This window comes from Falco peregrinus, chromosome 12 (genome assembly GCF_023634155.1).
Source record: "Falco peregrinus isolate bFalPer1 chromosome 12, bFalPer1.pri, whole genome shotgun sequence".
NCBI lineage: Eukaryota > Metazoa > Chordata > Aves > Falconiformes > Falconidae > Falco > Falco peregrinus.
The window spans coordinates 18220059-18362421 of record NC_073732.1 but is presented as its reverse complement, the minus strand read 5'-3'; the positions used below and the strand labels follow the sequence as shown (position 1 = coordinate 18362421).

The 142363-nt window shown below is 46.9% G+C and overlaps 4 protein-coding genes and 3 non-coding genes across 14 annotated transcripts; 5 read left to right on the top strand and 2 right to left on the bottom strand.

The window, feature by feature from the left end:
* Positions 1–10844: 10844 nt before the first annotated feature.
* On the top strand, positions 10845–15040 carry NMUR1 (neuromedin U receptor 1). Of its 2 annotated transcripts, none has more exons than XM_005237756.3 (3): positions 10845–11147; positions 11775–12671; positions 13962–15040. In XM_005237756.3, exons 2-3 carry the CDS (start codon positions 11777–11779, stop codon positions 14363–14365), a joined length of 1299 nt encoding a protein of 432 aa, XP_005237813.2. In that variant the 5' UTR covers positions 10845–11147; positions 11775–11776; the 3' UTR covers positions 14366–15040. The 2 variants fall into 2 exon arrangements, with proteins under 2 accessions (XP_005237813.2, XP_055673237.1); XM_055817262.1 differs by lacking the exon at positions 10845–11147 and adding an exon at positions 11297–11408.
* Positions 15041–31808: 16768 nt separating this feature from the next.
* Positions 31809–39447, top strand: NCL (nucleolin). The gene is made up of 15 exons (XM_055817375.1): positions 31809–32024; positions 32615–32722; positions 33262–33547; positions 33897–34049; positions 34370–34555; positions 34771–34854; positions 35127–35262; positions 35644–35780; positions 36236–36362; positions 36581–36714; positions 37062–37197; positions 37285–37436; positions 37977–38103; positions 38527–38756; positions 38964–39447. Exons 1-15 carry the CDS (start codon positions 32007–32009, stop codon positions 39041–39043), a joined length of 2094 nt encoding a protein of 697 aa, XP_055673350.1. The 5' UTR covers positions 31809–32006; the 3' UTR covers positions 39044–39447.
* Positions 34968–35037, top strand: LOC114012271 (small nucleolar RNA SNORD82). Its single transcript, XR_003554632.1, has one exon. It is a non-coding gene; the product is annotated as a small nucleolar RNA SNORD82 (small nucleolar RNA).
* LOC114012272 (small nucleolar RNA SNORD20) lies at positions 37588–37664 on the top strand. Its single transcript, XR_003554633.1, has one exon. It is a non-coding gene; the product is annotated as a small nucleolar RNA SNORD20 (small nucleolar RNA).
* LOC114012270 (small nucleolar RNA SNORA75) lies at positions 38262–38400 on the top strand. The gene has a single exon (XR_003554631.1). It is a non-coding gene; the product is annotated as a small nucleolar RNA SNORA75 (small nucleolar RNA).
* A 4389-nt stretch (positions 39448–43836) lies between the features above and the next one.
* On the bottom strand, positions 43837–55978 carry B3GNT7 (UDP-GlcNAc:betaGal beta-1,3-N-acetylglucosaminyltransferase 7). Of its 2 annotated transcripts, XM_027787249.2 has the most exons (3): positions 55764–55978; positions 53028–53190; positions 43837–45251 (listed from the first exon to the last, which is right to left on the bottom strand). In XM_027787249.2, exon 3 carries the CDS (start codon positions 45176–45178, stop codon positions 44051–44053), a length of 1128 nt encoding a protein of 375 aa, XP_027643050.1. In that variant the 5' UTR covers positions 45179–45251; positions 53028–53190; positions 55764–55978; the 3' UTR covers positions 43837–44050. The 2 variants fall into 2 exon arrangements, with proteins under 2 accessions (XP_027643050.1, XP_055673520.1); XM_055817545.1 differs by lacking the exons at positions 53028–53190; positions 55764–55978 and adding an exon at positions 49821–49927.
* Positions 55979–71306: 15328 nt separating this feature from the next.
* ARMC9 (armadillo repeat containing 9) lies at positions 71307–138924 on the bottom strand. Of its 6 annotated transcripts, none has more exons than XM_027787246.2 (26): positions 138840–138924; positions 138337–138424; positions 135794–135919; positions 135055–135225; positions 133925–134080; positions 131589–131681; positions 130437–130461; positions 123855–124012; positions 121806–121904; positions 114069–114104; positions 108115–108149; positions 106811–106922; positions 105829–105921; positions 104475–104565; positions 103463–103586; positions 101425–101564; positions 100546–100622; positions 98477–98551; positions 97405–97495; positions 96086–96144; positions 89275–89376; positions 88397–88512; positions 84158–84282; positions 80564–80696; positions 75782–75954; positions 71307–72353 (listed from the first exon to the last, which is right to left on the bottom strand). In XM_027787246.2, exons 2-26 carry the CDS (start codon positions 138385–138387, stop codon positions 72331–72333), a joined length of 2484 nt encoding a protein of 827 aa, XP_027643047.1. In that variant the 5' UTR covers positions 138388–138424; positions 138840–138924; the 3' UTR covers positions 71307–72330. The 6 variants fall into 6 exon arrangements, with proteins under 6 accessions (XP_027643047.1, XP_055673234.1, XP_055673233.1 ...); XM_055817259.1 differs by having other exon boundaries at positions 80564–80693; XM_055817258.1 differs by lacking the exon at positions 138840–138924 and adding an exon at positions 138600–138830.
* Between the last annotated feature and the right edge of the window lie 3439 nt (positions 138925–142363).

Below are 142363 nucleotides of genomic sequence, written 5' to 3'. Positions count from 1 at the left end.
CACACCTGAAGCTCTTTCCTGTTCACACCTCGCTGCTCCCCAGGTTTGGACAGTGTCAGACACATTGTTGGTGGGAAAAGGGAGCAGGATGGAAATAACCTGCCAGATGGGGACAGGAGGTGAGTGGAGGGAGAGTCAGAGCAGAAATATCGCAGGCAATGTGATGCCAGAGGAAAATCTCTCCCATTTGCCCAGCATTTGCTTGTTTATTTAAAGCCTATCATTAGCGGCAGCCATGTGGGACGGGATTCACACCAGTCCTGAGTTAATCGGGTGCCACGTTTTGGCCATGTGTCTAATCCACCAAAGTCCCCTCCAAATTCCTGCTTTCCACTGAAAACTGCTGCTTTCTGCGGTGGCCAGGAGGTCTGGGGGTCCCAGCCCCCCACCAGCATGAGGGAGACTTTGGGCACATCAGAGGCTGGGGCTGAGAGCAGGGGGCTGCCACGGTGTCAGCAAGAAGAAGAGAGGCCATGGGTCAGGGAAAATCATGGAATCAATGGGATCTGGGCCAAATCCAGGCAGGCAGTGCCAGGTTACCACTCAGCACTGCTGCCAGAGCAGACTGGCACAGCCAGGGAGAGGAAATCCCAGCCAGCTCCAGCATTTAATCCTGTCTCCCTGGTGGAGTGGCTGGGAATGCCCAGCTTCTGGGGACTTTGGGGCATGAGAAGCCACCAGAGGCCAGGACACTTCTGCGAGGCCACGAAGCCTGGCTGGGAAGCCCCATTTGAGAGCTGCAGGGCTGGTGGGAGGGAAACAATTTCATGGGCTGAGTTCATGTCCTATACCCTTCCCACCAGTCCCAAAGATGCTGGAAGCAGGGTGTGCATGCCCCAAGCCTTGTGGTGGGCTGGCTGGCGTGGGTAAGGATGCCTGCCTGTCTGGGAAGCACCTAAAAGAGGGAAAAGAGGAGAAACCAGGAATTCCCTTAGAACCTCAGCAGCAGGTGGGGACAACAGAGAGACACTGAGGCACGGGAGAGAGGACTGGTGGGATGGGGTGGGACAGGGCAGCTGAAACACGTGGATGCGCAACTGTCATCAACCCTCTCCTCTACAGCTGCTGGTGGGGGCAGCATTAGGCTAGAGGCTGATGAGTAAAGGGTTAACCCAACCCTTCTCTTCACACAGGTGCTGCCCAGCCTGGCCCAGCTGGGGGCACTTCCCAGACCTATAAAAGAGGCTGAGGGTGAGCTGGTGGGAGGCTGTAGGAAGGGCTAATAGGGTAGGAGAGGGTTGCTGTCACCCCTCTGGGTTTGGAAAGAGGGTGGCAGCAGGGCTGTGCTGGGGTCTGGCCAGCAGTGAGGGTGTATACGGTCACCCCGGAGCTTATTCCCTGTTTTGGGGGCATGTTGTAGTGGACAGCACTGGGAGTTTTCCTGTGGTGGGGCTGTGATGGCTTTCACTTACTGACTACTGTCCTGCTGGAGAGGGGAGCTGAACTGGCTGCATCTGCTGTGCTTGTGAGGTGTGAGTATCTCAGTGCTTGCAGGTGGGATGTTTAATTATTCATTCCTGTTTCTTTCTGAGTGTGGAAATCAGGCTGAGAGCCTCTCATCTCTATCCCTCCACTTAGAATTATCATCCTTAATCTTCTTCTGTCCCTTGAGTGTCCCCAGGGTCTCAAATAATGACAGTGACTTTTGTGTCTTATGGTAGTCCCCTGGGGTAGGTGTTATCTGGATCTGCCACCCTGCATGTGTCACCCCCTCTGGCTTCACTCCATCACTGTATGTGTCATGCCATAATTCAGCTCATGTGACTTGGCTTCTCATTCAGCCCATCCTGTGCTATACTGAGTGGGTGGGCTTGCCAGCATCCCTGGGTATGGGTACTATGTGTTTTATGGTGATGGTAGACACAGGTTGGATCTTTGCCCTGTGTCCCATCCTGTATTAATGCAGTGAGAGATGGGCTGGTGAGGTTTGCAGAGGTAGGGAGGAAGATGTGCTTGGTGGGGTCGTGGCTTTGGGCTGAGGGAGGTGTGTTGCAATGCTGATGGGTTTGGTGGGGTGGGCAAGCCATGGAAAGCAGTGCTGGCCGAAGGCACTTTCATCAGAGAGAAATGATCAGCTGGCCTGAGATGTTGTGAACTGTCACCCTTGAGTCCATCAACAGAGGCAACTCTTGCCTGCCTTGGTGACCTCTGCTCGCTGCTGAGGTGATGCCAACAACCCTGGGAAGCACAGGTGAGCTCTCTGCAAAGCCCAGACCTTAGCATTTCTCCCACTTCTGCTTTTTGCCCATCCTGGCGTGATATATCTGATCCATCCCAGCAGAAACTGGATTTCCTGGATGCTTCAGTCTCCCTTGCTCTGTGGTGACCCCTTCCTGGACCAACAGAACAGGTAGGTTATACAAGGAGCTGGGAACTCGCCCTGGAGCTCTCCTTGTATTCAGCTCCAATTTGCTGGCATCAAAACACTGCAAGTTTCTGAAGGGGCTGGATTTGCTGTCCTCTTCTGTTGGAGTCCAAGCACCCCCTGCTCTCTAGCACGGTAGCACCGCCGGTAGCTGTCTTGCAAATTGAGGTGGTGTTTGCTGCCTGTGCTCAGAGATGAACCCTGCCAGCTCCACCAATTTGCTAGATCTTTTTCCTCAGCAGGCAGGAGTATCTTAGGCTGTTTGCTTACATTTGTGGCTTTTTTTCCTTCCTGGGGCTCAGGCCACTTTCATTCATACAGGCCACTTTCATTCATACAAAAGCTGCCATGTTGGCATCCCTGGGAGCTGGTGGTGTGCTTTGAGCTTTGATTCTCTTTAGCTGAAGCACAAACTTTCTACTAGAAAAAAATGAAAGTGCATGTGTGTGTCCTACTTTATTTTTTGTAGTTGAATTTATCTTTTGAATGCAGAGCAAGCCTGGAAAAGTCCAGCCCTGAAGTTTATCAGTGCCTGGAAAGTGAGGCTTAGAGTAAAAACCTGTCCCAGGACCTGGTGCAGAGCATGGTGGTACTTGCATAAAGATGCAGAGAGAGTATATTGTCCTATGCCTGGCAGTCTTGCTCTTGGGCTGTGTTGAAAGGGCTTTGAATGTGGCATGTGGGACAGGTAGGTCTGTATGAAGGGTTGACAGCACGCTTGGCTGCCAGCTGGGTAGGGAGGTGCTGGGGCTTCACTGGGGACGCTGAGCACAGCTCTGCCAGGAGATCCCTCCAATTTACCATCAGCACCAGGGTCCATACTTGGTTGAAATGCTGTGTCAGAGACTGCTGTGATGTTTCAGGTGACAGCGTGGCAATTGGCTTGCGGTGACCCTCTCCAAAGCCTTCTCGCCTCTCCCACCTGACCCATGCAACTTTCCCTGAGAGGATGCTGCAGATGTGAGGAGGGGTCCCTGTTCTTCTCCCTGAAGCAGCCAACCTCTTACTGCCAGCCCTTTTTATTCCCAGTGAACCAGTAAAAGTGCCAGCAACTAGTGCAAGATATTACCACCATCCCCAGTCACCAGCTGTCATGCTGCAAAGACAAGAAGCAATAAGGAAAATTGCAGTGCCATTAATGTGGTGATTAAAATCAGTGTCTGGCGTGACAGTATGAAGAACAAGACACTTGCAGTAGACCCTGTCCCTGCTACCGTCATGGCCCTGTTCCTCTGCCCTGCCCTATGCTGGACCGGGGAGATGCTCATTAACAAATGACTTCAGGGGCAAGTGCGCAGACCCTGTCATGCGTTTCTCTCCTTCTAGCCTACATCTCTATTTGCTGCCATGTTTGTGTTTCAGTGGGATGATGTTGTAGTTTGTTGGGTTTTTTTATGGCTGGAGGATTTGATCTTGATGCAGTTTGTTACTACGTGGTAAATGGGGTCCCATAATAGATGTTATTTCCTCATCTGGTGTTTTTTTTTTTTTTTTGCAGAACTGGAGCAGCCATTTTTCCTTCCAGCTGAAAGCCTCTTCCAGTCCCATTTAAAGGCTTATGAATCAGGTGCTGAGAGCCATGCATAGGCAGGGAATGAGTATCTGCCATGAGCCGAGTGGGAGAGGTAGTAAAAGTCCCAGCAATCAGTCCTCAGAGACCCAGGGGGAACCTTAAATCAACTTGCAAATGTGAAGCGGCTGTGAATGGAGGGGAGGGAGGCTGTCCCTGTGCTGTGCCATGTAGTTATCTATTTTTGGTAACTCATAAAGGAGGAGGTTTGGAAAGGTATAAATAGAGCCCATAAAATGACTTTTTGATGCTTGGGAAGATGCCCTGGATCCATGCTCCATTTAAAAGTGCTTCAGAGAAGGTAGCTGAGGGGATTCCAAGCTCGTTACGGGTTGGCTGGGATGTGTTCAGCTGGCGAAATGCTCCTTTGGTGTACCCTGGCTTGGCCAGGCACCGCGTCCTTCCTGCCCATCGGGTGTCGCAGCCACAGAGCAGGTTTCAGTCAGAAGAAGGGATTTCCATCATGGCTTGTTTGCTGCCCCTTGGGCCCACAGAGCATTCTGCTGCAGCCCTGGGACTTGCTGTGGGCTGCAACTCATCCTCTCCAAGCTGGGGTTTTCCAGGTTAAGGAAAACATGGTGGTAGCAGTGCCCTGAGTGTGGGGTAAGGGGATGACCCTTCCTGCAACTGCATCTCTACTCTCCAGGTACAAAATGCCATCTCCATCACTGGTTGCAATGCCAGCATCTGCTCTGCTGACCCTGCATGAAGCCACCGAGCAGTGTCAGACAGGAGCAGAGGGAGGTGGTGAGGGGGAGGCAGGAAAATGGTGTGTTATTAGCAAAGCCCTGGCTGACAGACACATCTGTACCTTGAGAAGTAACCTGATGCTTTTTTCATCTTGGGTGATTCATCCTGGCCTCAGAAAAACATGGTCTCCAGCTTTGTGCTGGATGGGGGCACAGCACTGAGGCTTTTGTCAGGATGCCCTGGCTGCAGCCAGCCCTCATCCCGCTCCATCACTATGCGATGGGCATGGCCAAGACAGCACCCCTGGGTAGCTCAGCCTGATGAGGATCTGGAAAAGGCCAGTGCTCCTGCCAGGTGAAAAAGCATTTCAAGTCTGTGCTGGACCTGATTAGTAAAATTATGGTTGCCATGGAGCCCAAATACCTGCTCAGAGAGTGCCTGCCTTCCCATGTCCCCCCAGCAGACCTGAGGACCACTCGCCATTTTTGCTGTTCCTTAGAAAGCATATTGCTTTTTTCCCAGTGAACATTGAAATGGTCCTTCCCACCTGCCCCTTTGCTTCTGTCTCAGCACAGTTTGGAGTGGAGGAGAAATGCCCCTTCCCATCAATGTCTCAAATGAGCTGCGGGGCTTCAGGTGCAAGGGAAAAACCCCAGGGTGTGAGCAGGGTACCAGCCCTGCATCCCACAGGGATGCAGTTAGCTGTCCCAGAGGCTCCTTGCTAGTTCCTTTGCTGGGAGCCCACACCTTGGAAAGTGTGTGGGCAGGTTATGACCAGCTCAGAAAAGGGGACTTGGAGATCTAGAAGGAGCTGCCACTCTTGGGAGAGATTAACAAGTCACCTGTTCAGGCTGTGTGAGAGGGGGTGAGGAGGGTAACAATGTTGAGATGAGATTTTTACACAGTGGAAAAAAGGCCTTTAGAGAGTTAGTGACTGGAAACACAAAGGGTAGCAATGGGCAAGAAATTTCTAGAGGAGGGTGTCCCACACCAGGCAAGGTTGTGTGGGTGGGCTCTGCTGGGTAAATGACAGCAGCACTGCTTTGGAAAGATCACACCACTGACTTGCATTCACCTCCAGCTATGTCGCTGCAAAATCACCCAGATGCAGGTCTGGTGCCCTATGGGTCTGAGTGGCCCTTCCTGGCCCTGGGGACTGAAAGGAGCATCCTCCTCCTCTGTGAGATGCATCCTCTGGATGCATCACCTCCAGGTGACCAAAGAGGGGTAGAAGGCAGCTCCTAGCAGGGAGACAAGACCCTCTTACATCCTTGTGGTGAAGAGATTTGTTTGTTTTCCAAGGGAAGAGGGTTTATTCTTGTCCCTAAAGCTTCACAACCCTGTTCTGTCCATGCTGTCCATCTCTACCTGGGAAGGTTTGCTGCAGCAATAACCTGTGAAGGGGCTGCTTATCCACTTGCTTCAGTGGCAGCGAGGGATGCACCCCGAAGGCTCTTGCCTGCTGCAGGGTGGTGGCACAGGGAGGGGACAAGTGACTGTATGTGCCCCAGTTCCCCTCAGATGCAGTGTCACTCTGTGCCGGGGTGGGTTTTTATGCTCAGGACCAGAGGCTATTAATTAAAACTGCAAAATGGGAAGAAATGGGGGGACAGAGCAAAAACAGCTCTGTAAAAGGCTGTGCTGGCCTGCCCTGCGATTGCCAGGAGTGGATGCAGTTGGTTATTAGGGCTGCAGCTTTCAGGCTTCAAAGCTGCTGTTTGTCTTCTCTTTTGGCCTCTTAATTCTCCTGGCAATGCTGCAGAGCTGGCCTTGCTCAACCTCCGTGTGCCAGCCTTAACCCACATGTGGAGGGACAGCCTCCGTACTGGCTGGCTTGCTGGGAGGGATGGGTGCATGCACGGAGCGGGAGAAAGGCTGAGGGGAGGAAGACTGGAGAGATCCTTTGAGCTGGGGTTATGTAGGGAGCCTTGTGGGTGCTCCTAGCTTGCTTACTTGCCGCTGAAATTTCCAGTCCAGCTCAGAGATGCTCTGGCCACAGAGATGGCTGGACTGTGGCCAACAAATCATGGCAAGGAGTGGGTTTGATGTGCTTCTGGCTATGCCCACTGCTGCCTCCCTGGGCAGGGTTACTATAAAATACGTGATAAGGGGAATAGGCTTAAGGGCCATGCTCCCATGTACAGGTCACCCTCTTTTAAGCAGCAGGGGCGCACTGATGGAAGAGGGGTTACCACCTCCTGGTTATTTGGTTTATAAGAAAATCGAAAAACAGAAAGGATCACTGAAGTACTGTCAGGCTTGACTTGGTGGGGAGGGGTAGCAAGAAACAGATGCCAAGGGGAAGAAGTGATGTGCAGTCCCAGAGAGCTACCAACTCTTCTCAAAGAGATAAAACAGCAGGTAGGGTGGGAGCAGCTGTTGAGGCCCCAGTTATGGGGAAAGCTCCAGCAGGCTGGTATGAATGGTGGCGGAAAAGGGGAGGCAGAGGAAGAAGGATCCTCAGTACAGTGGTTCTGGTGTCCCAGCAAAGCCAGGTCTAGGAGAGCTGGACCATAAGTGAGTAGGACAGGGAGGTCTGTTGCTACCTGGAAGCCAGGATCTGGCAACTTAGAGGGGGACAGATGGACCCATGGTTCAGCTCTGAGTGAACTAAGCTCTGTCTGGTCCTTGCTTGTTGCAAACCATCCAAACCATCCTTACCATGTGCCCATTGCCTTCAGCTAGGAATGAAGACTGCAGAGAAACAGATGTTGAAGTTTGGTAAGAGCTCAGCAGCATCTCCATTGCTTTGCTCCAACCCAAGCAACCTCTGAGCCCCCCAGTCCCAGCAGACATCCCCTCATCCCCATAGGGGTGGAGGACAGATGAGCTGTGGGAGTCCCCGCAGGGACAAGGACACAGGTGCAGAGCTCAGGGGGCTGGGCAGGGGTGATGAACAGGACAGGGGTGGGAGACATCATGGCTGCATGCAGGGAGGAGCCTTTGCCCCAGGGATGGGAGAGATGGCTGTGCCACAGTGCACAGAGCCCAGGGAGCAGCTGGGATTGTGCTGGGAGCCGGCCGCCTGTGTGCGTGCTCAGCAGGGTGGCCAGGAAACAGGGGGAGGCAGATGAGGATGGAAGGGAGAGAGAAAGGATGGAAAATGAGATAGATTTTCAGCAATGCTTCGTTCCCTGATGCATTCCCTCAAGTGGGCTTTTGCCTAGGTTTCTGGTGCCTCAGTGGTACAGCACAACCTGCCTCAGCACCAGCATGGATCCGTCCCCTGCCTTGGACATCCCCCAGGGAAAAAGGCAGCCTGTGCATAGTCTGGAGGCAGGGAGAGAAATCTGTGCCCATCAGCTACTGTTTCTGGCTCTGCCACCCAGGGGCTGTGGTCTGCAGCGTGCCAGCTCCCTAACATTGTCGCCCACCCTGGCATCTGCATAGCCAGCCCTGCTGAACCCCTGCCAGCATCGCCCAGCTGCTGTTCCTGAGTCCTGTTCCTGCTGTCACCAGCACTGTGCCATAAACCCCAGTGTTTTAGTGTGTTTCCAAGCCCAGAGGGGACAAGGTTTCGTTGCCTTAATCTCTCCCATAGAGGGGCAGCACCTCTTCTCCCTCCTAGTTCCAGGCGCTATTTCCAGCTTGTTGCGATCTTCCCTTGCATAATGTCTTGTTTACGCTCCTTTACCCTCCAGCCCTTTGGCTTCAGTAGTTCCTCTCCTCTGCTGTGAGATGATTTCCCGAGGAAAGTCATGTCTCAGGGTAGCCTTGGACCCCTGTGGCATTCCTCCTGCCCATTATTATCACTTTTTGGGGACAGAGCTGGCAGAGATCACTCACACCAGCACAGTGGCCTGCAGGACAGGGAGGTGATAGGCTGATTTTCCCTCTGCTGCCAGCCTGGGCAGAGGCCGGGCTGGGCACTCTCAAGGCTTTCTCAAGGATCTTTGTGCCTTATTAAAACTGGGAGGAAAAATGTCTCCAGGGTTTTGTGGGATCAGTTCCCACCGTGTACATCACTCCCTTGGGTTGGTCCAAGCACACTGTCCCCACCTGCCACATCCTTCCCCCTGGGTGCTGTCCTCTGCTGCTCTCCTTTGGCTTTATTTCACCAGCCAGCAGGGAAATGGGGTGCTGTGTCCCCCCCCCCTCAGCTGGCACCCTGTACCCCCAGGGTGCTCTGGAGTAGTGTGCCAAGGTGTGTGGTCCATGTGGGTGGCTCCTGAGCAGGGGTGGTGCCGAGTGCTCTGCTCCAGTGCCAGGCTGTGCCTGGTGGCCCTGGGGACATTTGTGCCCAGTCGTGTCCTGCCAACCATCTCTGGTTGCACCCAGGCTCTATTTGCTTCCCTGTGCAACAGCAGCAAGCTGGAGCACTCCTGTGGGCACCGAGCCTCCTGGGAAGAAGGCACCAGTGGGAGCTTGGTGCCTCAGTTTCCCCTTGGGCCATGGGAGGGAAGGGGGTGAGCGGTGCTGCTGCTGTGTGCTCTGGCATCAGGAGGGTGATTTTGGGGGTGCAGGACTCCAGGAGCACTGTCCCGATGCTGGAGGCTGCTGGATCCTGGCAGCAGGCACGGGGCTCAGTGGCACAGCGAGCTGTGCTGGGGCTCAGCTCGGGTGGGAGCTGGGGAGGAGGCGGCAGGTCTCTCCCGGCAGGTCTCTCCCAGCTCCTTCTCCAAGATCCCCGTCCTGCCTGCTCGAATCCAGCCCCGCCAAAGCCTCTTCCAGCTCCATCCTGCCCGCTCAGCCAGGCACTCCGCGCACAGATGGCGCTGGGACGGGCTGGATGGAGGAGGGTCCCCGGGGTGCCCGAGCCCTTCAAGGTGTCATCCCGGGGTCGGGGGGCCGGGTCCCCCTGGGCTCTGCCACCCTCGGAGGGGCCGCAGGGACCGGTGCGCGCACCTGTGCCCAGGGTGCCCGCCCGTCCCGCGGGCTGGCAGTGCCCTCTGCCGTCGCACGGGGCGGCGGAGCGATGCGCAGCAGCTTCCCCCCTCGCTCGGACCCCTTCCCCACCAGGCACAGCCTCCCCGGTGTCACCCCCTTGCCCCGACCTCCCATCCACCGCCCCTTCCCCACCTCCGGGGGGCCGGGGCGGGCTGGAAAGCCCCCGCCCCGCTCCGCAGCCGTCAGCGCTTCTCCGCGGGCGGAGCGGGGCCGGGGCGGTGAGGAGGGGCGGGGGGCTCCGGTGGGCTGCCGCCCGGGGAGGGACGTGGTGGGGGAAGAGAGGAGTGGGGACCCGCAGCCCTGCCGCACGGCCGGGGGCACGGGAACGCGTGAGTCAGTGTCGGGGTGTGCGCGTCTGCATGCTTGTGTGTGTGGGCATGTATGTGTGCAAACATACGTGTGTACTGTGTGTGCATGTGTGTGTGCAAGCATTTATGTGTGTAGTGTGTGTGCAGGCATGTATGTGTGTGCAAACATACGTGTGTGCATGTGTGTGTGCAAGCATTTATGTGTGTAGTGTGTGTGCAGGCATGTATGTGTGCGCAAACATACATGTGTACTGTGTGTGCATGCGTGTGTGCAAGCATTTATGTGTGTAGTGTGTGTGCAGGCATGTATGTGTGCGCAAACATACGTGTGTACTGTGTGTGCATGTGTGTGTGCAAGCATTTATGTGTGTAGTGTGTGTGCAGGCATGTATGTGTGTGCAAACGTGTGTAGTGTGTGTGTAGGCATGTATGTGTGTGCATGCATCTGGGTGTGTGCATGCATCTGTGTGTGCAGGCATGTATGTATGCACACATGTATGTGTGCACACACGTGCATGGGCATGTATGTGTGTAGGCATGTATGTGTGTGCATGTATACGTGTGTGTAGGCATGTTTGTGTGTGTATGTATGTATTTGTTTGCATGTCTGCACACGTTTATGTACAAGTGTGTGTGTGCAATGGGTCTGCATGCAGCTACACAGCTGCCGAGCAGGAACGCTGCCCTGCGGCTGGGGGTGTCCCCAGGACTGGGTGCCAGCACAGAGGGCAGGTGGGAGCACAGACAGACAGACACTGGGTACAGGGAGGGAGCAGACCCCGGTGAGGAGCAAGGGGTGACACTGCGAGTGCAGCAACTTCCTCCCTCTGAAGTGTGAGGGGAGCCAGCTGGAGCCAGCTGGTCCAAGGGGGAGTGACTCGGGTAACCCAGGGGTTGGACATCTGGAAGCGGGGAGACCCCAGGAAGCGGCTGGGGCCCTCTGCATCTCCCCAGACGAGCCCGGACGAGCGGTGGGTGCTGTGCAGGCCCCCATGCCTGGCAGTGTCAGGATGGCAGCGGGGCTGATGGATGCCGCACCACGCAGGCCACGCAAATGGCAAATCCCTGCGTTGCGAAGGCTGCTGGTGGGGCTGGAGGCGGCTGCACCTCCCTCCCCCGGGACTGTCTTAGAGTCAGTGGAGTTTATTACTTTAACGTTATTTCCTCTCTCTGAAGAGCATCTTTTCAGCAGCGCTGCTTTGTGAACCAGGAGCCAGCCCCCAGCAGGGGTAGGGTCTCGGTGCCGGGTTTTGCTGCCCCAGCGGTGGGAGAGGAAGCCCCCGACTCACTCGCCAGCCTCTCTCTGATGGAGGACGAGAGGGAGAAGGTGGGTAAGGACAGGCAGCTTCTCGGAGCTGAGCTCGGGGGAGAGAGCGGCGGCAGGATTTCATTAGCCTGCCTCTTAAGGCAGTGAGTATCCATCCCCTCCCATGCTCCCTCCCCAGCCCGACCCTGTGTGGCGCAGGAGTGGTGGGACCTCAGCCTTCATCTGGAGCTTCTCAGCAAGCCATACGTCCTTCTTGGGCTGGAAAATCAATTTTCCTTCTGGCTGTTTTACGGTCACCCTGTCAGCTCCTCTGCACAGCCGGTAGAGTTGGAGCTGGGATCGATTTTTGGGGTTGGCTTTGGGGCTGTACCCTGCTCTGCTTTGGGGAGCAGGGAAAAGGGAGAGCTTTGCTAACATCCCCCGTCAAGGGGGCAAAGGGCTGAGGAGTTGTTTGTGAGTGGGAAATAGGACAAGGAGTGCTTGGGAACCCTGGAGGGAGGGTGGGGGGTAGATTTTGGATGGTTTCCCAAGAAAGGCTGTGGCTGGGGTAGGATGGCTGCAAGGGTGCAGAGCTGTGGCGATCAGCGTCATACTGGGAACCTAACACCAGTGGGGAGAGGGGCAGAGGGAGCAGGGGCAGCAGAGGGGTTGGGAAAGCATGCCACAAACCTCCCCGTCTCTCCGCAGCCATGAATCCGTACGTCAGCTGCTCCAGCCCTGAGTTCCCCCTGCCTCAGCAAGACTTTCCTGTGGAGCCCATCAGCCCTGATCTCTGCAACAGGACTCACCGAGCGACCTTGTTCGACCCCAAGGATGCCAACCTGACAGAGGAACAGCTGCGGGATAAGTACCTGGGACCCCGACGGTCTAGCTTCTTTGTCCCAGTCTGTGTCATCTACCTGATGATCTTTGTGGTGGGGGCTGTGGGCAACACACTCACCTGCATTGTCATCCTCCGGCACCGGTTCATGAGGACCCCCACCAACTACTACCTGTTCAGCCTGGCCGTGTCCGACCTGCTGGTGCTGCTGCTGGGGATGCCGCTGGAGCTGTATGACATGTGGAGCAACTACCCCTTCCTGCTGGGCGCCAGCGGCTGCTATTTCAAGACGTTGCTCTTCGAGGCCGTCTGCTTCGCTTCCATCCTCAATGTCACAGCCCTGAGCGTGGAGCGCTACATCGCTGTGGTGCACCCACTCAAGGCCAAGTATGTGGTGACCAGGAACCATGCCAAGAGGGTCATCATCACTATTTGGGTCTTGTCGGTCATCTGCTCCATCCCCAACACCAGCCTCCATGGGCTGCAGCCTCTCTACGTGCCTGGCCGGGGGCGGGTGCCTGATTCGGAGATCTGCACCCTGGTGAAGCCACGCTTGACCTACAACCTCATCATCCAGATTACCACCATCGTCTTCTTCTTCCTGCCCATGGGAACCATCAGTGTCCTCTACCTGCTCATTGGCCTGCAGCTCAAGAAGGAAAAGATGTTGGAGACCTTGGGAGCGAAGTCCAGCGGCAGCGGCAAGTGCCACAACACCCGGGGGCAGAAGAAAGTCAAGAGGAGGCAGGTCACAAAGATGCTGTGTGAGTCTGATGCTGGGGAGTGTGATGCTGGGGATGGGCAGAGCCAGGGAGTATCTCCCAAGGCTCTGTTGGAAGGGTGCTGTGGGGGAAACTGAGGCACAGGTGGTCCAGAGCACTGAAGCAGGGCTGTCCCAGAGGAAGGCTGCGGGGCTTGCTTGTGGGATATCAGGGCAAAGACAGATCTGGTGGCTCCAGTCCACCAGCGAGGGTTGCTTATGCCAGCTCCTTCCTAGCCATGAGACCTCTCCTCCTCAATGAAAGTGCTGGGTGAGAAAGGGAAATGAGGTGGGTTGGGATGGGGGAACCTGCTCCCTGTCTCCCAGCCAGACCTCGCATGCTGGTCTGGTGGTGGTGGTGGTGGTATTTCCCAGAGGGGGATCATTCCTACCCAGTCCCACAGCCTCTGCAACTGTCCTGGGGCAATGATGCACTGACCCAAGGCCGGACTGGAGCATCCCTCCATCCCACCGCTCTGTGTTCCTGCTTCCCTCCCCAGTTCTGTCCCTGCAGCCCCTGGCCCCCTTCTTGGCAGTGGCAGCCGGCTGCCCTTGGCTAGCTTTCTCTCCCCGGCACGCTGACCTCCGCGTGCTCCCAGCCCCGTGATGGTACAGTGATGGCAGGTTGCCCAGCACAGTCCATCCGCAGGGCCAGGGCTGCTTCTCCGCCATGTCCCAGACAAGTGGTAACCCCGCTTCCCCCAGCACCAGGGCTGGGACGGGGACAAAGGGGGACCTGTCCCTTGCGTGCAATGCAGATGCAGCGTGGCATGGGCAGGGCAGGGGACCCCAGGACCACCTATACATCACCCCCTTTCCTTTCCATCAGCAGAGCGGGGTTATAAAAAACCCTCCAAAACCAGAGCAGAAGGAAAGGGCACAAATAGCTCTTGCTCCTTGGACTTTGCTGGTGAGGGTGGCAGGGTTCCTGGAGGCTGGATGCCCACAGGGGCATCCCCCAGCCATGCTGCATGGCCCTGGGGCTGTGGCAGGGCCAGCTGCCTGCTGATGGGGAGCAGAGACACATGGTGCAGCAGTGCCTGGAGCAGCCTGGCAGGAGTTGGAGGGAGGAGATCCTGTCCAGACCTCCAGCCTCTCCACAGCAAGTCAAAAAGGCACTGGGGGGGTCCTTCCCCTCTCCCCCTTCCCCTCATCCTTTCCCTCTCCCGTGCTTTTTTGGGTGTCCTTTGCTATGGCCAAAGCCAAAACTGGGCAGCGCTTGGCCAGGGACTGGAGGACCCTTGGGGGGGTGAGTCCCATCCCCTCAGTAACAGCAGCTCCTCGGCTCCCACAGTTGTGCTGGTGGTGGTGTTCGGGATCTGCTGGGCCCCCTTCCACACAGACCGCCTTGTCTGGAGCTTCGTCTCCACCTGGACCAGCCACATGCTCCACATGTTCCAGTATGTCCACATCATCTCGGGCGTCTTCTTCTACCTGAGCTCAGCCGCCAACCCCATCCTCTACAACCTGATGTCCACCCGCTTCCGGGAGATGTTCAAGGAGGTGATGTGCCATGTTGGCCACGGTCCACTGCGGTCACGGAAATACTCACCCAGTGTCACCCGCACCACCACCCGCAGCACTGAGTGCGAGCCCATGCCCGGCACCAACGGGCTGCCCCTCTCTGATGCTGACGAGTTCGAGCTCGAGGAGGTGGAGGGTGGCCAGGCCACCACCCATGCAACATCCCTCTGCTGAAGAGTGGGAGGACACAGGGGGACTGGGGTCAGCTTTCCCCACCACCAGCATCCCCCTGACTATGGCACCCATCCCATGGTGGGGATCGGGGCAGGAGAGATGGAGGCATCCCTGCCTCTCTGTGCCATCCCACTGGGATGCAAAGACTGGTTCTCTTGACAGTGCTGCTCCAGGGACATGGTGGCAGTGGCGATGCTGTTGTGCCCTGGATGAAAAAGTTTGTGGGTGCCTTATCTCAGGAGACCTCCCCAGGGCCCTCTGGCATCGACGTGCCCCTTATTTTCTTGCACATCTCTTCAGTGGTGCCAGCCAGTGTCTGGCTGCAGGGTGCTGGTGTGGCTCTCTGCTCCCAGCCTTCCGCCTGCCCTGCATCCCGAGCCCATGAGGGCAAGGGAAGAAGTACAGCTGCTCCCTCAAGAGCTGGAGTCTGTGGGGGAAAATATGGGACAATGGGAGTCCCAGGCTGCCTGCAGCACCAAGGCACAGCGCTGTACCTGTCCATGTACCCCATGAATATGCCCTGCTCTCCCCTCTCTGACTCACATCTGGTGGGTGCCACCCTCCTCTTCCTCAGCTCACCATGGGCCCCTGCAACCCTGGGGAGTGTGTGGAGCCCTCCCTCCCCGCCCTGCATGGGCTAATCCTCATTGAGAATTAAAAATGCCGTTGACCTGCTTTGTGCCCTGGTTGCATCCCCCTGGACCCAGCTCTGCTCCCAGCACAGGACTGAACCTGGGCCATCCTCCTGGGCAGTGACAGGCAGGCCATGTGCCAGGGTGATGGGCACCAGGGGTGTCCCACCAGCTCTGCCTGTGAGCTCTGCTGCCTGTGGGCCTGGCCAGGCTCAGGGAACAGCACGGCAGGGAAGGCATGAGCAGCACCCTTCTTGGTGTCAGGGATGCTCGGGTTGAGCTGAGGTTGGGGCCATTGCAGAGGGGAAGCTGCCTCCAGAGCGGTGGCGATCAATTTGTCCCCAGACATGCAGCTCGCAAAATGTCATGAAAATGCCACGGGATGCGGGCTGGCTGGTCACGCTCCCACGGGCTGGAAGGACCCATCGATTTACTGTCTGTGATCAATGCTGCTGACTTCCTGGTGTATGCCAGGTCTTCCCACAGGATGAAATATTGAGGGTCCAGAATGCCACCTGAGGGGCTGGCCAAGCAGCTTGAGCTCTTGGCTTACACATCTTCCCCAGCCCTGGTTGCTCCCCTGGCTTGGCATCCCATGGCTGTGCCTCTGGGCAGCATGGATGTACCTGTGGGGCTCACCTGGGGACCTGAGCGCAAATACCAGAGGACTGAGCTCCAGACAGAGTGCTGGCAGCTGCTGCTCTCCTTCCAGCCCCTCCTAAGCACATCATATGGAGCCACAGCCAGGCCAGTAACAAAGAATGGGTGGGATTTGGGGCTTGCAAACTCCCTCCTGCCCCTATTGACCTGGTCTCTGGTTCAGGGGCAGTGGGGCCAGCTCCCCATACCCACAGCAGGATCTGCCATGGGCAAAGTGTTTGTGGGGTCCTGCTGTGTGCTGCGGGGTGAGGGTGGGCATGGGGCTGTGGTAACTTTGAGCTTCAGGGTCCTGCTGGCTGCTCACAGCCTCTCTCCACATGATGTCAGCATGGCCAAGAGCATCAAGATCCATCTATTTCCTTCCCTTTCCGGCTCTCATCACTGATGGTCCTGGCAGGGGACAGCACCCTGGTAGCCATGCAGGGCCCCTCGTAACTGCTGTGCAGGTGGACATGACTGTTGTCTCCTTGATGGCAGTTATTGCCCCATGTCACTTCACCCAGCCACAGATCTCCAGGGAATGGCTTTTCAGTGGGTGGTCAACAGCGTTTAATCATGCAGCAACAGCTGCCCGTGTGGAGATTCAGGGTCCCTCTGCTGTGAGCTGGGAGGGCGCATCCCCGTGCTTGTGAGCAACCAGGCAGCTCAAGGATACGGCTGTGGCCACTGCAGCTCAAGCTGCTTGGTCAGTGCCAGAGGACAGTGTGTCTCCCCCCGGGGTTTTTTGGGGGTGTCCTGGGACTCAGCACAGCTGGAGTGGAGTTCAGAGCAGCCGGAAAGGTGAGGCACTGGCTTTGCCTTCATCCAGCCTTGTGTCCCCAGCTGCCCTGCTGTCTCCTCATCTGGGACTGCCTGTCCCCCTTGGCTACTCCAAATTCCCCTCTCTGAGATGCAGGAGGGGAATGTGCTGCTGAGGCCCTGGTGTGTCAGGTGGCCATGCTGCGGGCTGCCCCACTGCCTGCCCCCTGACCCCCCCAGCTCGGCCAGGGATCGCCCTGGAAAGCATCCCAAAGGCTTGCCAAAGCTGCAGCTGCAGTGTGGCTGGTGGCACCTCCTGGGTGGAGATGCATGGGCAAACTTTGCTCCCCTGACCACGGTTTTGTGACAGCGTGTGGAGAAAACCCCAAGTCCCCAGGTACCGTGTGCCAGCTGGGCTCATGAGAGATGTTGCAACTGAAGGCTCCCAGGCTAGTCCTTTAATCCCATAATTAATTTTAGTAAAAGCTGCAGTCAGGGCCTGAAACCTAATAGAAAAGGAACGCGTCTCTGAGAGTGGTTTCACAGGGAGGGTTTTACACATCTCCATCAGCAGGAGGGCAGCGGCTGCTGGCTCCTGCCTGGCTTGGCCTTGTTGCAGCCCCCAGGAAGGGAATTACGGTGCCTGTTTGCTCCAAGGAGGATGCTCCCTGCTCACCTGCGCCCTTGGGGTCAGCCTGGTTCCCTGCCACCTTCCCGGTATAAACTGGAGGGATTATTTCTGCTGGGGAGGTGGTACAGAAGCCAGAGCCTTGCCGGGGGGGCGGGGGGGGGGGGGGGGGGAGGGGCAGCAGAAGCCAGGGATGGGGTGAATTGCTCCCACTCCTCATACATGTGTAACTGGCCGGGGGGATCAACTGCCACAGGATGGGTGTAGGGGAAGGGGGGTCCCAAAATGCTGCCCGGGAGTTCTCAGCAGCTAAATGATCCTTCCAGACCCCAAGGGAGCCCAGAGGGCACAGAGCAGAGTGGTGTTGGGGGGCCGGGAGCTGGGGGGAGCGTGTGGAAGCTGTTGCTCCGGGTCATCTCTCAGAGCTGGGGGAAGCAACTCTGTCCCTGCAACACGGAGCACGTGGCCAGGTCGGGCTCCATGCCACCATCTCCTCTCCAGACACTTTGTTTCCTTTGTTGTTTGGGCTGTTCCCCAAAAGTTGTCCATCTGTCCTACCAGATTTACAGCATGTCTGTCCAACAGCCGGTTCCTGCTTAACCACCCACTCCCAGCCCCGAGGGAACCCTCCTGTCCCCCCCAACCCGTGCCCACTCAGCACCCCTACAGCAAGCACCCATCCCTCCATCACGTCTGGCCCTGCTCCCAAGAGACTCCCTCTCTCCCAGCAGCTTGTGGAGCTCTTTCCCCCTCCCCCGCACTGCTGCATGCCCTGAGTGACACAGTATCTCCGGAGCTTCCAATAAAAAGATTTATCACCATAGCTTTGAGGATTAAAAAGCAATCTATCTATGAGGCTGCCCCAGCCTTGTAAGGCTTTTTTTTTTGTACTGTGGTTGTTTGCAGCAGGCATGGGGTGTTTTGGTTTGGTTGGGTTTTTGTTTTTTTTTGTTTTTGTTTTTGTTTTACAGAGCCAAATTCAAGTTTTACAGCAATTGCCTCATATATTTGGAGGCCTGATGGATGGCTCCGGAGAGCACCAGTGGATTTCTTGCCGCCCCTCTTCAGTAAGCAAGGGAAGAGTTGGGTTTTTCTTCCTTTGCACAGCAGTGGTATGGGGAAAACTCATACAGCATGAATTTGGCAAAGCCATTGCGTGCCTGGGGGCGAGCGGTCCCTGGCTGGGGTCAGGCGGTGGGGCAGATTCAGGCTGCCTGGCCATGGATGTGGCACGGCAGCCTTTCCCACCAAGAATCCAGGCTTTGTAAAGAGAGCGGGAAAGCAGAAAAACGTAAATGTCAGGAAACCACTGTATGTGCTGGGTTTGAGCGTGGTACAGATTTAGGTGTTAAAAAAAAATATTTTTTTTGAACAATATTTCAATTATCCCTCTTACTCCAGGCCAGTGGTGGCAGTGGAAAGCTAACACCTAGTGTCTACAGGCTGGTGATGGGCAGCATAGAGGTAGGCGGGAGGACAAATAGGGTGAGAGAAATATATGTAGGATTTGATTCTGCTCCTTGGGGACACCTGTAGGCACAGCTATTAGCCCCACACCGAAGGCAGCCCACCTTCCTCCCCAGCTCCTTGGTGGCTTCCCAAAGAGCCAGGACCCACCCAGGAACCAGCTTCCCAGGAGCTGCGCATTGCAGGGAGGCTGGGAAGAGGTGGCGGGGGGGAGCAGAGCCCACCGCAAGGGCCTGGGTGGAGGAGCACAGCCACGGCTCTGGATGCTCAGGCTGACTCAGCCAAGGTGCAATGTGACTGTCACCTGCACTGGGGACCTTCTTCTCCATGTCACAGCAGCCCAACAGCCCTGGAGGGGCTGGGCCAGATGCAGGGAAGGGATGGGCTCCCCGCATCCCACCTCTGCCTGCCTTAGGGCATGCAGGGACTGGACACACTGGGGCTAGAAGGGCAAAGGGCATCTCCAAGAAGTGAAGGTCTGTGTGTTATCTAAGGACCTCCCTGCCTGAAATACCACCGTCCTCATGTCCTCACAGCAGGATGATGGGAAGGACAGAGGTGCAACACACAGTGCCCTTGCCCACAGCCTAGCAGCAATGTGCAGGGACATTTTCAGGGGCAAAGTGGCCCGTTGAAGCCACTGGACACCTTCACAAGCTTCACCTGGGGCAGGATCCAAACCACACCGCAACAGGTTAGAAGAGACAGTCTGTCTCCCACCTTCTCCCATCACGATGTGTTGTTGCTAAAGATGACAGAATTGTTGTCAGCAGAGCCTGTGTGATGCTTAAACTGGCTCATGGGGACACTTCGGTTAAGAAATGAAAGTGATGCGTAATTAGCGTGGCAGTAAGTGGATTAAAGCTGGCTGGATGGCAGACCTCTGGGGCAAGGAGGGATTGCTAACAACTGGTTGGGGATGGGGGTATCAGGCAGCCCAAGGCCCACCCACTGACCCTGAGCAGGTCCACAGGGCTTGGGGAGAGCCAGTGCAGGACTTGGAGACTGAGCTGGAGGACAACAGTCTGCAAAGGGCTTCCCCACAGCCCACACAAGCTGTGTTTCAGGTCCTCAGCGCACACATCCCAGGGATCTGCCCTGGTCCCCTGTGTGGGATGTGGAGGATGAGGGGGCACCACCTCTCCGGTCCTCATTGGGGTGGAACAAATTCCAGCATGAAGAGGAAGGCTGGGATGCTCAGGCTGGGAAAACCTAACTTATCTGGCTTTTATATATTTAGGACCAGTGAAATATGAGCACAAGTTCCCAGGGGCAGTGGTGGAATCCCTTGAGGGGAAATGCCTCCTCACAGGTCAGTGCTTTTTCTATAAGGTCAGCTCTTCTTCAAATGTGGTTTTGAAGGTATTTGCTTTTGCTAAGGATGTGGTCTGCATTACAAAGTCAGGAAAGGAACAACAGCCCTTGCTCCCCCACCATGCCCAGACACCTCCCCTCCCTCCTGGCACGCAGAGCACCTGGCAGTACCCGGGCTGACCCACTCTGAAATGAGTTTGCAATGAAAACAAGTAAAAACCCGATGCAGACCCGTACTCAGGGCTAGACCCCAGCTGCCACATTACTATAGCAGCAGACTTTAATTATAGGGTTTTATCATTCTTTGTGCTTATCACAGCAGCCAGGGTGAGTTTGTCTTCTTGGTTTGGGACTATTTAATGTGGCACATTGGAGAAAACTGTCTGAGAGGCATCTGGAAGACAAACACATCTTTCTTGTTATCTTTCCTCAGCAGGTAGAGTGACTGTCTCACATTAACGACCATCTCACATTAATGATGCTGAGACCAAGTGTGAGACATCCCTTCCCACACCCAGAGTTTGCATCTGACCAAAAGCTGTATTTCACACAGAAATCAGCCTGGGGCTGCCAGGAGGGGAGGACACAGGTCCCCAGTGGGTATTTGGCAGGGACAGGACAGAGCGGCTTCCCCACGCAAGCCCCTCTCCATGCCTCGGCCAGCAGGCACCTGCAGGCACAGGAGCTGCCAACAGGCAGCAGAAAATAAAGACACATAAATAAATAGATCTGGATTTCCTCAGCTCCTGTGCCTGACCTCTGCAGGGACAGCTGATAAAACCCCTTTGCTGCCTCACACTTGCCTGTGCAGGCTCATCAAGAAGCTCAGCAGCACTGCCCTCCTTCATCCCGCAGCCAGGGGACCTTCCCAGGGGGCTGCAGGCTTATGGCAAGTGGTGGACAAGGTCCTGCTTTCCTCAGGGCAGGCTTTTGGCTTGTTGGTCCAAGTTGCTTTCAGGTAACTTTCACCCCCAAAAGCATCCCTATAGGTTGTCTGTCTGTCTGTCTGTCTTGACTGGGCCAGATCCCACAACCCACAACTCCCATGGCAGTGGCCTCAGCACACATATGGGTAACCCCTCCCTGGTCAGACCCTGCTGTGGCAGGCACCTGCTTTTCAGCATCCTGCTTGTAGGGAGAAACATAAGCCCTGATGCCACTTCCTCCCTTCCTGACATCTCCCACTACTCCCATTACTGCAGCCCTCAGGTTATCACTGGCCCAGAGCATCCTCTCCCCTTCACACCAACCCCTCCAGCACTTGCTTGGATTAATTCCTTTTAATTTCTCGTCTCATGCTCAGAACAGCTGGGGCCAATTTGCGGCTGCTGTCACCAGAAAGAAATCAAGTTAATGACAAGAAAGCCATTATAATTGAGGAGACCCATCAAGCCTTACTGCTGTATTAATGAGGAACAGGGGAAGGTATTGCTGTTGCCTGCCCTGCTCATCTCTTCCCCCACCTAGAGCTCCTAGCTATCCCAGGAGCCTGTTGGCGACCCCAGGCTCAAGCTCCCTTTTTCCAGGTACTGCCTTTTATTCACATCCTGGTCTGTGCCTCTCTGTTTAAGAGCTTTTTGCTCCTCCTGGTGTTTTCGAGTGATTTCTGCTCTGGTTAAAGGAAGATCTGCATCTCTCTCCTGCTCTTCAGTTGTCCGAACTCATCCTGGCTCCAGCTCCAAGCCTCTCTGCTGGGGCTGATTTAAAAAACCGCCGTGCACAGATGGAAAAGCAAATGGTTTGAGCTGGGTTTCATGTCTATTTTTCTGTGGCAATCCCCAGCTCGCAGGCGGTGAGTCCATCTGGCAGGAGCCTGAAACACAACAGCAGCGAGTGCCATGTGAGAGCATCATCTGTGTGAGCTGGGAGCCCTGCAAGAGGAGGGCTGGGTAAGGACTTCTTGATCCCCTGCCATGGAAGAAGGGAGACAGGTGGAAGTGATTTCTATTGACTGTGGTGGATGGCTGAATTAAATATACAGCAACAAAAAGCTAAAGGAAAGAAAACACAGTAAATGGTGAAAATGGGACTGAAAAGAACATGTTTGCATCCAGTGAGTGTGGCAACTGAAGAATTTAAAGGTTTTTCCTCCTGGAAAGAGAATTTGCCTCTCTGCTGATTGTCCCTGTGCAGATATAACTGGGAGATGTAATGGAGTTTAACCCTATTCCAAAAGCCAGGGGCTGCAGTAGGAGACCACCCATCCCTGGAGCTGAGGTGGTCTGACGAGTCATATTTGAGAGCACCTCCCTCCTTGCTGGGAACACCAGCCTTTGAGAGGTCCCTGCACCTGCTCGCTGTTCCTCCCAACTCTTGACCTGCTTCCTCACCCCTAAAGTTTACCATCCCCCTGGCACAACAGCTCCAGAGCTGAGCAGAGCCTTTGGCTGACACTTGTGCAATTTCATTCTGCGCATGGGGGGGGGCTGGGGTCAGCAGTGAGAAAACCTGTGCATCGTTGATGACTTTCTCCCAAAACCTACTTGAAACAGGTTTGGGGGTCTCCAGCCCCCTTCATCTGGCTTTTCCATGCCAGTGATAATTTTGGTCACAAAGCCTGACTGTGCTTGAGCCAAAAATTGGGAGAACAATTTAAAACAATAGAAAAGACCGGGCCAAGCAACCTGGTATCCTTTCCATTCGGCACCCAGAGGGAGCCAGAGCATCCCCAAGCGTGAGCGGCAGGGCAATATGGTCCCACCACAGCCCTGCCCTGCCAAGAGACTTGCTTCAGCCACATCCCCTCCTTGCCGGTGAGGATGGGTCCTCTCCTGTGCCACGGCACCAGGGAGGGAGAATTCACAGGGTAACTGTTTTTGGCAGCTGGGATGCTTGCAGGTGTGATGTGGCCGATGGGCACTTGTCAGCATCTTCAGGACCTTCTGGTCTGATTTTCCCCTCATCCAAGAGGCTGCTTTGTGCGTGGTGCCAGCCCCACAAAAACAGGCTCATCCCCCAAGAGATAGATTTAATGTTTTTTTTGCAGAAAACATCCAGGCATTTTCCCATGAGCCACCACATTGATGCTGACGTCCCCTCTGAACGCTGTCCCCCCTCAGTTCACTGCCTCCAGTCCAGCCTCAGTGGTGACAGAAGGATGATCTCCTTTCTGCAGGTGAGAGCAAGGGCAGAAGCAGAGCTAGCAGAACAATCCTGATTTTGTGCAAATACCCACTTGGGTCCAAGGCACTGGGGGAAAGAAAGAGGACTGAATATGAGTGAGCAAAGCAGGACTCTCCATGCTTGGTGTATTTTTGCACCCTCCAGTCCTTTCAGTGCTAAGTGCACCTTTTAATACCTAGAAGTTGAAGGTTTAGGCTATGCAGCACTGCACAAATCCTGCACTAATGGCAGTGCAAGTACACCTCGGTGCTCTTCTAGATCCATTATGGTTTGCCTTTAGCTGGTTTTCCAGCAAAGCTGGTGTTGGGGTCAGGGACTTGGGATGCGCTTGTCTCCCCTGCCTTTGCCAGGGGTGGAAGCAGCTCTTGGCTGAGCTGCAGGATCACTTCATTAGCCCCAACAAGGTTTTTGGTCAAGGCTTTGGCAGAAGGTGGATGGTGAGACCAGGCTCAGTGTTAACCCCTGTGCTGCCGCTGTCCTGGTGTGCGGGAGCACTCGGGCCAGGCTCGTACAGAAACTGCCTGTCTCCTCTCTGTACACTGGCAGCCTTCACCTGCAATGTGACGGAGCCGCTTGAAAACAGAAGGCTAAGGAAACCCCATTTAAATAAAGAAACCTGGCATGACTGTGGCTAGAGACATTTGGGCTTTCCTTGAAATTTCCCCTTTCTCTTCTGGACCTTTCTCCCAGTGCGATCTCCTTACATAGACAGATTTGCTCCCTCCCAGGCTGTGGCTCATCCGCCTGGGGTGTTTTATCACCTTCAAGGTCTGGGCAATGCTGGTGCTGTGGTGGGAGACACCTTGTGCGGAGGAGCTCAGTTTCCCTGGGAGGGATGCCCTGAGCCAGGGTGAGGATACGGGCACAGGGTGAGCCCCAGTGAAGCAGCAGGACCGGTTCAGGTGCTCCTCAACCAAAAAGCGCAGGTCAACACCACTTGCCTTACAAGAGCCTCAACCAATTTCAGCAAGTTTAGGCACAAGACTACGAGGCTCACAGCCTGGAGGGTGCTGGGTTTGGCACCCATAGCGGTGATGATTCATTCTGCTCCCAAAAGATGGGTGCAGAGCGAGCACTGCTCCGTGGCACAGACCACAGTCTCTGCCCATCACTGCATGGGCATGTCCTGAAGACTCAGAGCAAAGGGGCACCAAGACCCAGCAACAGCAATGTGCTTCCCTTACCCTCACAGCATCCTCAGGAAATGTGTTTCACTCCTAACACCTCAACATACCCTTAGCGAGGCTGTTACACATACATACGTACCAACATAGGTATGTATTTAGGCTAAACTTGGTCTCAGAAAGGCTTTTCTAGAGGAAATGCAGCAGCTTGCCCAGTCAGGGCTGCCTCACCTGGTGAGGCGGGAGACTGGGAGCACCAGGCATTCCTCCTCCCCTGACTCACTGTCCCCCTATGACTGCTTCCAAAGAGCTGGAGGCACCTTCTTCCTTGTCCCTGGGGGCTGTAGGAAAGGACCTTTCCTTCTTTCCAGCCTTTTTTTTTGTTTTAAAGACTGTGTAAAGAAATATACTTAAAGGGTTCAATTTCAAGCCATGAATCAAATCTTTGGGAGAGTTGCAACTTCACGAGGCTAAATCATGCTATAAACAGTGCTTGGAGGTTACTTATCCTACTCAGAATTACTGTAAAAGCCCCTTTTTTCCCAAGCAACAGGCTACCCAGGGAGCCCATTCTTGCAGGCGAGGCAGAAAGTGCCAACTACTTGTAAATTATATGAATGGACCTTTTATTGGTCAAATGCTACCTTACTGGACTATGGCATGGGGCAGAGAAAGTAATGAAGGCAAATGGTGCAGAGCCACCAGAGAAACAAATCAAATGAGGGTTTGACAGCATGATCTGCATTTGTTTGCTCAGAGAAAATTGCAAGTACTTTTGGTTTTCATGCTGGAGGCCAGAAAGGGCTGCAGAGTTTCTCCTTATCCTTAGGCAGGGGCTTGCCAATGTGGATTTGAGACCTGAGATGGAAATTATGCCTCTGGTGGCTTTTTAGGCTGTGTCTGCTCTGTCCCTCGAAGTGGCTACAGGTGAGCTGCTGGGTTAACCCAGTGTGCCATGGCTGGAGGGGCAATGCCTTGCTCATGGGGAGGTGGGAAAAAACTCAGCAGAGGATGGTCTTGTGAAGGGTCCCCTCTCTGCGTGCTGTTGCAGGTCCTTCCTCCCTCCCTCCACCTCCTGTGAACCGGCCTTCTCCAGCCTGCCTGACCATGGGACTCCTGCCACATGCCAGGCTCTGAAGTCCCTGCAGGCGGGACGCTGTGCAGCCACCATAGCAAGGTACATCCTTCAGCAGGTGAGACTCCTCAGGGAGTGCGTGGTACCCGCTGGCACGCCACGCTTTGAGGGTCAATGCCGCCTTCCCCAGTGAGCAAATCACCCTCTCTGGCTGTGCTCACTCAGCCACGTTTTGATGCTGTTAACCTCAGGCAATGTGCAGCCTCTGCCCTGTGCTCCACAACATCTGCATAATAAATACGCTAAAGCAGCCAGCTCATTATTGGAAATATAGTCCCTGGGAGGAGGTGGGCAGACCCTGCTCATGCCTGCACCATGGCTTGTTATGAAAGGGTTGCTCTGCTCAGATTTATCTTCGTGATCCCACGGCTTACATCTCAGATCTGTGCTGGGGACAGCACTGATGCTCAGAGCCCAGACCCAGACCCCCACCCCCACTGCCCATCCACTGCATGGCCGGGGGGCTTCCCTGGGATAGGGGCTGCCTGTCCTTCTAGCCCTTCCCTGTTCCCCTGCTCCTCGGCAGAAGCTCTCACTTCTGCAGGGCATCACTAATTGTGAACTGCAGGGCACTAATTCAGGCCCTAAGGATTTCCAGTGCAGGCTCCCATCCCACATAACTATCACTTTCCTTGGGAGCAGCTCGTGCCCCTTCCTTGCCATGATATAAGCGATTATTATTGCATTAGTGTTGGGCTGCTGAGCCATAATGTCGTTACAGTCAATGGCATTAAGCATTTAATTACCCAGCGGGATGAATCGATGGGCTTCTTTCTTTGCTCTACAATTAAAACTGAGCAGGAGAGATGCAGGGTAATTGTCTGCTTTAAGCTTCTCTGATGTTTCATGTGCACGGGGATGTGCTGATGGCTTGTAAGGGATGGGAAGGAGAAGACTTTTCCCAAGAAACCATGTTCTCATCTCCCTCCCAGGACGCAGGCGTCACGATCACACACTTGCCCAGCTTAATGAGACACCATTGGTCATTCAGGACCAGGTTTTGCCTTCGACAGTGCTGACGGTGGGAAAATTATTCCTCCAAGTCTTATTTTTAACGGCAGTCACAGAAAGTTTGAAAGCAGTGACTAACTTGCGCTCTGCCAGTGGGGATTTCTGCAGTGAGAGCTGGTAAGTGAAAGAGCCCAGTGTGCTGCGGGGACAAGGCACAAACAGCCCGAGAGGGGTCCGGGCTGGGGACGTACTTTCAGCCCCCGCTTTTAACCTCCTTTCGATGGAGCTTGCTGCGGAGGGGAGGCTGGGGCAGACAGAGGGTGAAAGCTGGGTGGGCTTAGTATCCCTGGCACCGTGCTGGTGACTCCCGAGCTCTGACCTTCCCCAGGCACTTGGGTGGTCTGTACAGCTCAACACTAGCCTGGGTCACTTGAGCTCTGCAGGTACAGTCAAGTGTAAAGTGACCCTCTCCAAAAAGCTCGGCTTGTGGCTGGACCTGCAGATGCAAGCACGAAAACCCTTGGGGTGGCTGTTCCCTCACGTGGGTAAGTTGGGGCAGAAGCTTTGCAAACCTTGTGGATGGGGCTCAGGGGGCAGGTTCAGCTGGGACAACACAGCACAGCAGCCCCCTGGGGAAATGACAGCCCATTTCCCACTAAGCTAAAGCCACCCAGTGTGCCTTCCACCGGCACCGATGCCTGTGCCAAGCACGGTTTTGACTTGGCTCTGCTGGCTGAGACCTGCCAGCTCCCCTGGCAGAGGCTGGGACACGTTATACTGGGCACACATCTGTCTGTGTGTGCCTGTGGGCTGCACGGGGTCCCTGGTGCACTGTGGCTCTGCTCTCTCTGGTGGCATTTGGCTCTGTTCTGCTTTTAAAGGTAAGGACATGGGGAAGCCCCAGGTTCACTGTGCCACGCTGCTCACTGCCTTCACCGAGGGGTGGGTGCCTGTAGCTCCCAAGGCAGGGCTGAGCTCACCCCCCTCACGTGGATACACAAGAACAGAGGAACCGGAGGGGGATTCCTGGTTTCCCAGTTTGGACTCAACAAAGATTTTTTTTTTTTCGATTGAGAACGAAAAAGGAAAGAAAAAACCAATCCCCTGGTTTGGGTTTGCTCCCCCCTCACCACCCAAATTGCTCCACATTTCCCTAGCCTGGTTTCTCTTCTTTATCTCACACCTAATACAAGTCCTCTTTGTTTCAGTCCCACTTTTTTCCCTCACACCATTTTTTCCAGGGCTGCACTTGTTCTTCCAACTGAGCAGAGCCAGAGGGGAGTCTCGCCTGTCCCGGGGGCTCTGTGCAGCTGCTGGGCTTGCTGGGGGCTCACAGGCAGGCGGCAAGGTCCTGCTGCCGGCTCCAGGCAAGGCGTGTTAGGGAGAGGAACTGGTTGCCAGAAGGGACATCTCAGGGGAATTGGCTTCTCCTGGAAATAGAAAAGCCCTTTTTTCTCTCCAGCATACCAGGAACAATCAATGCAAGGAATACTTGGAGGTCATGAGAAGACTAAACACTGCACATACGAAACTCCCTGTATGAGACACCAAGACTTTTCCTCGTCATGAACCCCAGGAAAAGGCACAGCCTCATGCAGGAGGGATGTGCTGGGTTATCACCCATCACCAGTGGGAGCGGCAAAGGGTGTGTCTGGCTTCAGGGACCCATGCCAATCCCTGCAGCATCCCACCTTCAAAAAGGATGTTCCCGAGAGAAGAGAACCCGTACTCTGCCAGGCACTGCTGACTTTCATCCCTGCAGCCCACTGTGTCCCGAGTTGCCCGTTTCAAGGTGCAGGACGTGGCCTGGAGTGCAGCTGCTCAAATCAAATGCCATGTGTCACAGCAAGCCCTGTGCCCACTTTGTGCCATCATCCTTGGGGGCTGACCTCTCTGTATGGCCAAGGCCAGGTGGGTAACGAAGAAAAGACTTAAATTAGGGTACCACACAGGCCTGTCTCATTTGGTGCCCTGCATTAATCAGGGCCTGGGGAGAGTTTTCTCCACCTGCTATTTGAAGTGAGCTGTGCAGCCGGGAAGAGAAACAACCAGCACTGTGTGCTGACACCACTGCGTTACCATCCATCAGCTGCTCCACGGTACCCACAGGGATGGCTCTGGCTGGCAGCAGGCAAATGGCCGGGGAGCAGCATAACAGGGTGAGGTGGGCACTGTTGGCAGGGGAAGGGGCTTTGCTGGTGGGACATGGGGATGCTCAAGAGGTTTTAACATAGATCTGAGATGGATAAATGTAATTTATTTTTTTTTTCTGTTACCTTTGCCAGGCCAGGCCACTGCTTGGACCATGTAGCAGGTGAGCCATGATGCCAGGGGAGCAAGGCTGGGGAGCTTGGGGACACATTTGATGGCATTTCTAGCTTGCTTCGTCCCTCTGAGCCCCCGCGGATGTGTGGCTGGAGGTCCCTGGCGGTTTTGGGCAGCAGCCGCGCCTGTTGCCACGGGTAAAACTTTTCCTCTGCGAAATGCGCTTGGCTGCAGCTTGTGTCTGGCAGGTACCGAAGGTGGGGCTCCCCTGAGACCCCCTCCGTGGGAATGGCGCAGCCAGCAGGCGGGATGTCCCCGGGATGTCCCCGGCATGTCCCGCCCGGCGCCGGGGGCAGCCAGGGCCACCCCCACCCCCCGCGGCCCTTTGTCGCCACCTAGTGGAAACACGCAGCAGCGACCGGGCCCAGGCTGCACGGCACGCCTGGGACACTCTCTCCACACCTAGGGTCTCTGGGGGGGGTCTCCCCGGGGCGGGTCACCCATCCTGCCTGGCTTTTGGGGAGCCGCATCTGCCTGGCAGCCCAGCTCCCTCCCAGCCCGAGGCAGCGGCAGCCGGGCGAGGTGTCCCCAGCGCTGCCAGGCTGGGGAGAAGCACAGGGGACGAGTTTCTGCTGTGCCAGAAACTCTGAATCCTTGGCAAATCCCTCCTGGGGTCTCTACTAAACCATCTAAATTCATTTTAACTGTGGAATTAGATCAATGTTCCCAAGCTGCAGACATGCTGCAACAAGCGACAGCCATAAAAGCACCAAAAATACATTTACTCCACCAACAGAGCTGTTGAACCTGCTCTTTTGGCCGAATTACTCATTGATGCTGCTCTGCAGACCTCCCTTGGCCCTGAAATTTCTGATGGTACCTGCAGAAGATCAGGGCTGTGCTGTGCTGCTGGGACAGCCTTACAACGTGGTGTATCCCCAGGAAAAGGCTGGCCTCGCTGTCACTCTGGCATCCTCCTGCCCACTGCTAGGGCTGCCCAGAGGTCCTGACCACAGGTGGGATATAAGGGAACAGCCCAGCCTAAATGCTGGCATCTACAGTCCCCTGGCTACCCTCCTCCCTGCAACATCCCTGGCCCTTTATGGCCACAACAGCAGCTGGCAGGGTCGGGCCATATCCAGACCTGCTCAATGGTGCATGGATTAATGCAGTGCAGCAGGCAGTGTTGGTTCTCACTTGTCTGCACACAGGTGCTGTGCTCCTTCCCCCAAACACCGGGTCCTGCTGCATCCTCAGAGGTGCCAGCACCAGGAACATCCTGCCAGAGCTGAGCACACTGCTGGGAGAGAAGATGGAGTACAGGCCATACCAAGATGTCCCCTGTCAGGACTAGGAACCGAGACTGGCCAGTTGCCAGCCCTGCCCTTTGCTGATCCCACCGCTGACATTATGTTATTAGACACATGCAGTGTCCTGACTGCCAAAACTGCCCCTGGCTGAAGCAACAGTTGTCCCTTTCCCATGGCAAACCAGCCCCCTGCTGGGCACGAAGCAAGGCCAACCCCAGCACTAGCAGCAGATCTGTACGAGCAATGATAATATGGGATTTTGTTGCATCGTCACACGCAGGCAGAATAAGGAGGGAACAATTAGCTCTCGGTTCAGATAAAGATTTCTGCCAGGTCTCTACTTCCTCCATCTCCATCACCCTGCATCCCCATGGGCCACCCCGAGTCTGTGCTGCTGCTTCCCCCGGGCACTCGGTAACAGCTCCTGCAGGATGCAGTCAGTGGTTCATGAGCCTGATGTTACTATTTCACATGCAGAGTCCAGCTGCCCTATACAAGGGGTTTCCCCAGGCAGGATCCCCACCTGCCTGGGCATGTGACCAGGGATGGAACGTGGGCAGTGTCCCCCTCTGTTCCAGCTCCATCCCTCCCCATACTGACTGATGGTGGCAGGCTCTCCACAGGCTGGCTTTCTCCTGGCGAGGTTGACTGATCCCATCATCACCCCTCAGTGAGTGCCCTCAGCTACGACTGCCCACCTGAAACTGCCTCTCCTCACCCAGCAAAGGAAAAAGAGGTACTACGACAGCCCAGGAGCCAGGTATGTTGCCTCACCCACAATGTCTCCATTGCTTTCAGGTATCACTGAGCAACCCAGGGGTGTCTCCTCAACGGCAGCTGCATTTATTGAGAGTTTGGTGGGGCTTTTTTCCTTTAGGGCTCCCTAGCATCTTGCATTCTCCAAGTTAGGGTTTCTCTCAAGCATGCCTGAGAAGGGCAAACGGCTGTAGCCACAGACACGTGAGTCAGGAGCCCCCAGGAGCTGGCTGGATGCCCACTTTGAAAGTGGGAGAGGGTGTAAGGCAGCGGGGAAGCCCCAGCAATAGAGGCCACTCATGTCCTTGGGGGACCACCACTCAGGCCTGCCAGCAGACTGGCAAGTTAAACAGGGGTGCTGCATTCCTGGGGTCATCCTACCCCAAATTTATAGCCACTGGGGTAAACTCCACAGGGAGAAAGCTGGTGTCTTCTTTCAGTGACTGAACTTGGAAGCACTCATCAGGCGAGCACAGGTTTATTTTTTCTGCAGCGTTGGGTCCTTTGTCCCTGCCGGGAGCCACTGGAAGGTGGCAGCTGCAGGGTGCTCCTGTGCCAGCCGCAGCTGCAGCAGCTGCACACCGACCAGCTCCTGGGGGTGCTCCTTCAGGCTGGCCGAGGGGGCTTAGTGCCCCCCAGGGCTGGGAAGGAGGTGCCGGGGGGGAGTGCGGGGGGCGGGGGGGGGGCAGAGGCAGCGCTGGGGAGGCCCCAGCCCCCTCCCTTTGCCAAGGCCAAAAGGAGAAAGCGTGCTCGGGCTGAGCTGCATCCCCGGAGCCCAACTGCCGCAGAGCCGGCCTGCGAAGCCTGTCCCGACGGCGTGCAAAGGGGCTGGCAGGCCCGATCCCAGCCCCAGGACCCCCGGTCCCCAGTCCCCCCTGCTCCGCTGCCGGGCCCCCCGCCCCCCCCGCTGCCGGGCCCCCCGCCCCCCCCCCTGCCGCGCTCCCGGGATCCCCAAGCCCAGGACCCCCGGCCCACTGGACCCCCGACCCCGTCCCAGTTCCCCCACGTGTCCCGCCGCTCGCCACGTGCTCTCCCGCGGCCCCGGCCACGCCCACCCTCAGCTAAGCTCCGCCGCCCAATCAGGGCGCAAGCGCCGAGCTACCGCCCTCTCATTGGCTAACGCCGATTACTCTCGGGCGGGCAGCGCGTCTCCGCGCTCTCGCCCCCCACCTCACTGCCTCGCTCTCGCCGGCGGCTGTAAGGCGCTTTCCCGTTGGCTGATCGCAAACCGCCAGAGATTGGCAGAGAGGCTCGAAGGGCGGAGGCGGCGATTGGCCGGGCGGCGCGCCACGCGCGGCGATTGGCTGAAGCGGGGGCGGAGGGGGCGTGGCGTGACGGAGGGCTAGGCAAGCGAGCGGAAGGGGCCTGCGCTCCCTCTTTCGTTTCAGTCCCCGGTCCGGGTCGCCAGCGCCTCGCCGCCGCTCCCGCCGCCCGCCCGGGGCCCGCTCCGTTCCTTGCTGCCGCCCCGCCGGCCGTGCTCAGCGCCCTCCTGAACTAGCTCGGCCGCCGCCCCTGCGCCGCCAGGCACCGCCGCCATCATGGTGAAGATCGCCAAGGTGAGGGCGCCGGGCGGGGCGGCGCGCAGCCGCCGGGCGGGAAGCGGAGCGGCCGCCGCCGTGGCGGGCGGCGGGCGGATGGTGATGGGTTGGGAGCGGGGGGCGCCGGGCCGCCCGCCCGCCGCCAGTTCCACGGGCCGCGCGGCCGTTTGCAGGCCTCCCCTCCCGCACCGTGAAGATGGCGGCGGGGGGCGGGGCCGCGGCCGCGCGTTCGGGGGGGCGGCTTTGGGCATCGGCCCGGCCCGTTCCCCGCCGCGGTGGCGCGCGCGGAGGCCCGGCCGCGGGCGGGGGGAGGGGGCCGCGATCGGGGCCGGAGGAGGGGGAGGGGGGCACCTCGGCGCGCGCAGCCCGTGGGGGGGGGGGGGCGGGGCTACACCGTACTGCGCGGCCACGTGGTGCGCCGGGGAGAGCGAGCACGTGGGAGCGCGCGGCGCCCCCCGCCCGCCCCGGGAGGGCCCCATTGCCCCGGGCCGGGGGCGGCGGTACCGGGCCGGGGCGGCGGGATCGTGGCTGTGCCGCTCGCTCCTCGGCGGGGGAGGTGGGGGTGGCGAGGGGGCGAATGCCGCCTAACAGCCCGCGCTCTTTTTCAGACTCCCAAGAATCAGATCAAACAGAAAAAAATGGCTCCTCCCCCCAAAAAGGTGGAGGAGAGCGAGGAAGAGGAGTCCTCGGAGCTGGAGGAAAGCAGCGGGGAGGAGGTAAGGGGCCGGGCACGTGCCGCAGGTGTCACAAGGGCTGGGGGTGCACTGGGTTTGACAGGGGGTCGATGTTAACAGCCAGCCGGTGCCTGTCGGTTACCTGCGGCTGCAGCATAAACCTGATGTCGCAAGAGAAAAGGGACGTGGGGAAAACTCGCGCGGGAGGTAGGTCTGGGCTTCCAGGCTTTGGGAGGGCTGCGGGGCTCTTAGAGCTGCCCTGGGGTGACGACGATCGGCAGTAAGTGACTTGCCACACACAAGTAATAAGCCAGACTGAAAATTTCAAGCTACCAAATGCCCCTAGGGAGATCACTGGTCTTGCTTCGGGACCAGGGAGTTTGGAGATGCTTTAATATTCCATAAGTTGTGAAAAACTTGAAAAAGCTGGTTTTGAGCCTTATGAAGTTTAACAGAATAGGCAACTAAGGTCATTGAGCGGAAACAAAGTCTGTCAGAAGGATAGGCTTTAGGTTGCAGTTCCCATATATTAGCCTCGTCGTTTAGAGGGCCAGCATGTCTTACACTAGGGTGTATTTCAGGTGATCCCTCAGAAGAAACAACAAAAAGCAGCAGTTACACCAGCCAAGAAGGCTGCTACCCCTGCAAAGAAGGTCGCTACTCCTGCGAAAAAGGCAGTTACACCTGCCAAGAAGGCTGTGGCTACTCCGGCTAAAAAGGCTGTGGCTACTCCAGCTAAAAAGGCTGCCATCCTAACCAAAGGAGCGAAAAATGGAAAGAATGCCAAGAAGGAAGAGAGTGAGGAGGAAGATGAAGATGATGAGGAAGATGATGATGATGAGGAGGAAGAAGATGAAGAAGATTCTGGTAAGTTAATTTTGAAATACGTATCCATTCTTGCATAAGTGGACTGAAGCTGGTCCAGTCAGGTTGCTGAATTTGAATACCTTTGGGATTGAAAGTTTAGTATGATTTAATAGTTGTGAGAAGGGGCTTCATTGATTAAAAGGTGGTGAGGAAGGAAAGGGGGGTAATCGGTGACGTTTGGAGAAGAACTTGGGCTGCAGCTGTGTTATGTTGCAGCATGTGAAGCATCTTCTAGTTTTCTGACTGTCCTTTCCTGAACTTAGCCAAAATCTCCTGAAAGAAAAGTAATTTTACTAGTAGTTTGAAGGCTGAGTGGTGTGGGTAAATGCTTGCTGTATTGTTGGTGCAGATGAGGAAGAGGAACCACCAATGCCTGTGAAGCCTGCAGCCAAAAAACCTGCAGCAGTACCAGCCAAAAAGCCTGCAGTTGTGCCAGTAAAACAAGAATCTGAAGAAGAGGACGAGGATGAAGATGAGGATGACGATGATGAGGAAGATGATGGTAAGTGAGATTGAGGAAAACTTTGCAGTGCTCAGCTGATTTTAGATGAATGCTGTTGTCCATTAAATGTGGCTGAGTGGGTGTTTATTTAGCTTGGTTGCTGGTTAAACTCTTGGGGAACAGGTACTGTTTTTTAATGCAACAAAGAGGGAGAGCCAGCTTTTATAAACACTATAAATATATTAAACCTGTTTCATGAGAACATACAAACTTAAGGAAGCATGAAAACCACTATTGTATTTCACAAGATTTTCTTTTCTTGGTCTCAAAAGGGGCTTGATCTTGAACGTGTCTGAAATCTTGTGCTCAATTTGTTTCAGAGTCTGAAGATGATGAGGCCATGGACACAACCCCCGTTCAAGTGAAAAAACTTACTCCAGCAAAGGCTGCACCAGTGAAAGCCAAGGCAGACTCTGAAGATGAGGAAGATGAAGAAGATGAGGATGAAGATGAGGAGGATGAGGACGAGGATGAAGAGGACGCCGAGGAGGAAAGTGAGGATGAAAGTGAGTTTAAATGTTTTTGAGATCATAACTGTCTTAAGAGGAAAGATTCATGAGAAAAATCTTTGTCTGTCATGGTCTTTTGGGCTGAGAAATAGTTGTTGTAGTGATGAGAGAAGGTCCCGTGTATGACTGGTGTGAAAATTATTGCTCCTGTATTGATCCAGTATAGGAGAAGTTGTTCTGTATTTTTCATGGTGTGTGTTCTTTTACCACAGAACCTGTCAAGGAAGCACCTGGAAAGAGGAAGAAAGAAATGGCCAATAAAAGTGCACCAGAGGCCAAGAAAAAGAAAACAGACGGTAGGTGTTGTGGGATCATCAAGCAGTGCTTGTTTCATGGACTGTTACTGGGACAGTGCATAGCTGTGAAGGAACAGGATGCTGGTACATAACTGAAGGGACAGGTTTTTTCCAGCACAAATGATGATTATAAGGGACTTAATACTGAAGTGTGATGTCACTTTAGAGCAGAAACTGATGTGCTAAAGCTTTCCGGAGTCCGGCTTCTTAAAAAAAAAAATAACCACAACCTGCCTTAAAACCCCAGATTCTGATTATCTTTTCATTTAAAGGGCCGACTTCAGCTTTCTCCCTCTTTGTGGGAAATTTGGTCCCCACCAAGGAATATGAAGAACTGAAGACTGGCATCAAAGACTTCTTTGGGAAGAAGAATATTGAAGTTTTAGATGTCAGAATCGGTGCCTCCAAGTGAGTTCATCAGTAGAACTTAGCTGCCTATTTCTTTTGATTGGCAGGAATTTGTTTGGAGGGGTGTAACTGCTGATGCTAGTTCCCTTAGGATGCTGGGATGGTTGCTAGGTAATGAATGGAAGCTGGAAGAGAGGCATGGTACTGATAAGTGTATAATACTTGCTTGGTTTGCAGCTTTTTCAGACAGTATTTCCATAAAGGAAGAGCTGCCACTTCAGTTACATAGCTGTTCTCTGCCGTTGTTTTGGTTATGTGGGCTGGTTAGCATTTATTAACAGTCTAACTTGACCAGCGGGGACCTCTCTGGTTTTGGGTTTGTTTGTGTCCCCTGCTACTACAGATGGATCACCTTAAATAGTAAGGTTACCCTTCTTTCAGGCGATTCGGCTATGTAGACTTTTCATCTGCTGAAGATCTGGATAAAGCTCTCCAAATGAATGGAAAGAAGTTAATGGGTTCCGAAGTCAAACTGGAAAAAGCAAAGAGCAAGGAAACAATAAAAGAAAATAAGAAAGGTATGGCCCATAACTCGTAACTGCCTGTGCACATCAATGAAAAGCTGTCATCATCAGGCTGGAGCAGTGTTACTGGTGGCTGCTCTTCTATGCCTTTAAGGCAGATCATCCTGGTTGGAGCTCTGTATCATAAACAGTTTCTCAAATGCTTACATACCGATGGACAAGTTCAGACTGAAATGTCTGGAAGTGTGATTCTGAAAAACAGTGTGCATTGGGGGCACTGAGGAGGAGATCTGGTTCTTCCTGAAGTTTTAGGACCTGTTTTCTGAACTTGATGCACTTAAGAGGAGTAGAATGGTAGCCTAATAAACTTCTGTAATAGTTGCTTTTTCAGCTTCTGAAACTGCTTTATTTTCTGCTGGATCAACTCACTGATTCTCGCTGATCTGGCAGCATAGATGAGACAGGGGTTTTCGCTGGTAACGTGATAGTAACTTTTTCTCTCTTTGCAGAGAGAGATGCTAGGACACTGTTTGTGAAGAATCTGCCCTACCGCTTAACTGAAGATGAAATAAGAGAGGTGTTTGAAAACGCACAAGAAATCAGAATAGTAATGAACAAGGAGGGGAACAGCAAAGGGTACGTAGCTGAGAGGACTGTTGGATGTTTGCTGTTCCTTAAACTCTTGGCATATTCCAGTAAGCTTGTGTGTTCTTTAGCTTCCTTAAGGAACCTCCTGCAGTAGGTGTACTGAAAATACTTTGAAGCCTTTTTCTCGACATCCTTCCCCCTCCTTGTTCATGAACTTAGTCATTCCTGGAAGGAAGCATTTGCTTATGTTCTTCTCTGTGCTGTAGGATGGCCTATGTTGAATTTAAATCAGAAGCTGAGGCAAACAAAGCTCTGGAGGAGAAGCAGGGCACCGAGATTGATGGTCGTGCCATGGTCATTGACTTCACTGGTGAGAAGAGTCATCAAGAACATCAGAAAGGTACTTTTCTAGACCAATAGCATGCATACAAATGACATACACAAGATTTAATTCTACTTGGTTCAGAAGTAGATTAGCTTGAAGTACTGCAGGAAAATGGTATCGGGAAGGGACCTTTTGCCTGACTTGTACTCTGCATCCTGTGCATTTCATGTCTACTGCATGATTCGAGACAAGGGGGGGCAGCTAGTGTAGGTGACCAAAACAGCGTTGCGGTTGGCCTTGTGCCTCACCTTGAGGTGAGGAGGGGGGCAACAACTACTCTTACCCTAGAAGAGTGTCTTGTGACTAGAGGAAGAGAGCTCTTCTTCCAAACTGGCACTTACAGCACTGAGTTTTCTCCATAGGAGGTGGAGAGAGGGAGTCAAAGACCCTAATTGTCAACAACCTCTCCTACGCTGCTTCAGAAGAGACTCTCCAGGAACTGTTTAAGAAAGCTTCTTCCATCAAGATGCCACAGAACAACCAGGGCAGGCCTAAAGGGTACGTTGTGCCTGACTCCTGAGTTGGCACTGTGAATGACTTGCCTCTTGTCCTCTCAGGCTGACTGAAATCTTCTCCTCCAAATAGGTATGCATTTGTAGAATTTCCCACAACTGAGGATGCTAAAGAGGCATTGAATTCCTATAACAACACAGAGATTGAAGGCAGAGCAATCAGACTGGAATTTAGTTCACCAGCATGGCAGAAAGGGAACATGAATGCAAGAGGAGGGTTTAATCGTAAGTGTTCCATGTTTGATCATTTGATCTTGAGATACCTGTGGGCAGGAGTGTACCGTTCATGGAAACATAGGGCTGCTTTAAAAAAAAAAAAAACCAAACCACAAGGCATGCCTGTGGAGTGAAAGACTGGCATCTTGAGTGAATGGGCTGGATATGATGACTGATTATCTGAAATGCTGATGAAAAAATTGCCTAAGTCCTCTAGATAGTCAAGTGCTGATCCAGCAGTGTCTGTCCTGTTAGTATCCCTATTGATAAGATGCAAGCATCTATTTAAAAAAAGAAAGGGGGAGCAGGGGAGAATTATTTTGACAGTACCAGGCTGGTTGGTGGGAGATACTTTGATGTCAGGTTCTAACTGCAGTCCTGAAAAAGTTTTCAAGGACTTCTTTAAGTACCTGAGCTGTTCCTTCAAAACAAACCCCTTAGACCTGTGAGCTGTTCCAGGGGCCAGTAATGCAAGCTGGATGTGATGTTAAGAAACTGATGGTTGCCTTCCTCAAGCTTACTGATCTCTGAATTTTTCTCTTACCTCAGAACAAAGCAAAACGTTGTTTGTCAGAGGCCTTTCTGAGGACACCACAGAGGAGACACTAAAAGAATCATTTGAAGGCTCTATAAGTGCTAGAATAGTCACAGATAGAGACACTGGATCATCTAAAGGGTATGTTTAATGCCACCTGGCATTATTTTAGTTGCTACAAAGAGCATCACTTCAGCAGGTTTGTACATCTTGGGGTGATTCTTTGAAGCTAGTAAATCGCATGGAACCAGGGGACAGGCTTACAGCTTCGGCTCTGGTCGTGGCGGGCAGCGCGTGCTCACTTCTCAATGAGCTCCTTCCTGCCAACAAATCCGTGGCAGCCTATGGATTCGCACGAGAAGAATATTAACTGTGCAGTACTGGCAAACTCGCAATGGGCTTCCATCGATTGTGATTAGCCACTGCTGTTTGACAAGTTAACGTGGCCCTGGTCCCTGTGTGGCTGCAGAAGCGTGGGTGTTTGTTTCTGACAGGATAAAGCACCCGTAGGTGGTGCTACGGCTGGTGGAGTTTTGACTGTCTCTCTCTGAACCCTTTTCCTAGGTTTGGATTTGTGGACTTCAGCTCCCCAGAAGATGCCAAAGCAGCTAAAGAAGCCATGGAGGATGGAGAGATAGATGGAAATAAAGTGATCCTTGACTTTGCCAAGCCAAAGGGTGAATTTCAACGTGGCGGTGGTTTTGGTGGTGGATTTGGTGGTCGTGGTGGCAGAGGAGGAGGCCGAGGAGGAAGAGGTGGATTTGGTGGCAGAGGTGGTGGCAGAGGATTTGGAGGTAAGAAGAAGCAAGTGCTGCTGTTCTAAGGGGAGGGGGTGTGCTCAAAAACAACCCAAAGCCATTCTTGGGTTTATGGTGTGGTGCCACCACAGAGTGCTTGATGTGAATTTGTTTTCATGTGTGTGCCGGGATGGGTTTGGAAGGGCGGTGGTGTCTGTGCAGGGGTGCCTGTAACTCTGCTTCTTGTAATAATTTTCTTTCTAGGTAGAGGAGGTGGCTTCCGAGGAGGCAGAGGAGGAGGTGGAGATCACAAGCCACAAGGGAAGAAGATAAAGTTTGAATAAACTTCCCCTTTCCTTTCCCTTCTCCTGCTCTCTGAGACTATCTGAAAGGACTCCGGGGGTTTTTATTCTCCTTTGATCTTGGCGGAGCCTTCGGAGGACATTCCAAGATGCGAAGCAGTACTGTGAGCCACTTGGAAGATACAATTTTCATTTCAAGGAAGAGAGAGCAAGCCATTTTGACTGCTTGCCCATTCAAACGGAACTTTTTAAAAAAATGAGCGATAGATGTGGGAATTTTCCCTCTTGTCTGTGAGTTGTCTTGAATTTATAATGTTTTACCCATGTACAAAAATATTTTTTTTTTCCTATAAACTTCTGTAGCATTTTTGCTGTAAAAATGCAGAATGTTTTATCATTTGTGCTTCAGCACCCTGTCTTGGACAGATTAAAAGGACCTAAACTGGTTCGTGTTACTTCTGTGCCACTAAATGAAGCAGGGCTGTGAGAAATGTCTGTCTTGAACCTTTTCTCCCTTAATGTCCCAGGCAGCAGCTAGTGTCCTGCTTTGCTGTAACCTGTGTCAGCCAAATAACATACGTGTGCTATGTTTAACGTGCTTGCAAGAATAGGGGAGGAGAATATGATTGGTAAGGTAAGCCCTGTGACCACAACCATGGTGGTTTGTTTTTGGTTTTTTTTTACTGAAGATGTATGTGATGTTGCATGCTAGCCACTTGGGTTTTTTTACTCTCTTTTTTACAAATGAGTAAATTGGATCTTGTACCAAGGCCCTGCAGCTCAGTCACCCTTTCCTACAGACACTGTGTTTTGTGCTTCGTTCCAAATTGTCTTCTCTTGTCTTGTCCTCCCTAAGTGTGATTGCAGATGCATTGAAACAGGGGCTTGGGGAAAGGAGCCGCTTGTTGCCTTGACCCACACGTATGCCTTTGGGTGTTCATCAGGCTTGGTGAGGGTGACTGCTCCCACTGGAGTGGGGATGAAGGTGGTAGGTCCTGTCTGCAGTAGTCACTGGCCTCTTCCAGCTAGTCACTTGGCTGGTGTCCTGCAGTGGCGGTTGGGGGACAGCAGTGCTCTTGAGTGCCTGCAAGCTGTGGGTGCAGAAACCCTCGGCCGGGCTGTGGGATTCTGCTTCCCAGGGAGCAGGCACTGACCTTGACCCTCAGTTCTGGCTGTGGGTGCAGCCAGCTCACCCCTCCTGGTGTATTTTGGCACCACGGGGACCTGTCGCAGCCCCTCGAACACTGCTGGGTATGGATTCCTAATGCGCAGCCCCTGCAGGGGGAAAAAGGGTTCTGTGCAGGTAAAAAGGCTTATAATACTGCGGGGGTAGGGTTGCCTTTGGCTTCGCTTCTCGCCGGACCCCTGAGGAGGGGTTTGTGCGTCGGTCCCCCCCCGTCGCGGAGGGCGCGGGGGCTCCTCCAGCCCTGGGCATCAGCCATCTTAGAGCGGCGCCCGAGCCCCGGCGGCAAATGGTCGGAGGGCGGCGGCGGCGGGACCGGCCGCCAGGGGGCAGCACTCGCTCGCGCAGCCGGGCGCCGCCAGGGGGCAGCACCAGCCCGCGCAGCCGGGCCGGGGCCAGGGCCGGGCCCCAGGGGCTCCGCACCCGCCTGGGGGTGTGTGTGGATGGCAGTGGATGTCGTGCGCAGTGCCCCGGATCCTGCATGGCTCGGAGGCCTCCCCCGTGTGAGGGAAGCCGAGTTGGGGGCTGCAGCATCCTTCCTATCCGTGCTGTCACTTGCGTCCTTGTCCCCAGCTGTGCCCCATGGAGCCCAGCTGCACTGTAACACTGGGGCCCTGTTCCCACTCTGGGGCTCTGGATCCCTGGCTGGAGCATTTGCTTGCACCTTGGTACCCTGCCACAGCTGGAGGAGGCAGCCCTGGGGCAGGTCACACTGCAGAGGAGAAGGGCAAAAGCATCCACAAGTGTATCTGCTCAGCGTTTGCCTTGTGTCCCACCTGTGAAGTGTTTGGTGCCATGGGCAAGCTGGCCCTGGTGGCAGGTGGTCCAGCCTGCCATATCCAGCGTGTCCTGGTCCCCCTTGCTGGCCTCTCCGCTCCCCATCACCCTGTTGAGGAGCCAGCCCTGAAACCGAGCCCCCAGTGCCCAAACACTGAGGTGAGACCCGTGGGCTCATCCATGGCTTTCCTCTTCACCCCCCAGGTCCATACCTGATGCGGGTTTGTCCCTGTGGATGTGGCTTGCTCTGCTCTGGGGTCACTGCTGCCCCATGGCCTGTGTATCCTACTGCGCTATGGAGAGGGGATGTCAGGCGGTGGTGGTGGTGGTGGTGGTGGTGGTGGGAAAAGGCAATGAGCCAGGTCCTGCCATGGAGAGCGTGACAGAGGCAGCAAGGTGGCGATCTCCTTCAGCATAAGGAGAGAGGGTGTTCAAACAAAACAGGTGAGTTTCCAAACCTGCTGTATGTAGCAGCTCTTCCCAGGGAGGGTGAGGTGAGGTGCTCCTCACTCCAGGGCACCAGCACAATCTGAAGTTCAGCTGGAGATTTCAAATGCAGCTGGAGGAATGCACGGAAGAGAGAAAACATCCACCGGCTCTTGTTAAACGCCATGCCAGGCTCTGCAAGGAAGCTGTGCCAAGCTGGAGCAGGGCAGCCACAGCCCTGAAATGCCACACCAGGCAGCGGTTTTGCCACTGGATCCCATTGCCAGGTTTCATTCCCAACCAGCCAGGCTGACTGGGCCAGCAGAAACCTGCTAGCAGTGACATGAGGTGAGGGCTTGTGGGTTTTTTTCCTTCTTCTTTCAACCTTTATTTAGAAACTAGAATGTTCACCAAATCTACAAGGTTTCTCTGTACAGGTCCCACCAGGTGAAGAACAGCAGCGAGAGATTTCTGCGCGCAGCCCTGGCTCACCGTATGCACCGCTACGGAGGGCGAGAGCTGTCCCTGCGTATAGGATAAATACACAGCTAACGTACTGTACCTGACATAAATTATGGAGGTGTCAATTTGGATTTCTGAACTCACTCCCGTTGGAAGGAGGGAGGGGACGGGAAAGCAGAGTGTTGTGTGCTGCCAGAACCCAGCAGGCACCGAAAATGCCCCTGGGGCAAGTCTCTGCCCTGCACTGCTGGCACTTGCCCCAGGGATGCGGTGCTGCTGGGTGCATCCTAAATCAAATTTCACAGTATTGCCACTAGCCCCAGTACCAAGGGCCGAGCCCTGGGCAGCAGTGGGCTCTTTCTCTTCCTCCTTTCCAAATCTGCAACTGGGCAGATGAGGGACACTGGCCAAGAGGTTGTGGGGCTTGGCAGGAGGGTGCCTTTTCTGGCTGGTTTATGGGCCTTTTTTTTTTTTTTTTTTTTTTTTTTTTTTCTTCCTTGTTTTCTAACCTGGGGAACATACAGACTTGGAGTAAATGAAACAGGCCCATTTCCAAAACACATTCAAAAAAGGAAAGAAAAAAAAAAAAGGCACTGCACAGGGGGACCTTTGAGGTAGTCAATATTTTTTCCCTTCAATGTCTGGCACCAGAGAGGGAGAGAGAGGGAATGCACGCTTGCCACGTTTCACTGTGCGTGGTCAGGGCCACGGATGGGGTTGTACATGTCCGTACATGACATGGACATCTGTGTGCGCAGAGCATGTGCCTGGGAGCTGGCATGCCAGGGCCTGTGCATGCGTGTGGCTTTGCACATGCCTGTGGCTTTGCTGACACCTGCGGTTGGTGGCTGGAGAGCATCTGTGGCCACATGTCTCTCTGTGTTGGGGCGGGTGTCCATCACAACAGCTGGCTTGGGGCTCCCCCTGACAGCTCCAGTGGTCCTTTCAGCCCAAAGAAAGAGGGCCATGTCTTGTGGTACCACTCCTTGTCATGCTTCTGAGCCTCATCCTGTAGAACACTGCAACAGCCCTGAGAGGGGCAGATACGGTGTGAAACACCAGCTCTCCTTCACCTTGTCCCGTTGGACCCTGCTCTGTGTACCAGGCCAGGACCGATACTCTCCAACCTGCCCTGGAACATCGTGCTTGCTGCAAAACCAGGGCTGAGCCTGAAGCAGCCATGCATGGGGTCTTTGGGGTCTGTTGTCCCCTTCTGAGGCAACCCCATCAGGGCAGCCCAGCTGCAAGGAGAGGGTCTCCCTGCAGCGAGCCCCCAGGGTGCCTGCACCCAAGCTGGGGTCCCAGGTGCTTTGGGGCCACTCCAGCTGGGGCTGATCAAGTTTCTCTGCCTCTTTCTTGGCTGTGGGCAAGGGCAGCCTGCCTCGTCCCTTCCCTTTCCTGCCAGGAGGAACAAATCCCTGAGGAATTCCAGCTGGGTACATTCCTCTGAGTGCACGCACAGCAAGGCTGGCAGAGGGGCTGTGTGGCTGAGCGCAGCCCATGCTGGTGCTGGGAGCCACCACTGTCTGGGACCCTCTACCAGGGACAAAGACCCCAGTTCCCCAACTGCCTGGCTGAAACCCCAAGGGGGGCTCAGGATCCAGCCTCGGAGGAGAGCCCCTTCCCCAGCTGCACAGTGAGGACTTTGGCAGGGGCAAACCCAATGCACACAGAGTCGATGTCACTAAAACCTCACATGGAGGAGAAACTTGAAATAACAAACAAAATCCCCTTGACTTTTGAGCTGTCGGGGGCTCACACACTTGTAAACTGCTCAGCTCCCTTGAAGCACTTTCCCTGGATAGCCAGACCCTGAACATCTCCAAAAAATGCCTGTGTCACATTCCCTCTCTGCCTCCCCCCCCACCCCGTATTTCATCATACTCTGGTGGAGGTGGTACCTAAAGCAGAGCTCTGCCCTCCCTCCCTCCCTCTCTCTCTTCATTTTGTGCTAGATTTGTTGTGTTGTGTTTTTTTTCCCCTCTCCTTTTTCATCAACCCCCAACCCAGCTGGAGATAAGTGAACCACATTACAGTACAGGAACAAACACCATCACAAACCCTGCCCACGAGCGCAGTCTCTGCCCCAGAGGAACATGCCCCGCAGAGGACTCGTGTGCCACCAGCAGAGACTCACCCCATCCTGGAGCAGGGATGGGTTGTCCCAGCCCCTCCAGTCCCAGCTCTCCAGAGAGACTGAGCTAAAGGACATTGAGTTTTCTCGAGCATGTCAAGTTACTATGGACCAAGTCCCACATTTGGAGCAACTCTGGAGGCAGCAGTTTATGAACCACCAACATACTCCGGAAGAAACATGGCTCCTTGTTCATCTTGCTGTTCTTGTTCTTCACAATGCCAAAAGTTTTGAAGCCCTCGTGCCCAATGGGTGACACTTTTAGGATCTCCAAGCACATCCCTAGGAAGACGTCGTCAATGGGGTACAGCTCCAGTGTCTCCGAGGTCTTGTGCAGCCTCTTGGCTAGGGGTCCATCCATGATGAAGCCCCCACCCCCTGCATAGGGTGGGTAGTTACTTTTGTTGTAGAGGGCGCTGGGGATGTAGTACTTGTTCTCCTTCTTCCGGATCGGCCTGGCCTTGTAGAGGACATCCCCAACAAAGAGGTCCTCTCCCTCCTTCTTGTCCTCCAGGAACTCCAGGATGTTGCTGGGACTCACAAACACATCGTCATCACCTTTGAAGATGAAGCGGACATTGTCACAGTAGATGTTCAGCCACTTCAGGAAATGGACTTCTTTGAGGGTGAGGTTGAAGAAGCTGTCCAGGAAATCCCACTGCAAGATGTCCCCATAGATATGGTTCTCGTAATCCAGCAGTTTCTGGTAGTTGGCTCTCTCCTCCTCCTTGGAAGCCGTGCCCAGCAAGAACAACGTCCTGATCCTCTTGCCGTCCACATCCTTCTCCTGGCCCCAGGTCCTCCGGATGGCCTCACGGCGGTCGTGCTGCGTAATGATAGACTTGACCACGATGAGCAGGTAGATGTCTCCGCTGCATTTCTCAGGGTGGTTGATCAGCATGGGAAAGTAGCGGCAGTGCCGATAGAGGAGGAACTGCTGGAAGTTGGGCTCCAGCCCTTTGAACCAGTCCACCTTGCTGAAGTTCTGGTTGGCTGAGCAGTTGGTAGTGGTGACATCCCAGGATTTCACTTGCTTTGCCATCACACTCTCCTCTTTCACAGGAGCTTTTTCCTTCTTGCTCTTCCAGAAAGTGCTGGTGAAGGAGAAGGAGTTGTCCCTCTTCTGCGTTTTCAGGGCCTCTGGGGTGGGCAGGTCTTTCTGCTGCTGGCCCTGCATGAACTGACTGGGGGCCATTCCCCGTTGCAGCACCGTCACTGTGATCACCAGCAAGAAGGAGAGGCAAACAGTTTTGTAGATGGTCTTCTTCCTAAAGGGATAAGACAGGGGAGTTAAGGAGAGGAAACTGCAGGCTGCAAGAAGCTTGCCTGCAAAAGCACCTCCTGGAGAGGTCATGGAATGCTCATAATCTGTGTCCCATCACCTGATGGGCAGCAGCCTTGTGGGAAGAGCTGTGGGACACCACACACGCTCTTCCCACCTGCATCCTGCTTGCTTGCAGGGCAGCTCGGGGGCCACGCTTAACCACAGGGACAGGCACAAGGCATATAGCAAGTGGCTGCGGTATCATCTGGCAACCCCATATCTGTGCAAAGAGCTGGGAAGGGTTCACCGGGAAGAAGATAAGGCAGGGGGGAGGGAGGCAAGGGGAGAGAGAGATATGAAGTCAGGATGAGAGCTCCCGTGAAGAGCTGTTTTGGAGAGAAGTCCTGAAGAAAGCTCTGTTTCAGACATCTGAAAATTGCAGTTTAGGACAAAAGCAGAAGGGAATTATCTTTTCCATGGAAATGTTAATTCCAAAATACAGGCATACTGCCTATGGCTGTAGACTGGCATCCTATGGCCCTAGACTGGCATCACAGGTCACGCAACACTGAGAAACCAGAGCTGGGAAGACCACAGGAGTCAAAATGAAACAGTCATTGCTGTTTCATTTCAAAATGGCAGATCAGGACCAAAAAAAATCACCACTTAAGGCGAACTTCAGGGTTCAGTGGGGAAGAGATGTCCTTAGCCCTGCAACCACCTTGGGAATCAGCATTTCTGGGGGCACTGCTGGGTGTTTGGCCAGTTCTCAGGACCTGTTGCTTCACTTTGTGGTGATAAGGAGCAGTAGATGCACTGCAGATTTGGGGGCAGATGTTCCCAGCCTGCAGCAAACCAGATACCTGCACATCCAGGGTGTGTGGAGGGCTGGGGGTGGTAGATCAAACGCTGCCCTCCCCTGCTGCAGACCCATCACCAGGGGAAGTTGCTGGCTCATGGGACAAACCCTGGTGCTCACCAGGGGCTTGAGCAGGATCCTCGTGCCGTCCTTGGGACAGCAGGAGGGCTGCACTCAGAGACAACTGATGCACCGAATGCCACCCCGAATACCACCCCAACCTGCTTTTCCACACAGTTAAAGGGGGCTTTCTTGCCCTGCTGCCACAGAGGAGAGGAACTGCTGGCCCTGCCCATCTACACTATGTTGTCCCCAAGTACCTGGCTCTGCTCCACAGCTGGCACATCTGCTCCACTTTCCTGATGTTGCAGTCCTGCTTGCTCCAGCTGCCTTGGCCCATCTCCCTGTGCAAAAGCACACCGGGCATTGGGGGGTGGCAGCTGGGATCCACGTGCCCACCGGGGGTCCTGACAGCTTCCCAAGGGCAGCACCATCTCCACATGGAGGGGACACGCGAGGTGCTCAGCAGTCCCTGGAGCCCCTTTTCCCTGCCGGGGAGTGAAAGGGACCTCGGCTGGGGAGCCAAAGGAGACAGACGTGGCACCAGTCTCATAGATCCCCTGCACCTGCCCTCTTGGTGACAGAAGCACGTTCCAGCCTGGGTGCCACCCACCAGGGACAGCCCTCAGCCTCCCACTCCCCGTCAGAGCCAGAACCAAGATAGTCTCTACCCAGGCAGATGGCACCTTCACTTTGGAGTAGTCCAGAGAAGGAGCTTGGGGCTGAAATCTGAAACATACAACCCAAGTGTTTTCCAGATAGCTCCCCCCCCCCCCCCCCCCCCAAAAAAAAAAAAAAGGAACCTTGAAACTCTCCTGGCCCTGAAGGCTGGATTATGATCAGCACTGCCAGGAAGCTGCTGGGGTTTTGGGGCACAGGCTGCACCAAAGCACCTGCTTGGTGGGACACCCCATATTCCCTTGGGCTCCCCAGGGCAGGGGACTGCATTGCTCTTGGGGACTCCAGCCACACTGAAATGCAGCAGCCCCGAAGGGAAGCAGGGGAACCAGAAGCTTTCAGGAACTCCTGTCTCCAGCTTTGCCCTCAAGCACAAAGAACTTTTCAGCCCCACATTTACGTGGGAAAACTGTGATCGCTAGCGTGGACTGTGAGAGCCAGCGTGGAAATAAGTAATTACTGGTAAATTGATAGATATTCCTCATCTGGTTTTATATGTGGCCACTCATCTGAGACTGATGAGGGAGCAGTTCTGATTAGATCTCACCATTCCCTTAACCCTCTCCAGCCCTGGCCACACAGCTCTAAGCTTATCCTTAGAACCCCTGTGGTCCGATAAAACTTTAACCCCTGCACAGCCAAGCAATTTTTAAAACCTCTCATCAATACCTGGCACTGCAGCAGAAATAACCCTAGTCACCCTTGTATAGTAACCCCAATTGCACCGATCCCATCCGGACACTCAGCCTTGCTCCCACCCCATCCCATCCCATCCTTGCACTCCCCACACCCCAAGGACAACACATGATAAAATACCCAGCCTGAAAGATGGCCAAGGGTTCCCCAGAAGCCATGGGCAAGGAATTACTGATTTAATATTAAAAAAAAAAAAAATTTGCATTGGTGGGGCTGTCACTAACTGGCACGAGTGGGTTCCACCTTTGGCAGGCTCTGCCTGACAAGAGACAGGAGCTCCGTGGAGTCGCTCACCCCCATTACCCTCCTTGGATCACTGCTTTTTATTTCAGCCCAGGCAGAAGACTGCCCTGGGGCTGAGGGGAGATGGAGCTCCTGCTTTTAGTAAGAGGTGGAGGAGGTTGGATAGCCTGGGTACATGTAGGTGTATCAGTGAGGTATTGCACAACAGCACAGAAACTTATTCCTCCCTCCTTCCTCCACCAGACACTGCTCCCCCAGCTCCCACCAGTGCAACGAGCAATTTTTGATTTGTTACAAAAAATTATTTGGGATTTTTCCTATAAGTCGGACTCGGCAACCCGCAGGGGCACCACCGGGTTCAGCAGGAGCCAGCAGCCCCACGGCCACCTCCTGCCCCACAGAAATCCTGTCCCTGCACTGGCAGAAAAGCAACAGGGACTGGGGGAACCTGAGCCATAGCCACAGGCAATTCCCACATCAAACCAAAGATTCTGGGGGTCAGAAGAGTGGCAATCGCGTGCATCTTCTCTGATCTTGAGTCTTTCTGCTCTGTGGTCTCCTCAGCTGGGAAGTACTTCAGGGGGGAGGAACCGGGTCCTGCTCCCTGGAGACTCCAAGAACCACTGCTTTGCAGGAGGCGAGGGAGCTGTGTTGGCTTTGCTACCATCACAGAGAAATCACCCTGCTGAGCCCCAGTGCCCTGTTCTGGGGCACAACCCCCAGCCAGACCCTGGCAGTGTCCCCAAGAGCCGGCACCGAAGGGCCCAAGGACAGCAGCAACCCGTGTCCATGCCGGCTGGGCTCTCACCGGCGCCAGCTGGGGCTGGCTGGCCCAACCACCAGTGTCAGTGCCACTGAGACAGCTTTGAAAGGGTCCCAACCCACTCCCCTCCTCTTCCCTTTTCTCCACCAGGAAAAGCTCAAAAGCCTCCCTGTGAGATGGCCACGCCACCACCGGCTGTGCCCGGATGGTTAAATATAAATCCCCAAATTAGAGGCGGCCGTTCCCCTTTCAGGTGGTGATGCTGTAGGGCAGGCAAGGCCCTGGGGGACTGGGGCTCTCCGTCCCTGGTCCCCGGAGGCACACAGCCACTTTTGATCCACATGAAAACCTCTTTGATCAGTCAGGGCTATCTATTTATTTGGATTTTTCTGGCCCCTCAATTAGATCCAGTCACGGAGCCGGTGGAGGCACTGCCAGCATAGAGCCCTTTCTGTTGGCGGTGCCAAGGGCTCGGGAGAGGGGATCTTATCTAGGAGCAGATGCTGGGCACCCAAATGTCTCCAAAAGCAGCCTGTGTGCAAGCGCCCAGCAGGGCCCCAGCTCACGGTGGGTGTCCTCCCAGGGTGTCTGGGGACACACGTCCACTTCTTATAAAAGACCTCTGGCTTAAATACAAGGTGGTAAAAACACAGGGCTGGGGGAGAGGCAAGAGCAGGAGCCCTGGATGTCCCCCCCCCTTCTCCATGGGCACCGTCCCCCAGGCTGGCGCTGCCGTGGGACAGGGACCCCAGGAGCAGGTCTGGCTGCCCCCAGGCGCCGCTCTCCCGGCCACGCCGCCCCCCTCCCCTTCCCAAACCGGCCCTTTGCAGGGAAGGGCTGGGGAAGGCATCCCCAGGGAAAAGGGGGGGGGGGAAACCGACCGCCAGCCCTGCCCGGTGGCCCCGTCCCGAGATGGGGCGAGGTTTGCGCTGGGAGCCGACACCCCGGAGAGCCTGGCCCGGGGTACCCCGGCCCGGGGGTTGCGGGGGGAGGGGGACCCGCGGCCGAAAGGAACGTCACTCCTGGGATGGGGACAGACAGACAGGGGACAGACGCCGTCTTTTGTCCCTTCCCCATGCGCACTCTCCTCACCAAAGTTGCCCGTGCCCAGCTATCCGCTCCCGGGGAGCCCCTCGGGAGGGACCGGCGGGATGGGGACCGGGGAGCCCCCCAGGCTGCGGGCAGGACGCGGCGGCGGGAGCGGAGGTAACGGGGGGCAGCGGGGGGTAACGGGGCAGGAGCAGGCGCGGCCCCCGCTCCCTGCGCTCACTCACCACTGGAACATGCTGGGAGTGGGACGGGGCGGCCGCTCCGCTGCTGGCCGGGGCTGCCCGCGGTCCGGGCGCTGCTTTCTGCCCTCTTCCTCTTCCTCCTCCTCCTCTTCTTTTTCCCAACCCCAAACCTCCCCCCCCCCCCCCCTTACTTTTTCCCTTTTCCCTCCCCTCGCTCTCCGAGGTGGAGCCAAGAGGGATGGCAAAGCAGGTAGGTTAACTCTTGCCCTGCCCCTCAGCCCCCCCCCCCCCCACACACACACACACCCCGCCCCCCCGCCGGCACGGAGCTCCCCAGCGATGCCGGGGACGGGGTTACGGGTGACACACCGCGCTTCCCCCGGGGACCCTCCGCGCTGCTGATGGGAAACTCACCGGGAGCTGGGAGCTCGCGGAGGGGTGGGGGCGGGTGTGTCCTGTCCTGCCCCACCCCCCCCGGCCCCACCCACCCAAACATCCCCCACCCTGGCACCCCGTAGGGTCTTCTGCAGCCCTCACAGTGCCCTCTGGGTGCATCAGCCCTGCCCCATCGCTGGTAATTGCAAAGGGTCCCAGCTGTGGGAAGGGGATCCCAGAGCTCACCGGGAGAGGTGCTTTTGGCAGCTGGGATTTGATCTTTGGAAAAGGAATGTGGGTCTTTTCTGCCCTCGCCCCTCAACACAGTCAGGTCAGGTTGGGATGAATCCCAAAAGGAAGCTGGGGCCCAGCTCCGGTTTCTCACGGCAACACTGAGATCCCAGCTTTGCCTCTGTGCACAGCATAGTTTGGGATCCCTGAAGCAACGGAGCCACAGCTTTCCTGGGACCCACACTTTACCCAGGACCACATCTCACTCAGGATCCACACCTTGTTGGAGACCAACACTGCCCAGGGCTCCCACCTCACCAGACACACACACTGTCCAGGACCCACACATCTCCTGGGACCCACACCTCACGTGGGGTGCAGGGAGTCCAGAGGAAGGGTTGCTGCAGCAGAAGGGTGCCTACAGCATGCCAGGACCTGCCTCATGGATCAGATTTCCACCAGCACCGGGGGCAGGTGAGGTGTCCTTCCAAACTCTTCCTTCAGCCCTGGTTCAGAGTAATGTTCCACCAGAGTCCCTGCTGCAGCCATACCAGCAGGGGACATCCCATTGCCCATTGAGATGCAGATTTAAAGACCTTCTTTTCCTCTTAAATGTAGCATTTCAGTTGAGGGTCTTTTTCAGCCATGAAAATCAGTCCCCATCATTTCTGATGTCTCCCTTTTTGTCATGCTTCCATCCCCACCAGCTGCTCATGTCAACCATGAAGCCTGCAGGAAATCCTTTGGGATATTTCCTTTCCTGCCCAGCAGATATCCCAGTCCCTTTCCCCACAGCCTCTCTGCATTTTGCATGAGTGCTGAGGGTCGGGGTCTCCCACAGCTGTCATACCCTCCCCCCCCCCCCAGACACACTGTGCTTGTCATGGGAAAGGCTCTTCTGTGCCAAGGCTGGACATGTGGTGGGACCCACACAACCTCTGTTACTCAAGCAACACTTGGCCCTGCTCCAAGAAAACCCCAAGTCCAGCTCAGTTCGGGAAAGAAAGTTGCATTGCTTTCTCCCAGCCTCATTCTCTTTCCTCATCTCAGTTTATTGCTTTCCCAGATGCCCTGCAGCTCCATGTCCTGGGGACTGTGAAAGCTCCCCAGGAAGCGTTGCCCAAACTGGCTGCACCAGCTCTGCAGCACCCCACAACCTTATCACCACCGAAAGTACCTACACACCTTCCCCGATTCCTTTTTGGTCTGTTCCCACTGCCGATAGGAAAGTCTGTATCTGCTGAATTCATAGCCCCAAGAAAATCATGGCTGGGAAGTGCACAGAGAAAGAGTACTGGGTATGATGAAGAGCTACACTGAGTATCACCCCGGAGTGGGATGTGAGGAGGACTCATCTCATCCCTGTAGCACCTGTAGATGGTAGGGCCCATGGCTGGGAGCTCACTCCACTCTGCAAAGAGGGGCTCACAGTGGAGGGTGACCCCGTTGGAGAACTCCCCCTTCACAAACAGGCACAAAGGAGTGTGAACAGCAAAGCCCCACCAGCACAGCCACCATCTCCTCCTTGCAACATGCCCTGGGACCACAAGGGGACAGGGGTGGCAGCATCCTGGCCGTGGGGAGCTGGAATAAACCCCAAAACACCCCCCTGGGGCAGCTGCTGTAGCCTGCAGGAGATGCCCAGGTGCTGTGGGTGTGCGACAGGCTCCCAGGGCTCTCCGGATCCCCCAGCACAGCATGGCCAGCCGGCAAGCCCAGGGCCAGCTGGATGCAGCGTGCCCGAGGGCTGAGCTGCTCGGGCATGGAAGCGGCACTGCTGCGGGGCGAGGAGGGCTCCTGGCAGCCTCGGCAGGGAGCTCTGCCAGCTATGCTCCCTGCCTGCCGCCTCTCTGCTGCCTGCTTCCGTGCAGGAAAGCAGCAGGGCCACGAGCACAGGGACTTCCCGGATGCTTCTGTGCTGCTACGCAGTTTCAGCTCCAATAATCCCCCCCTGTGCAGGCAGACCCTGCTCCTGCCTCCTCCTGTGCAGGACAGATGCATGTCCTGCTGCGTGAGAGCGCTGCAGACCAGGGGCGTGATGGCTGTGCAAAGCTTTACTTCTCTATTCGTTAAAGACTTAAACAGTGTCAGGTCTGGGGCTACTAACGACAGAGATAAGCGCTGTCCAAGGCAACTCTGGCATCACCAGCTCCTGTTTCAAGGCTGAGTCTTAAGATGAAGCAGCATTTTTTACATATGTTTCATCATTACATAGGAAAGTTTAGGACAAACCCAAGTTTTCAGGCTCTCCATATTCACCCTGGGAAAGCAGAAAGGCAGCAGGAAGGTTAAAACCAAATGAAACCATTTTCTTAAAAAAAATATAATCCTCCTCCACACACCTTCTCCTTGCCTCTTTCTAGTGTCTGGCAAGAACAAGTTTTACCGGAGCAGCCACAACCCCTCTGCTGAGAGCAAAGTCTAGAAAGAGACACCTGAATTTTTTTGTTCACCCAAAACTGAAGCCAGGGGCAGCATCACTTTATTATGAGCAGACACAGGCACCAGCAGATCCCTGCCATTCCTGCCTGTCCCTGTCTTCAGCAAAGTGGATGAATCCATTGTCCCTCCTTTGCTGCAGCACCCAGCACCCTTATTTCTTAGGTCTAAGTCACGAGGCTGAAATTCAGAGGCACCAGGTACCTTTTTGGCACTGTTGGCGGAGCTGCAGGTGTCTGGAGAAAGGCTCTTGCATGGCAGGCTCTTGCTCAGGCATGGAGAAGCTCAGCTCGTTTGCCTAACGCAATGCTGGAGACATTCTGAGGTGCGGTGAGCCACTGTGGTCCTGTGAGAGCTGGCACGGGACCTGCAAGAAATAACACTCATTGCACTGGATGGGGATGCAGAAGGGAAGGTAATGCACAGACCCTCCTAAGTGACACCCAAGTCACAGCTGGGGTGACATCAGCTCCTGCCAACAGCAGCCACCTCTGCAGCTGCCGGCTCCTGGGACCCATTTGGAGACAGCCAGTACCAGTGCCACACACTTACCTCCCACCTAAGCATCCCACCCGGTGTCACCACTGGAGATGGGGGCAAACGACCTGTGGGGACATGAGGCTTTGGAGCTGGCACCTAACAGGGCTACAGGGCATCATTTGGGTAAAGGATGGTGAACAAAAATCATTTGGGTGAGGACTGGGGCGATGCCAAAGTGGCTCATTTGGATGTTCTCAAAGCAAACCGCAATGCTTTTTTTGTTTCAAGAAGCCTCTTTTCATTTCAAAGCGGGCCTGAACTAAAATGTGTTATAAAAAAAGTAAGTACAAAGGAAGAGGCAAGCTTTTTTTAATGAAGTTTATGTGATCCCAGGGGGCTGGCTAGTGGCAGGTTGACCCAGCTGATGTTTTTCCCACTGATGGTTTGGGTTTGTTTCACTGGGAAAAGCTGCCCTGTTTTTTTTGCTATGTTTTTTTTTTTGGTGGTGTTTTCTGATTTCTTTCCATTCCAGCAAATTATATGTACACAGAAAAAAGTCTCATCTCTTCTCCCAGTGACTCTCACACCTCCTGGCCACTTGTGCCAGTGCTGTGGTCACCAGGCTGGATTTCCCACACCAGCCAAGGTCCTGTCGCCCTGTGACCTGCAGGGACACCCAAATCAGCCTTCTCCTCCCCAAACCTCTGAGTGCCTGGAGCTGGACCAAGGGCTCAGCCTGACCTGACACCAGCAGCATGGGGTGGTCACACATTTTAGGTGTTCCTTAAACCATTCACCTGCGCCATACCCCAGGGTGGGGAAGGAGGCCGAGGCTACTATTTGTTTAGCTGAGCCAGACTCACACCACGTAAGGACTTTGCACGCACTCCTGGACAAACATCCTGGCTGCAATAGGGCAGGGAATGTCCCTTTGTGCTTGCACATTTGTTTTCTAAGCACCTTTCGTGATGCTGTTTGTGCTGCGTGGGCAGGTAGAGAGTAATCCTGGGAGGCTCCACCATCACCTCTGCTCCCACGTGGGATCCCAGGGGCTATGACCAGGGACTGGCACTGCCTCTGTCCCAGCCCTCGCTCAGAGAAAACCCCACAGGCAGTTAGGATTAATTATTACCCTGGTTTATTGCTGAATGAACACCTCCAGCTTGGAAGCTGGGGCAGACGTCATGTACCGTCCAGGTGTGACGTGGGATGGCAGGGAAGCCGGCCACCCCCACAGAAAGCTCCCTCCGCTTGCCCATCATTAACAGGACCATAATCCAGATCCCGAGCACGGCACTGGTTATTTACACATTAACCCCAGGGCCCCGCGGCCGTTTCCATCCCAGTGCCTCTGCCAGAGCTGGACCACATGGGCTCCCAGGCGGAGGTGGGAGAAGCGTTTCTACCTTCCCAAAGCCAGGGTCTCCCTCCTGATCCACTGGCCTTGGCAGCTCACCCTGAAACACCTTGAGCCACAGCCAAAAGCAATGCCCGCTGCCCTGCTTGGAATCAAACCCCGGGGGAAACTGCACAATTTCTTCCAAAAATGGGGGAGGAGGAGAAGTTGCTTTGCAGGGTGATGGCTGGGCCAGCCCTGCCCTGCTGGGGGGTCCTCAAGCCACTGTTGCCCTCTGCAGCCCCAACCTGCCTCTGGGCCACCCCATGAGAGCACGGTGCTCAGGGGGGACACGAACCCCACAGCCGCAGTGTGGGGGAATAGGAGGATGGGGTGACACTCCAGTGCCACAGGTTCAGGGAAAGGCAGGGGACAGGATGGTGGCACAGTGCTGGAGGAGACAAGGCTGTTGCAGCCCCATCCCCAGGCGGGACACGAGCCGGGGCTGCCAGGGAAGCAGTGCCCTGGCCTCTGTGCCAGGAGCTGCAGGAGCAGCACAGGGGGAAGCAGTCAGCAAACCTGGGTGAGCAAACCCCCGGGGCTGGATCCATCCAAGGATTTGCCTCCTTGGGATGCCCCTTCCTCAGTTTCCCCAGGGAAAAAGCTCCCCTCTAGGTTTGGGGCTGCTGCCCAGCAGGGCTGCTACCTCCTCTCCCTGGGGGATTTGTGCCCCTGGGATGCCTGGGTCTCCTGGGGAGACTGTGTGACTGTGCTGTTGCTTTAAATCAGCAGCTGGATCCAGCTGTAACTGCGAGTAACCCTCACCGCAGCCTTGCCCAGGCCTTTTATGCATTTTCCAGTGGTTCCAGAGGCAGTTGGCGGCAGCGCACAGGGGAAACCGGACTCACGCTGGCGAGCAGGGAAGGGAGGGGAAAGGGAAAACATTTCCCTTCCCAAAGGAGAAGGGGGAGCCTGATGCTGTGGCTCCGGCAGCAGGCACGGGGCGAGCAGACAGCTTGTGGTGCCTCTGCAGCATGATGTGAACAGCCCTGTGGTTGGACACAGTGAGCCAGAAGCCCTGATTGTCTCTCGCAGCCCAGCGTCCCCCTGCGAGAAGTACTTACCCCAGTGTGCCTCAGTTTCCCCCTCTCTGCTTTCTCAATTCAACCTCACGCAGAAAGCCCCAAGGTCTGGGTTCTTCGTCCTGCGAGCCTGTGGCAAGATGGCATCCCGGCACTGAAGAAAACAAGCCCATGAGCATATAGGATGGAGAAAGCCTAGATGGATGGGAACATGAGGTTGAGAAGGGAGACATGTTTGTGCTGCCCAGGCCCACAAAGGAGGGAGGAGGAGGATGTTGGTGTGCTCGGCCTTGGGAGGGAAAGGGAAAGAGGGAAAGAGGGAAAGAGGGAAAGAGGAAGGGAAAGGGAAAGGGAAAGGGAAAGGGAAAGGGAAAGGGAAAGGGAAAGGGAAAGGGAAAGGGAAAGGGAAAGGGAGGACCTGTCCTGCTGCTGAAGGGCATCACTCACATCCCAGACCCTCCCAAAGAGCAAAGGTAGAGGACAGGGAACCAGGAGAGAGAAGTTCTAAGGTTGGAGGACTGGGAAAGCAACGTCATGCCAGTGCTGAACCTGGCAGCCCTGCCTGCAGAGATGCTCCTGCCTGTCGCAGGGACCACAGGCCTGTCCTGCTCAGCCTTGCTGCCCTGACCGTCCCGCAGAGCTGGCTGCGGGTGCAGGCTGAAGGTGAAGCCCTGGCTGGGCATCACAGAAACGGCTGTCCCAGCTGCAGCCCGGGCAGGGCTGGGCTGAGCTCAGGGTGCTGGCACGCTGCGCACACAGCCCCGGGAAGCCCTGCTGCCGGGGGGGCTGGCACAGATTCGGGAGCCACGAGCTGCAAGGCGACGTGTTTTCCGCTGGGCAGGAGAGCGCTCGCGACGTCGCTCATGAGTCAGATGGAAAGGGTGGCTTAGGAATCACCTGAGCCCGGCGGCTGCCTGCCCGCGGCCCCTCTCCAGCCCAAGTGGAAAAACATACAGCCCCGGTGCAGCGCATGCCTGCCGAGACCCCGAGCGCTGGCCGGGCCCCCTCCTGGGCCAGCAGACGCAGAAATGCTCACATTAGCCTTTTTTGGCCAAATCGGTTGAGGAGTGAGGTAGAGGCGACTCAGACATCCCTGGCCCTGCAGCTCTGCTCATCATTAATCATTGCTCTGCTGCTGCTCATTGCCTCTGCCAAAACCTGGGCTCTGCTGCAGCCACTGGTGGGTCTGTCTCCAGTAAGAGATGGAGAGAGGGAGAAAGAGGGCACGCGGAGTACAGATTTTCCCCTCTTTGGCTGGGGCTACACAACTACAGCCATGGCAAAGCCCCCCCACTTCTGCACGTACAAGGAGGGCAGCACCCAGCACCCATGGGGCCACCCAGGCAGGCACCCACCCGGCGCAGGGGATGACCCTTGCATGGGCATCGCTGCCCAGCCCAGCCCGGGGAGCTGGTGGGAGAAGCGGCAACAGCAATTTGCTAGCCTGGGAGGATTTTAGCCATTTGAGAGCCCTCAGGAGAGAAGAGAGCCGGCACACCCAGCTACATTCCTGAGGTTTGGTTTCCATGGTGGGATGTTCACCCGACAGTGAAGTCATGCTGTGGGCTGAGATGGCCAGTGAGTTAATGCATGGATCCAGCTCCTTCCCTGATTCACAGCAAGCACAGCTACAGCCCTGTGCCATCTGTCAGGCTGACGGTTCTGCCGTGCTGCTGCAGCTCCAGCATTTCTAGAATCTTGGTCTGGGGAGGCTCCAGACACGGCTGCTGGGTTGATCCCTGCCTCATTGTGGGAAATCAGCTCCTGCCACAGGGTGGAGGGACAAACTGACGGCTCTCATGGGTCCTTCCAGCCCATTTGTGTCATCACAGTGCTCCCCATAATGTTCTACTTTCCCTTCACCCTACTGCTGCCACTGGTGACAACAGGGCAAAGCCCCACCCTAAGAGCTCACTCCTGTAGGGCCAAAGCCTTGAAGATCTGCCCAACGTCAGGGAGAGGTGGGGAAGGATGGAAAGCTGGACAGCATGGAAAGAGCAGGATGGAAAGTCCATTGGTCCTTGGAGTGAGGTGACAGGGTCACTCTCTGGCACCAGCAGCTCGTGGTGCCAACACCAGGCACATGGCTGCGGAGTTTCTCTATGGGGCACCACAGACCAACAGACCAGAGTGTGGTGAAGGCACTGGCCCTGGGCTGGCAGCCAGTAAGCCAAGATTATTCACAGCCTCTGGAGTGGTTTTCTGCTGTCCCTAGTAGCTGTGGGCTCAAGGATGAGGGCAAGCTGAACCCCAAGGGGCCTCTACTCTTCTCTTGCACGCATGCTGGTGTCTTGCATGAGCACACGATGCCTCTGGAAGACAGGAGGACACGGCTAACCCTCAGACACATCATGGGGGACCTCTAGGTGCTGGCACCCCCACACACAAGGCTGTTTGATTTCGAGATGGACCCAGACCCTCCTGCGCATGCTCGTGTTTAATCTAAACCAGAAAAACCCCTCCCTGCTTCTCATCTCACATGCAGCCAGACACAGAGGTCCTAGCTGGGAAGTCACCAAGAACCCATGCTCTCTTCAGGGGCTGGCACTGAGCCACCAGCAATGTCCCCTGCTCCAAGAGGGAACAAGCCCTTCCAGGTCTGTCACGGCAGGTGATGCCTCTGGGGACAAGAGATGATGCTCAGGATGCGTAAGGGGCTGGCACAGCCTGGCAGCCACCTGGACGTGTACCAGCCAGAGCGGGAAGCGTGCAGCCAAACTGAGCCAGGGCTACAGCCAAAGAAAACCAGCGGCCTCAGGGCTGTTTTGCACCAGCCGGGATGGAGCAGCAGCTCCGTGAGCCAGCGCTCAGGGCACCGAAGGGTGACACAAGGCAGCTCCCTGTCTTGAGGGCCCCACAAAGCTTGCCAGGACTCTCCCAGCCCTTCCCCAGGCTTCGTTTGTTTGACACCAAGCCATGTAAAGGTTAAGTGATGTACCCGGGGTGCAGACAGACCCAGCCTCCCCTGGCGCCCCCCCCGCTTCCCATCCCAGACCCCATGCACACACTCAAGTGTGCCACAACTGTCCCTCAAATCCCTCTGCACCTGGAAACGCTACCTCCCAGCCTCCTACCTCCCAGCCTCCGTCTATTCCTCAGGCTCTTCTGCCTCCACTCCACACTAATGATATTCATTTCACCACCTTCTCCTGGGGCGCTGGCCCCCCTGTAGCAGCTCTCGGCTGCTCTCCTCGGCTCCCAGCTGCCCTCCAGCCCCGGTGACTCACGCTCGCACACACTGAGCCCTTTCAGCAGCCCTCAGCCCGAACACTGCCCCAGTCTTCCCAGTGCCAGCGTGCCGAGCCCCCCCGCAGCACTGCTGCCGGCACAGGCTCCTGGCAAAGGGGAGACATCCACACCCTCGCTAAGAGAGCGGCTTTCACCGGCGAGAAGCTGAAGACCATCATCTGGGCCAGGATGAGGTGCAAGCAAGCGGTCGACCGGCTGGGATGGACTTGCAGCCCGGGTCCCTTTGAGCAATGGCCAACAGTTCAAAAAGAAATAAATAGATGTATTTGAAAAGAGAAAAAAAAAAAAAAAAAAAAAAAAAGGATCACAAGCTCCTAACAGGACTGTTCTTGGCTCTGACAGATGAAACCTGCCAGGAGCCTTTTCCTCCCTTCTGCCTTTACCAAACTTCCTCAGCCCAACAGCAGGGCTCTGTCTGCTGCCTGGGGACGGGGGGGCAGAGAAGAGGCTCTTCTGTTCCCCAGCCCCTGGCTGGCAGGGGGTGGGCGCTGCCATACAAACCACCCCTTCACCTGGGAACGTTGCAAAATCCCCCGTCACAGGAGCCACTAGAAAAATCTGTTTCCGAGAGTTTCTGGGGGCCAGGGCTGCCTAGAGAGCCGGCTGGAAGTACTCTGCCTGTGGGACAGCACCATCCCCCACGCTGCATCAGATCCAGCCTGTACAAGGGGGGTTGCCACCCTCCGCAAGGGTTTGTGTCTTATGGCCTGGGGTGAAGTGCTGGAGCCTGGGAAAGTCTGTGCGTGGTGTTGCAGGGGAGGGGAGGGTTTGGGTGTACCCCAAAACAAGCCTTACCCACCTGCCACAGCCTAACACCAGGGCTTTTTGGCTGTCACAGCATCTCCAGCGAGGTGTGCACACCCCAAGGGACACAAAGAGAAAAGTGAACTCTTGTGACTGCGGGCGACACAGCAGAAATACACACAAACCCAGGGGAAACCTCTGCGCCGAAGGCTACGCAAGCACCTCCTGCCTCCGTTTCCTTCCTGTCTCTTGCTGCCTTTTTTGCCTGTGATTTTCTGTTCAGTTTGCCAAAATACCCAAACTACCTGAAAAAACAGTCACAAAATCCCCTACAGCAGAAGCAGAAATGTGTGTGCGTGTGTCTCCATCCATCCGTCCGGGGAAGGGGGGGGTGTCATCATTACCACAGCTCAGCATAGACCAGAGGAAGGGGGTGACCCCTACACCCTGGGCAGTGTCACCCATGTTGCCGAAGCTGCACCGATTTACACCTGCGGAGCAGCGTGTGGGCCTGCAGCAAGCCCAGCTCTGGGCTAGGGAACAGGATTAAGAAAAAGGGGAAAAAACCTACAACCCTGACTGTGAAAAACCGCAAGAGGCAGGCGGCCAGACTGGAGGGGAATCCCCGGCTGGGGTTTGCTACTGAATCTCTGACAAGCCTCTGCTCTCACCCAGGCATTTCTCCTTAGAGGGGACAGCAGAAGGATGCTGCCCTGGGGTCAGGCTTGTTTGTTCTCTTCCAGAAGTAGGGCCAGAGAGGTGAAATCTCAAAATCTTGGTGGGAGGAATGTGGTATCTGAAAGGCTGAGATGTGCATTGCAGCACCCTGCCCTCAGGGTTTTTCCCAGGTTTCAGTAGGGGTGAAGTCCACCTTCAGCTCCCTTTCTCCAGTGAAAGGCCACAACCAAAGAAGTTGAGTTTTATAAGCCCAGAGAGAGAGGTGTGAGGGTTTTGCAAGCTGTGCTTAACCTAGAAAAGGCCACCCAGAAGCTGCATTTGCCACGCTCCTGGCCGTGAGATCAAGCCACCGGTGTGGGGACACCACTGCCAACAGCAGCAGCCAGAGCACCCTGTGACTGGTGGCAATGGTCCCACAGCCCTAGTGCAGGGGAAGGACACGGCTCGCCACCAGCTCCCTGCATGTTGCCAAGCTGCTTCAGAGCAGAGGGCAAGCACTGCTGCACTGGACTGCTGTGGAAACGATGCCTGGCAAAACTTTTTTCCACTCTCTCCCTCCCCGTTGTCCTTCCACAAATGCCTGGCTTCGTTAAGGAGCAGGTGGATGGATCCTATCAGCCCCTTAACACAGCCCAGGGAGGGCAGAGGGAGGATGAGACCCACCACTGGGGGCAATGGCAGCTGTGCCAGATGTTACAGCGTCAAACAGGGGTGCTGACAGCCACAGGGAAACAGCTGATGGTTAAGGCTTAACTATACAGACCCCTGGGAGTCCTAGAGCCCAGGGTGACCCCAGTTCCCAGGCTCAGTGCTGCAGAAGTGGGGAAGGGGCTGGTGTACATTTCCCATGCCCCAGTCCTGCAGGGCACTGGATGCTGGGGTGTGCAGGGAACAGGGGAGCCCTGTCCCCACAGACAGCTCCATCCTGGGCTGGTCCTGCATCCCAGGTGGCTCCTAGTCGGCTGGAGCAATCCAGAGGCACCCACCATCCCTCACAGGGTTGAGGCCAGTATCTCTGCTGTTCCTGTTGGCTTTGGGATCAGCCATCCAGCAGCAGAGCCTCAAGTCAAACTGCAGTGCTGCTGGCAAAATTATCTTAACAGCTTGCAAAGGGAGAGCCAATTAATTTCACACCCAGGAAATACAGAGATACTTTTCTCAATAATCTGGAAAAGTAACTGATATACGTGTGGAGGAAGGGGAGAGGCAGAAGAATGTACACTGTATTTATGGAGCTTTTATTTGTCACTGGTTCCTGCACAGCCAGGCCAGACAGCTCTAACCTGCTCTAACCCACTCCCTCCTTTGTGCTGGAATAATTTGTCTGCGTAATACCCAGCAAACACACTGAAGCAACAGAAACCTGACCAGATGCTACCCGCATAAAACAACGTGGCAGGAAAAGGTAAAATTCAGGCTGCGAGTAAAAGGGAGGTACATTAGTCCAAGCAAGAAGCAGGTGTGTTACACTCACTATTACTTCACACCCTGTTATCTGTGGGGGGTATAATAAAGGAAAACTTGGGCTGGGTTTATGCAGCCTCTATCTTTGGCACGCGTTGCATGTTCAGTAGACGTGGAGAATAAGTCAGATCCCCTGTAACAGCTCTTAGCTGATACAGGTACAGCATGGGCCAAGCTCATGAAGATGCAGGATCAAGAGTTTTGCAGTTTCACTGTGAAACTAATAGGGTGTAGGAGCTAACCCCCCTGCTTCCCCCTGAACCACGTGAGTGGGGGAGACACGCAGCTGTCCTGACAAACAAAATCCATTTCTAGCCCTCAGGGTCACAAATACTACAGTCACAAACTATGCCTGATAAAGAAAATAAGCATAAGCTAGTACCGGTCATGTTAACATTCAAGTTTCCAGCTGCAGCCCCTTAAGCACAACACTGCAGGTCTCCCAGCACAGCAGCTCTGGCTGCCCCAGCTGCACCATCCCTATGTGCAAAGCAACATTTGCGTTTTCACCCTGCACAAACCATTTTGCCCTGCTGCAAGAACACATGACAACACTAAGGGATCACAAGAGTCACTCCTACCAACAACAAACGGGAACCTCAGATCAAATAATGAGGAGTAAAGCAGGACTATTCCTAAAACTCTATACATTTTTGCAGCGAGGTTCAGAGGCTGCCCCACATCTCCCCTGTTCTGTCTCTTGAAATCACCCTATCTACCCTGAGGCAGGTGCAAAGCTCTCTCAGGCTGGGAAGAGTTAAAATAAGGAGACACTTTTAAGCTACTATATTTGCATTTGAGACAACCACCAGCACTGGAGCCACAAAGGTATTTCTCAACTTCTGATGTTCAAGGAGGTCTGAAAGTGGGTGTGGTGGCAAAGTTTCTATTCCTGATTCTTACGTTGTCCGGAACAACCTCAATTCCATATCGATTATGGCACCTAGACTATCATACGACCTTTCTGCACGGTTAAGAGCCTAAGAGAAACTAATTGGTGCATATAGCGTAAAGGTGTGCAAACTCCAGATTTGAGCTGCTGTAAAACAATTTGTGGATACAAATGGCACTGGGTAATAAACCAGGCTGAAACGCGCCTTTCTTGTACATCTGGTGTTAAATTAACAAACCAGAACTTTTAGCTTCTTGGCTTTCTCCTTCATTTTGTTTCAGAGCACAAGTCTGCACAGAAAGCCAGGCATAGCAGCAGCACATTTGGGGCAGTTGCAGCTCTATACCACATCAGTGTGTGACAAGATGCAGAAGAAAAGCTCTTAGTGATTAAAAAACTGATCTCCTGCTCCTTAGGGCTGAAAAGCAGCCTGCAACAGCTCAGGCACAGTCAGGCAGTGACAGTCTGACCTGGAAGAGCTGCTGCAGTAGCAGGGACCTTTGCCGAATGGATGAAAAAGGGAGCATCACCTCCCAGAGCAGTTTTGCTCTCTTTGATCCAGCCCCAGTGCACAAGGGAACCACCGACAGGGCAGAGATGTGGAGGGAAAAGCCTTCCCCAGAGTTCCTCACAGCTGGAAGCACAAAGACACCACCCATGCACCCCCCATTTTCAGTACCCAGTTCTACAGGGCTTTTGGGTTGCCTTGCCTCCTCTCCAAACTGGGGGTTTGAAGGTGCCTGCTGGGAACTCCCTGGAGATAGAGACAACCACCAGCCCTCACTCCTTTCAGGGCTGTATGCCACATTCTCTCAGATTCCCCCACAAGTGTTCAGGAAATCCCCATTTCTACTCTCTCTATAACTGGTCTGTGTCCAGTAACTGGGTGTCAGCCCTACAAGAGCCCCTGCTGCCATTCACCCAGTTCCTCTGGTGCAGAGCTGGGCTCAGACAAACTGCTGCCTCTCCTGAGTCTTACTGTGCTTCTACTCGTAGCATGTTATGGCCAATTCCATGCAAAGCACAACACAGACACACACCCTGCCCTGGCTGCGGCTGGGACAGAGTTAGTTTCCTCCACAGTAGCTGGTATGGTGCTATGTTTTGGATTTGGGACCAAAATAGTGCTGATAAGGCAGGGATGTTTCAGCTATTGCTCACACGGCTTTGAAGGACATCTCTGTTTCTCACACCATCCCACCAGCGAGCAGGCTGGGGGTGCACAAGAAATTGGGAGGGGACAGAGCGGGGACAGCTGACCCCAAGTGACCAAAGGGATATCCCAGACCACGTGCCATCGTGCTCAGCAATAAAAACTGGGAGAACGAAGGACTTATTATGGTGTCTGTCTTCCCACGTAAATTACGTATGATGAAGTAACTGTTCCTGCTTCCTGGAAATGGCTAAACACCTGCCTGCCGTGGGAAGCAGTGATTGAATTCCTTATTTTGCTTTGCTGGTGTACACAGTTTTTGCTTTACCTATCAAACCGTCTTTATCTCAGTCCACAAGTTTTCTCACTTTCATCCTTCTGCTTCTCTCCCCATCCCACTGGGGGGTGAGCGAGCCAGCAGCTGTGCGGGGCTGAGCTGCCCACCTGGGTTAACCCACAATATATCCCTAAGGTCGTGGCAGTAACACCTCCCCCATAATCTCCAACGTGCCTAACCAAGGACATATTTCCCCAGGAGCTGATTTTCTAGCAAGGACAGGGTATTCCCAGTACAAACCATACTCACAGCCCAGAGGAAGGTCATTCAAAGAAACACGTGGGCAACGCCAGTAACCATGCCAAGCAGCAGGACCAGTCAGCTTCACAGAAGGTAAGGCTGCCTGCAACTTTGCCCAGGCGAGTGCAGGTGCTTTGCCCAGCACAACAGCTGGTGCTGGTAGAAAGAAGCAAGATATTTCGCCAGCAATGCACTGTCCTGTCCCATTCCCCAGGAATGGTTTAAGAGGCATCTAACGAAGCTCAGAGGTCTCACTGTTGGCAAGGTGAGAACACTTCAGTGGCTGACTTGCCCAAAACTGTTATCATTTACGAGATGGTTTTGCATGACGTACTGGCGTCAGAAGTCAGTAGACAAACCTAATGAGAGATTTTAATCAGCCCCAGCACAAAAGGAAGGAGATTCCTGCATAATACCAGAGACTGAAAAGCTCTCTTTTGGGATCAGCTCTGCTCTGCAGGAAGAGGCTGTGGTACAGGTGAAAAGGCTACAGCCAGCACTCACAAGACAGACATCCAGCCAGTTTTTTGAGAGCTCCAGCCTGAGCCAAGCACCTTTCAAAACCTCCTTTGCCACTGCAATGCACAAACACCATTCAGCCCTATGGAATAACTCCTATTGCAGGAAAAAATAAGGCACCCCCCACCCCCTAAACAAAACAAAGAGGGGGGGAAGGAAGCAGAGCCAGGAAACTACAAGGACACTCTTAGAGAGGCCACTGCTGCAGGATAAAGGATCAGACTTTTACGCACATACTGAGGTTCCTTCTGAAACTCATTTCAGGCACCTGAACAAAACTATCAGCTTTCCACGAAGGCTCAAACCATCCCCTGCTGCCAGCGAGGAAAAAGTGCTTGCAGAAAACTACCTTCGTCCTCACAGCTGCCTGGGGGAAGCTGGACTAGGTTGAAACACAGGACATATTTCTGTCTCACCAGTGACAAGTAATGAAAATACTGTCAAGTAATGAAAATAATGAGATGTAAAGCAAGGATACCTCTTTTTCAGATTGGACTCTACAGACACAAATGCATTATTGTCATCAGAAAGGTGTAAGATCACTTAGTTTGGTTTTGGTTAAAAATTCTTGGTCTCTGCCCTGCAGATAAACATGACCCAGAAGCCAAGACACCCTGCTAGGACTCAAGATGAAACTGGTTCTCATTGCTGCCATTTCTGGGCGACTTGGGAGGTCACATACAATTGCTGACACTGGCTTCTGCTTCAGTTGCTGCAAACATGTGGTCAGAGAAACTGGGAAGCCCCAGCAAGACTTGTGGAAGTTCACAGTTGCTTAGACTCACCTTCCTGCAACGCCCAGCACGACTTTGTGAAACCTGCATCCTCATCACCTGCATCCTCAGAGGCATAAAGATAACAAGGGTTAGAGAGAAACAGAGACTTATGATGCTCTCTCCTTGCCCCTCCCCAAAGCATATTGAGGTTTTAAGCTACAGTACAGGACACAGCCATTTAGCTACTCAAGATTTTCATCTATGTGGAAACTGAATCAAAAGTAAATTATTTCTCTCCCATTCTGCACGAATGGGGAACCATTCTCTGCGATGGTCAGGTCCTGAATTTGAATGAGATGACACTAAGTTCAAACTAGCTCCACATACATAAGACTGAAAAACTCAACCAAGCCAATTTTTAAGTTTTGGGAGAAGCACACCAAATTTTTCTTGCTGTTACTGTGTATTGTGGCAGGGCCTAAAAGCCTTAGTTACTGGCTAAGCTGCTTGTGTCCTCATATCGTGTAAGCACTAAGGTTGTCAATGAACCATGGGACCAGTTGTGCTGGTTCATAAGCCATGACTTGCCCCAGTTGCAGTGTGGCTACACTGGCTCAGCCGCTCCAGACAGTCCCAATCCCTGGGTCTGGGCTGAAACAGAATAGCAATGGCAGCTGTTACCAGTATTGCTGGGGCATGGAGTGATGGGATCCTCAAGAACTGCTACTGTACTTTGCCAGTGGATCACTCCCTGAGGTGGTGGTTCATGACTAGGAGCTCCATGGCATTGAGCTTTTGGTGCAGTTAGGATGGAAATGCTGGCTGTTTCAAACAGCCCCGTTTCCACAGGGCCTGAGGATGGAGGGGGCTTAAGTGAAACAGAACTGTTTTCCTCAAGTCCCAGAGCTGCCACGCTGCTCACTTGGAAAAGAAGGAAAAAGACAGGAGCCAGTTTTGTGGAAAATCATGGTAGGCCATGATCTGCTGAGTTAACATAAAAACAAAAAAAAGAAAAAAAAAGAGGGAAAAAAAAGGCAAGTCATCTGCTTAATAGGAGCCAGTCCATTAGGATACTGCAAATTCGATCCAGGGGAAAAGCAATTAGAGAAAAGGGTAAAAATTTCAGTGAGACATGCTGCTTGACAAAGAATTCATTTGGTGCTAATGGCCCTGCTTCTTGCTACCAACATGAACCACACTCCCAAAAGGCAGTGCATGAGCAGACATGAACAATAAAGTGATTTGTTCTCAGGAAGCATTCAACCTCTGCCAACAGTCAACCGGATCCAGACAACGGCTAGGGCAGTCAGACCGGCACATGGCAGACCAAATGAGGAACTGTATCACTTGGCACGGAGCTGCTATTTCCAGCACTTACATCCCATCCTCATGTTAGCTCAACTTTTTCACTCTTCAGAGGAAGAGGACTGTGCATCTAATGAAGTCTGGACCCACAAAGGCCAGAATTTTTCCTTGAGATCAGTAGGTGGAGGTGTCCTCGCCTCATAAAATCCCTTAGTAGGTGGTCTGGTTTTCAGATAGCCTCAGCATTCATAGCTGTCAGCTACAGCTTAATATATAAAACACTTTAAACACCTGCAGGATAAACCTTACTGTTTCAGGTATCCACTCATTTTTACTTGTCCTTTTTATTCTTTTAATTAGCAGAATTAGCTCTCAGCATCATTAAAAGAAAAACAAATAAAATGAATACTTTAAATTAGACTTTTAAGATGAAAACCAGCAAGGCATACTGGAAACCATTTTTTAAATTAAATACAGTGCTAGGTCACTCACACTCAGAGCGAACAAAGTAACTGACGCTCCCCAAATCTGTGGACTTAAAATCACGTCAGAACAGCATTCCCCATATTTGAAGAAGAAGAAACCAAACATTTAAAGCTGGCACCTGGATTTCTTACTGTTTGTGTGAAGCATTTTCACTTTCACTGCAATAAATTACTGCCCTAGTTTCTTGGAAACTTGGACCATACGCCAAGGACTGCTGAGAGAACTTGTAATAAAAGGAGGACACGTTCCAGAAACTTATTAGATGTCCTAGGGTGTGCGACTCAGCCTGTTGTTTGGAGAGCATCAGATCCTTAAAGAGCAGAAAGTTGGATCACAATCCTTTAACGGAATACAATGCCCTTCCACTGCAGGGTAGAAAGCCATCTGGAGCTGGGAAGAAACTTGCTTTGAAATATCAGATCCCAACCACTGACAAGACGCCAGGCTAGAAGACTTACTGGTCTGATAACGCAGTAGGACAATGTTGTATGTTCTGTAACCAGAAGTTGGCTTCTTTTTAAAATCTGTTAGCAGCAGATTCCCATACAGCTTGGCCAGAACAGTCTGGTTTTAAAGTCTGTTTTGTTTGTCTTGAAACATCTTGCTGCTTCTCACCCATCAATAAATTCTCAAGAGTCCCACTCCTTTTACAGTTTATACAAATAGCAGTGGTTAGGAAAGCGCAGCATTGCCTGGAGAAGCCCACACGGCTTAGTCACAGAGGTATTCTGACACGTAGCTCCCACCAGGGTCAGTGGAGGTTTGCATGGCTACATCGATACCCTCCTTGCTAGCCATGCCCACACATCTCAAGCTCCCTGGGCCACACGGCGCAGCCAGGTGTGTCCGAGGGGCCTCACAGACTCCGTTAGCTCACAACACCGAGCAAGGTGCGCCTCCAGCCTTGCCTCTCCTGGGCAAGGGCTTCCTCCCACACTGAGCCAGACTGCGGGCAAGTGTGAGGATGGTCCAAACTGGCAGGAAGGTCTGGCTCAAGGATGAATTCAAGCCCCAAGCTACAAGGTAAGTCTGGATGTGGTTCAATAGCTGGGGGGAAGGTAGCTTGCTTGCTTTTCTGCTGCCACCACTCAAAGACATGCATGAATGCAACACACTGCTCTTTATCTCTCACTGTAACCTCCACCACCGCCATTTATAAAGACTAGTGGAATTTTGTTTAAAGGAAACAAAGTCAAACCAAGCAACCACTGTCACTCCCCATCACAGCAGTATTTCTCCTCCAGGTAACTTCCTTGGTTGCCTTCTCCTACACACTTAAACTCTCCAACGAACAACCCTTCTGACACCAAACCAATGTCACTGGTGGCATCCCACATGCCAAGGCTCTCTCCATGAGAGACCATGAACAATGAATGGCTTGTGCCTGCTTTGCAACACTTCTGAGCAAACAACGCTATCTCTGCAGAGGCAGGCCAGGCTGAATAGAACCTGTGCTTTCAACTCATGTGGAGACAAAACCGTTGGGGACAGACTTTGTTGATAATAAAAGAGAGTGAAACGTAAACAAATGCACACCCTAAAAGTTCATCAAACCCCAAACAAACCTATCAAAAAGACAAAGAAAAAGAAACCCTTTAGAAGCATTTTTACCCAGTCACTGCCAGATAATTTTAAAGCACTTGTACAGAACAAGCCCTCCATGCAAATTTAAATAGACTTACCAGTTTACATCTCACATACAACACTGTCCATAAACAAAATCATGCTGAATATAGAGAAATTACATCTAAAAGACATGCTAGCACCACACAGCACTTTGGTCCCAGAAGAAGTTCCCTTGCAGATCTGTGTGTCTTATGCAATAGCTGTATTTGCTTATTGTAAACAAAATTGCAGCCACTTCAAGTACAAACACACCCCTCTTATTCAGGCAGGCCATTTCCACTGCTCCCATTATGAACTTACCAGGGTGGCGGTATATCTAGCAAAAGCCTCTACATGGCATATAGAAAAAATACCTAACAACTTTTAAGAGGGAGGTGCAGAATTTGCTATGTATGTGTTATTGACCTCTACCCAGGGACCTTTCAACCCTGAATGGTGGAGCACTACAACGAAGGCAGAATCAACATTTTTCTTTCATTAGCTTCAAAACCTTCCGAATGGCATCACAGGGGCTTTTTGGGGCTTTTTGTGAACAACACAGGAAAGGAGGACACTTTACTGCATTGGCCCCTCAACTTACTGCTCAGCAGATAATTAATTTCTAAGCATATCCATAGTTTCTCTGAAGTATTTGGAAAATGAAGTTTCTCAGGCACTAACATAAAAACTGGTCTCACTTTTCAAACTCTACACTCACTCACACTTCAAAACATCTAAGAATTGAACATGGAAAAACATGCCTATAGAGTTCTGCATTGCAACAGGCCAGAATAAGAAATGAACGCTCAAGTACATACGCTTCAGCTTGTTGACTGCAGTACCGTTCCGCAAGATGCATTTCATTTTTCACAAATCTTGGTATCGTGGAGCAGTTGTAGCTGTACCTACCAACCACCTTCAGCTGACCTGTAAGGAGTGATACAGTTTTGACCTCCTAATGGTAAAGCCAGTGAGGTTTTTGGGGTGGTTGCTCCCCCTGCCCCAAAATAGTCTACACTCAACACTGTTCAAAAGCTGCTCTGCATCTGAGAATCAGATCTGTTCCAATACGAAACTCAGCACTGCTATAAAATAAATAAAACTCAACTGCTGGAGCATTGTGTTACCCTTCTGTGTTATCCACGTATGCAAATGCATGCGCTTAGCACTTCAGTGTTAACAACTTGGCCATTGGTTTTACATGCTGGAAAAAACAGCATTTCAAAGGAAGAAGAAAAGCCGCCTACCCTGGAAAACCACTAGGTGAGTTTTTACGGCTGTTTTCCATTAGCCCTTTGTGAACCAGAGGACATTTTTCCATTAATTGTGTTTATTAACTCTGAGAGGAGTTGGATGAATCTAAGCACAAGTCAGAGATCTGTTGTGATTTCTTTGTCTAGCACGGAGATCTATGCCACACAGGCTATCAAGTGTTTATAATCACTTTATGTTCTATTTAGTTTGGGAATTAAAGCAACACCCATACTTTGCCCGCTTTATGTTAGACCTTTAGATACCCTGAAGTTACCGAGCAGTAAACTATAACTTCCGCACAAATATGCTAGATAATAAACCAGGGGTGCCTCCTCCTATAAAACAACCCGATTCCAATTTAAAATCTATTATCCAAAGGGGTTACCTGAAGTTGTGTGTGGGAGCTCTTCCTGCAAACACCTGACACAGCATCACTGATATTGGCAGGTTCCATGGGAACTGCATCACACCAGGAAATGGCCTTGACTCCTCAGTTGCTGGCACAACTCAAGGCCTCCGCAGAGGTGTAAAGCTTTCTTCTGGTTCTAAGGAAATGACTGGTGGCTTTACAACTCTCTGCTCTAGGGGAAGGCAGTGTCACTATCAGAGCTTTTTACCTTTCACACTGTGTTCCACTTGTTTGTTTCTCAAACTCCAAATGGAAATGCCAGAACAAAAGCCTTACCTTTTCCCTTTTTGTACCTGTTAAAGCATTTGCTTTTGAAGTCCACCTGTGGCAAATATGCTGCCTGCTTTTTGTGCACTGCTGCTGAGGCAGCAGCCAAATTCAAAGATAAACTGCATTAGTTGCTGTTGCTCTAACAGCTCTGTCACATGAGGGGGTGTTACTGTAAAGCCAGCCCTCAGTGAAGACTTTAGTGTTTCCCGGTCCCTGTTACTTTTGAGAGAAACAACAACAAAGAGCACTACCTTTGTAACTCACTGGCAGAACTAACTGCTGGGGTTTTTATTTAGTTGGAGGGCTTCCTGACCTCTCTTGCCCAGCCAGCACTTCAGATTCACTGATGACCAGCACAAAATCCGTAAGACATAACCAGACCATTGCTCAGAACCGATACATATAAAAAAGCAACAAAGACCAAAGATTGTCCACAGCCACATGTAAAGAGAAAGTTACTTCTGATCTGTTCATGTTCTTATGGTTTCTTCTATGAATGAAGTCCGTCCTTCCAGCAGAAAAAATGGATTATTCATTCCACAAATGTTAAACTAGAATTAAGAAAAAAACGTAGGAAGAAGGAATAGGAGTAATTGCTGCAGATAAAGCTGCTGATCAGATCAAGAGGTGAGCATGGATGCTGCCTTGGGCACTGGCACGGTGTTTTTCAACTGCCACAGGTCCATCACAAGTTAATGAAATACTTTCTCTCCAGTCTCTGGTGGCCAAACACAGATCTCGCTCCACACAAGACAGCTCCAGGCAGTGAGGCTCTGCACATATGGTGCACATTTTCCCTCCTAGTGCAGAACCTTTGAACAGATACCTTCCAACTCATTACAAAGGTGTAATTTAAAAAAAGCAAGTGGCAGGCTAGTTCAGCAAGCAATATGTAAAAAAGACAGTTAATTGGTCAGACTCATGTGCTGAGCCCTACATACTGTCTCCAAAGGCCCTTTACCCTGGGACACAGAAGGCATAGAGCAAAAGTTTCTTCTCAAGGTGGCAACGTCAATATAGAGTAAACTATTGGAGACACTGGGACTATATTCATCTCCCGTATCAGTCCTGGGCTGCTGCTGCGACCTTGAATTGTAGTAACAAGGCTCTTGTCTTGGCTAGTTTTAGAGACAACAGGTGCATTCCATCAGATAATGCCTGAATCACTGTGCAATGCCAGTGAGCAACCTCACCCTCTTCTCTGCAGGTTGCCAGTAAAGCTCATTACAGGAAGCTGGCTCTGTCCTTCAACAATGTGACAGGCGAGTCTCGAGGAAAGGAGCTGTTCTCACTTCCTGTAGGACTGGCTGCCTGCAGAAAAATGGCAAGAAAGGGTCTGTCAGCTGAAAGCAGTATTTATTACAAGACAGGAGCTGCCTGAGGGCAACACTTGTTCAACCTGTACAGTGACACAAACACCACAAAGAACACGCACAAAGGCACCTTAACCACTGATGTTTCAGCTTAAAAATGCAGAATGTACTGATGGCAGCCACTTGTCAGGGGACACTGAAAGAACTTGTGGAGGAGCAGGGAGTCACCAGGGCCCAGTTGCATTCCCGACAGTAATAATTTCTTTTCTTCTGGTAAAGATTTCTGTACTACCCTAGCTCCGCTGTGCCCTAGACAGGACTCTGTACACTGCAAACAGCTTGAGCATGCCCAAGCAGAGTTGCTTGGAGCAGATGCAGCGTAACAGAGTAGCTTAAACATTCAGCCATGTCCACATGAGTGCAAAAGCACAGCTGAAAGTCTAAACTTGGAGGTCTACCCCCTGTTCTAGCCATGCTGCCAGTGTTACTTACCCCTGTACCAGCTAGGAAGTGGAATCCACAGAAAATCCCAGAATAGCTGGTTTTATCTGGAGGAGCTTGGTTTTGCTTAAAGGTACAGCTTTAGAGCTCAGCTAACAGCAGTGGGCTACATCTCAGGCAGGAATCTGGTCCCAGGCCTGCAGCTGCACTAAGTACCTGTGCTTCCTCTGCATTCCTCAGGCATTCCACACACTCCATGCTCCAAGAGGAGCAGTTCAGCTAGTCCAGCTAGGCTCATGTAAAAGCAACTTATTTCCAGAAAATAGACCTCTAATAAATATTTAAAAGCAAGCTAAAAACGTGTCTCTAAAATAAGTGAGCACATAGAGTAAGTACAATCAGAAACTCATGTTTTTCTCATCATGCCTGTCAGCTACAAACCCGTGTATTTCTCCAGAAATACCAAGAAACCCACAAACTAAAGACAGTCTGCCACTGAGACAGAGCCTCTTACAAGCTGACATGCCTACATAGTCAGCCAAAGGGAGACAACAACTGCTGAAATCTACTGATTGCTGATATCTGTGCATCTGATATAATTTTTGACTTACAGATGATTCAGCTAGAAAATTAAACAAACAGTAGCACAGAGCTTTACTAGGGAAACATTAGGGGCTTACTGGCTTCAGATGCCTTCCCTGCACCTTTAAGTAACGGTTGGGAATTACCTTTGAGAGCCTTAACTTTGGACATAGGTGCTTAAAGCCCTTTTTAGTCCTTTAAAAATCTGGTCCTTATCACCTTCCTCTCACTTTTCCCAATTATAAACACCTGTGTGAAAGCCCCTGCAAGATGAACAATAACTAATAGGTGCCCTGTGACAGCAGACAACAATGCAGGATACATATAAGCAGAGTGAATGGAAAACTACTTGTTTGCAAAATAATTTCTTTGCTATTTTAGCGGAAAGATAAGAGTTTAATATTCAGTTGCTGACACCAACTCTGTCTCATGACACAGGTGGACAGATAGAAAACAAAAACTTGGGAGAAAAGGAAAATGGACACATAGCTAAGATGTGATGCCTGCTACAAATTCAGCTTTAGGATGCACAGACACAGCAAAGATAAGAGCTATATTGTAAGACAAATCCTATCCAATAAAAATTAGAAGAATCCAAGAGTCTGGTCTTTAAAATTACTTATACTGAATCAACAAGGAAACCCGAGTGATGTAGAACTCTGATTACGCTCTGCTTTAATGCAATTTCAAAATAAAATAATTATACACTGTGACACTGGAAAAGGAACTTACTCCAGAGCCCTACAAGAGCAACCTAAGTATGTTGCATTTTTCATAGGACATGCACCCGGAGTGTAAAGACACCCTGGAGAAACTAGAACGTGCAGAGGAGTTTTGTGTGCACACATACACACTATGCTTTTCCCTTCTTCAGCAGAGCTCCTTTTCAATGAGCCAGCGCTTTTGTAAGTGAACTGAGACAGGAACCAGGGACAGACTCCCAGGTGTTAACAGCACATTCAGTCAGGGCAGAACAGTGCTCCTGTCACAGGAAACAGAAAGCACTGATGTCAGAGGTAAAACACAGGACATATGCAGCAAAAGTAAAGCTGAAAGAGCTGGCAGTATTACCTAAGCACAGGACCGTTCAAACAAGTCCTCTTTAGGTCAAAACCTCCCTTAACCACCAAGGACATTCCCTTCCACTGCGTCATCTGTACTCCCTGAATGAAACCATGCCATCTCCCTGCACATGCAACTGTGTGGAATGACAGTGAGTGAGCAACACAGAAGACTTAGGAAGCTCTTTCCAGTTATGTTGCTGATTTACTAGGTTATTTCAATTCTCTGTGCTCCGTTTTCCCTACCTGTAATGAGGAACTAACAAAATACACACACTTCAGATTTCTTGGGAAGGTTTGCAGGGTACTACGAGTTACCATGTTTTCGTGAAATATTTAAAGATAACAGTTACAGCTGAAGAATAGAGCTGATGTTACACTGTGATCAAATAGTCATCACTAAACTTACACCACATTTGAAATTTAAATACACAGCACATGGCTCCTACCATTTTCATTGATGATGGGCCCAGAGGTGTATTAGGTGTATTTGAATTTAGCTAGTTCTATCCACGCTGCAGGGAAAAAGCATTACTGAAGAATGAATCTTTCTTCCCTGCCCCCCTGCCCCTCCCCCCACAAAAACACCCCCAAAAACCTAACTCCCCACAACTTACACACTATACACCTGTTTTACTGTTGGGTGAGCATCTGAGATCAACGTTTCCACTTAATGGGCTTGCGTTGGCTGCTTAAAGCAAGCGTCCTCCATACTTTCCCTCCAACCTTAAGTCACAGCCACCTCTCTTCCAAGCCCACCACAAACTAGTACTGCTTAAACTTCTTCAGGCAACGACACATCCATATGGCTCTTAAATACAAGTCTCCAGCAGAATGGTGACTGCCACAAGCAGCCCAACATGTGTGGCTGCCTGCTTACGAGGCTGCCCTGAGCCTATCTTCTGAACTGCCTGACATCTGGTCTACATTCAGTAGACACGCTGTAGACAGTGTAGACACACCCAGGGATCCAAATTCAAGAACATTAAACAGTTTACACAGTGGAGTGAACAAGTGTCTAAAGAAAAGGAAAAAGTCTAATGACATTAGACAAAGTCTGAGCCTAGAAGCTTCCCCCCCAGACTTCTGAGAATTTGGGCCACTTTTCTCCACCCAGAGACAGGAAAAAGCATGTCTCCTAACCATTCACATGACAGCCTGGAAATAGGAGCAGTGTTTGGCAGGATATAATTACGTGGTTGTACAACCTGCAGACGACAAGTACAATGTCATATACTCCTGGCACATTTGTAGCATACGACTTCATTCCTGGAGAGCTACTACAGTGCTCCCTCCTTTCCCACCCCAAGGACTGACAAACAGATGACTCTTCCCCACTTACTCTGTTGGCTCCTTGTGGATGATCCTGAGGAGCTGGGACGGCTGGTTTGTTGGGGTCCAGACTGTGAGAACTGTGGGGCAATGCCTGGGACCTTTCCCTTTCTAGGGCTGGCACTCTGCACTTCAGGAGTGCGAGGAATCTTAGGTTTGCTGGTGAAGGCTGAGGGAAACTCACTGTAGGAGGAGATGGAAAGGGTTAGCAATGCATGGAGAAGTATGTATGCATAGTACGTCTGCAACCAAGTGAAACCTGCAGTACGTGCTGTGACAGCATGACTGACTGCTCAAAATTCAGGGAAACTGCACATGGAAAGGAACATGACACCACAGGTACTGTTCTGGGGCATGTACTCACCACACAGCCTCTAAATCTGGCTCTATGGACCTGTCTATCCCACTCAAACCTGGTTTTTTGGACAACAGGATTGAACAGGTTTAGTTAGGTCCCCTCCAAACAAGTAATAGATCTTTAGCTTGTTTTCTGTTGTATTTATCACACAGACTTAATCTGAGGTGCAAAAAACATATATATATATGCGCTACAGCACAGGAATACATGGTTTTAGGGCACAGACACTATTATTTCTCCCAGGTATAGGTCACAGTCTTGGCAGACAGAGGCAGCCTCCCTGGCTCCTGGCTGTGACCACATTTGTAGCACTCCCTGAAGGCTTGGTCAAAAGAGCAAAGAGCTGTGATGGCATCTATGAAATAAATTCCCTAAGCACACAGGTTTCTTGTTCACACTAAGAACATAAACCAGCTGCTGCTATCTTGCAGTCTGCTTGTGTTGCAAGAATACTGTTCTTTAAAATTTAGTCCATGACTGCGTGAGGATACACTGTCCTTCCCTCCCCCGAGCACCAACATATTCTTTCCCAGGTACAAAAATGGAGGCTACCAGGAAACACCAAGTCTCTAAAATAGTTCTAATCTATAGTCATGTTTGCTTTAGTAAGTCAATTTTATCTTAAAAGGAGAAAAAGTTAAACTGAAGGAGCAGCTACATGAAAAAGCTCATCATATTAAAAAAGGACATAAAAGCAGAACGAAAGGCAGGAGAGCGAAAAAGTCACTATCCAAAGACAGGTGATTAAAATGGAAAGTCCCGGTGTTATTAGCTCCATGAAAAGAACCCTTTGTGACCATCAGAAAGGGTGATTAGGAGGATTTTCGAGACATGTAATCTCCCCTCCTCCCCTGGGAATGCTGCTGAGTCAGTGCTGATTAGCCCATCCATACCCGTGCTTCACCTTACAGGGAGATGTGAGCTAGTGTTTCTTTTGTATTTTAAATAGCATTAATTGTCTATATTTTGCATATGTATATGCTAACCATTAAGGACAGAGGCATTGCTAACTGGCCTGCTAAGAGCCATCTCTGCAGCCCTCTACCTATCTCTATTAGAAGTGTTACACTTGTCTCATTTCAAAGGAGGAGGTGGCAGATGGCAGCAGAAACACACCAGCAAAACAGATCCAAGAAAGTAAGATTGGCTATATAAAACCCCAAGGCACGGACCACTGACATGTTTAAATATCTCTCTCCATAGTACAGTCTCATTGTTACTGCTTTTTTGTCATTTCATTCATTTTGGTCTTGAACCAAAGCTGGGTGAGCCGGGTTTTCAATTCTCTAGTGCTCCCCACGGTAACCTCATGTGTACTACGGTATGTTAATGTGGATAAAAAAGGGAGATCCAACAGCCTCACAGCAGTTTATAAGCTATAAATGAGCTTTTTTCCCCCTTACTCAGCAATCGATAACAAAAACCTGGACCTGTATTCCCATATACTGAGAAGCGTTTTTACAGCCATCAACAATTTTTACAAGAGTTCCACCGCAGTAACCTGGGCAGCTAGGTAAGGCTGTAAGCACTTTGGAGACAAAGCAAAGTACTGCAACCAGAGTAACTATATTTTACCAAAAAAAAAAAAGATACACACAATGTTCACACAGGATGGCTCACACCTTTGCAAACTCTTCAGGGAAGGATTATATGACATAAACTGGTAGCAAACACTGAAAAAAACCCCTGCTGTTTTTCTTACAGGATGCAGAGCAGATCTTGGTCTCTTCGTGCCTGGGTGTCACAGAACCACCTCATCTTTTACTACATCAATAAACAGGCCAAGATCAACAGAAAACAATTAAGCCTCAGAATAACACAGAAAACTGCTATTTGGCATCCTTTAGAACTTGGTGAGATGAAGAAAGAAGCAGAAAAATCTGCTGTGGGAAAATGTTCTGTAGTATTTGGTAAAGGAGTCATTTATGACAAGGTGTGGTAATTTGAGAGCAAGTGCTGGAACAAAAAAACCCACCACAACCCACAAGCAAACAAGCAAACAAACCCATAACAAACTTACACAGAAGCCTACATTTGCACTGAAAAAGAAGAAAACTGTTTATTTGGAAACAATGGAAAGAATTGGTTATAAAAAAAGTGCACAACAGACTGACACTGGGATCAGAATAATCAACCAAGAGACACGACAGGAGTTAAACACACAAAGATGAGTTAGATCATTTTCTGCAAGAGAAATACACTCGGGACTTTTGGCCATTTTTAACAGCTTACCAGAAAAAAAAAAGACCATTAGAAACCTAAGACAACCCTGCAAAGTTTAAGATCTTTATTATGATGATTCTGGACATAGTCACAATAAAAGGGCTTTTTTCAGCCAGCCACAATTGTAAGCTTAAGTCTATTACAAATTTATCCTTCATTAGCTAAAAAGCACAACAGATCTATATCCTTACATGATCAAAATGCAGTAAGGAATAGCAAGCAGGAGCAGCAGTCTGACATACATCAGCTAGAACAATCACTTACTCCTGCAGAAATAAACAACTGCAATAGACATGTCACTACTAGGGTCTCATTCTTCTCTCAAACTGTTTAAGCTTTCTTATCCCTGTGTGGTTCAATTCCCAATTTATACTGCTAAGGAAGAGGGGAAATAGCAGTGACTGCTTCATCACCACAGCTCAGCCCTCCTTTTCTCATACGTACCTCTTCTATGAAGGTCTTGATATTTGCCTAGTAGGAAGGCTACATCTCTTGCAGTGGTCAAAACTATCACTGAAGCATCGATTTATTCACTCTGTTTGTTTTGCAAACTAATTAAAGTATGCTTCCAAGAATGAAAGAATGAAAAGGCAGGTCTAGCTATTGCAACACCAACATATTAACAAATATTAACAGGATACCCTGTGTTCATTTGGATTGTGAACAGCTATATTCCCACATCCGTAACTCGAGGCTGCATTTGAAAATAAAAATTACTGTATGTATGCTAAGGAAGCACGCAATGAAAAGACAGTATCTTCTTCTGCAGGATACTGCACCTGTGCCTTCAGTTAGAGATCCATCTACTACTGAGATTTAGACATACATTTATGAAGAAAAAGTAAAGATTACTTGGGACACGTCTTTTTAATAATAGCTTATGACTGCAGAGAAGCAAAGCCTCTCACCAAGGTGGGGGGCAAGATGCTTCCAATATGGCTTGCTTTTTGCAAGCCAGAGCCTGAAAAATAATCTGTCTCTGTCACAAAACAAGCAGTATTTGGCCACAAAATTCTCATAGTCTACTTGTATTTGTAGGATGGGTTTAGCTACTGTTAGGACAGGCAACAGAAATAAAAGCAGTAATGCTGGGATAGGGGTATGACTACTAAGCACTTCAGCTGCTAACCAGTGATAACTTGTTGACACTATAAAATTTCTGAGATGTCACCATGGAAACAGCACAACTGGGGAAAAAAACCTCCAACTCAAGGACTCAAAACCACACCAAACCTCCGAAACACACAGAGGCATCTGTAGGCCACCCTTAAGCAGACAGCCCAGTTTTCAGAAGCACTAGAGCTTTAACTGACAAATAACTAAGCACTTCTGAAAAATCAGATCCATAAGAAGTTGGTAAAACCCCTCCTTTAACACACCTCCACCCATTCTGTGTTTTACTTCTGGAATGTACTCGCTTTTAGAATTTCTCTACCCTCACTGTTTAAAACTTGGCCCAATCAAATTAGCTATAGGAAAAAGCTGTTAATGTCTGAAGGACACATGCGGGCCCTGAAAAACTTTGGTAAACCATGGTCCAATTGCTAATGAATTCCTAGTTCTCATCCAAGATATAACATCACAGTCCTACACATGACAAAGGCTTCACAGAAAGCTCAAGGTATGAACAGGAGAAGGAGCGCAAAATTCTTTCTTTTGACAGAAACTGTTTCAAGGAAGAGTTGAAAAACATTGCTGGGAGAACTCATCATATTGCCTCCCTTGTTATACCTGTCTAGCCAATAAGTCAGGGACTCTGGTCAGCAGTGCTAGCAACTCAGCATGTTTAAACACTCTGAATCCACTTAAATGCTTAATTTTTTTTTTCCTTCTGCAAGTTAATTCCTGCCCTGTTCCCACAGTCCTACCTATTTCTTTACTAGTAAACGATTTTTCATGGGCTAGAGTGATCTAAGGAAGCAATCAGGAAGTTTTATTTGCAGAAGACTGTTGTGTATACATGTGAAGTTCATTAATAATGTCTTGCTTGAGATTTCTCCCATTCTGGACCAGATGCTTAGAAAACTGAACAGCTGCCTCTGGCACAGCTAAGGGTATTTTGTTTGGCAAGTACCACCACAGCTGTCTCAGACCAGACTACATCATACATCAAATGACTTCACAGATTGTCTTTACAGCAGCATGGAATTAGCTGGTAAGTCCTCTCAGACTCCTCTTGCACTTTTAGATACTCTTCTGGATAAATCATACCTATGTGATTGCCCATTTACTTTGTCCTGGGTGAAGTCAGTAGATCGGGAAGACAAGATACTGTCACCAGCTGGGATGCTTCGGTCCCTTCTATGGCCTGATGAGAATACTTCAGATGACTTCATTTCAACTGCTATTTAAAAAAGAAGCACATTTCAGTGAGGAGTTGTCTCTACAGTTCTACTAGAAACACAGTGAAGTCACCAGTTCCTCCTGTATGAAGGAAACCTTGAGATAATAGCAGGCTACAGATCGTGGCAGAGTGCATTATGGTTTATCAGCTGAGCCAAGCCAACGGCAAGTATGCATACTTCCAGCCCTTTGCAGGCGGAAAGTAAAACATGGTTGGATTATTTTCAAAGCAGCTACACTCTGCATTTGCAATGGGCTAGGAGCATGCAGACCATCAGTCAACATATATGAACTATTGACCATTATCTCATTAAAAGCCACAGGAATACAAACACTTGCAGTTATCTGTACGTATCCATAATAACAGGCAACAACTGCTGTAAAAAAAAGTGTTCTACATTTCTGTCAGACTTCAGGCCTATTGCATTTGTTGAATATACCTCACTTTATGCCTTGCACTAATGGAGAAGGGATGGGCAGTCAGTTTGCTGAGACGCAAGGCTACCAAGATGTGCGAGTTCAGTAAGAGTTTAGCAAAAATTCCTAGCTCCATTCCTCCCGTGCTCAGGACAGGTTGCCATTCTGATTTGCTCTCACATGCTGATATGGATGCAGGTCAGGTCATTTTCAGACAAGCGTTTGGCTGCCCAGCCTATGTTCTGTCTGACATTCAGCGTAAGTGTAGTAAGATGATCAGGGTTCACCTTTAGTCCACAAGTTTTCTGCTCACAGGAGACAAACAGGAAAAGAGAGCCAGAAATATTGATTCTTCACCAAAGTGATAAAAAGGGAGAATGGACTCAGGCAAAAATCAGACTGACTCAAGAACAGCTGAATATATCCAGGCATGGAGAATATTAAGAACTGGTTTCATTTTTAGAAAACAAGACAGGATCAAGGTTTCTTGAGGCTAAACTTAAGTTTCCTTGAGACATGATCTTGATGATGCTAACTGTTCACATAAAGCTTTTATTCTAATAATTTTTTCACTTTTGGTCTCTTGCTATTCATTTCATGACTTGACTGCATGAAACTCTGAATCCCAAAGTATTCACGTGATGCTGAAAAACACATATTCTGAAGTGAGTAGGTTTCTGGTACTGCATAATGACCATCAGACCAAGATCAGAAGTCAATAAACTGTGTATTTCCTTCACAGCAAAGATGTTTGGCAGGGCATGATAAGAGTCTCTGGAAGCAGTACAATTATTTTTACACCTTTCTGTTACATACTGTTCCCTGCCTTATCTTAGAAGGCACTCAAAGAGAAAGGGCTTATTTTCCACTGTCTTAAATTAAAGATTGTCCAATTTAAAAATTACAAAACCCACTACCTTTTGGAAAACTGAGGATGTCCAAAGACCCAGACCAATTATCATTACACAGAATGGAAGTTCTGTTACTGACATGAACAACCCGGGGATCCAGCAGTGCAGTCTTTCTTTTCTTCTCTCCTACTCCTCCTTTCTAAATCCCAAAAGGTAAGAAAGACAAGCATGTATTTTACTGGCTACTTGCAAAAACCTGAAACAAACCTCTGGCAATCCTTCAAGTAGCTCAGTGTTGGTTTATAGCCTGGATTAGTGCTAGGCAGAATTGTCTCTGCCACACGCAAAAATTATTTGTCTTATTACATGTATAATGCATATAAACTTGCAATATGCTGTATAGTCTGACCTCCAAGATTCCGAATACAAGAAAAGAGTTTAATCTAGCAGTCTCATTAGTACCTACCTCCACGTAATCTTGACTGCAAACAGCTAACAAACTGTTTTAGACAGAGGCTACTAGCAAAGTTCTGACAATATGAAACATTAAAGCTGGCAGGAGTTTCTTCAGCGTGAAGGCTTCGTATCAAATACTCTCCATCAAAAATGAACAACATTTACTTTGTTGACTCATTCAAGCTCCCTGTTTAAACCTCCCCACAAATCTCTACAAACTGCCAGACAGCATCAGCAGCACAGAAAAAGTGACAGAGGTTGAGTTAATGAATTACACTGGCAAGATATTATCAAAATGTGGTTTAGAAGGTATGCTGGGCTCTTGGCAGCTGCATAAGGCCTTAGAAATTGCATCCAATTACACTATAAAACAGCAAATAGGAACACATTTGATACCTGCTTGGCTTAATTGCCTTTATGAAGCATGAGTACGTAAAACTCCATCTTTTTCTTCTTTATAGGAAACCTGTCAAGTCAGTATGCTTGTGATCCGTTTACAATCTCTGCTGTTCTGAGCTGCTGCCCCTGGGCAGCTAACCTCCCTGTGGAACGGGCTCAGCTGTACTCAAGGTGCTACTGTGCAAAGCGAGGCTTGAGGACAGCCCCTGTCACGCCTATACAACAGTGAGAACCCAAGTGCCCATCTTGAACAGGAGCTTCACCTGCTTCTATCATACAGCTTTCATTCAGCATGTTGTATTTACCAGCTCTAGGCATTACACAAGCAAATTCCTGTCTGCAAGACCTTGGTTACTTTTCTCAGAATCCTTTTCATTTCCTCTAGGAAATTTAAAAAAATAGGAGAGAGAGTAAAAAGTATGCTATTCCTTTACTGCTTCAAAGCATATTTTTCAGGAAAGTAAAGGCATTCTTTGTCTGAACTTATTAGTAATTCTGTACCGGATATGCTGCAAGATCCTTTATCTAAGACTGCAGAACATTTTGCCTTAAATCCCTAATTGGAAATGTTAATGAATCCTTGCAAGAAGGCTGAAACTCCCACATCCAAAGTTCCATGATCCTCTGGATATCAAAAGTTCAGATATAGAGTATGTCAGAAGCCTATAACCTTTTAAATTCCATCACATGTTTCTGAGCTCTCAGGTCCAGCTGAGTTCGCATTCATTTCAGTTTAAGTTGCAAGGACAGAATGTTTAGCAGCAGCATCCACAATGTAGCTATACAGCACAGGGCTTCCCATCCTCCACAACCTTTTATGGTTTGAATGTAGTTGCAAATCTAAGCAGATAACTGCAGCTGCCTTCAACTTTAATACAGAGGTCTAGCCAACAGAGCCTGCAGGTGCCAGCAGACAGTGATTCATTTAGATCCAAACAAGGGTATATTTGATTAAATAAGGGGCTTTGCCTGTCGGGGAGTGCACTTGTCTCTGGGCTGCAGCTCCTTCCCTAGGCAGAGGACATCGTGGAGTGAAATACAGTATACTTTGCACATCGGAAGCCTTGGGTATGATCCTTGGTGCTTCCACAGGAAGCAAGATGGAGCGAGGCAAGTAAGACCCGTTGGTCTCAGCTGACCACACATTACCTTCTGTAGCCATTCATTCAGCTCAAGCCAAAATCCGACTGCGTGTCTCAAGGTCTATAAATGGAGAGCCAGTTCCAAGGCTACATTTAAAAAAGAAAACCTATCTACAACGCACAAGCCAGGCCCCAGACGCCTGCCCCAGTCAAGAAAGACAGCAAAAGTTATCAACAGCATTCACAAAGCATCTTACATGAAGGGGAAATGCAGACGTCAGAGATGCTGGACCTGCTCCCACCACAAACGGAAGGATGATCATCCAGCAGAGACTGCAGCTTCTCATCCCTATCATGACAAGAACTGGTATCGTTTTCTGGCCTGGAGAAGAAAGGAGAATGCAGGGTGATGAATGTTTGCAGTATAAAAAGTTGTATGACAGTAAATTCTAATTTCTTCTAATTACCTGAAATGATACAGAAGAAATTGAAATTATTTTATATTTCATATTGCAAACTAGTGCTAATGACATAATTTAAATGCATGACTGTAGCTCCCCCAAACCAGCTGATGTTAGACATATTTGAAATTAACACTTTTTCCTACTGCAATAAAGGAGCCAAGGAAAGGAAACCGTAACTCCTTGCAGTCTGAAAACCCAAAATACCAGCGGGACACTTAAAGAAAAAGACCATAGCATTGGGCCTGAGAGGTCTTCAATACTTAGCTTTTTCAAGGATTTAAGATTTGCTCCTGAATATTACAAGAATTTCACTTGACAGAGCAATATGCATGCAGACTTAAAGCAAAGTAGATCAGTAGAACCTGTTGGTTTCCCAAGTGAGGTGGATCAATGAGAAACTGGAGTAGCTGAAGGGCAGAACAGGGACAAGATGGCTTAGTAATAAGCAATAAAACACAGCAGAAGCAAGAGAAGTGTGAAAAGCTTGCGAAAAGAAGTTGGCAGACACAGAAAGTTTCCCTGCCCAATATCAAGTTGAAGTAACCAGACTACATTTCTAGTTAGAAAGGATGCAAGTCCAAGGAGGCAGTTTATGATTTTACAACTAAATCAGTTTCTAAGGAAACAGCTAGCAGAATATTAAGTAGTTCAGTTCCCCTTGAGTGATCTCAGCCAGTGACTATTTAAAGAGGAAGGGAAAAAAAGGCAGCTTTCCAGTATTTCCTGGCTCCCTCAGCTCCATACAGCAAGAGCTTGTCCATACAGGGATCCCATGACAATTCATCTGAAGTAACTAGAGCCTTGTCTGCACTGGGAAGTCATAGAAAAATTAGCATGGAATAGCTGCTACATGTGCAGTGGCTATTCTGCATTAATTTTCTGTGTGAATACTTCTATTCAGCACTAGAAATCCCCCCTCCTCCCTTTTTGGAGGTATCAACCAACAACTCAAAGAGATACGTTGTAGTATCTCCATCAACCGCTTCCGCTTTCACAATGTTTTTTAAACGGACTGCGTTACATCGAGTCTCACATGAAGAGCTTTAAACAAGTTATATTCACTTCAATTCTGAATGCAAGTATTTACACAATTTTTTAATGTAGTTTAACTACCCTGCTGAATCCAAAACTTCAGATAATTCAGATCAACTATCCTGATTGTCCCTGGGTAGATAAGCTGCATACAAGCAAAAAATTGACATTTTTCACGCCATTTGATCTGATACACTTAAATTATTTTAAATATGAAATACAGTTAGATATTGTTTTCAAACTAAGGCAGTTAAGATTTGGTCACGTTTATTGCCTTGCTTTTGCAAGGCTTCCTAAAGGAGTATTTTCTCATTTTAGTAAATTAATTTGTACTAAAATTGGAACAACTCAAAAGCTATCAAAAGCTTGTCCTTTCCTGTTGTAAAATCTAGTAGTTTTCTTGCACACAAATTGGTTAGATGTAAAGCACAAAATTCTAATTCAGGGTGGTATCTCATGCTCCCTGCTAAAACATGGGAGCACCAAACACTCATATTTCTACCATATGGCCAGAGCAGGAGGGAAATTCATTTCACATTTTCACCATGTTAGATTTCTGCTGTTTACATTTTTCCTCCCTAGTATGCACAATGAGGCAACCTGTAAAGACTGCTTTACACCATTAAACTAACACTTCTCACACCCAAAGCTACCAGAACCAGTACAGTAGAAAAGGGATCTTAATATGCACCCAGCAGTGACCTGAAGCTGTCTTGAAGGAGTAAGAGCTACACAGCTGTTGATAAGGAGATTCAGTTTTGACAAAATACATAACTAGCGTCACTCTGGTATCCCAAGATACTGTTAAGTAAAAGTACTGCCTGGGTAGATGGTGGTAGAGACACACCCAATCACTCCTAGAGATTATTTCTGATGCTTAAACTGCAGTGCTCTACATGGCACCAGGAAATAAAAGACACTCCCCAAGGTTTGCCAACGTTCTTCTGACTTTCCTAGGAAAGTCACTTTGTTTTCACAAGCTTGTTTTTCACACAAAGTAGGAATGTAATGCTTAGACACTCCTAATGGTAACTAAAATTTACTCCTGAAAAAACCCTTTGTAAATTACCCTAACTGATTCCACAGAATCAGTCCAGGTCTCCTAGCCCACCATGGGCAAGACATTGCAGGGGAAGTGGGACCCTGAACTCAGTAACACTGACCCCACAGTAAAGTGGCACTTTACTGTGTATATTAGCTGTGTATTAGCCAGTTTAGATTTTTAAGGCCTGCAGTTCTTTTGCAGGACTGCAGGAAAATGATTAGATAGTCACTATGCTAATAATAGGAGTTTGTATTATTTGCTGTTTTCTTCTTATACACAAACACACACGTACACATTTAACGTACAGGGAGAGGGCTTGCAAAAGCTATGGCCATGATGCTGCTGCAAGAGCTGACCACTGTGAGAAAGGACACAAAGTAAAAACTCCAAATCTGCATTCAGGCTATACCAGGTAGAAGTAGGTGTCATGCTCAAACACACGACATTGTTTCCAGGCTAGTCCTCAGAAGAAGAATCAAGACTATTCAAGACAAATTCTGCCCTGGGATAGCCAAAGGTTCTTCTTCTGCTTTGGAACTGTGCACTTCATTCATCTTGCTTTTTTAAAAAAGAAATGCCTTCCTGGGTTTTTTCCATGCCCAGATCTGGTATGTTACACTTGTCCATTCTAAGGCCCTGGTAACATAATCAATTTAATCCCCTATGAATGGCACAGCTGCCAAAAAGATGTATTTGGATGACTCAGGAGGGTTCCCAGTCAGATCACCTGCTTGTATGAATGCTAACGCCAGCAGAAGACAGGGAAGGAGGGGGGGGGAATAAGCAAACATGGGCAAGATAAAGCTGTGACCACTCCCTATCCTAAACTGTAGGCTTTGATTAGATTCAACTACACCTGTGTAACTACAGTCCTCACTGTTTTCTGTATGGATCTTCCACACTAAAATAAGGAAGAAAAGTATTTGAAGAAATAGAAATTATGAACATGAAAGTAAAGAGTGGCAGGGAGGATAACACAGGACAGTCTTCAAGACTTACACGTTCTTCTAAGAACCACCTCTACGTCCTACTTTCATTACACTGTTGTACTTGAAGTTACCCACACATTTTAATGTACTTGGCTATACCAATTCTGTGACTTTTGAGTACTACTATCTATACTTTGTTAAAGTGACTTGTAGACTCTCAGCTTAAGTATCTGCAGAAATGAAAACATTAAATCCTCATGATAAACTGCTGCCTGTATTGTAGCTACCTGGATTTGGTCAAATCCAAAACTGTATGCAACGGCAAGTAAAAAATCATTTAAATCTGAGATCTCATTGGGATTTTGCTTTCTCAGTCATGACAGTGAAAAGAAGTCCCGTTTCAGATATTAAAATATTAAGATACACTTGTTCTAACAGGAGGCAGAGCATATTCAAGGAGCTCTGTAGCGTAAGATTTCTTTATTCCATTTACAATGCAGCCTTCTACCTCTGATCCCAACCATGCCAAAAGCAAGGTGTCACAGACCCTCCTGCTAGAAAATATCTTTCTTCCAAAGCAGGAAATCCAACATAACAAACTGTTGTCTTTCCCATTTTCTTTTTAATCTGTCCTCTTATGGGTGGGCAGCAAATCTCCCCAGAGCAATATACTTTTTTGCTTATAAAGTGGAAGATCCCCAGCATTTTAGACACTCCATGCAACTCAGCAATAGAACATATTATGAGGAGATGAAAGGACTACAAACACGCAGGATATAACGCAAATCTAAATCAAACCGATCAGTAAATGTTTACTCAGCAATTCCAAGTATGTGATGTCAGCCAATAGACCTTTCCCCACCTACAATATTCTCCTTTCTTTGGAGATGATCTTTAAGGAATTACAATGGCAATGTGCTCTTAGGGTAGGGAAGGTTTATTTATGAGATACTGTTGGTGGTTTTTTTGTTGCTTTTTTAAAGGAGCTTAAAAAAATAAAATATAGTCTCATTTGTTTGGACTTACATCAGGTACACAGTTCTGTGATAACCTGGCGTCACAGGTCTCTGGAGAGGCTCATCTATACTCTGATGGACACCACAAAACAGCTTCTTCTTGGTTTTTGGAGTATGAGTCATTATCTGATACACAAGAAATAAATGGGGGCGGGGAGGGGAAGAAAGAATGCAGTGGAAAGACAGGTAACTGGAGCCACAGAGAAAATTCTATAGAATATTGCATCAGAAACTAAAGTGCGTTCTGGTGTAACTAGATAAAATTCCCTGGAGTCACTGTAGGCTGTTCCATGACATCTTATGTCAGGTCATGCTTCCGGCATCAGCACCGGTAGACCTATGGACTCCAGGATCCAGAAGGCATTTATCTTGAATTAGTCACAGCACACTAAACGGCATTCATGCAAATTTTACGCTTTTTTACCTGATGGGGTTTTGTTGCTAGAGGTAAGATATACAGTACTTGATCTGGCATAACACCTGCAGGAGCAGTTAACTTTTCAACTTCCCCCCCCCCCCCCCCCCCCCCCCCCCCCAAATAAGTTCAGACCAGCAGAGTGTTCCAGTATTAACTTGCTCAGCACTTTGCTTTGTGTGCCCACAGGCACTAACATAGCACTAGAACCCTAAGGCTACCTTTAGCTTATTATTAAGCCACAGCCTGACCACCATCTAGGACAGGGTAGCTACCTTTCTCAAGCTTATTTTATTTCCTCTGAACAGCAGCTAATAAAATAGACTGTGAAAGAGTCACAGCATTTTGTGGGTAGAACCCAGCTCTTCAAGCAACAAACTGAAGAAAAGATTTTAGAAAGTAATTAGCTACTGAAGTTAAACACTTAATCCAGCAAATCAATTTATTTCAAGATCCTAATGAGTGGTACTCACTCCCAAGTATTCAGTTGTTAGCAGCTTCTCTCCTGCAAGCTCTCCCAGTTGAGGCTGCAAAACCTCACCTCTATTCAGATCAGCCTCCATGATGTCATGGTCCTGCAACAGCAACATGCAAGTTATTTGAGCCCAGGCTCCAAAAAGTTTTAATTTCAAATTTAGTTCTTTTCAGCAGTCACTTGGATGACACACACTGTCCATATAAGTGACTGTCAGTACTGCACACATAAATGGTAATGTACAAGCATTTTCCTCCAAAAATGCAGACATCTGAAGACAAATTCAACTAACCTTTTGATATAACCAGAAACTAAAGAATCCTGAGGAAAAAACCCAGCAACCCACCCCTTTTTTCCACAAATGCTACACCAAAAAAATACAGCATGCATTTCAAAAGTTGTTCTTTAAATTTCCAATCCCAAATAAGTATTTCTTGTTTGACCTAATAAAAGTTCAGGAAAAATCTCAGTCATTAGTATCTCTGTAGAACATGGCACGCTAGTCTGGAGAGATGCAATGCTCCATCCTTAACAAGCAGCTGGTATGAAGTTTGGAGTTTTAATTTTTGCAGATCTGTCCAAGTCAATCTAGTCATACAGTACAGACTGAAAAAGACCAACCTGATGGCATTTCTCAGCCTCACTGGAGGTTGAGAAAAAAGGCTACCCCTGCCTTAAAGAAAAAAAAACCAATTAAAACTTATGGTAATTCTTAAAAAAAAAAAAAAAAAAAAAGGGCACAAGAAAGTTAACATTCAAGCAAAGCTGATGGTAAGAAACTTGTTACAAAACCTGCCTGGATCTTATTACGTTTCAGTATCATCTGACACTAATAAAAGCATAAATTTAAGTTAGATTATAACAACCAGCGGTAAAAATAAAGTAAGCACATCTTAATACAGTTCATAGTCTTTCCTGAACATAATGGTAGCATTCCATGAGACCGAAAATGCCCATACGCATATTCAGCACTTCGGGGTATGTCCCTCTATCTTGACAAAAACACTGAAGTGATTTATTGCTGCTTATTCCGCAGCAGGGACCTCCTCCTAACATTTTATTATTCATTTCCAAGAAACAGAGGCATGATTTTTAATCACTCAAGACAAAAATCCTTATTGCTGGGCATTCAAAAGCCCTCCTCAGGCAGTGGTTCCTGAACGGTGAGACCATGGGTGTCTGACAGTAGCTGGTTTTAGAGCAGTGTGAAGTGGTAGCAGCAGCTACTCGGGTTTGCAAGGAAGCTTTAAAGCTGACAATATGGGGCTGGTACAAAATTCTTGGAACCAGTACTTTAGGATACAAATATCTTACAAGATGGCAACAATCCTCTGTTGACTTTATTCCACAAAAACCAAATGTAATCAACTTCTCAAGTGAAAAGTACCAAGAAATCACTCTCCTGTGCCTGTTTCTTGTATGAGTGATTCATCTTTCATAGAAGTTCTACAGCTTCTACAGATGTACAAGCCAGGAAATTTTAAAATTTGAGGGACGCCTCCAGCAAACCAAAAGTAGTAATTCAAAAACAAGATTGTATTTTTGTTTGTCTCTTCTGTGCTGCATAAGATACCCTAAATATGACCCACCCCAGATGAAGAAAATATGCTTTGCTTTTGAAACAGGTTGTGACATAAATGAATCATTCCAGTAAGGTATATTGTAACAGCAATGCGGACAGCCTGGCATAAACTCAATTAAAAACAACAGCCACGAAACTTTGATGAGCCCTGGAGCACAAAGAAAATAAAAACCATTTCCACTTTAGTGAGATTTAGACTCAAATAGTTTTAAATATCCAAAGTAAGAAATACTTTCTACCACAAAGATTAGCTGATAATATGGACGCTTGGACAGTACTCTACAAAAACAGCATGAGGAAAAAAAACCGACAATGGAAGTGTGTACAGGGAAGGTATTTCCTACAATGGAAATGGTTGACTGATTCCAGTCTTTGTCTTGTGCAAATAACAAGGCTACCATCGCTCAGACCAAGTAGGTGTTGGCTTCCCCAGAGCTCTACAGGCTTGCCTTTTTTCAAGTTCAACGACCCTGTACCAAATAGCTTTAAAAAACCCCAATTTTTTGTTTTGATGTAGTTATTCTCATTGCTCATCACCTCCTCATTCACAGGTGTCAAGCAGAGATAAAAAGTACGGACACAAAGGGCTCAGTTCAGTAGCCCACAGTACCATCCAGTGCTACTTTGAAATATCCCGCCTGGTGTTCCACTGTGGCTCTGAAAGGGTGCAAGCCTCCCACAGGTCCCAAGTCACATCTGACAGCCTTGTGCCAGTGCTTCTGATGCTGTAGTTAGACTTAAGAGACATTAGATGCTTCTGTGTGAAATCTAACTGAAGCAGCTACAGCAATACTACCAATAAGCCACAGTGTTCTAAGGTTTAGAGGAAAACTTTTCCATAATGTATTTGTTCACATATGGGGATTTAATAAAAGCCCTAGTTTTTCTGTAAGTGCTTTGAAGATACCAAATTGTTAATCCTCTTCCTCCTCCTAAAGATGCATTCTCTAGATGCCTAGCCATAGGAGATAAGGCTGTGTAGGATCTCAGGACGATATTCAATTTGCCTTTCTCTCCAAAGCAAGGTAAGTTACAATCAACTCCTAACTACCTGGGATGCTGGGTAGGTGTGAAAAATAACCCAGATAATGGAAAACACACAGATAAACACTAGTAGGCTAAGCAACAATCACCTATATCAAAGCAAAAACCCCACACTCCAAATGCCACAATATACTGTACTTTGAAAAAAAAAATAATTTGCAGATATGCTTTATAAATAGTCTGGTGGATATATATTTTTTTAATATGGTACATTAATGCAGCATCAAGAGCTAACAGTTTTCTTCAAGGATGCTTTACAGAAGACTGCCTGCTCTGTCTCTCTTACATGTTACAGTCAGAACATCACCCTGATCTTTCATCCAGCCCTCTGCATGCATGATGTATTTAACTTCTCACAGATCGCCTTGCTTTCCCCAGGTTCCACCTCTTCAATTATTCTGGCTGACACGTTTTGCTGGACAGAGGATGCCAGCTTATCGTTTCTGGGAAGTACCTCTCCCTGCCAACCTCGCTCTCCGACATTATTTAACATACCAGGTAACTGAGCCTGAACGAGTTCCTCCTCTGCCTCCTTGTACAGAAAAAGAGCTTTGACAGATGTACTGTCACTCCATCACTGAAATAACACAACTGGTGCCCTGTTCACCTGTTACTCTAAGGCTGCAGCAGACATTGGCAGCTAAGTCCTTTAATGTAATGGCTTGAAGTCCTGCAATTAGGTCTGTGATTAAGCTGTCTTTGTTTTGATGTACTCTCTAGCTGAAGTGTATTTTCACACTGCAGTTTACTGATTTTATTCCAGGTGCTGAGTGGCAGGGCATCAGAGGGCGTCTGATAAATCGTCACCATACGGTTATCTAACATAGCTCCAATTTGTAACTAAACTTTTGAATTAGAGTGACGATATCATGTATTTACTTTTATAAGCAGCTTTTAAAGATGGTCCAAGTCAAATAAAAAGCAGATGTAAAGATCAAATACTGAAGATAAATTAAGTTAGTATTTAACAGAACAGTCAAGAGAATATTAAGCACCAGAAAATATGCACTGTAACTGTGGCTGTCAACACACCCCAGATGGCTAACATAAAGGTGGATAAGTACTGCAGAAGCCAGGGCATCCTGAACTCTACACTAGTCAATTAAAAGCTCAGGTACACCTGAAAGTCCATTTATTTCTGAACAACAGTATGCACACAGACATTTTTATTCAGTTTATATGCTCCACTGTCACACATTACAAAACTTCTGAGTGTATGATGCCCTTAGAAGTCTCAGAACTACCCTCCAGCAGGCTCAACTACATCTTGGCAGTGGTGTTTAGGAGAAAGTCATTACCATAAGATCTGCTCAAAGCCAAGAGAGAATTCAACAACTCTAAATTAAATGCAGATAAAAGCAAAAAAACATGAAAGGTAATAGTAACAGCATGGGAACCTTTGCACACAAACTTTTCGAAACAGTAAAAGCTGAGGCAAAACCTGCAAACTAAGTCTGTATAAGAGTAATTTTGTTGTTTCTTAAGTTGTGCAGGTATAAATACTGGTATTGAGTGGATCAGCAACACTATAATATCAGTAAGCAGCCTGAATGCATGCCACTAAATTGGCAATATATGAACATATTCTGAAATACATTCAGTTCGTAGTAGTTTAAAAGTTACATAAAGGCAAGATTCTGATAAAGTTTTCCAAAACTTTGTTGCCAGATCACAACATCAGATGTTATCACAGAACCCCAAAGAACAATAACTCACTGCATTTCCAAAATACAAGAGGGCTCCAAGCGCTGAGGCCGTGAGTCAACAGATCTTTGCTTATTTAACAACATAACATCATGCATTTCGTGTAGCATTTTGCTGCCATGCTGTTTGCAAACTATTCTAAACCAAGAGACTAAGAAACCAGGCATCCTTGAAGCAGGACAGAATTATAGTTGCCACCAGCAATAAAGATTTAGAACATGCCACAATTAATGTTACACTAGAAAGAGTTTTACAATTGGCTTAATGAGACTTTGTCTTTTTAATGCAACGGCAAAGCTAACGAAAAACAAATTGGACACTTCTCCGTTTCAAAACACTAGTTATTTTTGATTCACGGAAGAAGCGACAGAAGTCTGTTTTAACCACATGATGGTTCAGTGGTAAAAATGCCTTTCAAAATTATTTGACCTAAAGCCTTGGCTGGGATTGTGAGCAGCAACAACTTGTCTAGGGGGTATGACTGAATAGGAGAATTCACCTTCCTTTCATTCCCAAGAGCAGGTAAAGTAACAGAAGTGCTCAACACTATCATGCAATTCAATGCCACACCTTTCACGAAGGAGCTCCTTATCTCTGTGCTTTCCCAACAGAACACAGTATCCTTCAAAAAAGTATTCTAGAGTTCAAGCGAAAGTATCACCACCTTGGATTCTCACGATACACCTAGGACACCCAAACCCTTGGAACACCAGTTTAAGGGTGTTAAGCAGCATAATAAAGGGAAGTTATAATGATTATTATAATGATATTATAATATAACACAGAAAGCATATCTTGCACACCAAAGCATTGATTTCAGATGGGAGCAGTGGAAAGATTACTGAAAACTCACTTCAGGGCTGCAGGAGGTGAAACAATTACAATAATCTTAATCCTATTAGAAAAAAAACAGTTTACTCCCTTGCAACAAAAGGGGGAGAGCCAATTGTTAAATTAAACTTCCTTGTAGCTCTAAACTTAGTTTCCACATAGCCCTAAATTTAGGCAGTCACAAGGGTAATTAGTTCACATGTTCACCACCTATTGTGCCACAACACAGAAACAAGCTAAATAATGCAACTGGTGCAAAACTACCCTGGACCCTGCCAGGCAAAGGGTGGATCCTGCAAATGCTGCACCTGACAGCAGCTGAGCGGGCACTACACCTGTTACAACTGGGATATTTACATTTTTCTCTGCTTTCAAAACATAAAAGGCTCAATGAGCACTTGAAAATGCATTAAGTCACCCTGTAGTAACAAGGCAAGTTTTAGACTGTAGCTTGGTTATCACTGTTCACTAGCATTAATGTGCAACAACCTAGTAGATCATGGATGCAACTGACTTGGTAAGTTTTGTGTCTTATTCTTTGTTGGTTCAGGACCAAAACTTATGTTTTGTCTAAAATCTTGGTTTTTGGTAAATATGTTCTCCAGTAATATTTCTAATACAAGAACGTTGAACATTTTGCAGAGATCATTAGCTCTCCAAGTCACTGACTTCTTCAGGAAAAATACATCACATAAATGTAGGTGTACATACACATCCACTTAAGTATGTTCAAACACTGTTCCAAAGACATCTACTGTAGCTGTTCTTTTAAATTTCTCACAAAAGACTTCTCAATAAAAGAAAAACGCTATGTGGTAGATTTTTCAGATAAAACTCCCATGTTATTCCCTACAAAGTGTATTTTCAAACCCTTTGCATGCACTTATGGTGGCGTAGCAATGACAACATGACCAGTGTAGACTGGGTTGAACATTTCCCTCACGTAATTTACACCTTGCTTTGCTTGTTAATTTAGGTGACCGAATATACTGTGTTGTCTACACCTGGGATCCCATTACTCTATGAAGACAGCTTCTTAAAAGATGCTGAAGTATTGGTATAAAATGCATTTATTAGCAGAGCTGTAAATACACAGCTAACAAGTTTATATTTACTATGATATAGTTTCTCATGCTTACTTTCTCTCTTTTCTTTCTTTTTAATTTGTAATTACTGTTTTCCTTCATTACATACAATGTATTAAATATGTTTCAAAGTTTCTAAACAGCAAAAGAAGTCACACCCTGAACAGAAAATACCTTAAGAAAAAGTGACAACCTGTTTATAAACTATTCTAGTAATATATGCGTTAATTTGCTTCCTTTATTTTTAATTGCTGAAATGGGTCTGCTTGAAAGCAAGATTTCTACTGTTGCAGAATCTCCTAATCTCTTTACTTATTTCAAGCCATAATCCCTTAGTTATCACAGAGGTGGTGACTTGCCAGAATAAAAAGAGTAGGACTTCAAATGAAGAAAAGGTAATTGAAACAGATCCAATTTTCTTGTTAATGCAAGAATAATTAAATAAAAGTAAAAACCAAAACCAAAACCTGCCAAAAAACAAAGTCTGGTTTATTGACACAAGTACTTTCTGTCTAGAAGGTTAAGGATTTTTCCAAAAGGTGCCAGAAGGCCTTTATACTTACGTCCACATCCTCCTCTTCCTCTTCATCGTCAGATATAATACTATCATTTAATGGCTCTTCTAGAAAGAATGGAGTATTGTACAAGTTAACAGAATATCTAGTTATTGCCCCTCTTTTGAAAAGTAAGATTTAGCTTGCTTGTCACACAGACATCCCATTGTTCAAGACACCTATTGGAATTATTTGTTCCCATAAAGCATTCTAGAAGTCACTGAAATCAATTCATATTTGGGAAAATGGCAGAAACAGAAACACTCTGGAATAGTTCTTTTCTCATAAATTCCACTATGATGTCTCTCTGTATTCACTGACAAGACTTGAACTAAGTTTGTTCACTTGCAAGTTTGTCTATTTTTCAACTAATTTTTAATAAAAGACTCTACTTCTCCCTATAAACACTTCAAGATTATACTCTTTTATACATAGAATGTTTATTGTAACTTTGGACAAACTCATTTCCTTAGAAAAAAAGCAGTCAGGCTTATGCTGGAAGTCTGTATGGTCAACTTTTACCCACCGATCAGGCAAAACATTTAGAAAATACCATCCACAGGTAGAAGAGGAGCAATTCTATAACCTTGGTTAACAGCTACTGCATAGTGGCAATAGGACTTAAATACTTTATTTGTTCTTTTTACAAGCCAGAACCATAAGAAAATGCTGTCTTCTGCTCTTTCCAAAAGCCAAAGCAAGCAGTCAAACTTGTATTTTTACTGTACAGAAAAAAATAATCAGAATTCACCTCCTTTTCATTATTTGCTTTCTCTTTCTCCAGCCCCCCCTTCAGCCACAGTAAGTATTCCACCTCCTCATACTTGTCTGTATTAACACAGCATCTACAACTCCTGGGACCCGTCAGACTCTCCAGAAAGGATGGTCTCTGCCCCCTATTCAAGATAAGCCATTTCAGATAACAAAGCTACACTCCTCAACAGAGCAAGAGAGGAGCAGAGACAGACCTAGTCCCTAAATCCTACTTCACAAATTGTATCATCTGTTTATTTTTGCAGTTGACAGCAGTCTCTCATTACTATGAGGCTACTGGCATGAAGGAAACCAGTCAAGGTCATTCTATTTACAATCTCAAAACTTTGGAACTGAGACCTACTCAGCCTTTTATTTCTTCTTTATAATGGTAACACCAAATGAAATTTTAAAATAAATCTGACATTCAAATCCTGACATTCACTATTCACCCCCTCTCAGACCATCACACTATTGTTATTTGTTGAGAGGCTCAATGCCAAGTTAAAACACGAGCTTTCTTACGGCTTTTGTGAAAGATTTACAGCTCAGATAGCTGCATCTGTTCTTCTGACCTGAATTGAGCTGCTTGATAATAAATTCAATCTGCCGGATCATCTCTGCGTTTCTTTCCTTGATAAAGCAGCGCAGAATTTCTTCCATTCCCTGGATGTAGTGGAAAACATTGCTATATCAGTATTTCATGTGACCAAAGTGACAGAGTTTTGTTAGCTAAAATGTTATTTTTTTGGTAAGGAAAAACAGAGGCGGTGTGAAACAAACCACCGTGCCCAGCTCTAAGCACTCCATTTTATCCATATGATAAAGATGGATATATGCTGTCTAGAGGCTTCTAGGTTTAAATACAGAAGTATTCAAAATGAACGGCAAATTTTTACCATAGATCTGCTGCTTTTGCCTGATGAACTCAGCCCACAGTAGGACACAGAAAAGGCAAATTTGCATTCACAGAGACAACGGTGCAAGGTTCACAGAAGGAAAGCAAAAAGCAGGACCAACTCTGACCTTCTCCTAAACCCAGTTTCTCTCTTTGTGGCCCCTTATGGGCTTGATGTTGTGTCTTTAACCATTTAAGATGACTTCCAACTCTCTGTGCGGTAAAACATCTGATAACAATTATGTCTCCTTTCACAGGATATCAATTCCTAGTTCTGCTAAAACCTACCTCTTGCTGCCTTCCCCAGCTAACTATGTCTGTACCAGGCAGAAACAAAGGCAGCAAGAGGAACTCATCCTCTTAGTGGCTATTAACTGTGCAGAATGAGTTAAATAAGGGGAAGAAGTAGCAGGTCAGATTAAAGCATCTCACGGGCCACATCCAGTTTACAAAATGCTAGATTGACAACTGTTCTAAAATAACACATTTAATCTACAATTTAGACAGAATCCTTCACACTGCTGGGGCTCCACTTCTGGGAAAAGGCCAAATATGGCAAAAGTGGTTGAGACATGCATTCACACCTGCCTGAATATCAAAAGGTGGGGGGCGTCTTGTGGATTCCCTTCTCAGAACGCCATGGCTCCTACCTCACAACCCCGCTGCACACTGCTCAACAGGTACCTGCGTGCATGCCATCTTTGGCATATGCATTAACCTTTGTGCTATGCAAAGCAGTACTTTATTACCATTGCTCTAGCTTCTTCTCGGATAGAAGGGATGTCAAGAATGCTGTACAGTGCTCCGTTCACGTATGGTTGTATCTAAGAGGAAGAAATAATCATACCACATAAGAAACACTCTTACATTCACTCCAGCTGACTATAACCCAAATTTAAGGGTGAAGGTGCAGAACAACTATTTTCAGAGAGTTTAATCAGGCTAGCCTGCACTTGCAAAAATTCCCACTCGGGAAGCAGTGAAGTTTTAGGATGCAAATATACTGTGATATGGTTGATCTAAATCAGTACTGCTGCATGCCAACTTCCCCCTCACCCCTTTTGAAGATGCATACTTGCAAAGTGACTGAGCCCTAAAAAAAAAAAAAAAAAAGAAGAAGAAGAAGAAGAAGAAGAAAGAGAGAAGCAGAAAAAGGTTAGTTTCTGACAAACACTACTGGCAGTACAAAAACGAGGACAAAGAACAGGGACAAGACTGCGTCAGCATAAACTCAAGACAGGCTTTAAGCATTTTAGCTTTAGGCAGGATGATAAAAGCTGTAGCAGCTTCAAACATCCTCTCACTCTGCTGCCTGTTACTCTCCTCAGCAGAGGCAAAAAACCAGCCAAGCATTAAGGCTCTGTATTATGACTACTGAAAGCAACCTCTGCCCAACAGGTTTTATCAGCACTTACGTGACCCTTTGTATTGGCAAGTTATATGTCTATACCCTTGGAAAAATGAACAATGAGCTAGGCTGGGAGCCAGGGAAGCAAGGAAAGATAAGGGACTGGGATTTGCACAAGGATTCCACAGCTTCTCAGAAAGCTCTTCTGGCACCCAACAGCACGGCCTTCTACCTTCAACTTTGATAACAAAACTTCTATCAGCTGCACTGGTGCAAACTAGGTTGTAAGAATGCATCCTCAGGGAAATTTCAAGGTCATTCTAGAGCACAGACTTCAACAATATGATAGCATTTTCTAAGTACTCCAGTCTAGGGACCAGGATGTTATTTTGTATTACTATTTATTGTATTAAACTTTCATCATTCATAAAAACAAAGCTAGTGAAAGAGTCCAATAAAGTATACCAAGTTTCATCTTAACCAAAATAGTGCTAGTAAAGAACCGATCTACATCTTCTAATGAATTCATAAAATGTGGACTAAACACTTCATTGAAATTTCTTCTCTATTTTCAGTTTAAATTATAAACACCCCCCCCTTGATGATACAATCATTGTATGTAAACGTAAGAAACCAGAGTTTATATTTCATTTTTACTAGAAGTCACCTAACACCTTGTGCAATCATCACGAATCACCCTACCCTAGTAAAAATTCTGCCTCTCCCCGATTTGCCTGTATTTTCTTCCGCCTTGAATTTCACTGCAAGTTTAAAGAAGTCGTCCTCTGCAGAGACAGCTGAAGCAACACTTTGTACAGCACACAGTGGAAACCAGTGATGTGCTGAAAAGTATTAGGTAGAAATAACTAATAGTTTTTACATTTTCCTCTGATGTAGTTTAATTTAGCATCTAAGATGCAAGTTTGTCTGGAGACAGACAAGAAACGAACCACAAAATGGTTAAGTGGCAGGTTAAATGAAGTGGCAGATAAAAAGATACTGGGGCTTGATTGTCACAACTGTACTGCTTTCTTATAATATTCCTTAAAACTACAAGCAAATTTTCTTCTTTGCAACTGAGGTTTTGCATAATGTGTTTGCACCACACACTGTTCATCTCATGAACTAGTTAAGTTTGAGATGATTTGGTGTGAGATGACATCTCAACAGCATCAGAAACTGCAATTAGGCAGCACATGGATTGCATTATAACTATGCAACTAAAAGAGTTTCATTCTTAGCTGTCAACATATGTTAAAGACATAACTATGTCTAGAAAGACCAGTGCCCAATTGAGTAAAATTTACATAATTGTGAATTTTAGGAAAATGTCACGCTGCTTAATTAAATGAGGGTCTAATAAGGAAACAAAGCCAATTTACTTTTTTGAAATTCTTACTTTGTTGCTTTTTTTAATCTTTAATTTTTCTTTCTACCTTTTCATTAACCCAAAGTTTGCTGTACAAATACCTCATGATTCTCGTGGCCGAGGAGATCAGAGAGAACTTTGAGCACATGGTTTGCGATCCTCGCACACATTTTCTTCCCTGCAAAAGTAGAAAACCTAAATATGCTTGAAAAAATACGTCAGAACAGAGCAAGATTCTTAGTCCTTAAAACCAGTACTAAATATAATTTACAACACAGCACTATTACTCCTTGTTCCTGCCAAATACTGCTCAGCGTAACTGAGCTGAAATCAGTGGAGTTATTCTGGATTTATACAGCTGTAATCTGGGACAGGACGTAACACAAAGGGATTTTAAGAAGGCATTATTTTGCTTATGGCAAGCAGTTGATTTTTCACCCTTACCTTACTTTCCTTTTTAAAGGGAAACATACTTTAAGCCCCTTTTAAGTCTCTTGGACATAGACAGGACCTTATTTTCTTGGGCAGACTCTCTACATAGTAGAAGTGAAGCGTGCAAGCGTTTCACTCCACGAGGTGAAGATTAAGCTCCTTGCCATTACTCAACTCAGTTCTGACTTTCTTTTATACGAACAAATCTCTTGCTCAGGTATAAAGGGTCCTTTGAAAAGTGGCCTGGAATGCAAGAATGCCAGTCCTCACATATGGATATGAAAAAAAGAATAAAATCTTAGAGGGTTCAGTTGATTAACTGCTTTCTTAATTCTTTAGATTTTGGTGAAGCTAACTCTTCATAGTTTGGGATTCTTGGGAAAGAGATCTGCTCAAAAGCACTGATTGTAACACTCAAATGTCTCTGGTCATATGAGTCCCTGCTAATTATAGTCACTTGAAAGAATTCAGGTATATCAGAAAAAAAAGATTCACAGTCTTCCCTATCCATTTCTTGGAATAAGGTTGTAATTCAAAATGCAAGACACCTGCACGCCGCAGACAGAGATTCATGAGCAAGGCAACAGAATACTCCAGTGTGTAATCAGACAGGCAATCTGTATCTGTTAGAATATCAACCAGCCAGTAAATGAGCCCATCTTTGATCATTGTCGACTGCAGTGCACGCCTAAGATTGAAAAACAAAAAGCCCACAAAAATCAGACCACAACATAAAGAGCTTTCAAATACATTTATAGCCAATATAAGCACATTAAAACCATACTTCATCTACCTGCTACACACTAGCCTGCCAATAAAAAACCCCAAACCACCCATTTTGGCACAATCAATTAAACTAAGGAATTAACAAAGCCTGAAGAAATGGAAGATGCATATTCCTATAGGGTTAGAGGAGTAGTTTTTCTGGGTGGGTTGTGTTTTGTTGTTTTGTTTTGGGTTTTGTTTGTAAGTTTCTTCACTGTTTTTTAAGGCTCTTAACTCCACCTTAAAATGCATTTTCAATTGTCTTAAAATTGGTAAGAAAACCCAGCTACACACAACAGACCCATAAAACAAATTCGTTACTACTTCTGCCATAGGTAGCCATAGCACTTTTGTACTGTTGATTTGACAGATGGGATTTTTTGCCTAAATCTAATTGCTCTTTTCTCTAGAGATTCTTCAATCACGTATTCTTTTAATTCAACCTGTAGTTGCCCTTGAAAAGTATACTAAATAAAGTGCCAGGTGGTCAACCATGATCTCCTACAACAGAAATTCCTTGCTTTACAATACAAAAAAGTAGTATATAGTGGTAGAAAAGTCTTTACTGCAGAACGTAATTTTTAATCACATTATTTTCAATAGGCAGTTAAGTCTAAATTAAAAAGATCAAAGCAGCTATTTTCCTGGTCTTAGTACTTGGGATTTGGATTACTCCTGAAAGCTCGGATGCTTTCTCAGTCCTGGATCTTGCAGCAGGTCTGTGGCTTGGACTGAGCAAAACAGGGGAGCATCCAATCACACGTTTTTTAAAAGAAGTCCCTCATGTCAAGTATCTGCAATTAACTTTCTATAAGATAAACTGTTATATTTTAGAAAGTAAAACACTTTCAAATTTTCAGTAGTTTAGTGCCTATGCCCCAAAATTCAAACTAATTTGTACTACTTATAACTGCTATAATAGAAAAATCCTTTCCTCTAAGACTAGTTTAGGATTTCAAGCAGTAGGCTATGAAGATTTATTCTCTTTCATCTCAAATATGTATAAGGTATCATGTCAGGAAGCAGTACAGAATTTTACCCAAAGCACATTTACATGTGCTTCATCCAGACAAGTTCTAAATGAGGCAAATCCAAAAGCAGCCCTCACTCTTCAACAAGCCCTCACAAACAAAAACCACAACCCCCAACACTTGCGGTCTTAATTTAGAAGAAACATGAATGAAAATAACAAGAGTAAATACATCCATCTACCTCCTTCCATTCAGTTAATTATTCAGGGCTGAATATTCCTCCTGAGTACTGTGAAAACAGAGTTCCTAGATCATATTTGTTTGATAAATGACAGCAACATCACACCCTTTACTGCTTTTGCATGATATTTCTTTTGTGGTGGGTATTTGAATCAGATTGCTAATATAAGAAACAAGACAGCCCATGCATAGACAGCTCCAGGAAAGAGGATCAACAGGATAAGGATGAAATCCCTGAAAAATGTTTGCAGAAAGGGTAATGAAAACCTTACGCTTTGGAATGTAATGCAACTATTTTCTATGTAGGATCTTCAGAACCTTCTACGTTAAGGTTTTTACTTTGTTCAGTTAAGGAATACGTATAAAACATACAAGGCTATGGCAGGAGATGTACATTTACTTGAGCCTTGACAGTTGGTAGGTAGTCAGGTTAATTCAGTCAGTAAAACTGAGTTCTCCTCCATAATAAATGACACTGCTTTCATCAGTCATCAGAGGTTCTGATGATTGTTAGGGGAAAATCAAGCACTCTTCTTTCCTCCCTGAACAGAGCCTAACTAGCCTGTACTTCCTGTCCTGCTGTCACCACTGTGTGCTGCACTTTCATCACCTGAGGCTGAATTTCTGCAAAGCCCCCAGAACATTCTCCCATGTAAGGGAATCCTTGTCTTCAGCTTTCAGTCTCTCCTCCAGCATTTGCAGCAACGTTGGGTTCTGAGAAAGGTAGACACGACCTGGTGCAAAAAGTGATGAAAGAACAGATGATGAGATATCAGCTTATGACAGAAAAGCTCCCTCTCCTTGGAAAAGTAAGGAGGATTGACCTCAATTTCTTCTTGACAAGCCACAATCTTGTGCCAAGACCCAAATGAACCTGTACAAATGAGTTGTCTAGCAGAACAGTTGCATTCAATCCAGCCACTTGGGGCATTAGAGGCCCACACTTGCCAAGTCAGTACCACACAGAATCCACTGTTCTTCTTTCAGTACATGCTTTCTGATCTATCACAGTTTTGTACACTCTAAGAAAAGGAGAGACATGTGCAAAGAGCTTGGGAAAGTTAGGTGCCCCACTGCTATTAACCTTAAATGGGTTTTCAATTCCTAGCAATAATTAGCTCCTCTAGTAGCACCAAACCAAGGGGTAATTTGGGACAGGCACAGATACAAAGCTGCACATATATGCAACCAGTTAGCAGTGATGCACAAAGGTTTATTCAGGTGAGGACCAGGAAGATACAAAAGCAGCTGTACTCACTACCGTTGCACAGCCCAGTAGCCGGTCTGCCTACAGGACCATTAATTAACAGGGACTTTTCTTCCCTTTTTTTTTTTAGCTGTCATGAAGAGACTGAAGAGTATTAAAGGCTGCATCTTGGTAAGCTCCCACATAAACTACAGATCATCAAAAGTCAAAAATGTTGAATATGCAGTGTCAAAATGAAGACTTTCCAGACACTGAGAACCTATTTCGAATGCATGTAGCAGAAGACAGTGAGTCCCTATAGAAAAAGGGTGCAAATAAAGCTCTAAATTTCCATATGCAGTGACATGCAATTGTGAAGTGCCTATAAGCCAGCATTATATGAAAATGTTATCTTTTTTATCCATGAATCGTTTACCTTCTGCCATTGAAGCAAAAGCATTGATGAGCCTTGCCATATACTGTCTGACTACCTCACTCTTAGAATGTAGTAATATGAGGACAGTTTTCTGCAAAAGAAAGCAAACATTAATAACACTCACCAGAGGAGGAAAAAACAAAGTTAGTCTTCTATAATGTTTTAAAAGCTTCATTAAATTTTCCACAGCAAACAAAATTTGAATGCATATTGATATCTTAAATAATGTCAATATGATTTTAAATCTCCAGTTTCATTTTTATTGGCAGGGGTATGAGGGAGAAATGGAAAAATTAACAAATAAGCACATTACAGCTCCTTGGTTCAATTTGTTAAAACACCATTAAGCTCCACAATGTAGGGTGTGAATTACAACGAACTAATACAGTTATCAGTTAAAACTGATATCTAAAATTAATATTTAGTCAGCAATAAAAAAAGTCTTAGTTTTGTTGATGAACTTAAATGCAGTAATGTTACCTGAATAGGAATGCTTCTGTTTGACAACTAAGACTGTGAGAAAGCAGCTCAGTAACTTACCAAGAACACCGCATTGCAAACTATTTCTAATCTGTTTTACTTCAGGCATTACTTATACATTACTTATAAATTTTATTCAGGCATTACTTCCCTCTTACAGAAATTTACAGGGAGAAAACCAGACCATTGATTTAATAATCCTTTAACTTTCCTAGTGATACAAGTTACTGTTGCAATGACAATGGGAGCCATAACATAACAAGTCAGTCCACTGCTTCAAACAACGGGGGAACTCAACTATGCACAAAATTCGCTATTACAAACTAAAAAGGTTGCACTTTTGTTAGCAATAGCATTGGATTATCAGTGACTTAACCTTTCAAAATCAACGCACCAGCAAATCCCCTTTCCAAAGAAAGGTAACAATCCTTTCCAAATTCATGGAAATCAGATATTCCATAGAGATACTGAGACTGAAGTCCTAATTTAGTTCTTATCCTAGATCAGTGAAATGGATTGAGTATTATCTAGGAGTACATTATCACTCAAAAAGAGACATAGCATCTGGTAAGCAAGAGTGAACTCCTAAGCAAGGGACTCAGCTTCTGCTCAACTCACAGGCATTAAGCACCAGGAGAGGTGACAAACTTCCACTTGTCTACAAGAACTGTATTTACAGTGAGAGCCCTTGTAATGCAAAGCTTTACCCATCAACATGTAAAGACTGGGATGCAGAAGTTAAACGTATTACATGGTTTTGGCACTACTACTTTCCCCTTGCTTCCAAAGAGCGATAAAATTTTCTGATCAGAACTTTATAGAATCAAATGAGCGATATCACATCGATGTTGGAAGAAAAACCTTTCCAGCTGACCTGACAGTTGCTGTGGCAGTCTAGGAGGTCATTACTGATGTAGGCTTGCAGCACAGTGTCTCTCTGTTCTCCAGGATATGATGTTGTCAAGCGCTAAAATAAATAACGATATAAATAAACCAGTCAAATAAATGTGAATTGATGACCACTAAAGATTTTAAATAGATGAGAAATCTCTTCTCACAGGGAGAAGGAATTCAACCTCAGGGATCTAAGGGAAAGAGATGAACTGGCCTGACCTCAGCTCAGCGATCCATTACAAAACTGCTGCTTGGGAGCTGTCATCACTTACCACTTCCATACAGGAAGGATACAGCATTACTTCCCATAAAGTTTAAAAGCCCCTCTAGTAGCTACAGATGTGGTGCTTTACTACATCCGAGACAGAGTACTGGGTTAGAAGAACCACTGGTCAGCCCCAGCGGATGTTTTTTTAATGTGAAAATGGACATTGAAGCTTGATCAGAATTCCACTATTATCATCTTTCACGTCTGTCACTGTGAACACACCAGCTTCCTTTTCAGCAGGAAAATGTAACTTCCTGTTGTCACCTTTAATTCTCCTGAAATATTACATGATCTGAGTCAACCAAAAGGTAGGGTCTCGTAGAATACCTTGATTATAAAGGAAAACTGGTGATTAGAGCCAGGTATTTCCTGGATACAGCAATATTTATATAATCTAAAACAGGGCAATACATGGAAAAAGGTACTGCCTAGAACAACAACAGCAATTTCTTTGAAAACATACCAGAAGTTACTTCCAGTGAAGATCCCAGGAATTCCTATCTGGCTTCCCTCAGATGAGGGGGACATTGCTACAAATAGGTATCTACTGCCTGGGCTTTCTTCATCATCTCAAGAGCCTTAGCAAGCTTCACTGACAAAGAGAGAACTTGTCTATAATGCTCGCAAAACAGATTTTAGTTCTGGATCTCTCCAGAAAGGACGTATTTATTTCTGCTGAGGCACTCTCTCTTACCCAGCGCAGAGCCTGCAGTAAGAAGGCCTTGAGACGATCATTCCCTGCAATCAAATCCTTCTTCAGCTTCTCATAATCCAAAGAGGGCAACAATGGCACATCCTGCAACTTCCTACAATGCAAACGGGAAAGACATTCATCAAAAATCTCTCTCCTTATTCAGTGCAGCTGATGTTACTGAGGCGAGAAGAGCCAAAACAGGAAGCCTGCTTCAGGAAAAGAGCTTCCACATTTTTACACCTTTGTTACTTTTATTACCATTACCATGTCAGAACAACAGACTTTGTAAACTTGCGCTTATTTGTTCGCCATTCATGCAGCTCGTTGACCATCACAACTTGCAGACACTAAACTGACAGCTAGCCAGGTGATGATCTCAGCTTTTTAGTGGCACAAACAGTCCAGCAATCCCCTTTTTTGCCTTGTGTGGACAAGGGCAAACAAGAGCAGCAGCTTGTGGCTTTTAGCACACAGTTATAAACAGACACAGTAACAAGCTGCAGCTCCAACTTCACCTCTAAACCCTCATCCACACAGAAATGACTTCTCCAAGGTAAAGGTGGTAGGCTGAATGAATTTTTACAGGCTGGACTATCCTGGCTTAACATAAGGCTTAATATAGGACCACTTTCCGTGAACCAGTACTATCTTGCTATTTTGAGTTTTAATAACGCAATAGAAGGTTCCCTCAACAAAATTATTTCCAGTCAATGCTTTAATATTTAAATATATTCCATTAAATGTTTTTTACTCTTATCTTCCTATCCTACTTTTCAAAACAAATTTTACGTTATACATATAATTGCTCCATTTAGTATCTTGTAAACAAGAGAAGGATCAAATCAGTGTCTTAAAAATTAAATAAAACTTTCACCTCAGATACACCATCTCTATTCAATCTTATAAGCCAAAATTTATTAAGTCAGTCACAAAAAAATTAAACTTGAAGCACCTAAAAATCTACGTTACTGATTCCCCCTTTTCCTGGATTTGTGAGAAGCAAACCAGTTACAATAACAGGACTGTACTGTGCGGAAACAGTGAAGAAAATACAGCAACCAACTCACAGGTGTGGAGTGGCAGATTTACCCAATTAGCAACATCCTCCAGAAATTAGGATGTTACTGAACCTGCTCAACAGAAGAATAGAGATCACACCATATTTGCATACAATGTTCACTGAGATCAGAGGAAGCACACAAAGGATGATTCCCATTTGCAGACAACTGACAGTACGCATCAGTTTACAAACATCTCCTCCTCTTCTCTACAGATATAAATGAAGCTCAGCAATAAATACTTACACAGAGGCTAAAGACGCTCTTAACATTGTGGAAGCCTGGATCAGAAAAAAAAAGAAAAATAGAAATCACAACAGATTAGTCCAAACTTCACACCAACAGTGTTACCAATGAAGTCCACAGTGAATTCTTTCACTGGGGTTCTGCAGTTCTTTTCCTATAAAACCTATGTTGCAAAATAGAAACACAGCTAAAGAAAGAGGACTTCAGTGTTTATCTTTCTCTTCCCTTAAAAGTGTTCCACAGGTAAAAACCTCTTCTGTTATGATCTGGCTATGTTATCTTTACCATCATATTCCAAAAATGACCTACACTTGAAGCATTTAAAAAAGAAGACAAGTAAAAGGAAAAAAAGTGAGTAGAAACTACCATCTGAAGCCCACTGAAGAAGATGAAGAACTTGCTAAACGCATTTATTGACTTCAAAAATTTTGCTGCTAACATAGAACACTAATGTTATCAGAGTGCCTGTTGCTACTAATATATACCCCTATATATAACTATTAATATGTAAAGAAAAGACCATTTATTATAGTATGCCATTTCTCAGTGGTTCTGCCTAGAATAAATTCAGTTTAAGCCTGGATATTTCCTTTGATGCAGTGTGACACAAAGCATATGCAGGCACCATTGCTGAACAAGTTAAAACTTAAAAACATCACCGCTATATAAAAGTTCCACATAAAAGCTGTCTGCTTCAGCAAACATTTTTTGCTAGAGCTAATTGTAGGTGAGCCAAGAAGCAGCGATTCTGGCATAGGACTGCTTCATATCATCCATTCTGATGTCAACTACATGCCATATTCACAGAATATTCAGTGTCATCTCTTTGTGTTGATCTCCCTACTCACTTTCTAAAAAATCTCTCATTACCACTTATGACTTTAAAACCGGTCTTTTCTTCTAACCTAGCCTCTTTCATTGGGAGCTATATAATCGATGTCTATTGTCAGATTTAAAACTGCGGTATTTAGGAGACAAAAAGCATGAAATACCATAGAGAATATTGAATTACACTAGCTGACATATTCTTGAACATGCTACCTCATGGGTATCCTTCGTAATACAAGGAACTGCTCTCTTACATGGAAAATAAGCTTATACACGCATTGGAAAGCATTTTATATTATTTTTAAGTCAATGAATGACTTGTACACAATAGACAATTAACAGGTCATACACTTCAAAATTAACCTGTCTTGAAAGGAGTTCTCAAATCATACTTTATTTTACACAATACAAAAGTATTCCAAAGTATCAGATTACCTAAACTGGTTTATTTTCATTTACTTGTATTTTCCTTAGCATTTTTTATAAATATAAGTAGTTAACTTCTGTTTAAACAAAACTGTTTTCCCAGTCAAAACCTATCATCTTGTACTTCAGTGTGCAATGAAATCACAAACAGTTTTTGTTGCCTTCCTCAGCACTCTTCTCCATTAAAGGAAATGGGGAAAAATAGTACATTAAAGCAAAATAAATGACAGAGCCCTTGAAGATGAGAAGATGAGACAAAGAACAGTATTGAGAAAAGAAATACAGCAGGCCACTAAAAGTAAAGAAACTGATATAAAAGCTTTCTGCTTCTCAGCAAAGTTTTTTACCCAGCACTGTTTTGCTGCCTTAGAAACAAAAACATGTGCTCCAACCAAAACCTAACCAAAGAATATATAACTGGTAAAGACACGTGCACCCTCCTTCCACACCTATAACATTTTTTGGCAAGTGTAAGATTTTGCAAGCTTTTATAAGCTTCAAATTACAGAAACTTCCAACTGGAAAGACATTCAGGTTTTTAAAAATCAATTAGATCAAGCAGCACAAAGTCCTATGAATTCCCAAATTACTTTTTGAGCCAGTAGATGGAGCACAGCAAAGCATTTAGTACGCTTCGGCTCTGCAGTCTGCCCATGCCAAAAAGGCACCAGGCAGTGAGGCAGGCCCTGCACTGGAGGTCTGAGGGCAGCACCACTGGGATGGAGAACTTTCCTGTCCAGCACTCACTTTTCTGATCAGACCAAAGTTTATCAGTCTAGAACCTGCACAGGAAGAAGAAAGCTCTCTGAGGCTTTTGGTGTTTCTGGAAAAGTAAAAAGGATACAGTTCATATTACATCAGGTTCAATGAGGCAAAAGAGAAACAGGAAAAGTTTTCCAGGGCTAGATTGTCCTTTATGCACTTTATGTCAGAACTGGACTATGGTCAGCACCACTGATAAACAGAAATCATACAACCACGTTACAGGAAGAGATTTCTCTTGTCCACCAAAAAAAAATAATTTCTCTTCGCCCACCAAAGCAAATACACTTGGGCCTCAGCACTTCCTTTTGCATATCACTAGGTAGTATTTGTTTGTTTACATTTCTCCTCTTTGGTAGGGATCTGAAATGTCCCAATCTCAGGATATTTACCAAGTTAAATATCTTTACGCAACCTAATCCCAAAAAGCTGTATTAAGCTCTAGTTCTTGATTTGCACGTTAGCTTTAACAAAAGGAAAACCACACCTCAAATACAGCCCAACAGATCGGCTCTTGGGCTGACTTACATCAGCATGCTTGCCTCATTTAAGATATATAATCTAGCCAGTGGAACAAACTCATCATCTTCACCATGATCTTGTACACAACAGATCCAAAGCCAAGCTTCCACATGCATTACTTCTGGTGGGGGTGCCAGCTGAATCAGCCTTCACCCCTCCCAACACATCGCTACTGTGTGAAGCAAAAGCGAGAGGGTCTCAGGAACAAAAACCTGCCCTACCACCGAATGAATAACAAAACTCTTTGCAAAAATGTCTTTGCAGAACTTTTGCATATGCTTTTAAAAATGGACTTCTATGTTGTAGATATGTCTAAAAATATGAAGCCTTTAAAAATTATTTTTAGGAACAAAGGAATACATTTAACTGAGGGAAAGGTTAGTACTGAAGTCTGGAAGTAGGTAGGACAGAGCCCATAACAGCCTTTTGTTTTTTTGATCCTCACAGATCTGCTCTTCAGTTTCCTGGTATTCGTTCTCAAATGTAAACACTGAAGTCTGATATCTTGTCATTTCTGTGGCAATAATGAAAAAAACTCCAACTGTACTGTGGTTTTGATAGAGTGTGCATGTGGATGCTGGAAAGTTGGGACTTATTTGTAACAGCTGCTTTTAAATAATTGGAAAGTAAACCCATCAGCACTGCGCACTCAAAGCCCTCAAAGCACTCTATGGAAAGTAAATTCTTAATATTCTTGTAAGGTTAGTAGTAGAAACATCAGCAGGTTAGCAGAAACATCTTCATCTCCAGGTGATGAATCCAAGGCCACAGACTGAAAGGCAGACAGAGTGAAAGGCACTGCTGACAGATAACCTCATTACACACTCATCCTGTCAACCACCAGATGACGCCTCAATCAGCCAAGGTTACAGAGTTCCTCTTCATAATCAGTTTTCTTAGATTAAAAAGCACTTAATTCCTCAGTATTTTCTCCCAAGCCCCTTTCCCAATCTTACCTTTCCTGGAACAGGTTAAACATTAATTCAACTTTTGAGTACCAGTATTCCTTAAATTGCCAGTGAGTGAAAGAGTATGAAGAACATGGGGCGTACATGACTCATTTGCAATACATGACTCTCAGCATTCACAGACTTAATCTTGAACAAAATACTTTTCGTGCAAAACCTATCTTGAGACAGAATAATTTGTCATAGTTGAAACACATGCAAAAACTAGGTGTCCTAAGGAAATGAAAAGAAACAAACACAAGGAAACAACAGCCCAAGCATAGATCATTCTGGTAGGATCATGGGGTATGACTTATATTTGTGTTGGTTCTTGCCAAAGCCAAACCAGGTGCCATATTAAGTCAAGTAATTCTGTCACAATGCAGATTAGCCACAGATGGCAGCCCTTCATTTTTGAACGAAGTGAGGCATGAATGCAAACAGCATGGAATGAAACAAAGAAGTTCAAAGGGGGAAAAAATTATAAAAGAAAACAGATGTATTTCAAGTGCAAGCCAAAACCACAATTGATTTTATCAAATACTGTAGCCCCGTATTCAAACCAATGCGACTTTGCTATTTGATGTATATATTCATAATACGCTAAAGGCTAAAGCTGAAAGCCAGATTCTGTCATCAGTTACCACTCTGTACTATAAGAAAATGTACTCTGAAAAAGTACTATAAGAATTCAGTGTAAAATCAGTGCAGGTTCAGAATAACCAAAGTTACGTAATGAATACTGTGAGGAGTAAAACAAAAGTCTGAGCAAATTCGTATATATCATTAGCACTCACAAATTTATGTTGAGCTTATTTGTTACATGCTAATTACAACAACACTGCTACATGCAGCCTATGATGGATTAGATTCTGAGCTTGTGTAACCTGGCAGGTCTACTGGGGCTATGCAAATTCATTTCGTAAGATGATCTGTGAATGTTTTTAATTATTTTTTGTCTTACTTATACTAGAGATATGCTGTTATGAAAACTTCCCACTTACCATACAAAACAGGTTCTAAGACATCTCAAGCATACATAAAAGTCACACTATAATACTATGTGATAATGTAACGACAAGACATAATGTCAGAAAAAAAGTATAAAATTATATAAACAGTGAGGGGAAGCTGGAAGCTATCTGTGTATTCAAGAAATATCTCGGAATTAGCATCAGATAGCTTTAAAAAATTTTATGAAGAACTCTGCATTTAAAGTTACTACAATCTACAATTGTATGAAGTTACTTGTATAAGGGCAAAACTTTTCATTAGCAAAGGACATTTAATTCATAATTGCTCATTTGTAATCAACTTCTCTCAATCTCAAAATAGACCATTATGAGGGAAGAAAATGTTAAATATCAAGCAAGAGGTATCCCTTATGATCATTCACATCATCAACAGGAACAGATCGATTGACACTGGTGATCTTTTAACACAGGTTAATGTGGATTGTATTCTCTTTATCAAGGTAAAAAGAAGCACAGAACATAAGGAATAGTCCGCTGCATTCAATAATGCCATGACTATTTCTCAAAACAAAATGTTAAGCAGGAAGTTGAGTGCCCACAGGGGTTACTGTAATTCCAGGTGATGAATACATTTGGAAAAAAAGTAGGTTTTCTCAAAGGGTGAAATCTTGTCTTACCCAAAGTGATCAAAACAAAAATATGGATTATTTTAAAGCAGAATACTGACTGACATTTTTCAGAATTGGTGTCAATCACTTCTATAAATTGATTACATACCAAGTTAGTTAGAAGTAAACTCATTTCCTCTCTTTGCAAAGAATGCACTGACTATGGGCAAAATTAGATACTTATGGTGTACTTGTAATACTGCCAGAATACAAACTTCCATCTGGGTTACAGAAGTCACAGGCAGTTCGCAGAACACTGTTTTGCTTTTTCAGTTTTCAGTGAAAGAGGTTCCATTTTAATTGCATGAAAGAATTTTATAATCTTTACCAGAGAAAGTGCGCTTCACTTTAGAAATTAAAAATAAAAATACGTAAAATATGATGCACCTCTTAAGAGTACAACTCAATTTGCTGTATTGTCTTAATAATAGTTACTTGCTTTGTCAAAGGTGTTGTGAGATCAGTTGGTGTTGGCACACTTCAGACATTGTACACTATATACACTGATGTTCATGTGGAAGAAAATTGCTTTGTGCATGCTATAAGGAACTCATTCATGTAACAGAGTTGTGGACAAAGCTGCTCTTATGTTGACATGCTGTGTTACATGTATTACAAAGCCATAAGGTTACTCAGATCTTCTGTTCCATTCTCCATGCAGAAATTCCAAGCCTTGCACATTTTTTGGCTCTTCATAAACCATACAGTTAATGCCATGACAAGTTAAAATGCACAGAAAATTGTTACACATTGTGAAATGAAGAGAAATACAGAGTGTGGCAGATTGAGCAGGCAACGTTAAAGGATATAAAGATATAGACACTTACATATCCGTCATCACAAGGGCTCATAGAGTAATATCCCTTTATGGGCAAACAGGCACACATTAAAATGAAGAAGATTAAAAAAACTAAGTTAACAGAAATAAATCACAGAGAAATGCACAGTTCTAAGAAACCAACAAATAAAAATTAGCTAAAAATTAACAGACTACTAGCTTTGAAAATAAAAGTATAAGCACCTTCTCCCAATCCACATACTTGTATGTTTTAGGACTGTATTAGTGTGTCTCTCTTGTGATGTATTTACAAGTTCTCCTTTCAACACCTGGCAAGCATATTCCTGTCTGCACAATATTCCATTATAACTGTCAGTTAGAATAACTACATAGCAAGCACTGACACATCTATGTGAACATACGACTTCTGTTGTTCACTACACTGAAGCAACTAGGAGAGAGATACCAACGAACATGACGTCAATCAGAAGACCTCAGCTTCTGAGAAAGCAGCAGCAGGTATTCTCCATACTTGCTTTGACTAGAGTTTCTAAGCAGCACATAATGAAAGCCGAGAGACACAATTTAAGGTTTCAGCAGCGTTATCAATTAATTCCTCAACCCAAAAGGCTCCAAGGATAAATTAAGAAAAAGTCTCTGGAAGGAAACCTAAGATTTAGTTACTAAAATAAAAGTGGTGATAATTCATGGTTTCAGTAGTTTAGCACAAAATATGCCATTCCCTCTTTAATTAGACTAAAATATTTAACTTAGAACAGTTTTATATCTCAAAATAACAGTCTTAATTCAAAACAAAAGTACACAGTTCAACACAATGAAATAAGACCAACATTAAGCATTCTGCTTCTAGTCCTGTATGAACTGGCCAATATTTACTTTAGAGGATATATTTGTGCAGATAAATAAGCACATCAACACTGTATTTATTAGCAGGTTCCTCTTTAACAGACATATACAGCCTTACACAGACAGTATAAGAAGCTTGCCACTCTTCACTGTGAGCAGAAAATAAAGTTCCTTCTATTCTTTAACTGATTTTTAAAATCTGACATTATTCTTCGTATTACCATCACACTCAGAATTCCCTGATGTGAATGAGTATTTTAACTTTTATGGTGTTACACACACATACAGACAGTTCCGAGTGAAGAAATTAAAAATTAAATTTAAGACAAAGGACAACAATAGAGACTAATATGCAGGAAAAAGAAACCAGAAAATAACATATGTCATGATGAGAGGACATTTCAACACACGCATGACCTCAGCCAGTGAAAATGTACGTAGGCATCAAGACAAAGATGACATTAAAGGAAAGTTTCAACATTAAAGGAAACCACAAAAGGTTGGATCAGATGACTTTTCAAGGTCCTTTCCAACCTGGGCTATTCCGTGATTTGAGGACAACAACAGGAAAAGTTTATGGAAACCCTTACTGATGGTAACACCTTACCTTTAGTGATTAGGAGTTTATGCAAACAAAAAAACCTGCCCAGGTTGCTACAGGTAGTTGTATCACCTGCAGCAAGTTGTGAAAAAGGCATCATATACTCTATCAGCAGAAAACAGGACCTTCTCTTTGCTTACATAAAGAGGTACGTTTGTTTCTTCTTTACCGTATATAAGAGTAACATATAAGAATCAGACCATGGAGAGGCATGGAGAAGACTGGTATATTTCACCCTAAGAAAAGCTTGCTTAAGGTAGATGCTGTTTGCTGTAGTGTGCGTGTTATTTTTAAATGAAAGAGCTTACATCCACATGGTGCTTGGTGAATCCACCCTAAATGGTTCAGAGTAATAAAAAAAGCCCCCGAACTTCTGTTACCCTGTCTCCTAGGTTTCATGTGGTCTGCTGGTGAAGAAAATTCTTTCACAATTAAGAAACAGAATACCTGCCACCAACGATTACAGCTTGATGGCATGTTCACATTTGCAGTAAAAAGTATTGAGGAAAAAACCAGCACAGAGCACAGGAAAAAAAGGAGCCCATGCCAGCTTTTACAGCTACTCCAGAAAATTAAAAAAATTCCTCCTTGATTACAGTCTGTAAATGACACCTTAACTTTACAGAAGAGCTAGTGCTTTTCTCTAAAAACCTATTAAAAAAATAAAATAAAAAGTTTTCCACAGCTTTAAGAGTTGTGCCAAAAGAGACCTAAAACTTTCAAGGGACATTATTTCATTCACCTAATTGTAGGGATAGGTAAATAGAATTAATAGCAGTAAAAACGTAATGGGCATTCATTCTATTCCACGACACAGAAGCAATATATGCAAACAACTATACAGCTTTCTAGTCACAGAAAAATGCTCCAGCAATTAACTCACATTTTGACTACTGACAGAAACTGCACATCTGAAGCAGCAGTTCCTGTTTTCCCTTTAATCTGAAGTTTAGAGAATCTTATTCCATTATCTCTAACCCAAGAAATTCCAGGAACACATACATGCTACTTGAATCAGAAAAACTACTTGTGGGTTAAGACTGAGCCTATCCTAGTTTTGATGGGGAACCAATGTATGGTGCTTCAGTGAGAAAAAGCCAGATGCCTCTTGGCTTCATGATGTGTATTAAATAGAAAATTGTAGGTATCAGAAAACTACAACCCATGCTTCTTCCTCATCAGGCAAATTATTGTTAGAAAGAAAAAAAAAGAAGTAAAAAAGTAAAACTTATCTCAGGAGTATTAAAGATATAAGGGACTATGATACATCACTGTATTTAAAACTATTATTTTCAAATTTACCATTACCCACATCAGTTCTCTATCCAAACAGATATTAGAATGTCAGGAATCTGATTAAATATTCAAATGAATGTTTCCTCAGCTTGTCAGACCTGGTACTCTGACCTCCTATTCTTAGAGCCAGACCTTTTGCTCTGACAGTTCTCCCACGTTTCTTATCTTCCAATACAGGACCACACATGTCAAATGACATGACGGAAGATGAGAATAACATTCAACAGCAGGTAGGAAAAAAGCCTTATGGTAAAACAGGGCTTTAGAGAAGCCTTGGAAACATCTCCTGACTGTAATACAGTAGTGTGGCCTCTCTCTCACTACCTGCAGCAGATGCATCCTGTTAATGGATTGTAGAGCAGGCTCACAGCTGACCCAGGAGGTCACAGAGCTGGCAAGAGGCATGAAGTTGCTCTGCGAAAGAATGACATCCAAGCCAGTTTACCAGAGAGCACAAAGCAACAGTCAACACCAGAAGCTCTTGCTAAATAAGATTTTGTGGGTACGATTACACTGGGAAAGTCTTTTCATTAAGAGATGTCATTGCCTCAGGTCTTAAAGCCAGTTTGGTGAGAAAGACTTGTTCTGGGATTTGTCTTCCCGATAAATGTTTCTTCCAGTATGAAAGGACAGGCCTTCAGCCATGGTGGGGAGGGGGGCCAAACCAGGAAGCTGATGTTTGCACAATAACAGCACACATTACCAAGTGATACACGCTACCTTTATTGTAATTTCAAAGCCTGAGAGCTCAGGGCTTTATATTATACAACACTACTTTCCTGATGTTAAAAATTGAACACAGCATACAAAGCACTGGGAACAAAATCAAGTTTGCATACAAGTAATGCTACCAAGGATGTAATCCAAGGTATACTCTTTAATTTCCTTGGGCAATACCTCATTTTGCTTACAGCAGTGGTACGATCTTCCTTCCCAGTATAACTTAAAACTACCAGTGTACTGCAGCTGATGTAACAGAATATACTGTACAGCTCAAGTACACATCTCAGAGAATGATGCAGCTTTAGCATTTTCTGCTCTCAGAACCTGCTCCCAAACCTGAATTGTCCCCTGAGTTGCACCAGTATATCTTGACTGAAACCAAGTACTTCCTTTTTCCAAACTATGGGATGCATATCCACTCATCCCATAAGTAAAAGTGGTAGAAATTTAAGCATGCAGTAGTACAACAAAAAAGTAATTTCCTTGCTAATGATTTTCTTTTCTGCTCCCCTGTTTAGAGATAATTAACTGCCAAAACCAATTTATTTCAGGGTTTGGTCCCAATATCAGTGATGTCAGTGAGATAGGGACAAATCCTGAATACTCAAGGCAAAATGGGAAAAACCCACCCAAACCACCATATTTAATGCCTGCCAAAACTCTTTAGACACTGACATCTCTCTTTTTTTAAAACCTCTCACTTATCTTGCCTACACAGTCACCTAAATGGTATGGATGAGCAAAGGAGCTGCCCTTCTGCTAGTCTCTTCCATCTGCAATTATACAGGTGACTGCCCCTTAGAGCAGGAGTTTTGTGAAATGGAGTAGCTGGAAAGACCACACTCTAGTGTCTCTGACTAGCCACGAGCAAAAAGGGAAGGGACTTTCCAACACAAATCCAGCACAGATGCTGCAAACTCATGCTACTGCTTAGCCTAGGTCACAATGCCTCCAGCTTTATTCCAAAACTTACACAAAAACCTGAAACCACTTAAGGATAGAACTTTTAAATAATAGAACTTTTAAATAACATTTAAGTGTATAACAATGAGGTATTTGGAATCCTTGAAGAAAAAGTAACGGGATGCTATAGTGGCCTAGTGGCAAACAGTCAGAACTTGGTTTTTAGTCCATCTCATCTGGCTTCCTGGATCCACAGAGTCAGGGAGTGGTTAGAAGTATTTTAGGATGATGAGGAAGAAGTCTCATTTTTCATCTCAGAAGATGGGCTATATTTATTTTTTCTTCTTACACTTAATTATGTTTCTGCATGTTTGCTATTCATATATAAAACCAGAACTCCACATTGGAAATAAACAAGAAAATATGATCTATCAAGTGTGGACAAGAGGATACGATGAGGAAACCTGGTTATTATGCAGTTAAGGTCTACAAGCAAAGACTGTGATTAGCCCTCCAAAACTTGGCTAACGCCTCAGACAGCCTGAGTGTGTGGGTCTCTTTATAGAAACATTAGATTTCAACCACAGTAGCTACTACAACCTCATTGTCAAGGAGTGACCTAAACCAGTCGAGAAACCCTTAATTTAAACAGTCTCAGTGCTATAGCTGTCCTGGTCCTTCACTAGAGACTTTGCTGGCACAGCAACTACCTCAAATAGTGTGGGTAAAGAAGCCATGAAGTCACACAGAAATAGTTACACTAGTAAAGCCTAGTATAAAAATAGATAAACCGTGCCAGAAGAACACAGCTTTACTCAACTTAACCTGCCTAATTTGGGACAGAATGGAGGCAAAAATTTACTTCCAGGAAGGAAAAAAATCCACCACCACCAAATCCTCTTTCTCTGACCTATCTACATAGCTGGGGACTGTGCTGAAGGGGCCACAGTGGGTTAAGTATAGTGGCAAAGGTGCTTCTGGAGCAGAAATGCTTTTGGAGACACATTTAGAGAAGCAGGAATAAATAAATATGATGCATAAGATAAAGAGTCATTTCACAGTTGAACATCTTTTAGTAGGAAACAGAGGAAATACAGTTGCAAGAGATTTTAATGATCACCTAATCTGTCCTGAAGGATCAGCCAAGCATCAACCATTCCTTGTAAATGGTAACTGTTTGTCTACCTTGATCTCAAAAACCTCCAGTGACAGACATTCTGGCTGAAATACTGTGCTTATGCACTGCTGCTTACCCACTTCTTCAATGACCAGTTATTGTTCTTAAAAATTTTAGAAGTCTTTTTTCTCCACAGAGAAGGAAACAGATGCCTATACCTACAGGCTAAACTGTACGAGGACAGATGTTTATGCTAACACAGCATGTGATGGGGTACGGAAAGACCTATGCAGTCTAGCAGTAATCCACCCAGCTTTTATCAGCGAAGACACAGCTTCAGCCACTTCTGCACTCTCTGCAGAGTAGACAAAGAAACAAATCAGCACCTTGCGTAAAGATGACACTCTTCTCTCTACCGACTTCCCAAAAGAGTTCAAGAGATCAGAGGATCAACTTATGACAGAAAGAAAAGAAATAATAAGAGTGAAACCCCGGACAAATGGAGCACCTTGAAAGAAGAGCAGAAAAAGAGAAGCCTTGATGCAAGCAGACAGCAGGAACAGACAGAAAATGGTACACGGCTGTACAGAATGGATAATTTCAGTACATGGAAGGGGAGCTGGGAGATACATACAACCCCAACATCAGAAGGCAAAAATGCCGAAGACTACTGGGATACATAAAGGATTATCTTGGAAAGCCATCAGCAGGGAAAGAGGGAAGACCCCTGAAAATTGCTGGTTAGAAGAAAGATGAGGGGGGTGCACATTATGGGGTGGGAGATGACATAACCATGCACCACGGACATGGTGTAAACCGGAGGAGAAAGAAGTGACAGACAGCCCCTAATGCTGAAGTAGCTGACAAACAGAGATCCTGGTTCCTTCCTGAAACCCTGGGATACGCAGCCTGCAAAAGCTGCATGGCAGCCATGACATGCAAGTCAGAGAACGGAATTCTGACCATTAACATGGAAGCGAGGGCATTTAAACTGGCTTGAAGAGCAATGACGAATAATATTTATCTCTGAAAATATTAGCACATAGAAAAGGGAACATTTTTATTATCTTCTCATCTTTCTGTAACATATTTTCAAGAGGAACAAAACGTTCCTCATAGCGTCATTGTTATTACAAACCTTGGCTAAAATAAGGAGCAAGAATCTTACTTTCTTCTGCTTTTCCTTTGACACTTTACAAACCTCTCCTACTAAAAAGTTAAGTATACACGAATGTCTGGCATGGCAAAAACAATAAGCACAGTTTGTGACTTTGGCTTGTCTTTGTAAAGCAGCAGCACACAACATTTTTGTACTAAAATGTTTTAAAGCAGTTTTAATGTCAATGCTTATTTGAAAATCTTGAACAAGATAGGTATTAAAAAGGTTGTACCACTGAACAGCTCTTACACTATCATTTAAATTTCACACCCCCAGGGGCACAGTTTCACAGACACTAGAAACTATCCTAAGCTGGTTCTGCTGCTGGAAAAACACCTCCCTCTCCATTTAGGCAGAGCAGACTGAGCAGAACATTAATGGGCACAAGCAGCTCAGTACACTGCAGCCATCTGAAGAGGAAAAAGCAACTGGTGAAGAGGGAAGAAAATAACCCTAGGGATCCTGAGCTGCTTATCAATAAGATCAAAAACCCTTAGATAGGGGGTGAAAGCCCATCATATATATTAACAAGGTGGTTTAGGTGTATCATCTAACCGCCCATCTAACAACTAGCTCTTACAAAAAAAGGGAGGTCCTCTCTTCCTCCTCTTTTCCCCCCATTTATTCTCATGATCCTGACTGATGCTTCTGCTTTAGCTGGCTAAGCCAATTCACTCCAGGGTTATAGGAGCATCATTGACAGCAGAAAGGCAACAGAGCATGTACCCAGAGCTGAGCAACACCCCTCCCACCCCCTTTTTTTTTTTAAGCTAAATTAAATTGGCCAAGATGTGCCATCAAACTGTACTCAGCACATTAGTTTTAGGGGGTTTGGGGTTGTTTTTTGGTTTTTTAAACATTCAGTTAGCATTTTACAGATACACAGCTGCGTGTTACCATAACACAGAATTAATCATACTTATGTAGCTATGACTGTGTAACTGTATCATTCACCAGCACTTGAGATCAATAGAACCTTATGCATTGCCATATTTTCTTAGACATAAGCTTAGACACAATGTTTTTGCTTTACTATTTCACATTCATTGTTCAATATACAGCTTAAATGGTACTGTCTTCTGAGACATTTACTGTAAAAATCCCAAACTTTAATACTTACAGTTCCAGGCCTTGTGAAGTCAATACTATGTGCTACACTTTGCCTCATCTGATTGCTAAACAAGCGAACACAAACACTTTGAAGGTACTCTGGTGTGATCTAAAAATTAAGAAACATAAATAGACAACAAGATTATATAAAACTTACACTTTCTGCCAGACATATGTTTCTATACTAAAGGTTGGTTTGGTTTTTTTTGTTTTGTTTGGGTTTGGTTTTTTGTTGTTGGTGGGTTTTTTTCTTTTTTTAAAAGGGCAAGAAATCACACACCTGACACTCATAGATGCAAGAACAACGTATATATTGCAGCTACAGTTCTGTTCAGAAATTAAGAAAACTGTAGACTCTCTTCATCTGGGAATAGTTACACTATTCACAAGACTAACGCTAAACACTTTCAGGGAGTCTAGAAGAAAACGAGAGTTTGTCCCACCTACGTTTGCAAACGGGTTTTCCTCAATCAAGAGGTAACTTGTCCAATAGTAAGTATGAAACAGTTTTGTGCTTTAGACTTAAGACAATGATACGATTATGTGCTGTCTAGCTAAAGGGCAGAACTTATGCAACTGTCTTGTAAAGCAGAGAGAACAAATATGAATTACACAGTACAGCATTTTGTGTTTCAATGCAAAATATCTCAGCAGGTTTAGTTTTTTCTATTTGAGGAAATCTACACCACAATAAAACTGCTTAATTTCAAAACAATTCTCAGCTTCCCCAGAACAGACGTGAGAGAACCGAGGTTACAGAAACACAAACAGGGACACTTCTGATATTCTGACCTATAGCAATACAACAAACCCCTTCAAATTCAGAACGTTGTTAACTTCAACATGATTGCACTCAATACCCAACTCCACTTTGGATTCAGAAACGAAACAAACAAGATTCATAACGAAAGAGCACCCTCAACTGGACACGCTTGGGAAGGATCACAAGACTGCTCAGCACAAGGCTTACAAAGGAAATTAAACAAGCATCCGCAACAAAAGATAACCAGTGCCTGGTTCCTCCACCTCAGCAGGTAAGAGGATATCACCTTGGAGAGCACCGAAGTGTGAAATGAGAGGCAGCAAATGAATTACTATGTGCTTCTTGTTGTTACCGAAGCTCATGTGAGCAGGTACCTTTCCTAATCTTCTGTAAAGCAAAACACACACCCACAGGCAAACTTTCCCCTGCAGTAATGATGTGAGCGGACAGTGATCCCAGGTGCAGAGTAACAAACTACAAGATGTTCACGCTGATGACGGCAGGAAGGTACATGCTGACTTTTCAGCAGGCAGCACAGGAACTCCTAGGTCATTCTCCCTGAGAACAATTCACAGCTCCTTTAAAAGCATCTAGAGGCCACTAACATCTGCCATAAGAATAATTTTCTGGTTATACAGAAGTTATAGTACAGAGGCATGCTTCCAGAGAAGACGGCACAAAAGACGAAACATTACATCATCTTTGTATAAAAAATATCCCTAAGAACATTGTACCTTCTTCGGTCACATACGTGTAGCCCGTTTCTCACAGCGAACAATTCATGCAGTCCTACCCCAGTTTCCTTTACTAATTAAATCAGTAAATTCAGCTTACCAGAACAGGGAGTAAAGCTTTTCCCTCACCAAAATTTTGGATGAAGAGATTGCTTCCACCACAGTGTAACTTAAACCAGACCTGGCAGCAGTTTTAAATATACAACCACCTGTGATAGGCTTGATTGCAGTCAGTAATCTCAGAAATGCCTGCTAATCACTGCTGATGCCAAAGCTCAAAAGGGAGCTCTCACAAGAGATCCAAGATGTCTTGTGAGATGGTGATAGTTTCTTCAAGATTTGAGCCAGCACAATTCAACCCATCTTCTGCACTACCTTTATGCTAGTACTCAGGGACAATGGAACAATCCCTCACCTCTTTCAAAGTGCTGTGTTTCATTAGTAGAGATGGTACTTACAGAAATGATCATAACTACAAAGCTTAATTCACATTCTAGCATCCACTCTCTCTGTATATTTTCTTGTGGGGGAGAAGCAAGTACACATCTGAGCCATCTCTTACCAACTTGCCATTGACTGTGGCCTCCAAGGAATCCACCAGCTCTGCAGTGACTCCAATGAGATTACGGTAGTCCGCCTGCATTTTGTTAAATCGTTTCAGGTAGGTCATGGTCCTGTGCTCAGATTCCACTAACTGTTGATGAAGATGTTGCAACATTTCTGTCGTGAGAATAATGAAAAAGAAGTAACATCACCTTTTCAACCTAAATGACAAAAAAATCCACAAGTATTTTTACTGCTCTGAAGGGACAGCTTCAACTGCTGTTGTGGAATTACTTTTATCTAAGAGGTAGAATTTCACTGCAAGAGTTAATTCCACACTACTAATATGATTTCATTTCATCACAACAGCTACAAGTATTTGTTTTGCCTTAATTGCCCAAAGAAACAATTGTTTCACAGTTACAGCAGCAATACAACAACAATAAACATCACTGACTATATTTGTGAAGAAGATACTGTTTTAAAGATCTGTTGATACAAGATGTTCCATGTTAGAGACAAAATGAGACTGTGGGCATCAAATCAGAAGAATATATGACAAAATGCAGCTGAGACTTGGTTAATGGAACTTGCTATCTGCAGATGAGATTGACACAGTATCTTCTACGTTCACCAAAGTAGGCAAAAAACATCACATGGAGCAACTGGGAAGGTCAAGCAGCCACTTCAAAGATAAAATAACAAAAAGGGGAGAATGACAGCACCCAGAGATTCATGCCAGTGTTTGTTAGATTACACTGCAAGGCTGGGTGTTTTCTCCAGTTAATTTACAGAGATAGACCACTGATATTTAGCTTATGTAGTGCTTTGCTTATTTTAAAGTAAATACAAAGTCTTCTGTCTTTTAAGGGAAATGGTAGAACTCTCAAAAAACCCACAACCAAACAACATTCAAGTTATCCAGTTCTTCATCTGCTATTGAAACACTTACTGGATTCTTTGAAGTTACTGGGAATTCTCTACTTCATTCTCTACTTCCACACAAAAATTTCCAGGTGTTTCTATTGTTTACTGCTTGATAGCAAGCTGTATTAGTTACTTTTAGTACTTTCAGTTTCTGAAAATAACTCAAATTTTTCTTTTATTTCTGTCTGAATTTTAAAAGAGTTACATTCCTGATCCATTTTTTTTCCTTCAGGTTCAATTACTTTAGAGACAAAAGCAGCAAACTAAGCACCAATCTGCATCCTCCACTCCAGTCCCAGACCAAGCCAAATTAGTGTTCTACATGGAATCTGAGGCTGTGTACTGCAGCGCACATCTTCATGACCAGGAAAAACTGTGAAGGGGAGGTACAATAATCCTATTGTTACTGCTGATGTTTACGTAATTTGCTAGAACATTATGTTTTGAATTAGTTTGCTGGGAAGCTAGTATTGCTCTAGTGTTGTGAAAATGGCATCACGCCATCTGCAGAGACTGGGTATTTACCATAAGACTTTCTGTTAAATGGGCAGGAATCAGCCTGACTGCAGAGTTTCAGGCAGAAGCAGGACTCATTTTCAGAGATTCAAAATTTTCTGGGGTTAGAGTAGAGCATTCCAAAGAGCCCAATATGACTCAGTTGAGACCCAAAGGGAAGAAAAACAAAGAAAGTACCTAAGATGCAAAATTGGAAACTAGAAAAACTAGTTCCTATTCCTGCCTTTGAACAGACTTTGCCCATGATCTCTGAGGAAACTATTATCTTTTTTCATGATTCATTACGTCTTTTCATGAAGATGTAGATCATATGTTCCTGTAACATAGAAGCACTGGGAAACATCACGGATATAAGATATCTTCGGGATCTTAATTTGGAGAATCTTAAGCAGTACAAAGTTTCACCACACAGTTATGCTCTGTTTAAAAAAAATCCTCAGCATATAATACCTTGCAGCTATGATAAGCAAGCTCTGGAGAATTTAGGTGTAGTTATACAAACACTGTCCCTTGCCATTTGCTCTCTGAACTCAGGCACAAACGTCTGCTGACCCATGGAAGTTGGCATAGTGGAGTAATCTTCAGGACAGGGAAAAATATGGAGTGGAAGTCCTGCATTAGCACTACGGCTTACCTGGTAGAGCCTTCACAAATCATCTTCTACAATGGCAATCTAGTTATATTGCAGGTAGAGATGTACTAATCATGCACAAGTATCCAACAAACAGCTTCAAAAAGCTATAAACATATGGACATGAGACGCAAAACTGCCAGAAAAAATACTATTCAAATAAAACTGTTTGTAAATCTTTCATTACAAATTATCAAAGTCGTTAGTTCTATGAATTCAGAAGTTGGAAATCGCTTTTAAAACTTGTCACATCTTATGGATTTCAGGGTTTCTGAAACAGGCTGCTTTTATCCCGTTTATATTAAGAGCAGTAGATGACAGAAGTTTATTTTTACTTTCAGAAGATTTAGCAAAATTATCTTTTTAATGGGATCTTTTAGAGAAAATGTGCATTAATAGACTTTAGCTATAAATAATTGACAATCCTAAAAGCAAGCATGGAATACAAAGAAGGTACCTTTTCTTCTAATCTGTATTTTCTCAAAATCTACGTGTTGATAATAATAATAGTTTAAAAAAATAAAGAAGTTATTTTACTCTTACAGCCTCCTCCCCTCTAAGAATGGCTGCTTTCTGAGAGCCATTAATGAACGGCAACATTCTGCACCTGCAGGATTTGTGACTGATACCTGGTATCAAACTGAAATCAAGCTAACCTAATGATATTTTTCTTAGTTTCTAAGGAGGGAGCCAAAGACGGTGTGAAGTAACAATAGAAGCTGTGACAAGCCACAAATCCTGTTCAAATCCAGCAAAATGCACTTAAAACCCAAAAGATTAGAAGAGCTCCCAGTAACATTAATCTTGCTGAGTGTCAAACTTTTTTACAATTCTTTAAGCTGTTAAAACCATCTCAACTGCAATCAATATTCATCGACTTAAAAATCAGAAGAGTTAAGATATCTTCCAAAGACATCACAAATTATTCTTCTTTAATAATAATTCATTTTTTATTTTATTTTTTTTCCACGGCCATCACTGCTAAACTGCTACCATAGCTTTAATATGATACATCTCCAAAACAAGATTATTTTTCTAAACTAATAAAGATTCTGAGAGCAACCATTGCACAAAACTAGCCACTCTTCAGCACTTTATTTCTTTGCCTAGATGAACAAATTGGAATACATTTCTATTTAACTGTGACAACACATTGGATTCAGAAATTTCCAGTGGACGTATTTAGAGCACGACTTTCACTCAGAGGAAAGTTGGAAGCACCGAGTCAAGAAGCATTCAATTTGCTTTGCTTTTCATAGCTCAGGGAGGAAAATTCCCAGTGATGAAAATCCATCTTCCAGCTACAGTCAGCAGGAAAAACTACATAACCAAAACTCAATGCAGCTGATGAATGCTAGTATTGGCAATTAAGAAACAGGGTCGAATTTACCCCTTGCCTGTTACATTCAGGGATTATAAACACTGGTCTTTACCAAGAAGAGGGAGTCAAAGAGGGGAACCTCAAAGTCTTGTCATATCATGCATTTTTTATATCACTATCTTCTCACACATAAGTAATTTTATTAAAAAAGTAAAAGTATTTCATGAAAATTTCTCTTACTGAAAGAGCAGCAGGAAGCTTTCATCACTGACGTGTGGCTGACCCAAGTACAGACGGCTGTTGGAAGAGCTGGTCCTGTGCTGCCCCATTACCCCCTTGCATTCCTGCCACATCCCCATAACCAATAACAACATTCACGCCGACAGACCAGGGAGCTACCACTCCACATAAAAATTAATATTTTGTTGCTTAACATGTTAAATCATTGCCGTTTCAGTCAGGATTGGGCAAAAAGAAAGAGTGCCTTTCAGAGGCAGTTCACATTTATGTCACCTTGCAGCAGGGATCAAACTGCACCCATAACAGGAATCAGTGTGACACAAAACACTTAGCTTCTCCCTTTCCCTCTCCCAGACACAACCTCCAACACGGATCTATGCTTTCTACATATGATAAGCTTATACAGGGTGTGGGGGGAGAGCTCTGGACCTAATACCTACCAGAATCATTATTCATACATAGAGGAAAAGAGGAGAAAATAAAGGACAGAAGACTAACCTCCTGGTTTAGGAAGATACAGCATACAGTAAAGCTTGTGACTCTGCCAACTGAAGACACTGGCATTAGGCATCATCTGAACTACTGCATGTTTCTACCAGTCTTCATGCCTGCTCTCTTGTGTATGTAACTGTCAAGCTTTTTTAGTGTGTTGACTTCAGTTCCTATAAGCATCCAAGGAGTTACACACACACAGGTAATTCCACAATAAGCTTTTCTCTCTAAGTGAGAGATTGGTTGTTAATCCTTTACAACAACTTACCTCAAACGTGCTTCCTGACCTTGTGCTTGCTTTCTCTGTCTCCCTAATCTCAGCCCACCCTCACACAGTTGGCTAGAAGCACTGACTCTGGCCAGGCTGAGTTCCTGCATACAATGTACCAGAGCTCTCAGCAGAGGACCTGCAAGTCCCAAGAGCTGCTGTCAAAACACCAGGGCTCCTTAGAAGACACTAAAACCTTGCTCTTAGAAGAGGCAGTAGTTGCCTTGTCTCCTTGCTTATCTCGTTTCCATAAAAGTTATTATCCATATTCTAAACTGCCATCTTTCCACATTAATAGTCATTCAGACCACAGCAAATCTTGACAGACAGGTAGGTCACACTTCACCTTCTCATGTGGCAATGTGACACACTTCCCCCACTCTCCCCTTCCCCAAAGTAGTGGAAGAGTGGCTGTGAACTCATCCACTGATTTGTAATGAGGCAGTGAAAGGGACAGTAGCTGAACACACTTCTAAATACTTAATTCCCTTTGTTCCTGTTAGCACAGAGGACACACAGAAGGTCTGAAGCTCTCTCTGCAAGATGCCAACCATTCTGCAATTCTCTTTCCAGCCAAACTGAGAACATACGGGAGAGTTGCAAATTAAGCTCAGCTGCCACACAGACAGCTTTGAAAATCATACAGGTATTGAAGTTTTTTGGCAAATGGGTAAAAAGGCAGACTGTAACAGGTAAGGTAAACACACTAAACTCTCCAGGACACCCTGAAGAGCATGTACACCACCCCACCCAAACCTGAAGTGCTTCAGTATGTCAGACTAACGGCTGACAACTATTTACGAAAGGCTGTTTTCAGGACCCTTTGCCATACTGCTCTTCATTCATGCATTGCCTGTTAATTCTCTTTGCGTTTCTCCTTCACTGATAAAGTAAACATTCTCCAGCAGTATGTACCATGGATCCCATGTGATCTGAGCAGCATGCTGCAAAAATAACATCTCTGATCCAAAACTTTCATACAAAACAGGCCTGAAGTAACCTTTATAAAAAATCCAAACCTCCAAGGCACAGAACAGATCTACAAATTAAGGCTGACCTGCAAAGATTCAATACCATGACAGTCCTCATACTTGGGCAAAGCACAGAAGCTACCTAAATAAAAAATAATTAGGCCCAAAATAACCTAGGACCAACCATGTAACTATTTCTTTTTCCTCAGAGTATGGAATTATTGCCTTCAGGAAAGTCTACCAAATGGAAAAAAAAGAAAAAAAAAAAAAAGAGATTAACTTCCGGAAAATCTTTCTATTATTCAGTGAAAGTCTAACACAACATAAAGCACAAAATAACAAAGAAAATACCTGGAACTCACAACGGGAGATGAGCCTAACTTTCTCCTTAATTTAATCTACAAATAAAAAATCTTCAGTGTAGAACTACAGATTTAAGTAATTCAAGATGAAAAGTCATTTTAGGAACCCAGCTGGGCTCATACAAATCCCTACCAATAAAGTGAACACAAAGTGAAGTGAAAAAAATGAATGCAAGGTAGCTGGGAACCCAAGTTCTATTTATTGAACTGATTTTTAAAAGGAACATATTTCAAGTGCCATCAGCGCTTGAAATCTAATGGTATTCAGTGCTGAAATTATTACTTTTTTGAAGAGTCCCAAGTAATTTGCACACTTAAGTGTGTATGGACAGCTTACGTAGAAATGTAACACTTCAGAGAGTCATGCTTAAAACATTCTTATTCAGGAGATAGCAATATGTAATATTTTAGGAGTTTAAACAGGATGAGTGAATAGAAACAAAAATCAACTTTGTCTAAGATCATCAAACAGTCATCAGAATAATTAAGTGAGATTTCAAATCCGGAAGATGCAGATAGGCAGAAGCAGGTATGGGAAAGGAATCTGAGGAAACAAGTTTCATCATAACTAAAAACGGAAAACTGGTATGCGCTTTGTACAGAGTTCTCCACTTGTTTTCACCACATTTTAAGCCTATTCTGTCCTGAAATACACATTCTACTATTAGGCCCTCTCCCATTTCTAGTACATGCCTATGCTCAACCCTACTGACCTCAAGCAGCCTAGCAACAACTATCACTAAAACAGGAGTCTGGATTTCAAAGGACTACGCATGCAATGATGGGGAAACTAGTGATGCATGGCAAACTTTCCACTACTATTACAGCCCAGTATAAGCTTACGGAATATCCTTACCACATCTCAGCATTTACCTTTGTTGCACTGTCCATTCTCCTTCTGTTGTTGTAAAAGTAGCAGTAGTTTAGGAAAAACGTGCATCCTTTCAGTACGTGTTTGCTCCAGAGACACAGAATGAGAAATTCAACCAACTGACAAACCCAGCCAAGCCAAATATTCCTACTGTCCCAGGCAACAGCCAATGCCTGATGCTTCACAGGAGAGCAAGGATAAATTAATCAATAGAAAATACATAAAAATTTCCTAAGTGCACCATGTACAATGTTGCATGGAAACATCAAACTTTTTGCTAACCTTTAAAAATACTAGATCCAGCCCTGAAGTGTAAGATACAATATGTTTAGAGTGGAGTTACTAACTCCAGAAGTCAAACTGCTAATTTTACATAGAAACAACATACAAATATGCAAGTATTTTAAGACAAGTGACACACTTTATACCTGAAGTGACTTCTTTATACCTAAGAAATATTCAAGGCTCAGTTAGGATCCAGTCCACTACTCCCTAATGAGGAATAAGCAGAGAGAAGAGATAGATACAGCAGGAAAAGGACTTTCAAATTCTGTTTAAAAACAAAAAAAAAGAAGGAAAAAAAAAAAAAAGACAGAAACTAAGACTCCAGTTCAGTGCTCTCTACCTTGCCTTCAACTGTACTAACCACAAATGGAGAAGAAAATTTGTCATATAGCTAGTCAGTTTGCAAATCAGGCCTGACAACATAGCTTAAACAATATTATTAGAAAAAAAATAACAGTCTGAAACAAGCCATTTAGTAAAAGAATAATTTCTGGAACCCTTAAAAGCCCTGGAAAACTTTCAGCTAGTCCTTGAAATGGCTAATTGAAAAGACCAACAGCTTTACAAAAGCCAAGAAAGAAGTCAGGTCAGGTCAGTGCCAACAGGTATCCTGTACTTTATACATGGAAGCTAAGAATGGTCATATAATAAATATGCAGGTTCATATACATCTATACATTGTCTTTACATAACTTTTTTAAAAGGCTTTTTTGAATGTGGAATATAAACAGTGTTTCCTATCATAAAAACACTAACGGCAATATTACTGCAATTCTGCAATAAATCCTAGCAGTGTGCTCTTCCAATAAATTATACGGCCTCTTCACAGTACTTCTAATCATCTTCAAAGTGTTTTCTCAAAAGGATACAAATAGAGTGAGAAGCCGAGGCGTCTGTCTGGCTTTGAGAGTCAGACACAGGAACTTTTCCAATCTTGTCCTTAAATCCAATGTCCAAGAATCCTCGAAAAGAAAAACAAATTATGACAGTTGATCACCAAATATGTACACTGTCCTGAAAGTACCGTTCGGATCCCAGCAATCTGCCACTAGTAAACAAGGTAGCCAGCACTGTATTGAAAGATCTTCCCTTCACTGTTAACTGAAGTGAATGTGTTTGCTAGCTACCCATAAAAGTGTACAGAAGCTAGAATAGTTCAGCATTATTCCTAGACAAGAGTTCTAAAAACACAATGTAGCTTTATTTCAAGTACAAAACTATCATACAGTGTTGGTGCCTTGTACACACATGCAACGACTGCCTCTTAATTTAGAAGTACCTTTAATATATAAGCAACTTGAGAAAAAGATAAAAATATTAATATTAATTTTAAATTTATTAAATAGAGTACAAAATAAGTAATTTTCCATTGCTCGGTTTTCAGAAAGTAATCACTGTAGTCATCTTTCACTCCTAACAAGATATGGGAACTGTAAATTTTGTCAATAACTATGACATGACATCACCGATCAGGGTACTAAATTTCTAAAATAAGGATTTGGAGGAAAACAACTCGCACACAAAAAATAGACAAACGTATCAGCCTCTAACTGGAATGCTGTCTTCTGCCTGACATAAGGTCTCATTAGCACAAGAAAATAATAGTCAAGGAAAAAAGCCAAACTCTATCTAAAAATTCACTGAATGCTTATTTCTTCTTTTTCAAACCTTCAGTTAAGCTAGTTTCTGCTTGATAAAAAGCTAGCCAGCAAATTAAAAAGCAGAATCTTCCAAGAAGTAGCAGGAGCTTCCTAAATTTACTGCTGTATATGCTGCAACCCGTTCTCACAGCTCAGGATTTGCCCTTATTTTACCATGCTGGAGAGCATGCAGAATTTACTTGCTGCATTTACCAATTCTGTACCCAGACAGCGCTGCACCACAGTATGCTGTAGATTACCAAAGGAAACATGTCTCCTACAGAGAGGAGCGTGTATTATTTTTCAAGATGTATTACACAAACAGACAGGAACTCCAGCTATATAAAACACCAGACGCCTGAGGAAAAAAATATATGCCTTAAGAACACTGCTTAGTAGACTAGTGACTCACTGCTGTTCTTTCTCAAACGTAAAACAATCTGTGTTTCAACACTAACATGGAATGAGCCGTACAATTCCCACAAGAAAATATGAGTGACTGTGGACTAAGAGCTTGGACACTGAGTTACTATGAATAAACTCGAAGATCTCGTCTTAGATAAGGCAAAAAAAAAAAAAAAAGCTGCTAAGAATACTTTTCAAAGAGCAGTCATAACCCACCTCCGAGGTCAACCAGTACATCTCATTATTTATAGCTAGTCCCAAAGGAAAATGGCAGTTTATGCCTTTTTTTGGTGTTCAACTGGAGCTCCTCATCAGCTGGTACATCTCAAGTCAGCCCTAGGACAAGTATAACTTAAGCTTTGGTTTGATATCAAAAAGCGTGTGGCAGCAACGCAGGCTGAAGATATCTCCTCCCACTACAACAACTGCCTGTAGCTGCTTAGATAAGCCAGGACAACTGTCCCTGTGGTAGGATGGTGAAGCACTTCAAGCATATAACCCTGCAAAATATCATACGTGTTTTACAAACCAATTGTGTACACGTGTGTGTGTACATGGGAACGTGTGTACACACACATTCATGGGAAACAAAGCAGATGAGTTGCTTGATCCAGTTCAAGTGCAACCACACAACCAGCTGTTTCCACTTTTTTTGGGGGGGGGGTGGGGTGGTGTAGGGGAAGAGTCTCAGAACACAGACAACCCTGAGTCATTTTCTGTTACACACGGATTACTTATAAACTCTTTCTCTTTTCCACATTAAACAAAACTGCTTCAGTCTCCTTATGCCTAGCTATCATGTTTTAAATCCAACTATACATACACAGATAGAGAGGTTGGGAAAGACTTGAACTACTCTATAGCAATTCCCAGAAGCATGCAGGGCTGTGTGGAAAGGAAGGACAGGCAGCAATTCTTATTTATGGACAGAAAACTGGCATACCATTTAGGCCTCAAGCAAATAAAAAACATATATTTAAGATGGTACTCTGTTATTGACAGCATTCTCACAACAGTTCCTCCATCAAATATATGTTCTTTTATGACAGTAATGTCTCAAAGAAAACAATAAAAGCAATTACCAAATTAAACATCATTCAATATCTATTACTCATGAAGAAAATCATCATAAATACCATCTCTGCAAAACAGATACTTACCTGGAAAAGTTCTTTAAATGAAGGATGTACCATGGGGTTCATAACAAAAGGCAAAGCATAGAAGGGCAGAAACTCTGTGTTCTGGCTCAGTGCAGCTGCTTTTGTTTCCAGGTAAGTCTTGAAAGGAGAAAACCTTTCCTCAAGTTCAGCTTTGTTCTAGGAAATAAAGCCGTGTATTAATTTAGAAAACTCTGAATGCACTGTAAAGCTGGCAAATACAAGCAGAGACCTAAATACATCAATATAAAATTTTAAATCCCAGAATATTTTTTATTTAACAAGCAACATTTATTTAACTAGAGTGCATTATATCTTGTTTTCAACACTCAAAAAAAAAAGATTATTTAAACCAATGTTGTTTCTGTCATCAGGTCCAACAAAGAGAGGAACAATTACTTTTTGAATGTAAATTATTGCTGCGCACTTCAGGCTGGACTTCTAAAGCAAAGTGCCATTTCCACACTCAGGCCAGAGAGAAAACACCTACTTTAGACATGCCTTATTTCAGTGCTAAGTGCAGAACCATAAAATCCATTCACACAGCACCAGGAAGGGGAGCTGGCACACATAACAGAACAAAAGCTCCTTAGGGGCTTAAAAACACACTCAAGGCATCCAAATACTCCTGTAGCAGCTGACAAGTGTAAGGCAAGAGCTAGTAAGCCCTGGCTGATCTGGCTGACTCCAGGCTACTTAAATGTCTCTCCATCATAAGAGTCCCATGTAACAGAGATTTTATTTTATGACAGCTTGGAATTATAGTTTTCAATATAATTAAAGATTCAGTTTTCCCATTTTATCAGAAACATTTGCATTTCAACACACAGCTTGAGTCCAAACTGGAAGCAAAATAAGTGTTTTAAGAATCTCCTATGGACTACAATTACAGGTGTCAAAGTATCAGCATGCTGGTATTTTCCCAGGAGCTCCAAGATAAGGACACCAACTTCCATCTCTGTTCTTCACAATGCAAAGGGTCTGGGTTCAACTAAAATGCAGACTGTGGCCCAACAACTGGATACACATTCTGCAAATTCTTCTTACTAAATATCCCATTCTCACCCACATTAAAGAAAATAAATGAAGTAAAACAAAAATAATTTGAAGAGTGAATTGTGAATTAAACTTACAGGTTTTCCTGTAGTGTGTTTGAAGAGATAGACGGCAAAGTATACGTGAAGATAGAACTCCAGCTTCTGAGCAACTGGTTCATTGTCTCGGACTGAAGATGAAATATGGTCCTCCCAGAGCTGGAAGAAAACTTCCTGCTCACCATTTTCAAATGCTGTAAGCAGATCTTTCTGCAAAGGGGAAAAGCATTCAGTGAAAAACGAAACACAGAAGAGCTACATTTTTTCCGACAGTAGGTTAGCGAATGAAGAATTCAAGAGTCATCTTAACACTTTGAATTCAAAGTTTTATCTAAAATCTCTCATAATTCATTCACCGTCTAAATATTCCTTCTCCACCTGTCCAATATCTCTGAGAGCCTGAATCAACCATCAATAAAAGAAGTGAGGCCCAAATTCTCAAGCATGTCAGTCTGTGGACCCACCTTTACCATAAGGGAAAAATAAATGCCTACAGTGTGTGAAAATCAGTCTTGCCAAAGCATGGCAAGCTCAGAACCTAAAATAGCGTGAACCAAAACTACTGTCTCAGGCTCAAAAGGACTGGAGTTCTGAGAAAAATAAAAGACCAAACTTGAAGGTTCCTGGACTGGAAGAAGACTGCTAGCAGACTTCTTCAAATAATCAAGAATCTGTTCAGATAGTTCAGATAATCACAATGCTGTAGTAGTTCACACTGTGGTTAGTGGCCTTTAATTGTTTACACTTACTTTGAGTAAGACTAAAAATGATGCATTACCTGAACAGGCAAAGCATTTGAATCTCTTGAGGAAACACTTCCTGGTTTAGGTAGTGGCTTCCCTTTTATTTTACATTCCTTTGTAAATACTTTCACTGTTTCTTCAAATTCAGCAAAATCCAAATACTACAAGACAAAAGCGCATAAGAACAATATTTTATTATTATTATTATTAATGCTTCAATGTGTGACCCATGAATTGACAAAATTCTTTCCCCTGTTGCAAGGTCCATAAATGCCAAAGACAGTACAAACCAAGAGCTGGTACCTCATGGTAGGAAAATACTGTTTCTCAAATAAATTTCCCCCCGCATCCTAGAGAATAGTACTGACAACCGAGCACATTATAGAATCAAACCATCATTTAGGTTGAAAAAGACCTTTAAGATCATTGAGTCCAATTGTTAACCTAGCACTGCCAAGTCCACCACTAAACCATGTCCCTCAATGCCACATCCACACCATCTTTTGAACGCTTCCAGGGATGGTGACTCAACCAGTTCCCTGGACCGCTCTGAAAGAATGATGCCACTTGATTTAGTCAGTAACTTCACTCAACCAAAGAAGGAAAAGAACTAAAATCCATTAATGCTATACCTTCGTTGAAAGAAACAAGTAAAAAACTTCCTTGCAAATAATGTTTTCAGAGGGCAGAATTCTTAAGTGTGATTCTCATCTCTGCAGCAGCAGTCAGACAGCTTGAATTCTAAGCCAGGTCACTCATCTGAAGCTGTGCAAACCAAATTAATGACCAACTAGTCAAGCGCTGTTCTTCTGAGAGAAACAAACAGCCCTGCCTCTTCATCCCACAATGTACAGCCAGCATATTACACACAACTTTCCCCTCCTCTCCCCATGTCAGGACTCCTAGTTATTGGTTACTGGGGCAAGACATCACATTTCATTTTGCAAACTTGATCTAGATTCCCAACACTGCCACAGAGAACAAAAATTGCTTAGCTCCTTCACTATTAACATAAACAGTGGTGTAGCAATGCTTAAGTACTTAAACACCTTTTTAGATTTGTCTTCTGAGATTCACAAAAAGATTTACGTTGTGTATGATTTTGCCATTTGGTAGACTCTTTAGGCAAGCAGTAACAGACTGTCAACAGCCCACCTGGTGAAAGCTGGGCATAGTGACAGGTGACTGCTGCTCCTGATCACCCCTCCACAGCACCAGCACCAGCGGAACTCTGCAGTAGGTTGGGTCACACAAGCACACAAGGCAGGGGGATTCAGTTGTTGGTTCAGCGTTCACTTAGAGCCCTAAACCAAGCTACCAACACAGTCATGATCAAAGGAATGAGGCAGTTAACAAGCAGCAGAGATCACAGTTTGTGCTCTTGTTCCAAATCATAAATATCCCATTTTAGCCAATTTATCCAGAAGGCTGCAGCGCAGACTACCATAGAGGCATCTGCCCTTGAAAGTCTGTCTCTTGCTGCCTTCTTCACAGGACCGTTTCACACTTTAGAATATAACCTGATTTCCTTTTATGGGCAATATGGGTAAATGGCCTACCTAGAAAATCCTGCTTAGGTGTTAAACCATGGAGAGATAGTAGCCTCAGGACTTCAGCCTGGGCGTTGTCAGCTCTAGGGTTTTTATACGTTTCTTATTTTATACACATACGGAATGAGGTGACAGCTAAGCAGTGTTTTAAAGATCTCACAATTATCACACACTAGACCTGAGCTCCAAAGCTGTCTACAGATTTAATCAACCCAACTGTTCCCTTAATGAAAGCCTCATTTGCAATGAACGATAGTTAATTCTAGACTGATTTGACATTTGCCGGCATTTAATGAACGTTGAGCCCTTTGAATTTACAGAGCATGACTATAGTTGACCAGCTTGCAGATACGTAATTAAGAGAAGGCCAGTCAAATATTTAACTTGAAATTTAAACAAAATACGTGAATACCTATAGTGACAAACAGAAGAGAGTGAAAAATGGGATGCTACACACAGCTGGCAGAACATGGCTCTGGGAGAAGGGATAGACACCATAAATAATGTCAAGTCGGGGCATAACAAGATAAGCTCAAAAGAACCAGGTGGTTAATAAGACCAAACAGAAAATTACTTGAACTATGTGTGAACTACCCTTGGTTACCATACTAAAAGAAAGTCCCCTCCCCACAGAACATGTGCAGTGAAAAAAAATATTCTAAGAACCAATGAGAATGAAGTGTGACTAAATGTAATTGTAAACAATCGTTCAAAGTGTATAAAGTGTTTCATTGCATTAAAAAATGCAGCTAGCATTGTGGATTTGCCATCTACCACCCACTTCTGCACAGACATGTGATAAACAAATACGTCGGCTTGGTGTGCAAACCGGGGATGTGCACTGGGGTGATGCACTCTGCTTGTGAGACAACACGGCAGGAGTCAGTGCGATTTCGGGGAGCAGCTAACACTTGGCCAGGTAAGTAACTCCAGAATTCAGACCGCAGTTACAACGCCCGGCTCTGAATACAAGCATGAAATTTTGCCTTTCTCATTTCAACCAAAAAAAGGAAAAGGAGAAAACCAACCTCTCTCACTAGTCCAAGTAACTCAGCTTCGTAAGCCAGCACGTCACCCATCGCCCTGCGCTACCGCTGCGGCGGATCGCTGGCAAACCTAGAAAGTTGTAAAGCAGGGGGTGTTGGCAGGGGGTGGGCGCAGGGGGTGTCGGCAGGCAGCACAGCGGTTCGCGCAGCCCCGCAGCAGCCCACCGGCCACCCCAGCGCCACACAAGCCGCAGAAGCCAGAAACACGCCACACACACACACACACCCCACCCCCCGTGCGGTACCTCCAAAGGCCCCGGAGCCGGTCCCTGCAGACCCGCACGGCTGCGCTCGCCAGGCCGCGGAGCGGTCCCACCGGGTCCTCACAGCAGCCCGCGGGGGCGGCACACCGCCCCCAGCCCGGATCGGGGTGCTGCCGCCAGCCCCGCTTAGGGCCGCGACGGAGCACCCCCGCCAGCGCCAGAGCCGGTCGGTGGGCAGCGAGCGCACCCCGAGCACCGCGGTACCGCCGCGCCGCGGCCTACCTGCCCCGCGGCACCAGCCCTGTCGCCACAGCAACCGCGGCTCTCGTCCCGCACACCGCCCCGCGTCCCGCCGCACGTGATCTGCCTCAGCCAATCCCAGACTGGGACGCGCGTCACGTGACGGGGGTGCCTAACCGTACCGGGGGCAGCGCCCCCTGGAGGGCGGGCTTGGCCGCTGCAGCTGCCTGCTGGTGGTGCTGAGGCGTCGCGTTGTGCCCGTTCCCACTCTTAACTTGAAGAGTTCATTTTTTACAAACTTATCTACTGTCTTACCACATTGTTTTGAACCCCCTTGCCATCCGGGGCAAGCCAAAAGTCTTCCCAAAGCACGCCATGCTGCGTGCCTGTCCGTAGGCCCATTGCTTCCAGCTGCACAATTACACTATTTCTTCATCACAGCCTTTACTGCCCGGCAGTATCTGCCCCGCCACCAAGTGCTGCGCTCTCTGAGGGGATGGAAACGCTGGGAGTGATGCCTGCCCCGATTAAAACAGGCCGTGGCCGAGGCTGCCTGCTCCGTTACCTCACAGCCCGGAGGGGGTGTTGGACACAGGCGCCCCTTGCCCAGGCAGGCCCCAGTCCAGCCCCGGCACAGCTGAGGGGAGCGACGCCAGGTTGTGCGCACATGGCTGGTGGAGCATGACCAAAACACAGGAAGATGGGCCAAGCCCCTTATTGAGACTTTGTCCCATTTTAATTAACGGTGGTGTTAATAAACCTCTTGCCATTAACACCAAGTTTCTAGCAAGCATTGGCTAGACACAGCAAAACAATACTGTGTCACCAGTGGTGTCCTGCCTGGGGTTTCAGGCTCACCCCATGCAGCCTTGTGTTCCACCACGGACACCTAAGATGACCCGTGTTCTCTGCATGTCCCACAAGCAGGCACAAAGCACCATCTTTCTTCCTTTGAAAGGCTGCTGAAGCAGGCAGCTGGAAATGAATGCAGAGATTTGCATCAGCCCCCCCACACACACATTCTACCTTTAAGAACCTCACAAAACCCAGAAGCTCATCTCACCAGCCAGCTCTGAGGCACTGCTTTTCACTGAGACCATTTCCCAGCCAAACATTAACCTTCCAACACCAGCACAGGTGAATACAGTTCGAGGTACAACCTTCCCTTGGCTTGTGACCTAAGGGTATACTCCTTATGAAATAAAAAGAAAAAATAATCAAGCAATAGGGAAAAAAACATCACCCTTGAATATTTTTGCCAGATCTAACACTATCAGCTTGATAGGTTAAATGTTTGGAAAGAGTGGGGTGACGGGAAGCAGAGTTACAGCAGTAGTGAGCAGGCACGCTCTGTCCATAACCCATGGGAGTTATTTCACCACTGCTCCGTGGCCAGCCAGTGCTCAGTTGGTAAATGTGAATAAAATAGCAGCAGACTTCTGCTCCTGGGGAAAGGAAAGGAAGATGTTAAATATCTTATGAAGGGCAGAAGCAGCCTTGACAAACCCATGCCCCCTCCCATGTCTTGTTTCTTCAAATTATGGTTGTTCACAGTAAGGGACAGAGCAATGGTTTGAGCCAGTGTTGTGCCAAACCACCTGGTTTTTACTTACCTGCATTTCATGTGATGGGTGAAAAGGTACCAGGAACAGGTCACTTAATCCATCACCTCTGTCTGTGCCCTTGAAAACATCTCATTCCAAGCTCAATGTGCTTGGGAGACATTCTCAGTTAAAGAAATCCTGCTAGGGAAGGAGTTTCTCCATGAAATCAGAAGAAACCTCACCAGTTTTGTTCAGGCTCCCTCCTTCCCCAGCACTGCCAGTAAGAACATCACAACAGGTGAGGGCAAAAGGACAGAAAAACATTCCTGAAACCCCAGTGATGATCCTGCCACTCTCTGCGCATTGCAAGGGCACTGTGGTTTGCATCATGGTGCCCTGCCATGTGTTGTTTGAAGACCACACAAGCCCAGGACAGAGTTGTCCTGTCACACCTGTCAGTGTGTCCTGCTGCAAACCAGAAGGACCTACGTAGAGGAGGTTGGCTGCTTGTCCAGGGTTGTTGCAAGCAGAAAGGGAACATGTTGGATGAACAAAGAGTATTAAATTCAGGCTTGAGGTTTTGTGATGAAGGAATTGGTCAGGACCATGGGCAGCATTTGTTCTGGAAGAGAAGCTGACCACCCAACACTTTGTGCAATGCTTGCCTTTGCCACCTTCCCTTGAGCAGATGCATTGCTATCAAACCTCGGCCTCATGCACAGGGGCATCCTTTCTTGATCAAATGCTCTAGATACTCCCTGCTTTGCTATATCGCTGGATTTATTTGTGCTGAGAATTCCAGATGGTGCAAAAACATCTGAACTGTGGCAAAACCACAGCAGCTCAAAGGACCGCTATGCTTCCAGGGTTTGCCACTGCATCACTGTTCGAAGATAAAAATAGGTGTGCCTCCTTTATTTATTTTAAAAAATAGATGCTGTGTGCTGCAGACGAATTTCTGTAGCCTTGTGGCTTCTTGGAGGCTGTTGACAGCCTGGAGTTTGGTTCAAAGATATTCCTAGGAAACACACTATAAGTCTTAGAAAGCACTCAGCAGTGCCTGGAAAGCAGCCTTCAATTTCTGGAAAGCAATGGAAAATTGCTAGAAAGTATTGGGAAATTTTCAGGAAGTGCTGTGCAGTCCCTGGAAAACACTTGGCTATTTATAAAAATGGCTTTATCATTTCTAGAGAGGACCTGAAGATTCCTAGAAAACAGCAGGAAAGGCCTAGCAAGCACTGGAAGAAAAGCATGTGAAAGCCAGCTGGAATTGCTAGGAAGCACATCAAACTCCTTTCAGAAAGCACCCTGGAATTCCAGCCCATAATCCCTACAAAGTTCTCTGCAGTTCCTAGGAAGAACAAAGATATTCCTGGAAAGCACGAAGAAATTCCCAGAAAGTAAGGCAAAATTCCTAGAGCCCAGTCTGAATTCCTAGAAAGTTGTGGAAGATTCCTAGAAAGCACATTGAAAACCCACAGAAAGTACACTGAGATTTCTAGAAAGCCAATAAACATTTTTAGAGAGCACCCGGGAATTCCTAGGAAGTGACAGGAAATTCCCATTTTAAGCATTCAGTTCTGCTTTTATTGCTCACCATGAGTGTGACAATTCGCATTCAAATTAACTCTGTAGTTACTGCATGTGCTGTTAAGTGGTCAGGTAGGTACATGATTGAGCTGGCAATTGGAATTCTGGATTTGACAATTGTATACTAAATACCGAAGTTTTATGTATATAAACAGGCATAACATTTATGTACATGAAACTTCTTCACTTGATCTATATATAGATACCTAGATATCTATCTGCAGTGTATACCTAGTATTTGTAGAGTATGTCTACATATGTTTCCTCTTTCTGTTGCATACACTTTTACAGAGATCTCACAGTAGCAAACCTCAGATCTTAGTGTCAAGTTTTACCATGCCAGAGCTTATCAGGCACGTAGTCCATCCCCGGTGGGGGAAGGATTGAGTTCCTCGGCCGTTGGTAGCCTCTTTGCTGCTGCTGTGTGGGCAG

What these genes read in the sequence shown, in the direction of transcription:
- ARMC9 (XM_027787246.2), bottom strand. Translation starts at nt 138,387, where the DNA reads ATGGGTGACGTGCTGGCTTACGAAGCTGAGTTACTTGGACTAGTGAGA. An exon ending in CAAATGCTTTGCCTGTTCAG is followed by an intron (nt 135,226 to 135,793) that starts GTAATGCATCAT and finishes TCCCCTTTGCAG; the next exon opens with AAAGATCTGCTTACAGCATT. An exon ending in CATTTAAAGAACTTTTCCAG is followed by an intron (nt 131,682 to 133,924) that starts GTAAGTATCTGT and finishes TTTCTTTTCGAG; the next exon opens with GATTCTTGGACATTGGATTT.
- NCL (XM_055817375.1), top strand. An exon ending in AGAAGATGAAGAAGATTCTG is followed by an intron (nt 33,548 to 33,896) that starts GTAAGTTAATTT and finishes TTGTTGGTGCAG; the next exon opens with ATGAGGAAGAGGAACCACCA. An exon ending in TCATCAAGAACATCAGAAAG is followed by an intron (nt 36,715 to 37,061) that starts GTACTTTTCTAG and finishes TTTTCTCCATAG; the next exon opens with GAGGTGGAGAGAGGGAGTCA.
- NMUR1 (XM_005237756.3), top strand. Translation starts at nt 11,777, where the DNA reads ATGAATCCGTACGTCAGCTGCTCCAGCCCTGAGTTCCCCCTGCCTCAG. An exon ending in GCAGGTCACAAAGATGCTGT is followed by an intron (nt 12,672 to 13,961) that starts GTGAGTCTGATG and finishes CGGCTCCCACAG; the next exon opens with TTGTGCTGGTGGTGGTGTTC.